The sequence below is a fragment of the Neoarius graeffei genome, chromosome 15 (genome assembly GCF_027579695.1).
Source record: "Neoarius graeffei isolate fNeoGra1 chromosome 15, fNeoGra1.pri, whole genome shotgun sequence".
In the NCBI taxonomy this organism is placed as follows: domain Eukaryota; kingdom Metazoa; phylum Chordata; class Actinopteri; order Siluriformes; family Ariidae; genus Neoarius; species Neoarius graeffei.
Window position 1 is genome coordinate 58041960 of NC_083583.1, and position 144179 is coordinate 58186138.

Consider the following 144179-nt stretch of genomic DNA (forward strand, 5'->3'; position numbering starts at 1 on the left):
TTACTTGTGCCCAGTCACGCCTCTGGAAAAAATTTCAGAGCAATCCGTTAATAACTTTTTCCATAATGTTGCTAACAGACAAACCAACAAACAAACAAGCAAACAAACAAACAAACCAACGCTACCGAAAACATAACCTCCTTGGCGGAGGTAATTACATGGGAAACAAAAAAGTGTTAATAAAACAAACAAAATATTTTTCATATTTTAGATTCTTCAAAGTAGCCAGTGATGACGCTTTACACATTATTGGCATTATCTTAACCAGCTTCATGAGGTAGTTATCTGGAGTGCATTCAATTAACAGGTGTGTCTCATCAAAAGTTCATTAGCGGACTAGTTTTGTGCCTTCTTAATGTGTTTGAGATCAAATAGTAAATAGTAAATAATAAAAGTACAGTAAATAGCCCTATTCCACAACTAGTAATCCATATTGTGTTAAGAACCGAACAACTAAGTAAAGAGAAACGACATCCATCATTACTTTAAGACATGAAGTGACTTTTAATTAATTAATGTCTTTTAATTAAATTAGAAGGTGTGTCCAAACTCGTGATTGATATTGTATGTGTGAAGTGTCTAAAAGAAACAACATTTACTAACCCCATTTCCAGAAAAGTTGGGATATTTTCCAAAATGCAATAAAAACAAAAATCTGTGAGTTGTTAATTTGTGTGAACCTTTATTTAACTGACAACAGTACAAAGAAAAAATTGTCAATAGTTTTACTGAGCAACTTCATTGTATTTCGTAAATATAAACAAAGTTAGAATCTGATGCCGGGCGGCACGGTGGTGTAGTGGTTAGCGCTGTCGCCTCACAGCAAGAAGGTCCGGGTTCGAGCCCCGTGGCCGGCGAGGGCCTTTCTGTGCGGAGTTTGCATGTTCTCCCCGTGTCCGCGTGGGTTTCCTCCGGGTGCTCCGGTTTCCCCCACAGTCCAAAGACATGCAGGTTAGGTTAACTGGTGACTCTAAATTGACCGTAGGTGTGAATGTGAGTGTGAATGGTTGCCTGTGTCTATGTGTCAGCCCTGTGATGATCTGGCGACTTGTCCAGGGTGTACCCCGCCTTTCACCCGTAGTCAGCTGGGATAGGCTCCAGCTTGCCTGCGACCCTGTAGAACAGGATAAAGCGGCTACAGATAATGAGATGAGATGAGAATCTGATGCCTGCAACCAGGGCTTTTAGCCCTCATTTTAGAAGTGAGGGGGACAAATTGTTCAGAGGTCTATTGAGTGATTTATCATCCTCTCGCATTCAATTGCACCTCTCCTTAGCAGCTAAAGAACCACATAACCACAAACAGCACAGCACCAGGGAACCGACTTTAGTTCTTTAAAATGATATACTAGCAAAATCTAAAGTCAAAAACTCTAAATTTATAAAGTAAAATTTATAAATAGAATTAAGAATAATAGTAGTGACGTAGCTAGTTATATTCTCTTCTCACCTGTGACCCTGCATAATCATCCCTGTTGGTCTCTGGTCCACTGTCTCCTCTCTCACCCTGCTTAAAAAGATTAAAAACTATGTGGAAAGCAACATTTTGAAATAGAATTAGGAATACAGTAATAATAATCAGCAAATTCATGTACTTTAAACTTTAACTACCACAAAAATAAATTACATCTTTACAAAAATAACAGTCAAAGGAACACAAATACATTTATATTTTTATTTTCTACCCAGAAGTGAGTAATCTTAGAGTAGCCAAAATAGTAGTGTTAAAGTAAGAGTATTGCTACTTTAGAATAATATTACTCAAGTAAAAGTAAAACGTATTTTGCAACAAAACAACTCTTAAGAGTACAATTTATCCAAAAAGTTACTCAAGTAAATGTAACGGAGTAAACGTAACTAGTTACTACCGCCTCTACATAAGTTAGCTAGCTAGCTTAACTAACTAAATTGACATCTATTTGTCATCTTTTAGCTAAACATTATCTACATTCAACAGCATTACTCAACTTACACGGTTTGTTTGGAAAAAAACTGTCTAAAGTCTTTAGCCTCTTGGCTGGTTTGCTGAACATACAGAAGCACTGCCCAGATCTGAATCACACCAAAGATACTCATACAATATTTTCTAAAGCGTCTCTGATCACACACGACAGCGGTGTTTGTTTGCCGCCTTAGCTCTGCCTGCTCATGATGCATTTAGAGGCGGCTCGGAAAAACACGTTTCCACATGTTAAAAATGAATTGAGTGGTTGTAATGGCTGTAAAAAGTGCGGGGGACAGAGGGCACAAATACGGGAAGTGCGGGGGACATGTCCCCCGCGTCCGCTACGCCCATGCCTGCAACACACTCAAAAAAGTTGGGACAGAGGCAAAATAAGGCTGAAAAGTTTATCGTATATTCAAGTAATGCCATTTTGGAAGATTCCATAATAAACAGGTTAACTGGCATCATGATTGGGTATAAAAGGAGCAGCACCAAAGGTTCAGTCTGTGCAAGTGAGGATGGGGCATGACTCCCTCCGTTGTGCCAAAATTCGTGAGAGAATTGTTCGTCAATTCAAAAATAACATTTCTCAATGCAAGATTTTAGGTCTTTGAAAATCTACAGTACATAATATTGTGAAAAGATTCAGGGAATTCAGAGACATCTCAGTGCATAAAGGGCGAAGTCGGAAACCACTGTTGAATGTGTGTGACCTTCGAGCCCTCAGGTGGCACTGCCTGAGAAACCATCATGCTAATGTGACAAATATAGCCATATGGGCTCAGGAGTACTTCAGAAAACCATTGTCACATAACAGAGTCTGCCGCTGCATCCAGAAATGCAACCTGAAACTGTATTACGCCAAGAGGAAGCCATTCATCAATTCTCTGCAGAAAAGCTGCTCATTTCTCTGGGCCTGAACTCATCTCAGATGGACCGAAAGACAGTGGAAACATGTGCTGTGGTCAGATGAGTCACATTTCAGCTAATTTTCAGGAAAACCAGACATCGAGTTCTCAGTGCCAAAGGTGAACACGACCATCCAGTTTGTGATCAGAGAAAGGTGCAAAAGCCAGCATCTGTGATGGTATAGGGGGCATCAGTGCCCATGGCATGGGTGAGTTTCAGTGATATATTGGGACATATATTGGGATTTTAGAGAGATATAGTCATCAAGGCAATGTCTTTTCCTGGGAAATCCATGCTTATTTGAGCAGGACAATGCCAGGCCTCATTCTGCATGTGCTACAACAGCGTGGGTTCATAGACATAGAGTGCATGTGCTTGGCTGGCCTGCTGCCAGTCCAGATCTGTCTCCTATTGAGAATGTATGGCGCACCATGGAGAGGAGAATCTGACAGCAGCGACCACAGACTGTTGAACAGCTGAAGTCTTGTATCAAGCAAGAATGGACAAAAATTCCAATTGCAAAAACTGCAACAATTAGTATCCTCAGTTCCCATATGATTAAAAAGTGTTATTAAAAGGAAAAGTGATGTAACACAATGGTAATAATACCTCTGTCCCAACTTTTTTGAGTGTGTTGCAGGCATGAAATTCTAAATTTGTTTATATTTCTCTTTTTCTCCCCTCCCCCCACTCTGTCTGTCCCTCTGAGTTTTTTTGTTTGCTTGTTTTGTTTTTATAATAAATGTCAAATAAAACAGTGCTGTTGCTATGACTAAAGAGGTATCATATTCAGTTCCACGAAAAAAGGCAGGTCTAAAGTTGTCATGCATTGAGTGGAATTTTTGCAATAATGTAGAAACATTTTCATGTGTGGTACAAATTATTTTCCTGGCTTCAGATGAAATGTTTGTTGTTTTTTTAAAGGTGCATGTGTGCACATGTCTTTTTGGACTATTTACTGCACAGTGTCTTATTTTCACTTTCGTACATCCTTGTTCTCTGTGAGAAGCATTAATTTTAATTTTAAAATTATGATAAAATTATGGGGTGGCACGGTGGTGTAGTGGTTAGGGCTGTCGCCTCACAGCAAGAAGGTCCTGGGTTCGAGCCCTGGGGCCGGCGAGGGCCTTTCTGTGTGGAGTTTGCATGTTCTCCCCGTGTCCGCGTGGGTTTCCTCCGGGTGCTCCGGTTTCCCCCACAGTCCAAAGACATGCAGGTTAGGTTAACTGGTGACTCTAAATTGACTGTAGGTGTGAATGTGAGTGTGAATGGTTGTCTGTGTCTATGTGTCAGCCCTGTGATGACCTGGCGACTTGTCCAGGGTGTACCCCGCCTTTCGCCCGTAGTCAGCTGGGATAGGCTCCAGCTTGCCTGCGACCCTGTAGAAGGATAAAGCGGCTACAGATAATGAGATGAGATGAGATAAAATTATGTAGATACAGATGGACACATGCACATTGCAGTTCATAGTATTATACTGACATGTTTTTTAACAAATGTGGGGTTTTTTTCAGTTTTATGTTTGAACAAACCATGAAAAGAATGAAAATTCAATAACCATGTTTTGTTAGTATTTCACTTAATACTTAGTGCCACCATTTAAATGTATGTTTCCTAATGTATTCTGTATTTGTTTCATGTACACGTGTTACAACTTTCAGCTTTCCAATCGTCGTTGGCGGGGGCTGTCCATCGCTAGCGATGATGACTGCTTCATTACGTAGGATGTGCAGAAATGGAGATGGTCCACGAGGCCTGCACTAGAGCTCCTCTCCTAATGAAGTGCCTTGCACAGTAATGTAAGACAAATGATGTCGTGCCCCCATCATGTTGTCTCTCTGGACCTCCAGACCTGATGCCAAGTGGTGCACAAGAGTGCCACAGACCTAAGTGGTATGGAAGTTGCCCCACAGTGACAACTGACTTGTTGAGTGATGCCAACCTTTGGCCATTTGAGTGGCTCTTCTGCATGCCATCAGGTGGTGCGCCATTGACCCTACTGGGTTCACTGGTTACATTGCACCGAAAAGTGCCCTGCTGCCAATACCTTATTGGTGATGCACTATTTAACCCATAGTTGGAACCCAGGCAGGTACTACCACTCCGGGTCAGAGCAGACCTGGGAGCGATGGTGATTAAGAGGTGACTCCACTTTCTCCAATACTCAAGTCCTCCTGGACCTGAGACTCACCACCGGTTGCAGTTTAAAGTCATACACAGGACTAGGAATGACAGTATAATGCATTATGGATAGAAATGGAGAATAAAATAAGATAGGAGAGAATAGAACAGAATATGACAAATTAGTATATATTAAGATAGAACATAGAGAATAGAGTGTATGCTCACAGAACAGAAGACAACATGACAAAAAAAAGAATAGGATAGACATTAAGACAATATAATAGAGTATATTATGAGAGAACAGAAGGGAATATGATCGAATAGAAAGCATTTTGAAGACATAGAAAAGAGTGTGACAAAATGCTACACGTATTCTTTTTAGTTTGTAGAAAAGAATAGACAGCCATGACAGTACAACAGCTGCGATGACCTGGCGACTTGTCCAGGGTGTACCCCGCCTCTCGCCTGTAGTCAGCTGGGATAGGCTCCAGTTTACCTGCAACCCTGCACAGGATAAGTGGCTATGGATAATGGATGGATGGATGGACAGTACAACAGAATAGATTAAAAGAAAGAAGCAGGGAATATGCCAGAATAGAAAGCATTATGAAGATACATGACAAAACACTACACATATTATCCACAGCTTTCCAATGCAACAGTACTGAATTACCTTCGCATATTAAATTGACTTAGGCTGCTGCAGTTGTTTTCAGTGGAAACTGTGCAGATGTATTGAGCTGTTTACTCTGAGTACACAGTGAGGCCTACAGTATTGCAGCGATTGACAACTACAGCTTTCTAAAATCTTTAGGTACATAAACCATGCTCTATCTCTAGGACAGGACACGTAGTCAATTTTTGTCTTAAACAGGAGTCTTTGCGTCAGTGAAACCACTTAAACCTTATTTCACCTTAAGTTAATCAATGTTCTTATCAAACCTGATAACGCATGATAGGATCCTGTCTGTGATCACTGATATATAACTGAAATACTGACATGAATAAGAAATAGGATCTAGTGCAGGTGTTTTTTCTCCTTGGCCAATACCTAGGAAGTGTGAGACGTTGGTGTAATGTTAGATATAGCTTTATATCAGAAAGCATAGATAAAACTTTTTATCAAACAAGAGTGCTCTGAGAGCACAATATCCCCTGCTGGCAACTAGATCTGTGCTACATACACCCTCATGAAATTGTCAAAGTACAAGTTTGGTAATCAAGGCCCATAACTCTGGTAAAATGTGACTGAATTGAACAAAATTTTAATATGCATATTACCGACATATAACAAAGAATCCTGTCAAGTTTTGTGAAATTCCTCCAAAAATTGTAAGAGGAGTTGATTTCAGAAGGTGAGCACCCTTTCCTGGGATGGATGGACGGACAGACATCGCCACAACATAATCCCCCTTTGGGCCTTTTGGCCAGTGGTGGATAAAAATGGTATGAACATGTACCTTTCCTTGTTGTTGAAGTGGTACCCAGAAGTATGGGGACAATATGTGGACACCTGACCATCACAGCCATGTGTGTTAAACATCCCTTTCCAAAATTATAGATCTCATCTCATCTCATTATCTCTAGCTGCTTTATCCTGTTCTACAGGGTCGCAGGCAAGCTGGAGCCTATCCCAGCTGACTACGGGTGAAAGGCGGGGGACACCCTGGACAAGTCACCAGGTCATCACAGGGCCGACACATAGACACAGACAACCATTCACATTCACATTCACACCTACGGTCAATTTAGAGTCACCAGTTAACCTAACCTGCATGTTTTTGGACTGTGGGGGAAACCGGAGCACCCGGAGGAAACCCATGCGGACACGGGGAGAACATCCAAACTCCGCACAGAAAGGCCCTCATCGGCCACGGGGCTCGAACCCGGACCTTCTTGCTGTGAGGCGACAGTGCTAACCACTACACCACCGTGCCGCCAAAATTATAGATATTAATGGAAATTAATATGAATTTGGTCCCCTCCCCCTTTGCTACTATAATATGTATTTAACCCAACCCCACCCCAGCCCCTTCTTTTGCTGCTATAACACTCTCCATTTTTCTGGGAAGGCTTTCAATTAGATTTTGAAATGCGGCTTTGGGGATTTCTGCTGATTCAGTGTTCCTGATATTGGTTGAGAAGGTCTGGTATGTAGTCTGAGTTCCAGTTCATCTCAAAAGTGTTCAGTCAGGGCTCTATACAGGACAATTGAGTTTCACACCAACCTTGACAAACCATGTCGTTATAGAGCTCGTTTTGTGCACAGGAATATTGTAATGATGGAACAGGTTTGAGCCTCTTGAGCAAAGGGAAATTTTAATGCTACAGTGCATTTAATGCATCCATATTTGTGCCAACAGTTTGGGGAAGGCTGACATTTGGATATAATGGTCCAGTGTCGATGTACTTTTGGCCATACAGTGTACATCTTTACCGTGGAAATTTAAATATAGTGCACGTTTTAAAAAATATAAATGTATCATTGAACTGCAAATTACCTTTTACAGTAAAGTGTAGGATAAGCAGCTACAGATAATGGATGGATGGATGGATGGATGGATGGATGGATGGATGGATGGAGTAAAGTGTCATTAGAGTCTACATTATATCCTACAGTATGTGCACCTGTCTATGTAAAAGATACAGTACAAAATAAACTGTAGGGGTACCATTTCACTATACCATTATGATGATGATGGCAATAAATAAAAATAAATGAATAACCGTAACAAAAATAGAAAAGTTATCTAAAAACAGGAAATGTTGTATATGAAAAATAAAAATCAGTGGATGCTGGAGGTGACCAAGAGTCATGTGATCAATTTACAGTAAGCATTTACAGGCGGTTTATTGCTTCCTTATTGCTTATGATGGTTTATTGATTGCTGCAGTCCTGATTGCCGATGATGAGTTGCCTATATATAAACGAGATGTTAAACAGATCCATGACATTAAAACTTTGGAACATTCAGCTAAACATCTTTGCGCTATTCAGGTAAATCATCCTACATTAAAGCCTAGAGATAAACTGTAGTGTTATTGTTTTAGGTGGTACTTGATACTGTTGTTAAACCTGAGTTATGCTGTTGAGTATCATTCTACACACATGCATAATCTGTCTGTAAATAATGTTTGATGTTTCTTTTATTCCCTCTTACTAAAGAGTCGTGTTTCACCCCAGGCATGACTGCGACATTTACAGTGCTCAGTGTTATAATGATTGTGGCAATGGTGTACACGTGCACGGGTTTGCCGATGTTACCAGTGGCACATGAGGCACAGGAAGCCTCAGAATCTCACGAGATCAGGGGGCTGCAGCTGCAGCGAGGTGCTCAGAGTCACGGCGTGAGAACAGAGCGTTTTGCACCTATACCAGAGGACCAGGGCCGGTTTACCTCCAAACAGATACTGCAAGCCCTCTCAGGTCAGTGCCCTTGAATGGAGATTATCTTTAGGCTTGTTTCGTTCCTCATTCATGTCTCATCTTGTCCTTTTTAATGTTTTGACAGAAATTATCCAGCGGGACGACTGCATTTCAGACTATCAGGGCTGGGTGGACTTCGGGCGTCGCAGTACGGACTGAAGTTAATAATAAATGTAACATTGTGAGGACCAGCACCTTTCTGCAGTTCATTAAATGTATGATATTTAATGCAAACTCAAACTTGTATTTCTCTTTTTGCATTTTATATAAAATTATATATTAGGAACAACACACATGAGAGACTGTGCAGTTGTAGAAAAATAGGCCTAATCAACACTGGGTTGGTGTGATATGCCCCCACTTTCTGTATTACATCACCCTGGAGTGGATTATTTGCATAAAAAACACAGCGCAGCTGAATGCTCGAATCTGATTGGTCAGAAGGTGTGCATTATTTTTGTATAACAGCACGACTCAGGAAGTAGTTCCGACTGTAACATGAACGATAGATTAACATTAAAGCACTCATTTTAGGACACATCATGGACTAAAAGATGGACAATACAACATCTCTAAAACATGAAGCTACCACAGGTCTAGTACAATTTTTAGCCCCGCCCATCCCCATGAATTTCAATGACAAAACAGCTTATTTTCTATGTCACTTTTCTCATCTAAACTGCCTTTTTATCAACAGAGTCTAAATCAAACAGTTAGTTTTCCCTATGCTGATATATGCACATTCCCCCAGAGATTAGTTTTTAAAACATTATTCTACCGGAAATTAAGAAGACATGGATAGACTTGGGAATGAAGTGATTGATTCCTGGAAGAGACCAGCTGTAGCCAGCCAGCTAACTTCACCACAGAACTTACCATCATATACCTACTTATTTGATATTTTCTGGACACATGCACTAATAAACTGTTTCTACTTAATTTCTATTAAAATCGTTTGAAACATTGAGAGGTGTAATGGGAAATAGGCTAGTTTAATTGCATTAGTTTAATCATGTTAGTGCATGTAGCCACCATGATGGCTATATTATTTCAGTATTAACGAAACCCAGCGAGCCAGCTGTCGAAACTGGGCAAAAGTCATTTGTTTATCAGTGAACGCATACACTACCAATAATATTAGAATGGATTTTATAAGTAGGTGTCCCATTTAATATGTTTTTAACTTACTCTGTACTGTCGACTGCGGTCTAAACCTGCTGCTCTTCCTGAAACCATGGTTAACCTGTCGGTGAATGTCCAGTTCATGTCCAAGCAACAAATGTCCTTATTTGATGTATCTGTTTCAATGAAATATCTCCAGATGAAACAATTTAAGCTCTCTGGATAGATATAAGGTTGATTACTACCATGAACACATTCTGCAACGGGAATGTGAAAGGTGCAGGTCTACCAAAGGACTGGGGTGTACTTCACTTTCTTCTCGTCTCTACCATGCAAATGCAAGAAGGAGAAAGTCTCTACTGTGCAGATGATGGTTGTAAATTTGACAACACTGAGGAGGTATTTTGGCTTTATTTCTGTAGAATGGGAGTGATGGACTCATGCTGTCCATGTTTTCTACAGTCAATGGGACACATTTATGTAACATTTAAGGACTTTGTTAATGGTAGACAACAGCAATAACAGACCAGTGTTCATACAAAAAAAAGAAACAAAACTGTGCAGCTCTTACATGCACTGCACTACACATCTTATACGAGAACCACATGCAGCTAGAAGTAAGATCTGTTTCGACCTCGCTCTGACTGTCACTATGGTCTAAAAAAGGAATGATCACCTTCGTTCTGCCTATCACCAAGACCATATGTCAACAAAGTCATGTCCATGACCTCCGGAAGCAGAACGACTCACTTTATAAATAGCAGAGATTGCTCCCGGTTCAGTCTCTCACCTTGATCGCCTCGTACGAGACCGTAAGTAAAAGACCCGTAAGGTAAGAAATCCTGATTTCTTTGCTTCACATTCCACTAATTCGTTACCTGCGTGGTACGGGTGCCTTTTCTCCCCGAAGATTGTTGTGGTTTGTGTATTTCTGACCTGCATGCTTAGCTTAATTTGCCGGTAGGCTGTAAGCTTGTTTTTTCAGGTATCCTTTTTGTTTGACGTTATATGCGCTAGATTTCCAGGTAATCTGAGTTTGTTACCACTGTGTGCCTATACCGTTGTTCGCAGCCGTGGGCTTAGTGCAAGTCCACTAAGTGCAGTCGTGCGCTGGTGTGGGCCACTGTAATACCCATGTTCTGTGTTTTTTACTGCTGTTGTCGCAGCCGGAAATTGTGTGAGCCTGTCAGACTGCTGTTACAGGCCACCTAGCGCTATACTTGTTTGAATTGTTATCATAATGCATTGAATTGTTTGGATTTGTAATATACTCTTGCTATTGTGTTGTTGTTCACTGGTGTGGCCTGCTAGGTGCGTTTGCATGCTGTGCAGGCCTCGGCAGTGTTCCCGTGCCACACCCTATACCCCTGTCTGCAGCTGGTGGGGCTAGTGTGTGCCCGCTAAGTGCATTCATGTGCTGGTGCGGGCCATCATAATACTGTGTGCTGTGCTTTTCCTATTTCCATCAGGTGCAGACTGCGACAGTGCTCTTCTGCAACGCCCTCCTCTGCCACGCCCTATACTAGGGTGACCAGACGTCCTGATTTGGGGTTGTGTGTCCCGAGTCCCGACAAAAGTCTGTCGGGACACGGATATGTCCCGGTTTTCACCACTCGCGACGTTTGCGACTGAGCAGCATGGGAATCATTAGCGGAGAAATGTCTGCATTTACTATTTTGATGAATTGACAGGAATCGCAAACTTTCCTGGTTACTGCCCCCTGGCCCTGTGGCATGGGTGTTTATTTAGCCACAGTATTCCAGACAACAGAACGTGTTGCCATGCAACAATAAAATAAACATTAACTGGCGCGAATGTCCTTTGTCTAGCAGCTAGCAGCAGTAATGCCGCAGCAATTATGCCAAAAAGAAAATGTACCTTTTCCAAAGATTTACAGGGCACCTACCCCTTCCTCCGAGAGGTGCAGAACAATGCGCACGAAGCCTACTGCACACACTAAGTGTTCCTTCTCCGTAGCCCACGACTCTCGGCCAATAAAACCCTACTGGAAAAGATTCACTCTTCTTGTAAATATACGTAGGCTAATGCATTTTGTTTAGGGTGGGTGGATTGACAGTCACCTTAGCTTTGTTCCTGTGCTTTGTTCTTGTACTGAGTTGGGTAGCCTATGTTGCAAATGATGTGCGCTCCTGTGGGGGCTTTCCTCGGGCTGTCGCCCCTCTCCTCCTTTATTGCTGTTTTGTTTGAATGCATATTCTCAAATCACTTGTCTCTTTTTTGTTTCTGTTTAACATACCATTCTGACAGTTTGGCCATATTGCTGTGTTGAACAGCTTGTTGCACCTTCCATTAAAGTGTTCACTTTTGTACACATCTTGCTTTATTCATTCAGTTATGGGGAGTGGTTAGTAAGGTTGATTCTGACCTAGGCTATGCTGAGGTCACATATCTACTTTTTAAGTTCATGTTATAGTGCATACAATTTTAGAGATATAGCCTACATGTGCATATGCATTCTTCTTGGTGTTCTCACAAACAGGTGAAATAAATCAGTTTAAATTTGGCCTATGGACATAGCCTGGCCTATTCTCAGCCATTACAAAATCTGTTGTCTGACCATAATTTAACTGATCTGTATACCACTATGCTACTAGATAACAAAATGCCTGTTTGTTTTATTTCATGTGAGATGTTGATAAATGTGAGCTTCAACAAAATGATAAGAGCACCTCTCTGAGTGTCACGTTTACGTAAAAAAAAAGGTATGCGTGCACGAGCATGGTCGCGCACAAAAGTGTCCCAGTTTCAGACTAGGGAAATCTGGTCACCCTACCCTATACCCCTGTTCGCAGCTGGTGGGGCTAGTGTGTGCCCACCAAGTGCATTCGTGCGCTGGTGCAGGCCACCATCGTGATCCTGTGGCATACCCTATACTGCTGTTCGCAGCCAGTGGGGTTAGTGTGCACCCGCTAAGCACGTTCACGCGCTGGTGCAGGCCATCATAATACTGTGTGCTGTGCTTTTCCTATTTCCATCAGGTGCATTCAGGTGCAGACTGCGACAGTGCTCCTCTGCGATGCCCTCCTCTGCCACACCCTATACCCCTGTTCGCAACCGGTGGGGCTAGTTTGCGCCCACTAAGTGCATTCGTGCGCTGGTGCGGGCCAGCATCATGATCCTGTGCCATACCCTATACTGCTGTTCGCAGCCAGTGGGGCTAGTGTGCGCCCGCTAAGCGCGTTTGCGCGCTGGTGCAGGCCGCCATAATATCTTGGTGGACTACTCGAGGAGGACTCCAGACTTCAGACCACCTAGGCCTCTGTGTGGCTATGATGGCTTCCCACTACTGCAGGATTTGCAGGGCCTCAATGAGTTCCAGAGATGGGCACAGGGAGTGTCCAATGTGCCTTGGAGCTGCCCACGTGCTGGAGGATGTGGACAACCCCTGCAGTGCAGCCTGCGACCTCTCCAGGGGGGAAAGACAGCGCCGGGCCAGCCAGGTGGGTGGCCATGTGCACGAGAGCCGGAGAGAGAGGCGACGCTCCCCCGGCCAGCCATCCCTCTCCAGTAAGCATGGGCACAAGCACAAACGCAAGCATTCACGTGACTGGCAGCAGGAGTTCCCCCACAGGCCTGCCCAAAGAGAGGCGCCCAGACCTGCTAAGCGCCCTGCCTCAGCTATGGTGATGGAGAGTGGTAACGTGGAGTCACTCCAGATCCTCTCGGTTCTCCAGGCTCTGTCACAGAGGATGGACAGGCTGGAAGGTCACCAAGGCTCATCATCTACTTCCCTGCCCCCAGGCCAGGGGGGTACCCTCTCATCCAGGCCTGAGAGCTATGGTGAGGAGGATGGGTGGGGCGATGTGGATGTGCTATCCCTCTACGCTCCCCACACAGCGACGGACAACACAACAGGTAGGGACAGCCTCGGGGGAGACGTGCATTCTGGCTCTGCAGAGCCGGCTGACGGCTCCACGGGGACGGAAGAGGCCCCTGTCAGTTCCCTGGTGTCACGGGTGCTGAATGCTGCCAAGGTCCTGGGCTTTCAGGCGCCTGCACCTGCCCCGGCTCCTTTGGGAGGAGTTTGGGAGGGCGTCTCTCGCGCTACCCCGCCACCTCCTATACCTGTGGCAGATGATTATGCAGCAATGCTCAAGTCAACATGGGGTAAGTCATCGCAATGCCCCCAGTTTCATGCAGGCTGCTGCCAGCTGGCAACAGCTGGTTACCCGGTCGAGATTGGACTGGGGGACACGCCACCAGTTGAGCCATCAATGGCCACATTGACGTCCCTGGGCCTTGCCCGTGTATCCCCCAATCCACGTTGCCCTCGTAAGGAGTGTGCCAAGATGGACCACCTGGCCACTCACTCTTTTAATGCATCGGCACGAGCGGCCCGAATGGGTAACGCTCTAGCCATCACCCTGGCAGCTCTATGGAAGACACTGAGCCCAGACGATCAGGACACCAGGGCCCTGGTGGACGCAGCTCTTTCTTCCCACTCCCAGCTGACACAAGACATGGGGGACACTTTGGCCTCTGTGGTGCTGTGCTGCAGACAGGTTTGGCTGGCACAAACCTCCCTGCCGGAAGCCATCAAGCAGGAGCTGCTGAGCCTCCCTGTGGCACCTGGGCGCATCTTTCACCCAGGATCCCAGGAGGTGCTTGATAGCGCTGAGTGCACTGCAGCATCTAGGGAAGCTGTCCAGCGTGTGTGCCGTAAGTCGGCTTCAGCTGCCAGCTGAGCGCCTATGGGTAGGTATAGGCTGCGGCAGCCCACCCAGCCTCCACCGGCGGGCAACGACCCGGTGGCCCCACGGGACTGGCGATTTTATGCACTCGACCGAAGTACGGCCCCAAATCCCTGACCCAGGGGAAGAAGAGGACTGCAGCAGGGCACAGGCAGGGGTGCAGGCTGCGGCGGCGGTCCTACATAGGAGTCTTGGGTCGCCCGTCGATTGTCCTTCCCAGCTGTCACAGACCTCCTGGGAGGGGAGTGCGCCAGATCCTTGGGTCGTGGCTATGGTGGCTCGTTGCTACCGATTGCAATTTCAACGGTGACCACCTACGTTTTCAGGGGTCAAGGTAACATCCATAAAAGACCCGGCTTTGATGTCCGTACTCATCAAGGAGGTTCAAGAGTTACTTCTAAAAGGGGCCATCTCAGAAGTACCGCCCAGTGCACAGCTCACTGGGTTCTACTCAAAGTATTTTATTGTTCCCAAAAATGATGGCGGTCATCGGCCTGTTCTCGACCTCAGGCCCTTGAACCGATATCTCAAGGTGCTGCCTTTCAAGATGGTCCACACAAGAGTGGTGATGCAGTCCATCCAGCAGGGGGAGTGGTTCACATCTCTGGACCTAAAGGACGCATATTTCCACATCCCAATCTGCCCAGAACACAGGCCCTTCTTGCGCTTTACCTTCTAGGGCAGGGTGTTCCAGTTCCAGGTCCTTCCTTTTGGCCTTTCCCTGGCCCCAAGGGTTTTTACTCGCGTGGTGTCAGCCGCACTGTCCCCCCTCCAGGCTCGAGGTCTGAAAATCCTATCCTACCTGGCTGATTGGCTCATCTGCACCCCCTCCCGAGAGCAGGTAGTGTGCGACACAGACACAGTTCTGGCCCACATCCAATCCTTGGGCTTCACTGTCAACCACAAGAAGAGCAACCTGCAACCCCGCCAACAGGTGGAATTCCTTGGCATCTTCCTCGACTCAGTCGGTATGACGGCGTCTCTCACTCCACAGAGAGTGGACAGCTTGATCGAAATGCTTAAGTATTTCCGCTTGGGCAGTCTTGTTACGGCTCACAGAGTCCAGAAGCTGCTGGGTTTGATGGCCACGGCAGTAGCAGTAATTCCTCTTGGCCTGCTGAGGGCACGCCCCCTGCAGTGCTGGTTCAATGCTTTCCATCTCTATCCAAAAGATGACAGGCAGGTGAGGCTGTGTGTGTCTCAGGCTTGCATCCAAGCTCTACGTCCTTGGAGGGACCGTGAGTTCCTGCTCTGAGGTGTCCCACTGGGGTTCCTTCCCCACAGGAGACAGGTCATCTCGATGGACGCATCCCTGACAGGCAGGGGAGCTGTCTGGGAAGGACGGTTGGTGAGGGGCATGTGGCAACCCCTGTGGATGTTGGAGCACATAAACGTCCTCGAACTGAAGGCCATCCATCTCGCTTTTCGAAGATTCCTGCCGGTGTTGCAATACCAACATGTTCTTGTGAGAACAGACAGCACCTCAGCGGTGTATCATGTGAATCACCAAGGGGGCATGAGGTCCCAGCGGTGCCTCCAGGTGGCGGAGGAGTTGCTGACATGGGCATGGCCACGATTCTCTTCACTGAGGGCAGTGCACATCCTGAGTGTGGAGAACAGAGCAGCCGACATTCTCTCCAGGACGGGGCCACTCCTGGGAGAAGGGAGACTGAACACGGATGTCATCAGCCAGATCTGGATGTGGTACGGTGTTGCACAAGTGGATCTCTTTGTGTCAGCAGAGACAACACACTGCCCGGAATGGTACTCCCTCACGGGGCAGGGGGGCAGTCTGGGCCTGGATGCTCTGTCACAAGAATGGCCAACAAGCTTTGTTGTATGCTTTTCCTCCCCTCCCTCTCATAGTTCAGGTCCTCCAGTGGATCGGAGAGGGCCAACACTCAGTCCTGCTGGTTGCTCCATGGTGGCCGTCGAGGCCTTGGTTCCCAGACCTGCTCTGGCTGCTGCAGGGTCAGCCATGGCAGTTACCATGCAGAGCAGATCTTCTGTCACAGACGGACGGGCAGATCTGGTATCCGAACCCAGGTGCCCTATGTCTATGGATTTGGCCCCTGCAGAGTCCATCACTGAGCGGCTAGACGAGTCTGTTCAAGAGACACTCGATAACGCCAGGGCTCCATCTACTAGAGCTTGCTATGCATTCAGATGGAGGATCTTTTCAGATTGGTGTGCCGGCATGGGTCTTGATCCAGCAGTTTGCCCTGTGCCACATGTTTTACGCTTCTTGCAGTCCCATTTGGATCAAGACAAGGCAGTCAGTACAATAAAGGTCTATGCTTCGGCCATTTCAGCCTTTCACCAGGGTGCAGACAACAGACCCCTGGGTAGGCATCCTTTGATTGGCCAGTTCTTAAAGGGAGCCTGCCGGTTGCGTCTAGGTCACACCTTGCGGGCGCCGAGCTGGGATCTGCCCACAGTCTTAACATCGCTCACTGAAGGTCCGTATGAGCCTATTTCAGATGCAGATTTGCGATCTTTGTCCCTTAAGACTGCTTTTCTCTTGGCACCCTGTTCAGCAAAGCAGGTCGGAGAGCTGTGTGCTCTCTCCATTAGCGACAACTGTCTAAGGTGGCAGGCAGGAGGCACTGGCATGTTGCTTTGGCAAAATCCAGCTTTTCTGCCAAAGGTTCTTAATCAGCAGTCCATCAACCAGGTTCTGGAGGTGTCCCAATTCCAGCCTTCCTCTGCCTCACAGGCAGAGCAAAACAAGTTGCTCACTTTGTGCCCAGTCAGGGCCTTGAGGGCTTATCTGGCCCGTACACAGTCCTTGAGGAGAACGCACTATCAACTTTTTGTCTGTTATGGGACGGCGAAGGGTGGGCTGCCGCTTTCCAAACAGAGGCTGTCTCATTGGCTGGTGGAGGTTATTTCCCATGTTTACAGGGCTCAGGGGATACTGGTCCTTTCTGGTACGAGGGCTCACTCTACCAGAAGTGTAGCTACATCTTGGGCTGCCTTTAAAAGTGTGGCAGCAGGCAATATCTGTGCAGTGGCTTCATGGGCTACGCCATGCACTTTTACCAGATTTTACAGGGTGGACGTAACTCGCCCAGCTCCGGTCGGCAACAATGCCCTCATGTCCATGATCGAGCGAGGTTCTAATGATTAATTCTGGGTTCCTCGCGACTCTTTTGGTATGTGTCATCCCTTTTTTAGACCGTAGTGATGGTCAGAGTGAGGTTGAAACAGATCGTAACTTATGAAGGTAACTATGGATCTGTGAGACTGAGGGATGACCGTCACTATCCTTGTCGCTCGGACCATCCTGAGGCGCTCAAGGTAGGAGACTGAACCAGGAGCAATCTCTGCTATTTACAACGCGAGTCATTCTGCTTCCAGCGGTCATGGACATGACTTTGTTGACATGTGGTCTTGGTGATAGGCAGAACGAAGGTGATCATTCCTTTTTTAGACCGTAGTGACGGTCATCCCTCGGTCTCACAGATCCATAGTTACCTTCGTAACTTATGTTTTCTGATTACAGAGTAACTCTAGATGGCCTTTCTGTTTCTTCATGTGCACCAGTAAAAGACCTCAGGGTAATTGTTGACCCCAGTCTTTCATTTGAAACTCACATTGATAACATTACCCAGATAGCTTTCTTTCATCTCAGAACTATTGCCAAGACAAGAAAGTTAGTGTCATTACACAACGCAGAAAAACTAGTTCATGCTTTTGTTACCTCCAGGTTGGATTATTGTAATGCCTTACTGTCTGGATGTTCCAATAAGTGCATAAACAAGCCCCAGTTAGTTAAAAATGCAGCAGCAAGAGTCCTTACTAGAACTAGAAGATATGACCACATCACCTCCGTCATATCCACACTGCATTGGCTCCCAATCAAATTTCATATTGTTTATAAAATACTACTATTGACCTTTAAAGCACTGAATGGTCTCGCGCCACAGTACCTAAATGAACTTCTGGTCCTTTATGACCCGCCACATCTACTTAGATCAAAAGGTGCAGGCTATCTGCTGGTACCTTGTATAGTGAAGGCGACATCAGGGGGCAGAGCCTTTTCTTACAAAGCCCCACAGTTATGGAACAGCCTTCCAAGTAATGTTCAGGAATCAGACACAGTCCCAGCATTTAAGTCTAGTCTGAAAACATATCTGTTTAGTCAAGCCTTTTGTTAATTTTATTAGGTAAAGGAGTAGATCTGGAGGGTCCTCAGGCATAGCGTTTTGGTAAACTGGGATGTATGGATGCTGTCAGCCCACAATCGCTTGCTCACTCAAGTTTGTTGACAGTGTAGTGGCTGCTACTTTATGTCCTGGGACGCCCTCATGCCTGTGTTACCTTCTGGTTCTCCCCTTTTAGTTATGCTGTCATAGTTAGTTTTGTCAGAGTCCCTGCTTGCACTCAGCACAAAATGCATACTGTTCTTACTCATCAGGTGACACTGGGCATACTCAACAACCTGTGTTCTCCCCCCCCAACTCTGTCTGTCCCTCTGAGTTGCATGTCAATCCTGAGATCGAGATGCTGACCTCTTCTGCTTCTTGGACCTGCCTGATCCATCCTGATGCCCTATGTCTGGCTGGACTCTCATCACATTGCTCCTGTGGAGGACGGCCCCATATGGACAGTCGAAAGTCACACTTGGAAGACGCTCTGGACACGTACAGTAATGCTTTTATGGCTGAGGACTACAGTTGACTTGCTAACTTTAGGACTGCAGTTGTCATGAACAGTTTTGCACTTATGTTTCCATCAATGACCAGTTTATAATTTAAACAAAACAGACTTCATGTTAAAACTGTTAAAATCACGTTGTCTGTTATCACCCAAATGAGGATGGGATCCCTTTTGAGTCTGGTTCCTCTCAAGGTTTCTTTCTCATGTCGTCTGAGGGAGTTTTTCCTTGCCACTGTCACCACAGGCTTGCTCATTGGGAAGAGACTGGGGATAAAATTAGCTCATGTTTAAAGTCATTAAAATTCTGTAAAGCTGCTTTGCAACAGTGTATGTTGTTAAAAGTGCTATAAAAAACTAGACTGCATTTCCACAGAGAAAATGCAAAGTGTGTTTGCTGAGCTGTAGCAGAACAGCTATCATGCTAGCATGCTAAAAGCTAGCATGCCAATATGCTAATGCCAACATGCTAATAACTCGGATGCTAACAGCATACTAACAGCATACTAACATGCTAAAAGCTAACATGTTAACATGTTAATGCTAACATGCTAATAGATAACATGCTAACAGCTAGCATTCTAACATGCTAATGATTAAGATGCTATTTGTTAAAATTCTAACACTTTAAGGCTAATATGCTGACAGCTATCATGCTAACAGCTAACAGGCTAACATGCTAATGGCTAGTATATTAACTTTTAGCATGCTAACATGCTGAGGGTGACATGCTAACAGCTAACATGCTAACAGTTAGCATGCTACATGCTCAGGCGAACTCGCTAACAGCAAACATGTGAACTCTGCATGCTACCATGCTAATCCTAACATGTTAACAGCTCTCATGATAACATGCTAATGGTGAACATGCTAACAACTCGCGAGCTAACAGCAGGCATGATATCGTAATGGGTAACATGCTAACAGCTAGCATGGTAGCACATGAATGCTTATATGCTAATTGCTATCGTGTGTGCGTGTAAGTATTCCTAATAAAGTGGCCATTGAGTTGAAGTTGATTTGCTGTCAAAGTCTCAAATGAGCAGATCCTTGCCAAATGCATCACCACCTATGGGGGAAGGGAGGAATGACTCAGTCAAGCTTCCATTGATTAGCAGCCAAATGGAGAAAAAATGGACGGATGAAAGGCAAGACAAAGACGAGTGCGGGTCAGAACCAATATCATGTGTGTGATGGTGATTTGGCCTGAGGTGCCGTATGAAGTTTGGTGGATGTGTGGTGAAGTGTTACTGAGCAAAACTCCATTCATTTGAATGGGGCCAAAAATCAATGGAAGCCTATGGAGGTAAAAAGAGATGCGTGAAAACCAAGGAAAAGACGAGTGCAGGTCTCGGATGAGGGGATGGATCTGTGCGGGGACTTGGCCTGAGGCATCAAGTGAAGTTTCTTGAAGTTTGGTCACTTGGTTAAAAAAAATTGATGGAGAGTGAAAGTTTTTCTCCTGAAACACCATTCATTTTCAATGGGGCCAAAAATCAATGCAAGCCTATGGAGGAAAAAGGGATGAGCAAAAAGAAAGGAAAAATATGAGTGCGGGTCAGAACCGATTGCATGTATGTGTCAGGGGAGTTGGCCTGAAGTATCACATGAGGTTTGGTGCATCTGCGATGGAGCGTGTCCGAGTAGGACAATTTGATTCATGAGCCCTATTCATTCTCTATGGGAAAAAACCAAAAGAAAAATGACAAGAACAAGAGAACGGGCACATTGATCCAAAAGCTGTATACAAGCACACTACACCACTTCGGGCCAGATGTCTCAGAGTTGGAATCGTGTCTCTATCTCGAATGCCCTAGGAGGAGTAGTGGATCCAAAAAAACATGTCGGAATAAGGCAGAATAAGTAAACTTAAGAACAATAATAGTGCGCTTGCCTTTGGCAAGCACACTAATAAACTTGACTTGACTTCTTGTCATACCTGTCCACATTTTTAAGACAGCTTAAGGAGACGGTTGTTGTGCTGTGCAGAAAAACATTTCATAAACATATCCAAATCAAGTGTTAGTTCCTCACCACTAGTTCCTAAGCTAGATTCCTCAGACAGCCATCTGCCATGGTTGTAAGCAGGTCATTTTGTACAAGCTTCAACACTGAAAATCTTCACTCACACCCTGCAGTACTCACTGACAAAAAAAAAAGAGCAATCTTACACAGATTATAAAGTTCAAAGAAACTCTCCTTAAAAGGAACCAGGAACTTCACAACTCAGCCAGACTGGGTGTGTTTACTGTCCTCTTTTCTTTTCTTTCAAGAAGTCTTTTTGTCTGGTGTATCTCACTTTTCAAGTCTTGCCAATCACAGCCATATGCCTCAAGTGCTAACAAAACCAAATGCTCCTTTAAAAAGTGATTTTTTTGATGGGTCTAGAGCTTGTAAGCCCCTTGTTCTGTTGCAGTGTTTGAAAAGCACCTGTCCATCTCACTGATCGTTGCGTCCATGATAGGAATGAATATTCCTTTTCTGAAGGCATCTTTACCATGAGCTGGCCTAGTGGTTAGCATGCCTGTCTCTTGATCAGGAGATTGAGAGTTCTATTTGTGGTCGGGTCACACCAAAGACCATCCTAAAAATGGTACTTTCTGGCAAGGCATGCTACAATACAGATGCAAGTAGGGAGTGTGGTTACCAGAAGGCTAGTCCCTCACTGTAACCCTAGCGGGGTGTGAGGTTGAGGGTTATAGAAGTGGAGATTGGTGCTGCCCAATGCGCCTTAAGGGCTTGGTTAGTACTGGAATGGGAGATTGCCTGGGAAGACCAGGTCCTGGCATGGAAAAGACTTTGACTTTTTTTTTGAAGGCATCATGTGTGTGCTGTCCAAGTGTAGATGTGACAATAAATGTTAATCATTGTGTGTTTCAATCACTGTACTCCACAGCTCATGAAAGGTGTCCTCTTTGTGATATTCTTCAAAGGTCTGTCTGAAGGTTTCAGGAAGGTCAACCTTAGGTGATTGGAGAATGTCAGATAAAAACTTTGTTTCACTGAGCGCCTTTCTGAACACTACAGTAAGACCTATGAAACAAATCAATTTGAGAGCGTAGTCCCCTTGCTTCTACAGCTGTCTGTAGATTGGCCTCATCTGAAATTTCATCTCGTACTCTTATTCCAGCAGTCAGCCTAACCATAAGGTTTCTACATGCAGCATAGCAAGTCCATCAAGTCTCACTAAGTTTTTGTACTTTCCCACTTCCTGTACAAGCCACTTTTGTGAACATATGAGCCTCATGTGAACACATACAGTCTTTCCAGCAAAAAGAAAAAGCATGCAGCTACAAGAACATCTTTCACACAGTTAACAATGACTAGGCTTGGCCCACAGGATTCTCTCTGTATTCCAGCCCAAACTTCTCCAGACATGAAATGTTCTTGTACTCAAGGAAGCACTCCTGAACCACACCATCATAATAATACCTTACGCACAGGGACAGTTGCTTTTTCTTCTTCTTTCCTTTTTTTTATATGTCTTTACACACTTTCAGTAATTTCTTTTATGATTTCCTCTCTCAACATTCCTGGGAAATAAGAGTTCATTTTGAGTATTTTTGCTAGTGTATTTTGTATTTCTGGGCCTCCATGACTGTGGTCTTTTCACTGAGGCATCATGTTTACTCACAAGATCTAAAATTTCAAGGAAAATTCCCTTTTTTTTTTAAGGTTTCCGATTCATCATGTCCACACTGTGTAATATTTTGAGCAGCTGTCACTAAAGCAAAATTCCACCCAAGGTTTTAATCTACTTTAACGTGATTACTTGTTTTTTATTTTTATCTCCCATCATTCCCAGGCCAGATGTACTGTATTTTTCTGGGCCATTCTTTTGTACTCATGCCATGCAATTATGGCATTCATGTGTATCTGATTTGGCGTAAACACTGAACCCACTGTCTTTGGACAGTGGCCTTCTTCCAGTTAGAATGGCCATTCTCTATTGTGAACACACTGGTGCTGAACATTGCAAAATGTCCGCACGCAAAGCTGCATCCTTAGACTGGGAATATTCAGGCTGTAGCTAAGAATTGTACCATTCACTGTGGAAGCTTCTTTTTGCTGCTCCATGTAATGTACAGGAAATGTTTTTAATGGGGGCTGCATTGCTGTACCACCTTTGAATTTTGATACATCTGAGAAAGAGAAAGAGAGAAGAAGAAAGTGGCAAAGAGAATTATCTAATATACTGTAGTTTTTTCCCCAATTGTATCATTCATGCGTTCATTTTACCTTTAGTTTGATCACAATTACTGATCAAACAGAGCATATTTGTACATATATAATTTAAATTTATCTCTCCTGCCTACTGTCTTCTCCTTTTCCATTTCTCTCCATATTTCCTTCAGCATTTTCGTGCTGAAAAATCTGGAAATATCATTACATTTAAAATTCCTTTTCATCTTTGGTTTGCACTACAGGCCAGTCCAACTACTCTGACCTATAGTAGTCAAGATGTGAAAGGATTTGGTTGAAATCCTTGTATTACATTACAGTTTGGCTAATAAATACAGTAAAAATAAGATCAACAAAGATTTAACATAGAGACTGCTTAATCCCATTGTGGTTGATATGTTCCCTGTTGACAGTCAAGGACACAGCCTGCCATTGTGCAGACTCAGGGTCGTACTGTTAGAGTAAGTACATTTTTAAAATATATTGATTTGCTAATCAAACAAAAAATAAATCAGTCAGTCTCCTAGCACTATCTTCACCATCAGTTATAAGGACCCCATCCCCACGAAGGCAACGCAGTGCTTAAAAGTTATGGATTTAAACATACCAATTTTTCATACTGGAATGGGAGTGGCAGCATCCAAGAATCCCAGTTTATCAAAACACTATGCCCGAGAACCCTCCAGATCTGTTCTTTTGCCTAATAAAAAGCTACTAACAAAATGCATGACTAAACAAATGCGTTTTCAACACTGAGACTAAGGCCATGTACACACGTAGCCGGGTATTTTTAAAACCGAACATCCCCCCCCGTTTATAAAAATGTTTTATCCACACCACCTCGTCTTCGAAAAAAATCCCTTCCACACATAACCAAACATCTGCGTTTTCAATCACATTCATAAGCATTCCAAACCTGTAGATGGCATTATTTCCCCAAATCCTACCCCCTAATCACATCAGCAGTAGTTGGGCTTCTAAAATTAAACATGTAAATAGCACCTGCACAATAATTAACGCTTTCAAGGCACTACTCCGATCCATTACTCTTTGTCCATGCTTAATCTGGCTTCTGCAGTAAACAAAGGTCACACGTTTGACGTCAGGGCAGATTTGTTGTCATTTTTTTGGCGCAGATTGTGACGTTCTAAAACGCAAAACTCCGGTTATCTCTGTCTACACGAAAAGGCATACACGGAGTTTTCAAAAATCTTCACTTTGCCCGGAGTTTTTTTAAATATTCGTTTTTGATGTGTTTTCATGTGGATGACAGGCCAAAACGTAGAAAAATATCTTCGATTTAGCAGATACCCGGCTACGTGTGGACGGGGTCTTAGGCTGTATCATAACTGCAAGAGAAGACTCTGCCCCCTGCTGTAGCTGTCACTATTTGAGGTACCAACACATAGCCTGCACCTTTTGATCCAAGTAGGCGTGGCAGGTCATAAAAGACCACAAGTTTGCCGAGGTACTATGGTGCGAGACCATTCAGTGCTTTATAAAATATTACTATTGACCCATAATCAAGGCAAAGTTTGATTGAGAGCCAATGCAGTTTGGATAAGAGAGGGGTGATGTGGTCATACCTTCTGGTTCTAGTGAGGACTCTTTCTGCTGCATTCTGGACTAACTAGAGCGTGTTTATGGAATTACTGGAACATCCAGACAGCAAGACATCATAATAGCAACAACAGCACTTTCCCCTCCCTCTACATCCACGGCTGAAGTGCCCTTGAGCAAGGTACTGTGTAAATGTAATGTAAATGTGATGAATAAAGGCTTAAAATTCCAAATAATCCAAACTTAAGGTAACAAAGGCACAAACTAGGGTTTTTTGTTGTTGTTGTTTTGTTTTTCCCCAGCATGTAATGACATTATATTTCTCGTCTTAGCAGTATTTCTGAGATGAAGGAAGGCTATCCTAGTAATATCTACCTGAGCTTCAAATTAAAGACTGGAGTCAATAATCACACCAAGGTCTTTTTCTGCTGCATATGATGAAACAGAAAGGCCATCCAGAGTTACTGTGTCATCAGAAAGCTTACTTCTAGCTGCATGTGGTCCTAATACACGTACTGTACTTCTGTCTGGTTATAAATAAGCAGAAGAACGTTAATAAGCATTGGGTGTCTAATGTCCTTTACACATTCCTCAATTTTATTAAGCTGGTGTCTCATCCGGGGCGGCACGGTGGTGTAGTGGTTAGTGCTGTCGCCTCACAGCAAGAAGGTCCGGGTTCGAGCCCCGTGGCGGGCGAGGGCCTTTCTGTTCAGAGTTTGCATGTTGTCCGCGTGGGTTTCCTCCAGGTGCTCCGGTTTCCCCCACAGTCCAAAGACATGCAGGTTAGGTTAACTGGTGACTCTAAATTGACCGTAGGTGTGAATGTGAATGGTTGTCTGTGTCTATGTGTCAGCCCTGTGATGACCTGGCGACTTGTCCAGGGTGTACCCCGCCTTTCGCCCGTAGTCAGCTGGGATAGGCTCCAGCTTGCCTGCAACCCTGTAGAACAGGATAAAGTGGCTAGAGATAATGAGATGAGATGGTGTCTCATCTGGCTTTACAGAAACATGTAACTGTGTGTCATCAGCATAATAGTGGACGCTAATACCTTACTTATGAAGAATATTACCCAGAGGTAACATAAATAAAGAAGAAGAAAAAAAAGCAGTGGGCCTAAAACAGAACCTTGTGGAACTTCAAACTTTAATATGCATAGAGAAGTCACCATTTACATCTACAAACTGACAATGATCAGATAAATAAGACCCGAGCCTGGAAAGGGCCGTTCCTTTAACTTCAGTGATGTGTTCTAGTCCAGCAAGGAGAATAATATAATCAATGGTGTCAAAAGCTGCACTAAGGTCAAGCAACACAAACTGTGTTCACATTACAGGGTTATGTTTAAAAATTATTTAAGGCATGTAATTTGACTTTAAGAACCACTCTTGTACCTTTTAAAGTAATACGTTAACGGTCCTCTACATACAGTACACCTTTCCAGGAAAAATATACACACTAAAAGTACAAAAAGATACCCAAGTACCCTAGAGGTTACCACCCCATTGACAAGAAAAAATGTTTGAGATGTACAACAAAGGAGTTGTAATGGGAATGAAACTTGTATTATTTAAAATGTTCTGAAATCCAAATACACACAGATCTACTCATTAATGTGTCAAATTCTTGTATTTATTCAAGCACTGTGACGATTATTCACACATGCTGCAACTGTACACAGCTCTTATTCAAATTACATTTTAGAATTACAGTGAGAGGAGGTGCAAACTAATGGCAATCATATTTACAGACTAAATAACAGAAAAAATACAATCATTAGGTGCAACATATTTGTGATCAATAAGTCTACAGTACACGCAGTGATTGTGTTGATTTGTGTGATTCATTTCTCACATTTTTCATACTACAAGTGCAAACTGTCTTTCTACCACTTCTTACAGTATTTGGATGATTGTAATGATGTGTGTAATATAACTATGTATATATATATCAATCACATATTGCCAAAGGATGAAACAGTGCGATTCGTCAAATATGTAGCTGCGTGATAGCTTAATGGCCTTCAGGTTTAGAACTACATGCAATAAAGCTGTACCGGTGCTTAGCTTCATTAACCACAGCTACTTGTACAGAAACCTGCGTTAAAATCAGAATTTACAGTTTGTATCTCGATATCTTACCTCAACCATGGAAAACGCATGCTAATGCAAAGTGTAGGGCACAGAGACCATAACACAATGGTGATGTGATTGGTAATCAGTCAAATCATCTCATGATGGAGCCTGGCTGACACTGTAATCATATTTCAGGCAAGTGCTGACACAGCAATATTGTTAGATTATTCCAAAGAAGCCTTAAAAAAAAAAAAAAAACCTCAATCCCAACAGGGCTTGGCTCACTATTCGTAACATGTTTGCTGTTTCATGAGAAATTTCCGACAGGACAAAAGTACCGGTAAAAAGGAGGTTGCACAACAAACTCTGTGGGTTAACTGACATCTGCATGTGACAACAAGTCATCTGGACAAACATTATAAACATACGAGTCCTTCCAGACATTGATATGCTGTACATATACAGATTGCATGCTAAGGTGTAAATGGTCTTCTCATGCTGATTCTCCACTGGCCTGCTTTAGCTGAGCACTACTTATTAAAAAAAAAAAATGCACCAAGACGTATCAATTATGGGGCACATAGTATATAAGGTGCAATTTTAAAAGACCTGCTGTAATCAGCTTTGTGCTCACAGGAAATAATATTAAAATTAGAAGAGCAGGAAATACAAATCTACATCTGGAAATCTACATCTGTTTAGCCCGTGCTATATAGTGATGTGAGAAACTGCGCAGAATGACATGTTTCTTTCAGCCTTTCAGGAGAAATCTTTCAGTATAAATAAAAACATATGAAGGTGAATTTGTTTCTGTCCAATTGTCGCAAATTATCTGCATGTGCAAATATTTGGATATGCTAAACAGCCAGTGTTCACCTAGTATGGCGGGGACCCACGACACAACACAATTACAAGTTTCTGAAAAATTCTATATAAACAACTTTAACTGGAGACCCGTGACTATTAAGTGCCTGTATGTATGTATGTATGTATTATATAGGACACTTCCAACTAAGGGCCCCAGTGCATTTTGGGACATTTAAATAGGTTCTAAAACAACTAATCATAGACTATAATGTACAACTAGACATCCTGAACAATATGCTCAGGTCATCCAGTATTTCTAATAGTAGAAATGTGCACATTGTCATAAAAACAACTAATGGGTAACCCATGAACAGTCACAATTCATCCAGTACACAGACAAATCAGAGGTCACCGGACTGTAAAGATATAAATAAGATATAGTGCTCATGTATAGTACCAGTCAAAAAAGTTTGGACACACCTTCTAATTAAAAGACACTTCGTGTCTTAATGATGGATGTCGCTTCTCTTTACTTAGTTGAGTGGTTCTTGACATAATATGGGTTACTACAGTTGTGGTGTTGAATAGGGCTATACTATCTAATCTTAAACACATTAATAAAGGTGAGAAACTCGTCCACTGATTAACTTCTGACGAGACACACCTCTTAATTGAAAAGCATTCCAGGTGACTACCTCACGAAGCTGGTTAAGATAATGCCAATAGTGTGTAAAGCGTCATCAAGGTAAACACTGGCTACTCTGACGAATCTGAAATATTTAACACTTTTTTTGTTTACCACATAATTCCATATATGTTCCAGAGGTTATTTCATAGTTTTGATGTCTTCAGTATTGTCCTAAAATGGAGAAAATAGTCAAAATACAGAAAAACGTACTGTATGAATGAGTAGGGGTGTCCAAACCTTCGACTGGTACTTTATGTTAAGATAAATGGTGAAGCAGGATGATGGTGACTGCCATATAAATTTAAAAAGAAAAAGAAAAACAGGACTAGTTCTTAAATCATAATGAAAGCTGAGTTCTTCCCTTTTGGTAAGTGTTCAGAGCAATATAAATACTTATCATACATTATGTACCTCAGACTGTTAAAATGTCCTGCATTTCCAAACCTAAACTAGTCTACCATATTGTAAGCAGGACGTCCCATTCATAACCATCTCACGACTACAAGGACCACTCTAAATGTATATGGCTTTCAAATGTTCAAGGATAAATACAACACTTGATAAGGTTGGATCTGCTGCATACAAAATGGAAGACAGTACATAAAACAGCAGCTCTGCTGAAAGCCAGTGTTTAGTGTTCTTTTGGAGGAGGACTGTGTGGCTCTCCTTCCTTCTTCCCTGAGTCTATGAATCCTCTGGCTATCACTTTATAAAGACCAAGACTCTGAAGCTTGTCAACCAGGTTGAAGCTAAAAATGTTCTTCCTCTGCTGTTTCGCTCCTCTATGTCCTCCATCAGTTTCTTTATGGTTTAAAGCTGCTAAAGTGCTGCTAGAAGGTTTGAGGTTGGGAGGTAAGCTGGGCTGAGTTGAAGCAGAGATACCTCGCTCTTGAAGCAGCTGAATAAGACCTAAGGTGGGTGTCGCGTTCATGGCAGGTCCATGGAAGAAACCATGCTGGTGATCTGGTAAGGTCTTTACATGCTCACTGCTCCCAGAGGTGGGCAGGTTATGAGGCTGAAAGCTTTAAAAAAAAGATCACACGGCACATTTAAATGACGTCAAAATACGACTGCAAAAATTTCAGCGAAAATAAGCAATGGCAGTGGCGTGCACAGATAGACACGAGGTGGTGCTCAAGCACCTGCCCCTCTGCCCTCTGTCCAAAAAAGTGCCCTTTTGAATTTTTTTTTTTTTTTTTACAGTTTACTGAGGCCAATGTCGACATGATCTTTTAGAAAAGCCGCGGCATTAAAAGCGTGTGTGAAAATAATGTCCCGATGTGTGCCCCCTCCGCACACACACCGGACCTCTGTCTCTCTTGCTCGGTCACGTGAACAAGCGTGCAGTGCATTCAATGTGAGGTTGCAGCAGCATAGCATCCTGGAAGCCACGGCCTTGTCGTAGCGCAGACAACACATCGGGCAGTCAGTCAGCTCTTCCCCTGCCCCACCAGCCAGGTAACACATGAATCGAGTGAAAATGTATTGTTTGCCCTCTAAGCCCAAGCTGTAATTATTTTGTCGTGAAGTAGCCCGTCGCATACAGAAACAACTGCACATAAGTATTATATTTTTTGCTAGACCATTTTCAGATTTAGGAAAACAAAAATTTCTCTTTCTATTTTGTTCAACTAGAGATTCCTGGCAAAGTCAAAAAGCCTTGATGTAATAAATTAACATTAAGTGGTTGTTTTACACCTTTAAAAACTAAAACGGGTCAGTGGCGACCCGAACACAAGAGGAGGCTTAAATCTCAGACTTTTATAATACGGTGTTCCACATGCGCAAAAAAGTGCCCTTTTTTCCCCCCAGAGCACTTGCCCCCCAAAATGTCTGTGCACGCCACTGAGCAATGGGTTAGTATTTCACCAGGGCAAATGCTGCAAACAGAAAAGCTGGTTATCACAAACACTAATGAAACATTTTAGTTCAGCAAAAGTCCATTCAGAAGATTTCAACAATGTGCAAAAATCAGCATTAAATAAATGCCTTTTATAAAGCCATGCAAAAAACAAAAAAAAAAACATTATTACTCCATGACGCTTGCATTTTCCAAAAACTTTCATGCCAATTAGTTTAGCTTGTTAAAAGCAGAGAAAATCCTGACATGAGTGCAGTATTAAATTTGGGAATTAGTGCATTAGGGAGCGTTTGTTTATTCAGTCGTGACTTTTGGGTCTCACTTTATGGGAGTAGGAGACATTACAGCTGGAGGAAGAGCCTTGACCAACATTTCCTGTGGTTGGAAGAGAAGAATGAAAATCTGACATGTTTTCTAATCTGTTTTATCCCTGCAATGTACCAGGTACCGTCAACTGTGTAGAAATTCGGTTTAAATACCGCATTCGCTTATGTAAATTACATTTCTCTTAAATACCTTACCATTTCTAGAAATGGTGTCTTGAGAGAATCACAATTTTAACATCAACTGAAACATAACATTAAGGTAAACTAGACATGGGAATGATGTTGAAACAACGGACCAGCTGGATTTCAGTGATGTATGACAGCTTGTTATCTGAAATATAGAGTAACAAAGCAGTGGGATAAAATGGTGGCTTACCTAGTGGATAAGGAGGACAGCAGGACAGAGGGATGGAGGATCTGAGAGTTGGTGATGGTGTGGGTGGGGCAGGTGTGGGGGAAGTTGGATCCAGATGAAGTGACTGAGATAGACAAACATGCGCACTTACTAAAACGCACTACTCATTACTGGTATGAACTTCACAGCAACACAACATGGAAGTCAAAGCAGATGATAAGATGCAAGCAAAAAAAAAAAAAAATAATAATGCTCATCTAGGCTGATTTATATTCCATAATTATGTGCATGTGGCAGCGGGGGCGTGGTCAAGCGGCGGTCTGTGACCGGAGGGCGGAGTCAGGGAAGGTAAGTGGCAGAATCACTGCACCTGATGTCAGTTAACGTGTGTTTGTGTGTCTTCCCCAGTGACCACGCCCTATATAAGGAGAGAGAGAGCAGAGAAAGAGAGCTCTCTCCCCAATCAGACAACCTGTGTGTGTGTGTGTGTGTGGCTGGGAGAATAGCGTCACTGTAAAGTGTCCAAATAAAGAGATTTTGTTAAACTCAGTTCTGGCCTGCCGTCCTTCTGTGCTCCACCCACCCGTCTGAATTGCAACAGTGCAATAGATATTTTTCTTCATAATAGCTGACAGTTGTATGGTCTCAATCAATCAGTGTTTAAATTATGAGCTTCACTAGACAGTCTGGTACATTTCATTAATAAATGCAGTCAAGAACCCCTAATTTCACAAAGGTGGCAATTTGACCGATATAGCAGACAAACCTCAGATGTTTTCCCATTTTTTCATTTACACATTGCTGACTGATTTAAACAAAACTCTTTAATCACTTTTAGCATTAAAGGAACAGTCCACCGTACATCCATAATGAAATATGTTCTTCTCTGAATTGAGACGAGCTGATCTGTACCTCTCCGAGCTTTGTGCGACCTCCCAGTCAGTCAGACGCGCTGTCACTCATGTTAGCAATGTAGCTAGGCTCAGCATGGCCAATGGTATTTTTTGGGGCTGTAGTTAGATGCGACCAAACTCTTCCGCGTTTTTCCTGTTTGCATAGGTTTATATGACCAGTGATATGAAACAAAGTTCAGTTACACAAATTGAAACGTAGCGATTTTCTATGCTATGGAAAGTCTGCACTATAATGACAGGCGTACTAACACCTTCTGCGCGCTTCGGCAGCGCATTGATACCTTCACTCCTGTTTTTTTTTCTCTCCCCCGCCCCCCCAACTTCCGTCAATACAACCAACGTGACCACCAAGACAAGTAGGAGAGGGGGGAGAGGGGGAAAACAGGAGTGAAGGTATCAATGCGCTGTCGAAGCGCACAGAAGGTGTTAGTACGCCTGTCATTATAGTGCGGACTTTCCATAGTATAGAAAATCGCCACGTTTCAATTTGTGTAACTGAACTTTGTTTCATGTCACTGGTCATATAAACCTATGTAAACAGGAAAAACGTGGAAGAGTTTGGTCGCATCTAACTACAGCCCCAAAAAATACCATTGGCCATGCTGAGCCTAGCTACATTGCTAACAGGAGTAACAGCGTGTCTGACTGACTGGGAGGTCGCGCAAAGCTCGGAGAGGTACGGAGCAGCTCGTCTCAATTCAGAGAAGAACATATTTCATTATGGAAGTACGGTGGACTGTTCCTTTAACCATTACCATGACACCATGAACTTTTGTCCATCCAGTGCTCTTATCTTGCTCTGTGAAGCTCATTGTGTCAGTGTTCAAAAGTTTGTTTTCCCATTTCCCACACTCAACATTGTGGCCAGAAAAATAAAAATTAAAATGTGTGAAAAGAATATTAGACGCACCACATCCCGTGAGTGAAGTGTCGGAGTTGAAACCATTAGCTCACAGTAAATATGTAAACACGTAAGGCTGCAAAACACTTCCTGAAATCATTTCCACAGCAAGTTATTATAATTATTACTATTAAATATGTGAATTACTACAACCTTATAACCTTCATCCTAAGAAGTCCAACGATGCCCCCTGGTGGAATTAACTACGGTTTTACTCTTAACTGCTCCCACCAAACTCTAAACTGTGAGAATAATAAATCCTTACCAATAGGGATGTGAACGGGGTTAGGGAGTTTGGACCAGTTCGGCTCGTCCTCCTCAAGGTCATTGAGGCTATAAACTTGCTGAATGTCCACATCTAGTTCCCTGAAGTCTTTGGTGAGGATGCCTGGCCGTGGATGAAGGATGCCCCCAAGGTTGGGTGTAGCCAGTTGTTGCCAGTGGTGCAGGGTGACTGAACCTACATATATGTAGTTGAGATAGAAATCCCAAGATATATTGTTCCATTCAATCAAATGACATGAAGTCACAATCTTTCAAAAGTGTGTGTATATACGAGTATTGGCACAAAATATGGAAACACCTACCAAAATGGCAAAACAACACAAAATTTGACCTTTTGTTCTCAAGTTCTCTTAACAAAGTAAACATTTTCATAATAACAAGCAAAATATTATCGATATTTGGTATGGAGGGCGGCACGGTGGTGTACTGGTTAGCGCTGTCGCCTCACAGCAAGAAGGTCTGGGTTCGAGCCCCGTGGCCGGCGAGGGCCTTTCTGTGCAGAGTTTGCATGTTGTCCGCGTGGGTTTCCTCCGGGTGCTCCGGTTTCCCCCACAGTCCAAAGACATGCAGGTTAGGTTAACTGGTGACTCTAAATTGACCGTAGGTGTGAATGTGAGTGTGAATGGCTGTCTGTGTCTATTGACGCTTTTAAATACCAACGCGGCTGAGTCGGGCTGAGCCGTGCCGTGCTGAGTTGGGCTGAGTCGAGCTGAGCGGGGCTGTTGGAGTTGCATTTCGACTACAACCGCGCTGAACCGTGCTGGCTGGAAGTGGGTGGACACATTGGGTGGAGTTAGCGAAAGTGGGTGGACGTCACGTGATGTCATTAAGCAGCGCAAACAGTGACATCAGTGAGCTTTTAAGCGGTAGTCTCACGACCCGAATAGTAAACAATAAACATGGAGGACATGGAGTCGTTAGTGTTGCTGGTCTTGGTTCTGTGGCTTGTTGTCACCGACAACGCCAACAGATACTGGCAAGAGCGTATAGATGAGGCGAGGCGCATAAGGCTTCAGAAATTCTCGTAATTCGTAATTATTCTTCTTCCGGGTTTGCGGTGTTTACAGATCCCAGCGTGCTCGCGGGGCGTGTGTGGGCATGTGAGGACACTCCTCCTCACCAATCAGTGCACAGGGGAGTGTCTGCTCACGCCCCCAGCCTCACTCGGCTCGCTTTGGCTCGCTTCAGCCCCACTCCAAAACCGTGCGAGTTTTAGGGGTTAAGCAGGGCTGAAGCGAGCAGAGTCGTGCTGTTCTTTGGTAGTCGAAACGCGAGCCGTGTCGGGCTGAAGTGAGCTGAAGCGAGCTGAAAAAGGGTAGTGGAAAAGGGCCATATGTGTCAGCCCTGTGATGACCTGGCGACTTGTCCAGGGTGTACCCCGCCTTTCGCCCGTAGTCAGCTGGGATAGGCTCCAGCTTGCCTGCGACCCTGTAGGACAGGATAAAGCGGCTAGAGATAATAAGATGAGAGGAGATGAGATTTGGTATGGAACCTCTTGACTCTGTGAAGTGCACGGACACGATCAGGCATGCTATCAAAGTTCATGAATAAAATCAAGTGGAATTGATCTCCATATATCTTGCAACACTTCCCAGAGCTGTGGCAGGTTTGAAGGAGCCCTTTTCACCTTCTCTGGCTCCATGTAGGTCCAGACTTGCTCAATTATATTCATGTCATGATTTTGGGCTGGCCAATCAAGAATTGTCAAGCTGCCATCTTGTTCTTTGTTTTGTAAATACTGTTTAACCACCCTGGCTGTGTGTTTTGGGTCATTATCTTGCCGGAAGATAAAGTTGTTGCCAATGAGAGCTCTTCCAGAAAGCACAGCATGATGGATAAGGATTTGCCTCTACTTGTCATCTATTTTGTAGAGATGACCAACTCCATTGTAGGTGACGGCTCCCCGTACTTGCAGGGCCCCTCCGCCATGTTTTACTGTGGGAGAAATGCAGTTTGCCTTGTATCTTTCTCCCTTTCTGCGCCTGACATACTGTCGCATAGTGTTGCCAAACAATTCAAATTTCTTCTCGTCTGAGAGCATGACCCTTTTCCACTACTCAAACTCCTGTGAATTTTTGCCCAGTTAAGTCTCTTCTGCTTATTTCCACTTCTCAACAAAGGTTTCTGCACTGACACATGACCTTTGAGGCCTTCTGCTGAGAGCGTCTTCCTAACCAGTCGTGGGGAGACATCCTTGCTTGTAGCATCTTGGAGGTCCTGTGCCAGTTCCTTACTGGATTTCTTCCTCTCTCGTAGGGATGTAGTCTTGAGGTACTGGACATCAGCTTTAGTCAACTTTTTTTTCTTTTCCTCTGCCTGAAATGTTCTTGAAGTTCCCAGTCTTCTGGTGACGCTGGAGGCATTTCCAGACAGCACTGTGGGTCACATGCAGTTTCTTTGCTATGGCTCGGTATGAATGGCCCTCCTCCCTCAAAAGCTTCATCCTAATACGCTGCTCTTCTGTAGCTTCTCTCTGTGGTGCCATTTCTGCCTGTTGCCTGGCTGTGGTCAGAGGATAAATACTTTTTTCTAATGAATTATTTGTAGAGACCACATGATTTAGTTAATGGTTTTCACCTGTGGAATAATTAGCATATCATGGTAGGATTGCCCAACAAAGAGTGATTAAGAAGGTTTTTGGGGCTAAACTAGACAAAAAGAGATCTCATCTCATCTCATTATCTCTAGCCGCTTTATCCTTCTACAGGGTCGCAGGCAAGCTGCAGCCTATCCCAGCTGACTACGGGCGAGAGGCGGGGTACACCCTGGACAAGTCGCCAGGTCATCACAGCGCTGACACATAGACACAGACAACCATTCACACTCACATTCACACCTACGGTCAATTTAGAGTCACCAGTTAACCTAACCTGCATGTCTTTGGACTGTGGGGGAAACCGGAGCACCCGGAAGAAACCCACGCAGACACGGGGAGAACATGCAAACTCCGCACAGAAAGGCCCTCGCCGGCCACGGGGCTCGAACCCAGACCTTCTTGCTGTGAGGCGACAGCGCTAACCACTACACCACCGTGCTGCCACAAAAAGAGATACTATTTCCAATATTTTTATGATGCTTATCACACAACGATGGTCAAAATAGCTACAGTTGTGTTCAAAATTATTCAACCCCCAATGCTGTAAAGGGTTTTAGGGAATTCAGTGTACATTTGTAATTGTGTTCATAATGACATCTTACAAGGACTTGTTAAAGAACCAAATGCAACTAAAATGACATCAATTACTTTTGTAATAAAGTATTAAATGGCCTTTTTGTGATTTCTTCATTGACACAATTATTCAACCCCTTTAAGGCTGGGCAGACACTGTGCGATTTTTTCAATCGCGGTATTTAGCTGCTGCTCACACTGTACGAGTGAATCGCAGGGGTAAACAGCACGCAGCTTACGATTCCTGTTCTCACACTATACGATCCGATGCTCGGATGCGATCTGACTGCTCACACTGTACTTCCATACGTCCAGATTCTTGTATCCGGAACTGCAACGTGATATAGTGTTGTGACGTTCGCGAACGAACCGATTCTTTTGAACGGCTCCTAGGCATGAACAATGAGAACCGAGTCTCGAGCTGGGGGAGCCGTTCTTTCTGTCGTTCTTTTTCTGTACTGTGTTTCAGATAGTTTATAATGTTGTGTGATATTAATGATAATATTGTGGGAAAACTACTTTGCACGGACGTTCATTTAATTTATTCTATCGTCATTTTGTTTGTTCCATTTTTGTGTATTTTATTTATTTATCTGTTTTGTATCTCAGACTTAAATATTTCTGTAAAACAAGTGTTTTTCTATAAAATATTCTTGCGTTCTTGATAACTATGTTCTTGAGTGGGTTCTTTTTTTTTTTTTTACAGAAAAGCCGTTCTGCATGGACATTCATTGAAGCCCTCATTGTTTTTTAATGGTTATTTATGAGCGTTTAGGGGTTACAATAATGTAAGTCTAGGTTGCTTTATATAAAAGGTATGTCCAGAAATATTGATGTCACTGTCTAAGCAGAGGGATCTGGCTTCTTTAGACGCTGTCTTCTTAAAACTGAATAAATATTTTAAAAAAGACCCAAATGAGCCAGTCTTTTGAACGGCTCTTTTCAAAGAACGGATCACAAAGATGCGGATCCCATCAAAGAGCCATAAATCCCATCTACGTGAAGAAGAAGAGGAGACCGGAAGTGCTGCTCAGTGTTTGTTTTCTCTTCCGTATCTGTGTTCGCGCATGTGTAGTGTGACAGGTTGAGGTAAATCGGCTCGTGACACTGCTTCAACAGTGCGATAGCCTCACGAGGGGCGACCAGGATTTCAAACATGTTTGATTTTCATCCGATCGATCGGGAGGAGGTCGTGAGGTGTTAATCGCTTGTCGTTACCCCATGTATACTACACGATCCGAGACGCACGATTGAGCCAAAAATCGGCCCGATCTCCAAAATAGTCGCACGAGTGAAAATCGTGTCAAAATCGGGCCAAAAATCGCACAGTGTATGCCCAGCCTAAGACTACCACTCTTAAGAACAGAGGTTCATTAAAGTGTTTTCAATCAGGTATTGAAAACACCTGTGGATGTCAACGAGCATCAATCAAGCATAATAAGCACCAATTAGGCAGATTTAAAAGGACTGTGATACTCAGCTCCTTCTAGACATTTACTGGTGTGTTGACAAACATGGTGAAGGCAAGAGAATGGTCCCAGAAGACAAGAGAAGAGGTTATTTCTCTTCACAAAAATGGCAATGGATATAAGAAGATTTCCAAAATGTTAAACATTCCAAGAGATACTATCGGAAGCATCATCTGTAAATTCAAGGCAAAGGGCACAGTGGAAACGCTACCTGGTCGTGGCAGAAAGAAGATCCTGACGGCGACTGCTGTGCGCTACCTGAAGCGCCAGGTGGATAAAAATCCCCGTGTGACTGGTGAGGAACTGAAAAAAGATCTGTCAGATGTGGGCATTGAGGTTTCAGCACAGACAATAAGGCGCACACTGCGTAATGACGGCCTCTATGCCAGAACTCCCAGGCGCACCCCCTTGCTGACTCCAAAGAATAAGAAAAGTCGACTGCAGTATGCCAGAAGTCATGTGGACAAGCCACAAAAGTTTTGGGAAAGTGTTCTGTGGACTGATGAAACTAAATTAGAACTGTTTGGGCCCATGGACCAGAGCTATGTTTGGAGGAGGAAGAACCAGGCCTATGAAGAAAAGAACACCTTGCCTACTGTGAAGCATGGCAGGGGGTCAATTATGCTTTGGGGCTGTTTTGCTTCTAATGGTACAGGGAAGCTTCATCGTGTGCAGGGTACCATGAATTCTCTTCAGTACCAGGAAATCTTGGAAGAAAATGTGATGGAGTCTGTCACAACTTGGGAGACGTTGGACCTTTCGACAGGACAATGATCCTAAGCACACATCCAAGTCCACTAGAGCATGGTTGAAGATGAAGGGCTGGAATATTCTGGAGTGGCCATCGCAGTCACCAGACTTAAATCCGATTGAGAACCTCTGGTGGGACCTAAAGAAGGCAGTTGCAGCGCGCAAGCCTAAGAATGTGACTGAACTGGAGGCTTTTGCCCATGAAGAATGGGCTAAGATACCCGTTGGTCGCTGCAAGACACTTGTGTCAAGCTATGCTTCACGCTTGAAAGATGTTATAACTGGAAAAGGATGTTGTACTAAGTACTAAGAATGAATGTCACTTGGGGGATGAATAAAACTGATAATGATGTGAGCACAGAAAAGACATTTGTGGTCATTTTATTATAAATGTTATGTTATATTTGTCTAATTTACAAGTGCCTCTTTGATTTAATTGTAAATAAGATGACTGAAATGATCAAAATCAATGTCAAACTGGCCAAAACACTTAATTTCAGTGGGGGTTGAATAATTGTAAACACAACTGTAAATATAGTGTTTTCATGGTTAAAGTATAAAATTGTGGTTAAAAGGTTTCTATGTATGTTCATAATGTATTTCTGTTGCCTTCAGTGCAGATTCTGATGCTATTTGCACTGATTAAGTAAGCAAAATCAATCTTTTCTTAGGCGTTTCCATATTTTGTGCCAGTACTCCAGTACCACTGGAGGGTACACAAACTCACCCTCCAGTGGTTTGACTATTTGCAGGCGTTCAGGCAGGTAGGAGCAAGAGCTGGATGAAGCAGATGAATGCTGGGAGCTGCCTGAATAGTTGGTTCCTGTGGATACCAAGCTGTCATTGGGTGTAAGGAAACCACTAGAGCCTTCTGCGCTACTGCCACCCAGTGCCCTGAGCTTCCTCTCACGTTCTACGTCAAAGAACGGCCGATCAGATGAATGGCTCTCCTGGCGTGCAGAGAGGGAACGCAGTGCTTCCTCCAGATCTTGACCTCCTGGCAAGCCCGGCTGACCCAGACGCTTTGATTCTACAAGACTGCGGAGACACCAAGAAATGAAACCTGGTCCGTAACCTTTATAACCAGGTATTCACATTGTATATGACGCACAGATGATTAAAATATGTTGTCAAAGCCAGAAATACAACTAGGAACATCCTCGATAGCTAATGTTAATTAGTAAATCACACATTTTATTACATAATATTTTGGTCAATGGAAATGAAGATCAGAAAAGTGTTCATTGGTTCAGTGAATCCACTTCACCTCCATCTAAAGCACTGACACCTTTAAAAGGGTAACAGTCTCCTTTTCAAACTCACCTCTGCTCCTGTAACGATGTTACGGAATGGCGTTTGTCCTCAAGGTTGAAGCTGACAGAGTCAGAGCCGTAGTAGCTAGTGCGTGGTGTGCTGTTTCTACTGGACTGGGAAGAGGCGGGGCTAGAGCTGGGGACCTGTGGGGACTGGCACCGAGAGCGCAGTCGTGCAGCTTGATTGGCCACTTTCACCGTTTCAAACACACGCCATGGATGGGTCCTGTTACAAAATCAGATTAAAACTGAACGCTACAGACAAGATGTTTGCCAAGTTTGCTGTTATGAAGTATAAAGGTTACTATTTTTCTGCGCACTTGTATTCTGAGGGAGCGGGACTGTCCAGGCCTTTACGGAAGGTTCCTTCAATCTCAGCAGCGAGTGAGCCCATGGGGAACACAGCAGCCAGCGAACTGTAGCGCTGCACTGTGCTGTTGGGCAAGCTCTTATTGCGCAGGTTCTTGATGTCCTCTCTGGCTTCCTGTAGCATGTCTTGACACTCTGAGTATCTCTCTTGCAGATCCTTCAGCTACAGACAGAAAGAACAGAGTCAAGCATAATCACGAGTCATGCACTAGCTTTGGTTGACAGGTTTTGTTTTGGGTTTTGTTTTTTACAGAATTGTCATGGCTGTATGAAATTCTCCTGATTCAAAAAAATGGCAATGAACGGAGTTAGAGCAGTGAGAGGTGAGCAGGGCCTACCTCTGCTCTGAGCTGGGACTGGCTTTCCCGTGAAGTGTTGAGGTGCTGAGTGAGTTCCTCATTCTCTCTGATGAGCTGCAGCATATTGTACAGCAGACAAGATGTTTTATGATAAATTATCAGCAACATGATATTTAGTTCTGCTCAAGATTGCCTATAAGTTCCTAATGTTTTCTTTAAGATAAAAATATTACACCAACAACTGGAAGAAAATTTGCTCAAAAGAAAATCTAATTGAATGCATACAGTATAAAATTTACTGCACTGAACAACCACAAAGTTGGTCAATGTGATAGAAACAAGAATGATACCAGTGACAAAATTACTGCAGTATCAACATCATCTAATCCAGTACATTATACGGACATGAGTGTTTTACTGGGAAATACACCACTCGTATTCTTCATACGAACTCCATCCAGGACATGGAGACCCGAAACCGTGACATAAATCTCTATATGTCACTCGTGAGGAAATCGATGAATTGTTTTGATAAATTTGGGGACTTTTTGTTTGTGAATCTGTCGATATAATAAAAAGAAAAATCGCACGTTGGCTTGAAGATATGAAGTTTATCTTCTCGTGTTGAAAAACTCGCATTTTTCATGCAAAATATATTGTGGATCTGAGTGACATATTTAAATAATATTGGCTGGCGTTGAGTGGTATATCAGATATATTCCACTCAGATAGCACGATACTGAATGAGTCGAAAATGAGTAGCTGAATGGAATATACAGTGGGGCAAAAAAGGATTTAGTCAGTCACCAATTGTGCAAGTTCTCCCACTTAAAAAGATGAGAGAGGCCTGTGATTTTCATCATAGGTACACTTCAACTATGAGAGACAGAATGAGAAGAAAAAAAATCCAGAAAATCGCATTGTCTGATTTTTAAAGAATTTATTTGCAAATTATGGTGGAAAATAAGTATTTGGTCAATAACAAAAGTTCATCTCAATACTTTGTTATATACCCTTTGTTGGCAATGACAGAGGTCAAACGTTTTCTGTAAGTCTTCACAAGGTTTTCACACACTGTTGCTGGTATTTTGTCCCATTCCTCCATGCAGATCTCCTCTAGAGCAGTGATGTTTTGGGGCTGTTGCTGGGCAACACGGACTTTCAACTCCCTCCAAAGATTTTCTATGGGGTTGAGATCTGGAGACTGGCTAGGCCACTCCAGGACCTTGAAATGCTTCTTACGAAGCCACTCCTTCGTTGCCCGGGCGGTGTGTTTGGGATCATTGTCATGCTGAAAGACCCAGCCACGTTCCATCTTCAATGCCCTTGCTGATGGAAGGAGGTTTTCACTCAAAATCTCACGATACATGGCCCCATTCATTCTTTCCTTTACACGGATCAGTCGTCCTGGTCCCTTTGCAGAAAAACAGCCCCAAAGCATGATGTTTCCACCCCCATGCTTCACAGTAGGTATGGTGTTCGTTGGATGCAACTCAGCATTCTTTCTCCTCCAAACATGACAAGTTGAGTTTTTACCAAAAAGTTCTATTTTGGTTTCATCTGACCATATGACATTCTCCCAGTCCTCTTGTGGATCATCCAAATGCTCTCTAGCAAACTTCAGACGGGCCTGGACATGTACTGGCTTAAGCAGGGGGACACGTCTGGCACTGCAGGATTTGAGTCCCTGGCGGCGTAGTGTGTTACTGATGGTAGCCTTTGTTACTTTGGTCCCAGCTCTCTGCAGGTCATTCACTAGGTCCCCCCGTGTGGTTCTGGGATTTTTGCTCACCGTTCTTGTGATCATTTTGACCCCACAGGGTGAGATCTTGCATGGAGCCCCAGATCGAGGGAGATTATCAGTGGTCTTGTATGTCTTCCATTTTCTAATAATTGCTCCCTCAGTTGATTTCTTCACACCAAGCTGCTTACCTATTGCAGATTCAGTCTTCCCAGCCTGGTGCAGGTCTACAATTTTGTTTCTGGTGTCCTTTGACAGCTCTTTGGTCTTGGCCATAGTGGAGTTTGGAGTGTGACTGTTTGAGGTTGTGGACAGGTGTCTTTTATACTGATAACGAGTTCAAACAGGTGCCATTAATACAGGTAACGAGTGGAGGACAGAGGAGCCTCTTAAAGAAGAAGTTACAGGTCTGTGAGAGCCAGAAATCTTGCTTGTTTGTAGGTGACCAAATACTTATTTTACCGAGGAATTTACCAATTAATTCATTAAAAATCCTACAATGTGATTTCCTGGATTCTTTCCCCCCATTCTGTCTCTCATAGTTGAAGTGTACCTATGATGAAAATTACAGGCCTCTCTCATCTTTTTAAGTGGGAGAACTTGCACAATTGGTGGCTGACTAAATACTTTTTTGCCCCACTGTATCTGATATACCACAAAAAAAGCCAATCAATATTATTATTATTATTATTATTATTATTATTATTATACATTCCTTTTGGATGTTCAACGCATCTTTCTCTTACAAAATTCTCTCAAAACCTTCCGTATTTAACGAAGCAAACTTGGCAGCAGTGCTGTAGTTGAGTCACTAAACCTCGAGTCCAAGTCCAGGCTCAAGTCCGCAGTGTTCAAGTCAAGTCATTAAAAAAAAATTCAAATCGAGTCTGAGTCGAGTCCACTATTGATCTGAGTCGAGTCCGAGAACAAGACTCCAACCACACCATTTGACGGTGGCTGTTTTAGCGCCATTAACATTAGTTTGTTCCTGAACATGACGTATGACCAGGTGAATGTGCTTCTCTTTATCAGGGAGTGTGAAGTATTCTGTCAGAGATGCTTGGGAGACGGACGTAAGTGCAGAAAGTGTGTTTATTAATACAAGTGAAGACATAAACAATCCAGAACGGCAGGCAAAATTGTAAAACAGTGAAACGGGCAACGGGTCAAGCGAGGCACAAACAGGCTATCGTAGACTCGGCAGAACCAAAGACGAGAAACAGGAAATCAGGGATTAGGAAACCAAACAAGGAAATAAGGCTCAGTAACGTGTCAGCAATGCAACTCAATACTTCGCAAAGTAAGTGCTTTTTCACAGTTTTTATATCGGCGCGCTGATTGTGCCTTAATCCTGTGCAGATGCGAGTCGTTTACGGCGCGTGCGAGAGTTCGCTTGGTTTGCGTGCTGTCCGGAGTGCACCCGAGAGTCTATCTGATGCACACACCAAGGTGCACAGGTGTGACACTCTTGTACGAAATTAGTGCAAAATTAATGCAGATATAAATATCTTATGACAAATTATTATGGCATGTAACAAAAAATAAAGAAAAAAATCCGACTCCTCATCTCCAATTTACGAGTCCGAATGCAGTTAATGCACGAGTCCGAGTCCAATTCGAGTCACAAGTCCTTAAAATTAGGGCACGAGTCAGATTTGAGTCCAAGTCCTGGACTTGAGTACTACAAGCCTGCCTGGTGGCCAAGTTTGTTTACAAATTGCCACAGTCGCTCACTAGCACGCAAGTTTTACAGCTTCGATGTGTAACGTCAAGACAACATGACAACAATGCAAGTTCGTAAACCATATTCAACACTCATTCTCCATTGGGTAGAGCGATGTAATACACGTAGGATAAGCGATATGCTAACAATACTGTATGCTATCAAACCAAATGAATGAAAGCCGCTAGAAGGGAATAGAACACGTTTTTATTCCATGGAAAAAGTGTCCTGTATGTAGAATAATTCCCGAGATTTCACTCTGATGACGTCACTCCCAGTGTTTTGCTGCTGACTTGACGTGCGTTGTCAAAATGGCAAACTGGTTCAAACTTAAAATTCTTTTGATTAACTTGCATATTTTTTGTGGATGTGTCCATATAATATAAAGAACATCACATGGTGGTACGAAGATATGAAGTTTATCTTCTCGTGTTGGAAAATATATCACTCGTTCGCTTCACTCACTTGTGATATATACATTCACCGCTCGAAGATAAACTTCATATCTTCAGACCGGCGTGTCATATCCTCTATATACACACAATAAGCTAGGAATGTTTAGCAGATATACAGCATTGCCCGGCTCACCACTTTACCACGCTGCTGCAGGTCGACCACCTGACTCAGCAAAGAGCTAATCTCCTCCTGCTGCCGGAGAGAGTCCTCTACTTTCCGAGCCAGCTCCTCTGACAAATCCACCACCTGCTTATTTGCTGATGCTGCACACATAGGAGAAAGTAAGGTGAAAGAGAACAAACAAGTGTGTTAAAATTGTCCAAGGACACATTCATTCTGCTTACTGCTGGAACATTATACAGCATGCAGGATCATTTTGAGGAAAATCAGGTTTACTTACAGAGTTCTTGAACACACACCATCATCAGCTGCTGCTCCTGCTCTTCATAGCTGCTGGTCTCGGACGTCAAATCGTTGGCCTGCGTGTAGAAAACAATAAGTGTTTGCACTGCCATCATGTTGTAATTATATCCAGCCAGGGGTGTAAATAAAGGACGGTGGGCGTCACCTTTGTTAAATGAAATCCAGATAACTGGATGCTAATTTTAGTAGAGCTCCTCACATGCAAAGCAGAGCTCCATAAGAGAATATGGTAATGCATCAACATGATTTTTAATGGCCTTCGCGACCGTACAAAGTTTGGATGAACAGCATACGACGAACGTGTACCACCACAGGGAACCCGATCGTAAGTGCAAGGTAACTCAAACACTCGACCGCCGGACAATGAAATTTGTATCTTTGCTTACACAAGACAGATGGGTTTTTATTTTGGAAACCATCATGAATAGTTTCATTTAAAATCAGTTTTATTAGTCCACTAGTTTGTTGGACAGTTGTCAGATTCTGTAAGGGCGTTAAATGGATGTCAGTGCAGGAAGAGTTTTATTGAAAACAGGCTAGCAAACAGATCCAAAACGTAGACGAAGGCAGAGTTGAAAAACAGGCCGTGAGGCACAGACAAGATATGAGAGGTAATGTACGGTAAAACTCACAGTCCAAAAACACAAACAGGGTCAAAACCAGAAAGCAATACAAAATATAAGGCTTGGTAATGTTAGACGCAGGGTACAGAGTGAATACTTCGCAAAGTCTCCATGTCAGTGAGAGTCCTTATATGTATGCGCTGTGATTGTACTCTAATCAGGAACAGGTGCATGGCAATTAGTCTTAATGGCCAACACACGTGGATGTGAAAGATGTAACCAGACAATTGTTTGACATGTCAAGTTTGATATTGGATGGTAACTATCAGTGTTTTCCCCAGAAATAAATTAAAGCCCTAAATTCTGGCATGATAATACACAGACAATTGAGCGCCAACAGCGCAAAGCGAAACTAGGGGGGTCCGGGGGCATGCCCCCCCTGTAAAATTTTTTGAAAACAGATGCTCTCAGGTGCCTTTTCAGGGTCTCTGAGGGGTTTTAGATCCATGATTATAGGGTAGATTTTACCAGTGTTTCAATGATTTCTGACCTAAATAGTATTAATGTATACACATTTGAAATTTCACTTTAAAGTTCAACATGCAAGTTAAACTGTTTTGTTACAGATTACTGAGGTATATGATAGATTGAAAATCTACAGGGATCCCTTAATTATCTATGATCAAGTCGTGTTGTAACAAAAATGTGCATGAAAATATGAAGTGTTTTGCTCCATCTTATGCAATTCAATGAAGGGAATCGATCATCATGACCTCCTGTTGATCACAAAGGGATCTGAACCTCAGAACTGCCATCTTAAAATAAAGTTGCTGTATTACTATAACTGTAATGATTTAGAATGTTTCAGATGCAATTACCATAATGTATGTAAAACTAAGATACACTGAAAAGAAAAGTAAGGCAACTGCATATTATAAAGTTTAAATTTTGGCACTTTATTAAATGGCCTAGATTAAAATTAAAACATATTTAAAGGGAAAGAAAACTTAATTCATACATTTAAGTTTGCAGAAAGATTATATACTTAATAAATTCTCTTCATGAATGTGTTAAGTGTCAAATGTAGCATAATTTCGAATAATAATGATAAGCGTATTTGGCAGTGTGATGTCACTGTGAGCCTTTAAAAAAAAGCATAATCCGGAGCCGCCTTTTGTTAAATGGATCCCAGTGACATCACACTGCCAAAACTGCTTATGATGATTATCTGAAATTATGCTATATTTGACACATTTGGACACCTTCACTTTGTGACGGTGTTTATAAGTACATAATCTTTCTGCAAACCCAAACTAATGAATTAAGTTTTCTACTCCTTTAAAGCAGATTAATTCTCCTTGGCTTTTGCTTGGCCCAATGTTGGCCAACCCTCTCATAGTCCATCTCGCTGTCATCCATGCTGATGTGGATCAAATCGTCCAGCGAGTCTTCTCCTAGCTTATTAAAATCAGTCGGCTTTGTCCGTCTGGTCGGGGACGACATCGGCAGCCAGTGAGATCGCTTATAATGAATCGGAAAATTCCAGGACATCTGACGTTTTCTTTCGATATTTTTATTGGATGGTTTGAACACGTGATCTTGACACAGCCAATAGATTAGTTTGTTTACATCACACCACGCGGACATATTACTTTGACAGAATCAACACAAACATTAGAAAAAAAGACCACTTGTTTAACACACACATCAATCAGTATGTAAATGGATCTGTTATTTGCTCTCCTATGTATCTAGTTACTTGTGGATAGGAAATTTAACGTATCGGTATAAATCTAAGCATATCAGATTTTAACTAAAGCGACTAAGCGTATCGGCAGGCAGAGCAAGCGTATCGGGCCCGATACGCTAAAACGCTTTGGGGAAAACCATGAACTATAGAGTAAAGTGAAAGCGCTGATTCACTGCTGTCCACCAGGCACCCAGCAGAGTCACACCATAATAATGTTGTGGTCTTGTTTCTGGCGTATGGCATGTGGTGTCAAAGAAAGGAATAAATATGTATCGTAACTGCGATGCGTATCTCATTATTGGTCTCGCTGTCACAAGACAATGTAGCCATTTATTGACGTGAAATACACGACACGACACAATTCGATGGTTCATATGCTATAATATTATGATTCTGTTCAAGTTGATTTTGTGCCCTGACAAATACTAGTGCATCTCAAAAAATTAGAATACCATGAAAAAGTTCCTTTTTTTTTCATAATTTAATTCAAAAAGGTAAACTTTCATATATTCTCTATTCATTACATGTAAAGTGAAATATTTAAAGCCTTTTTTGTTTTAATTTTGATGATTATGGCTTATAGCTCATGAAAATCAGAAATCCAGTATCTCAAATTATTAGAATATTCCCTAAGATCAATCAAAAAAAGGATTTACAATACAGAAATGTCCAACTTCTGAAAAGTATATTCATTTATGGGGGGCGTCATGGCTCAGGTGGTTAAGGCGCCATACCATGAATGCGGGCGACCCGGGTTCGATTCCGGCCCGAGGTCATTTCCCGATCCCTTCCCGTCTCTCTCTCTCCCGCTCATTTCCTGTCTCTACACTGTCCTATCCAATAAAGGTGCAAAAAGCCCAAAAAAATATCTTTAAAAAAAAAAGTATATTAATTTATACACTCAATACTTGGTTGGGGCTCCTTTACCATGAATTACTGTATCAATGCGGTGTGGCATGGAGGTGATCAGTCTGTGGCACTGCTGAGGTGTTATTGAAGCCCAGGTTGCTTTGATAGTGGCCTTCAGCATATCTGTATTTTTGGGTCGGGTCTTTCTCATCTTCCTCTTGACAATACCCCGTAGATTCTCTATGGGGTTCAGGTCAGGCAAGTTGGCTGGCCAATCAAACACAGTAATATCATGGTCAGCAAACCATTTGGTAGTAGTTTTGGCACTGTGGGTAGGTGCTGAGTCCTGCTGGAAAAGGAAATCAGCATCTCCAAAAAGCTCATCAGCAGATGGAAGCATGAAGTGCTCTAAAATCTCCTGGTAGATGGCTGTGTTGACTTTGGACTTGATAAAATACAGTGGACCAACACCAGCAGATGACATGGCACCCCAAATCATCACAGACTGTGGAAATTTCACACTGGGCTTCAAACGTCTTGGATTCTGTGCCTCTCCACTCTTCCTCCAGACTCTAGAACCGTGATTTCCAAATTAAATGCAAAATGTACTTTCATCTGAAAAGAGGACTTTGGACCACTGAGCAACAGTCCATTTCTTTCTCTCCTTAGCCCAGATAAGACACTTCTGACATTGCCTCTGGCTCAGGAGTAGCTTGATATTAGGAATGCGAAAGTTGTATCCCCTTTCTTGAAGATGTCTGTTCGTGATGGGTCTTGATATACTGACACCAGCCTCAGTCCACTCCTTGTGAAGCTCTCCCAAGTTCTTGAATCAACTTTTCTTGACAATCCTCTCAAGACTGCGGCCATCCCTGTTGCTTGTGCACCTTTTCCAGCCACCCTTTTCAGCAATGACCTTTTGTGGCTTACCCTCCTTGTGGAGGGCATCAGTGATCATCTTCTGGACAATAGTCAAGTCAGCAGTCTTCCCCATGATTGTGGTTGTGTGTACTGAACTAGACCGAGAGATACACTGTGTTCATACTGTTTTACTCAAACTCGAAATGAAATATTCTAATATTTTGAGATGGGTTTTTTTTTTTAATGTTTTTGTACTGTATGCCCTACTGATTAAAATTAAAATAGAAAAATGCTTGAAACATTTTAGTTTATGTGTAATGAGTCTATAATATATAACATTTTCACTTTCTTAAATAACTGATGGAAAATATTGAACTTTTTCACAATATTCTAATTTTTTGAGATGCACTAGTATTTTGCTCATACACTCATCAGGAGCTGTGCTTTTAGGCACTGTGTAAATATCTATATTACTCCTAGGTCAAGTTAAATTGGTTCAGTTTGTAAACCATTCAAAAATACATATATTTTTAATTACAGTCTTCTTTAAAACCAGCACTAGTTTTGCTCATGCATCTAAAACCTGAATTTTATGACACTTACTAGATATTGCAAAATGTGCTGAAATACTATCTTGCTGTTAGATTTTTGCCATATTGCCCATAGCTACCTTAGGACTACGGGTTATAAACTCCTGCATGAACGATGTGAAAATTATGCCACAGATACCTATTTTAAGAACACTAATAGTTGTACCTCATTTCATTGCGGACCACCAGGGGCAGTTTCCTCATGCAGGAAACTAGTGGAATATTCCTTATGACCAACCCCACATGTATAACCTATAAAAGTTCCCCCCTACATCATGTTTGTCTTCTTTCCCTTTCTGGTTGAGTAGCTATGGAAGTGGATTCAACCGTCCAAGCACAGCACTCTATCCACTTCTTGCTTTGCTGTTGTTAAAGGTAGACTGCCTTTCAGATTTTTCATACTATTTAGTTTTGTATTGATCTTGTGCAATGCAGAAATGTTACTGGATACCTTGAATTCCCCTCTGGGATTAATAAAGTATCTATCTAATCTAATCTAAAAATAATTTTCCCGACACCCAATTATTTTTGTTTAGTGGACCAAAAGCTACTGAATTCAAATCAGAGACTTCCAGTTTTATTAGTTTTTTAAAAATAGAACAATTAATTAATTGAGGGCCATGTGGCCATAAATTCTCCGCTATTTTTTCCTGCTTCACCATGACGCAATACAAGATACTACATCAGGCATCACGTGGTGGGTTTTCCCTGTTCACACAAGGCATCGTGGGATACAAATTTGAAACAGGAGAGAAAAATGGAGGACATGAGTGTGCGAATGAAACGTGAAAGACCGACTACAGTAACAGAAAGCGAAAAGAAAAGACGTTATGTTGTGAAGGAAAGGAAACACAGGACCAAACTAATAAATATCGGCGGTCAGCGAGCACCTCGGTGTGATCAGCTGTTCGTTTAGCGACAGAATGATGGAACTGTCAGTGCACGGTCAAAGGTAAACCTGCGCACGCGCGCACACACAGACTTCCTCTGTCTGCTTGACTGCGCGAAGTGAGCGATTTCATGCACACTATTTGCTCGGAAATCCCCTCAAATTAAATAACTTCCCAGCCACAGAATGACCTGATATTTTGTGAGATATTACAGAAATAAACATATATCACAATGACCAAATTTCAGAAGGAACTAAATTTCACCGATTTTATGAAATCGAAAGGCCATCTAGCTTTAAATTTGCACCATCAAAGAAATCAGGGTCATTCTGGTGTTTGCCTTATTATTAAAATCACCACAGGTGATTGCTTTGTTAGAACAGACACATTGTCTTTTGTTTGTGTCAGGGCGTGAATAAATATGTGTTATTTACCAGCTGGGAGGGCCGTATGGTGAAATACCGTGACCGAGGTCTTGAAAGTACTGAGCGAGGCCCTCTGGGCCGAGGTCACGGTATTTCACCATACAGACCGACCTTAAACTGGTAAATAATACATTTATTTTTTTCTTTACCAAATTCTAACAGAAAATGAGCGCGCCCGAAAGGGAAAACCGAGCCGAGCCGCCATTTTGAATCCTCATTCACGGCTGTAATGCAAATTGCTTCCTCCTCAGTATACAAGTGCACTTCCATGGCAGGAAAAAACTACATTTTGTTGCCTATGTAGTCCCCTATTTATACAAAATTGAGTCATTCAGGATTCAGCCACGTTTTTGCTCGGCGTTAGCAACAGTTACAGGTTTTCAGCTTTCTCCTGAAATGTTTTCCTTTATTTCTTCTTCCTCAGGGTAGTAAAACTCGCTTTCGCTGTGAAGACTGTCGTTATCACTATCCATGATGTAAAATTAATGCTATTCTCCTGAGAAATGCAAAAATAAATGTTGATACAAATTGCTACTATGTTTGTTGTTGTGAACGAACGAGTCGCCAGAGGTCCATAACCTGGGTCCGTACCGTAGGATATGGACCCGCTCGCCAACCAATCAGAGCACGGGATTTGATGGAAACCGGACCGCGAAAAAAATAAAAGGTTTTATTCTATCCACAGTCACTGGATATGAGCAATCGCACGCTCTGATAGCCTAGTAGTAGAGTAGCCAATCAGCTCATATACTGTGATCAGAGAAAAACAAAATGGCGGAGCGTGTTGCTGAACCAACCGAGGATGAAATAAAAACTCTACTCAAAAACAAAACCCCAAAAAATGTTCAAGTATTTAAAAGAAACATAAATAGTTAAAAGAATATAGGTTTTTTCCCCCAATATCTCCTGTTCCACACTCCAGCCCAGTCAGTGGCTGTAACGCAACTTTAAGTTAGTTTGCCAACCGCCAGAAGAAAGGAGAAGAAAACCCCAAAAATACAAAAAAAAAAGCAACAAAATATGGAATAAAAATATTGGATGGTAAGAATGTCTTTTTTTATTTTTCAAGAATGATCATTATCGCATTTTTCACAATTTGCTCCTGTCATTTCGCCAGTTTGTTTACATTCCTAGCAGAAATTATTTTGTCTGACATTTTGTATAAAGTTTTTATTTATCAAATTTGCAAAAAATAAAAATGCTCCATTTCTTAAAACCCAGTGAATGTGGATAGAATAAAACAGTTATTCCACTCAGTCTCATCGTACGTGGCTTATAGCCGACTCGGTGCTACCGTACGCACCTCATCAGCTATCAGCTCATGTACGACTCGATTTCGTGGAATAACCGTTAAATATGTGTAAACATGGTTATGCCATTGAGTTGATCATTCGTAGAATGAAGGATTATTCAAAATATATTACAAATATGAGTATGTATAACCAAACGTGATCTCTCTCAGCTCTTAAAAGGGTTATGTTTACGGATTAAAAATATCTTTGCACTCGGGGGCGTCATGGCTCAGGTGGATGGGGCGCCGTGCCGTGGGTCCGGGGACGGTTCCGGCCCGAGGTCATTTCCCGATCCCTCCCCGTCTCTCTCTCCCGCTCGTTTCCTGTTTCTGCACTGTCCTATCCAATGAAGGTGCAAAAAGCCCAAAAAAAATCTTTAAAAATATATATATATATATATATATATATATATATATATATATATATATATATATATATATATATAAATCTTTGCATTCTACACTGTATTTGGTTTAGTTGTTGTTCAGAATTGCATCAGATTCATAGATATGTGATTTTCATGGACAACATTACTGATGTGATTTCTTAATAGTTAATCTCGGAATCAAAATTTATTTATACCATGTATTGTTTTTCTTAAAACAAGTAGGTTTTATTTAAAATACTTCAAATGTTCCTCTTATTTACAAACTTTTACAGAATAGCCTCCTGGGTGAAGCTCCCTCACAAAGCTGGTTGAGAAAATTCTAGAAGTGTACAAAGCTTTATTAGATATGCTGTTAAGGATAGAACACAAAATAGTTTGGAATTGTTGAACATTTTTATGCCTCCGCCACCGTAAGGTGCAGGAGGCATTATGTTTTCGGGTTGACCGTCTGTCCGTGCGTCCATCCGTCCGTCCGTCTGTCCGTCCATCCCACAACCTTGTGAACGTGATATCTCAAAGGCTAATGAAAGGAATTTCACCAAACTTTCACCATTTGTGCATTTGGGGACAAAGATTAAACTGATTAGATTTTGAGATCAAAAGGTCTAAGGTTAAGGTCACTGTGAGGTCAAATGTCTGTCCGAAAACCTTGTGAACACAATATCTCCAAGACTGATACAAGTAATTTCACCAGGTCAAGATTACTGTGAGGTAAAATTTCTATCCCCAAATCACAACTTAACAAGGCGTGTAGTCTACCGGGCGGAGGCATCGCCATCAACACCGTTGGTGTCGAGTTCTATCTAGTTCTTGGTCACTGTATAAATCCCATGTGTGTTATTCCCTAGTGTTAATGACATCATTTTTATTCTACAATAATAAAAAAGAGCAAATATGACCAAAAAAGGTGGCACGGTGGTGTAGTGGTTAGCTCTGTCGCCTCACAGCAAGAAGGTCCGGGTTCGAGCCCCGTGGCCGGCGAGGGCCTTTCTGTGCGGGGTTTGCATGTTCTCCCCGTGTCCGCGTGGGTTTCCTCCTGGTGCTCCGGTTTCCCCCACAGTCCAAAGACATGCAGGTTAGGTTAACTGGTGACTCTAAATTGACCGTAGGTGTGAATGTGAGTGTGAATGGTTGTCTGTGTCTATGTGTCAGTCCTGTGATGACCTGGCGACTTGTCCAGGGTGTACCCCGCCTTTCGCCCGTAGTCAGCTGGGATAGGCTCCAGCTTGCCTGCGACCCTGTAGAACAGGATAAAGCGGCTAGAGATAATGAGATGAGATGACCAAAAAAAAAAAAAATTTGACGTGTGTCCAAATTTTTGGCCCACAGTGTAAAATTCAAGCTAATAATCTAGACTAACTGTGAGAAAGTACAAACTGAGCTGTACGTGATGCATAAACTCACCACAGTACGCAGTTTGAGGTTCTCTTCCTCCAGACTCTTGAGCTTCTTTTGCAGGAAATCATAATGGCCGTAGTTACTGAGAGAAGAGTTTGACTCGTTTCGCCTCATCCTAACAATGACAAAAACCACAAGAATGATAAATCACCAAAATTTGTGAACATTTCAAAGAGGCATATCATCTCTTCTAAGAATCGTGTGTGTGTGTGTGTGTTGTACATACGGTGCACGTGATTCCGTAGCAGCTTCTATCTCCTCAGTGCTGGCATACAGCTGCAGCAGATCATCTCGCATAGAGAGGTCATGACGCAGCTGAGCAATCTACAGTGTTACACACCGTCATTACATACCACTCAGTGTGCTTCAGTATCATTTAATTTTTCCTGAATTGAAGTATTCAGAATATCAGATTGTTTTACACTAATCATAATAATAATTCATATCACAGTGTACTCAACTGAATAAATTAAACACATATAAACCGCGGGTTTTTCATAGATCCTGTACATCTTGTACGTTTGCTTTTTGACTGAACCATCTGAGGTCAGACGAAAAGCATGCATGTCTCCACAAGGACTTCACAAGCTCCACAGTGCATACTGACCTCCTCTTTTGCGACCTCCAGCTGTTCGTCCAGCAGCTCATTACGTTCTGTTAAGGCCTTGTTCTTTTTCAGAAGTGACTGGCCAATTTGAGCTGCTAGCTCGAGATCACGTTCTTTCTGTGGGTTGGGAAAAAGGGCATTTGGGCTGTTAGTGCGAAATTTAAAAAAAAAAAAAAGTGCACATCGTTAACATGCTGTTCTTTTCTTACCCGTCATTATATAATTTCCAAAATCTTTTGTAATGTTTAAAAAGGCTCCTAGACCTGTAGCAATCAACAAATGTTAAATAAAACTGTTTTGCGATACTGAAGTGCAAGGGATGTGGGGTAGGTTTCCTGATAACAATGCACTTTAGTGCTAAAGAGTGAGTTTAAAGACGGTCTTAAGCATCACTGTCTCTGTACATGGTTTTCCTGAACTCACTCATAAGAAGGTCTCTGAAGAACAACTTCACTAAAAGCATCTTTGCAATGTGCATCCTTGACATAGTGTCTTGCAAAAGTATTCATCCCCCTTGGTGTTTATCCTGTTTTGTCACATTACAAGACGGAATTAAAATGGATTTGGGGGGGGGGGGGTGAGCACCATTTGATTTACACAACATGCCTACCACTTTAAAAGTGAAAATTGTTGTTTTATTGTGGGGAAGCCATGGCCTAATGGTTAGAGAAGCAACTTTGGAACCAAAAGGTCACTGGTTCAATTCCCTGGACCAGCAGGACTAGCTGAAGTGCCCTTGAGTAAGGCACCTAACCCCCAACTGCTCTGGCAAGAGTGGTGGTGTACCTTGTGTCTGACTAACCAAAGAAAAGCTGATGATGTGATCATCAGTTTGGGTGGTGCCCGACTGAAAGAAAGATTGTGACACAAACAATAATTAAGATGAAAAAACAGAAATCTGGAGTGTGCATAGGTATTCACCCCCCCCCCCCCCAAAGTCAATACTTTGTAGAGCCACCTTTTGCTGCAATTCCAGCTGCAAGTCTCTTGGGGTATGTCTCTATTAGCTTAGCACATCTAGCCACTGGGATTTTTGCCCATTCCTCAAGGCAAAACTGCTCCAACTCCTTCAAGTTAGATGGGTTGCGTTGGTGTACAGCAATCTTCAAGTTATGCCACAGATTCTCAATTGGATTGAGGTCTGGGCTTTGACTAGGCCATTCCAAGACATGTTTCCCTTTAAACCACTCCAGTGTAGCTTTAGCAGTATGTTTAGGGTCATTGTCCTGCTAGATCATGAACCTTCGTCCCAGTCTCAAACCTCTGGCCGACTCAAACAGGTTTTCCTCCAGAATTGCCCTGTATTTAGTGCCAGCAATCTTTTCTTCAGTTCTGACCAGCTTTCCTGTCCCTGCAGACAAAAAACATCCCCACAGCATGATGCTGCCACCACCATGCTTCACTGTAGGAATGGTGTTCTCAGGGTGTTGGGTTTGTGCCTCACATGGCATTTCCCATGATGGCCAAAAAGTTCATTATTAGTCTCAGCTGATCAGAGAATCTTCTTCCATGTGTTTGGGGAGTCTGCCACATGCTGTTGGGCAAACTCCAAATGTCTTTTCTTAAGCAATGGCTTTTTTCTGGCCACTCTTCCACAAAGCCCCACTCTCTGGAGTGTACGGCTTAAAGTGGTCCTATGGACAGATACTCCAATCTCCACTGTGTATCTTTGCAGCTCCTGCAGTGTTATCTTTGGTGTCTTTGTGGCATCTCTGATTAACGCCCTCCTTGCTCGGTCTGTGAGTTTTTGTGGACGGCCTTCTCTTGTCAGGTTTGTAGTGGTGCCATATTCTTTCCATTTTGCTATAATGGATTTAATGGTGCTCCCTGGGATATTCAAAGTTTGGGATATTTTTTATAACCCAACCCTGATCTATACTTCTCCATAGCTTTGCCTCTGACATGTTTGGAGGCTTCTTGGTTTTCATGTTGCTTGTTTAGTAGTGTTGCAGAGTCAAGGTCCTTCCAGAACAGGTTGATTTATACAGACATCATGTGACAGATCATGTGACACTTTGATTGCACACAGGTGGAGCTTAATCATCTAATTATGTGACTTACGAAGTGAATTGGTCAGACCAGCTCTTATTTAGGGGTTTCATACGAAAGGGGGTGAATACTTATGCACACTCCAGATTTCTGTTTTTTCATCTTAATTATTGTTTGTGTCACAATAAAACAATTTTCACCTTTAAAGTGGTAGGCATGTTGTGTAAATCAAATGGCGCTAACCCTCCCAAAAATCCATTTTAATTCCAGCTTGTAATGCGACAAAACAGGACAAACACAAAGGGGGATGAATACTTTTGCAAGACACTGTAGGCATTAGTAGTTGCTAAATCCTGTCGATGAGGTTACATGGCATTCATTTTTAACCAAAAAACAATGAAATATAGTGTTTAAAATATGTTAAGAAATTGTATCATCATTAAGCATGACATATATAATATGCAAATTAATAATGAAACTATTTTATATTTTGGGACAATAAAATTTTTTTATTCCAAGCATGCATTTTTTAATTAAATGAACAAATGTTCACATGAAAGAATGAGCAAATATAAACTAAATAATGAAGTAAATGTTTTCTCTGTGCCCGCTCTTACCCAAACACGCAGTCAGGATTATTTCAACTGTTATCCACAATGCCAAGTTGGCAATGTTCTCCCTTATATATATATATATATATATATATATATATATATATATATATATATACACACACACACACACACAGTGTAAGAGGTGTAGAAATGTGTCTTATTTATGACACTAAATTAGATAAAATCACTCACCTAATGGAGTTCAATTTGATTAAACGTGGTGATATCAACATACGTAATTCCATAACATACTGCAATATATTCATAATGTTTTTTGTATATTTATTTAATAATTGACTCGATGTACTTGCAATGTACGAGAAAAATAATTGAATCCCGGCAGCAGATTCAACACCAGTTTCCACATATTGACTGTTCAAGTCCCACGGAGACGCAGCTCATTCTGTGTATTTGGCTGTGAGGAGACACTCTTTGCTGTGAAAGCGTGATCCAGGTCCATCGTAAGTTAAGAGCAAACTAAAGGGCTACTTTGGCTATGACTTTGTTCGGGAAATCCACGTTACCTTAACAATGCTTAATAAGAGGCAGTTCAAGATGCTCTTAGCCTTAAAGTGCATATTCTGGACCAATTTCGGTTTGTTTGTTTTTTTATATGAAAGTATGTCCCTTTACACACTCATCCAGAAGGGTAATTTTGCACAAGGCCATCTGTCTACAGCAGAAAAAAATAAAATAACAAAACGCGTCTGAAAAAATCCCAAGGGAGTCTGGAGCCAGATTCGTGACGTTACCTGCGGAAGCGCCAGCAGGCTGCACGAGCTTGCACAGTTTCAGTGCACAGCCTGTGTAGACCAAGTTTAGCAGCTAGCGATTTTGCATTGAAATATGGAATTGTCACCTGAGCGGGATGTTACTTCACCTTTGGATGAAGAACATAATGAGATGTCAGAACTGGGGCTTCATCTGTTTGGATTCGATGATGATTCAAGTAGTGAAGATGACTGAGACAACACCAGGGATGTAAATAATACGGTCGTTTTCTCATAAACAAACCAGCGCTGACGTAGGATTCAGAAGGAGGCGTCCCGCACGCAACATCACGAAAATCAGTGTTTGCCGGGAAATCCAAATGGCAAGTTTTTTCAGGAGGCGGACCAATTCAACTCAAATGCCTTGATTTCAACTGAATTTTTCTGGTATTGCGCAAGCTAAAAAAATTGCACAAAATGCAAAATGTGACAGATATTTGACCAAAGTTTAATATAAAATAGGAGAATTACATTGATCTTGCTCCTGAATTTACCCGTGATATGCACTTTAAGAGGCTTGCAGGAAACCCATTCCAGGCTAGTTTGGTCATTTTAGGCTTCTGTTGGCATGAACTTAGTTCCTCCCCTTTAACAGAGAGTGTAGTTTCAGGGAAGCCATAGTGTAATGGTTAGAGAAACAGCTTTGGGACCAAAAGGTTGCTGGTTCGATTCCCTGGACCAGCAGGACTGGCTTAAGTGCCCTTGAGCAAGGCACCTAACCCCCAACCGCTCCGGCAAGAGTGGTGGCGTACCTTGTGTCTGATTAGCCAAAGAAAAACTGATGATGCAGATTATCAGTTCGGGCATTGAACCCGACTGACTGACCGACCGTAGTTTCAGTAGGAGGAGTGGGATCAGGTGGAGAGAGGACAAAGATGTTCGTGTTTTCACTGCAGTTGTCTTTCTCCTTGGATGCAGCAGAAACTTCTAAAAATGACAAACTGTTCCTTGAATGAGTTTTATATTATAAAGCAGTCAGTTATGGGTTCTCACCTCCTCCAGAAGATGTGTGACAGCCTCAATGTCATGGTATGTCTTTGTAACCTGACCAACCCTCTCTGAGCACAGAACTGTAGAGGCAGGCAGAGTGACAAAGAGAGATCAAATGTTACGCATGGCCTACTTTCTCCAACAGGGTGAGGCATTCTTTGTTGAAATGCACAACCACACACTTTCTAGTGCAGTTTACGTTGAATATGATTGACATGCTGCACTGTAATGAGTCATCATTGTGTAATTTTATATATGCACATTATACCTAGAGCAGGAGTGGCACAGGCAAGCTTTACCCACTCTCAGCACTGAGCTTCTTAGCCTGATCCTCTTAAGTTACCAATTATGTGTCTGTGTGATAAATATACAGTCCTGTGTAAAAGTCTTGGGCACATGGAAAGAAATGCTGTCGGCCAAAAATGGCTTAAAAATAATGAAATGAAATGGTTCAATGTTAAAAAAAAATACTGTAATCAGGAAGCCATAATAAATGAAACAAAGTCAGTATTTGGAGTGAGACGACCCTTTGCTTTAGTCTCAGGTCCGATGAGTGCAGTTTTATAAAGAAATGAGCTGGAGGTTTTACTGAGCGTCTTCCAGAACCAGCCACGGTTCTTCTGGACACTTTGACTGTCACACTCGCGTCTTCATTTTGCACCAAAACTCAGTCGCCTTCATTATGTTTTCTTTTTTAATCTGAAAAGTCGTCTCTTATGACGACTCTTAGATGCTTTCACTTGATTAATATTTACCTAAGTAATTAATTTCCTTTAACATAATTTCTTTTAATTTTGATTTTACTTTATTTTAATTTCTTTTTAATCTTGGATTTTAATGATTTTACTTTAATTCTTTGTTACTGTGATCCTCGTAGATTTTGTCTGTGGGACGATTTTTGGTGATCCTCGTAGATTTTGTCTGCGGGACGATTTTATTTGGTGATCCTCGTAGATTGTGTCTGCGGGACGATTATTTGGTGATCCTCATAGATTGTGTCTGCGGGACGATTTTTGGTGATCCTCGTGGAAGAGCCACGGGAAGAGCGCGCTTTATGTGATCCTCGTAGATTTTGTCTGCGGGACGATTTTTGGTGATCCTCGTAGATTTTGTCTGCGGGACGATTTTATTTGGTGATCCGCGTAGATTTTGTCTGCGGGACGATTTTATTTGGTGATCCTCGTAGATTGTGTCTGCGGGACGATTTTTGGTGATCCTCGTGGAAGAGCCACGGGAAGAGCGCGCTTTATGAGTTAAACCCATAATAATTAATCTCGAGGCTGATTCCTTTTTTGAACTTTTATTTCATTTTATTATTTTATTTCTACTATTGTTTAATTCTTATTTTTCTTCCCCAATTATTTTATGTAATTTTATTTTCTATTGTTTACTGTTCTGCTTTTACTTCTGTAAAGCACATTGAACTGCCACTGTGTATGAAATGTGCTCTATAAATAAACTTGCCTTGCCTTATGTAATATGCTGCTCAGATACAAAGATTTTTTTCTGTAACATTTAATTTTGTGGCTGGAAAACAAACATTTGGACTCTAAAATGTTTCCATACTGACTCGATAATGTAGAAGTCATAAAACAGAAATCTGTAACAAAGCTTGTATGAAAAGAAAAAAAAATAGGGTGCCTAAGACCTTCACACAGTACTGTATGCGTGTGTTGTAAGTTAACCAGAAGTCAATAAAAAGACCATGAATGAAGAAGCAGGGTATGATTTATACGGTGGGTTTGCTATTATATTACACCAGGTTGTGGTATTTCATTGTTTTTGTGTGTAGATCTGTTTGTGTACATGCTACATACATCTCCAAACTCAATAGGACAACAGATGAGAACAATCATTGGTAAGAAAAACAACAACAATATACAATAGCAGCAGATAACTGACCATATTCACACGCTGGCCCTATTGCTGGGCAGGAAGATGACAAGCAGATATTCAACCGATACGGAAACAGTGGCTGTGCTCCAAAAACCTAATTTCTCTTTTAAACATACAGTAGCTATTGAAAACGCGCAAAACACACAACAGCGAAACCTAACTGGAGATTGAAGGGTGGTTGCACTTAAAAGATGGTAGTTGGCTTGATGTCTTCCATTTCTCATGAAGGAAAAAAAAAAAAAATCCACAACCAAATCTACACGAACAGTTTGTGCGAAATGTAATGTTTGAAAAATGGGGCGCGTCACCACAAAATGAGTCCAGATGGCTAAAAAAAGAAAAGCGGTTTTATTGGAAACTTGGTGCAACCAATCCAGAGAAATTAGCGAAAATGTTTAAGGTCCCATCACCTTCGTCATTATCACAGAAAATCAAGTTTGAAGAAAATCAGCTGCAAACTTTGGGATGTGTAAACTGAAATTAAAGCATAGCATACATTTATTTGGCTTACAAAATCATATTTATAGGCGGGCTTACTTCAGAATTATTCACTGAAGGTGAAGGAAACGTCGGTGAATAATAACAGATGAAGTCGAGGTTATTATTCACCGATATTTCACTGAGCCTGAGGTGGAGAATTGTTTTAGTATAAATACACAGGTGATTCATTTTTTTTTTTAAATCATTCAAAAATATGTTTTTCCAAATTCCTCAGGGATGAGAATGGGACATTTAAAAAAAACTCTGAAATGTCTGCCAAGGGCAGACATAATACACGCAAAGCGTGCATGGGGGGGGGGGGGGGGGGGTTTCAAAGGGGGGTGCACCTTTTTATATATATATATATATATATATATATATATATATATATATATATATATGAATGTTTTCAAATTCAATGATGGTTTAAAACATTTATAAACTTTAAGATAACAAATTCCTATATATCGTAAGCAATAATGGAGGCAACCGTAACAATATATTAGATTCCTCCTGACTCCATCTTTGACAATTTAAGTAAAACGTACCTTTGTGCTTTTTTGTTTTGATGTGCTCCTGGATGTTTCTAGCTCCTCTGTTTCCATAATTGATCATATCTGAGCACAGAATACACAGAACCTTTCCCGGCACGTCCACTTTTCGGATACGTTCCGTCAGGCACGTCGTCACAGTTTGTGTCCCTATCTGCACAGTAACGCTACTATCGAGCCATGCCCATTGGAAACAGTTCTTTATCCCGTTCGATTTATCGATTTCCCTGGCATGATCTTCATTTTTGCGGTCCAAAACTTTCGCCATATTGGCGAAGTAACTTTGAAAACTAACCAAAATAACCAGAACTTAAGAAGTGATCAAAATCATGTACGTATAGCTTGTTTCTCCGTGAATTGTAGAAGCGAGATAAAACTAGCGCCAAAACGTTGCCGGAAATCGTCGCGAGTTGTCGTTAGCATAAATATTGAAGAAAGCAATGACAATTTCCATTATCACAGCTGCAACTAATTTTGCGATGAGTGTTGCCGAAAGATGCTGGCGGGCGGTCAGGCGGTCCTGCCTGCTTGTGCCACCACAAGCCTCGCCTCGCGCCGACCCCCCCGAAATTTTCTCAACGGATTTACACGTTTCACAAAAATGACATTTTCAGCGGGAAAAACTCGGAATTCCGCAGATCCGCGGAAAATTCTCATCTCTGATTCCTAAAGCAGCATGCAAATGTAATGCACGCAGACTTGTCGACTTTTATACGACTCACATAAAACTTTGTTCTGAAATAAATAAACCACAATTCCACCTTACCTTCGAATAGTTTTAGACCAAACTTTGTAGCGTCTTTAGTGCTTTTAGGAACAGCATTTTCTTTCATAATTTGTAATTCTTCCTCACTTACGGTGACGAAGCGATTGGATGCCATTTTGCCAAGTCGCTCGAGGTGAATTGTGATTTATTTTATCCCTTTCAAAACAAAGTATTTTATGCGAGTCGTCGTAGACAAGTGACAAGTCTGCACGCGCCTTTATTACATTTGCTTTCAAAGTTTGAAATAAATGATCATAAATAAATAAATAACCTATGTATTTATACTAAAACAATTATCCACCTCAGACTCGGTGAATATCAGTGAATAATAACCTCAACTTCGTCTCAGTTATTATTCACCGATATTCACCGAGCCTGAGGCAGATCATTCTTAAATAACAGACTGTTATGGAAAATGTCATTACCCGAATCAATAAAATTATTTTGCAGTTAATATTTTGTGTCAAATTATTGATTTCTTTAGTAAGTAGCTGTGTAATAAGCGGGATAATGTACAGCAAGCTGGTTAATACTGCGAAATAAACCCCTTCAGGATGATTCGAGACCCCTCCACTTCACACCAGGGTCCTGCTTCACCCGGTCAGGGTTTATTTTGCGATAATAACCAGCTCGCTGTACATTATGCCTTACTTATAGCTGACAAAGTAACCTGAATTACTGTGTGGTAGCAGCATGATATAGTATGTCCTCCACTAACCCGTTAGATTAACATCGTGCATTAGCACTAGGCCATCCTTTAAAAAAATCCGTTTCCTGTCCACCGGGTGAGCAAAAAAAATTTTCAGTCGGGAGGGAGGGATTTTTTATATTATATATATATGGATGGATAAGAAATCGCTATGCTGTGTTTGCTTTTTCTTTCAGTACTTTTTTATTACAAAAGCAGACTCATTTAATAAAATATGACAGTTTAATCAACTGAAACTTGTACAAAAACTTTAAGTTAGCATTTTAAATGCTGACTGCAGCATTTGCAAAACTTTTACAAAAGGTACTTAAAATGTCCGACACACGGACTTTTTGTAGTTCTAAATCGAGCGTTAGGCCGAGTTCGGATGAAATTACACTATTAAAATGATCACTGAATGATTTGTTTTTCTGAGTCTTTACTATTTTGTTGTTCGCTAGAATACCATTTTGCGATTTCACACTTAAGCAAATGTTTGAAAACTCCGGATCTCCTTCCTTCATGGTGGCTGCCATTTTTTTGTGCCGCACGGCGCATGCGCAGAGCTGATTCAGTTCTATAATCTGCGCGGAATACAGGGCTTTCCACAAGCGCCGGCTGCCGGCCATACAGCCGACTACACAATTAAGTCCAGCCGGCTACTTTAATGACTATTATTTTTGTAGCCCACAGGCTCTAAATATTAATTTTCGATTTTAATAAATTAAATGTTTATCTAACGGACTGACAATAATGTCAAACTGAACTGCACTCATTTAAGTTGTGATTCGCGCTGTTTGTACCGATAATAACCACAAATTCCCCGCAGACTTCGTTGATCAAGGGAGAGTAACCCATCCGCGGCCCCGACATGCGGTGTGCGCGCGCGCACTCGGCAGAGGCAGTAGTGTGTCGGGGCTGTCGGAGGGAACAGAAGCAGAGATAACGCTTATTTTGTCTCCGGTAAACCAGTCTTCTCTCATTCAATTACGTGCTGGCATCAAAAGACACCGTTGGTTGTAAATGAGCCCAAACTGAGTGGTTGGAGTGTATTTTCATACACAAATGGAGAAATGTTCGCTGAGTGTGTAATTGTGTAGCCCCACTGCAGACCGTTGTCGTTGTTAATTCATAGCATGCTCAGCTGCGTGAATGTGTCATGCACCAAAAATAAGAGATTTACAAGCCAGGAACGCCTCATGATGCAATACGCAAGAAAAGAAAGAAGACTTACTGCCATTTTACTTTGCATTTGAGTAAAGTGAATAAATAAATGGTCTGTGGAAAATAAATTTAATCCTGGGAACTGCGTGCACAGGAGTTTATTTTGTGTTTACTCCCCCCCGGCTGGCTACTTATTTGTCATGGTTGGCTAGTATGAGCCTTAGTGGAAAGCCCTGGGAATGCGGAAATGTCAAGTTCGATTTTAGATTTACGACCCCGAAAAAAATGTCGAAAAACCGACGTTAAAAAAAAAATTCAACCGCACAAACGGCACTCACCCGGCCGGTGGACCGGAAACAGGACATTTTTTAATAATGGCCCTACCACACTGTATGCATTCTCGTTCATCATTTTCCACGACTCTTTAAGGTCATAATAACATCAGTGCAACAAATTTTCCATGCTCACATTATGCATATCCCTGGACAATATCGCTAATGGAAATGGCACCGATTATTTTTTTTTTTGTCCAAGTTTTGCTGCATCACTGAGTATCTCAAACAACAGTAAAGTCAAATGACTTCCCCATGTGACTTCCATGACTGAGCAAAATTGTTCAAACAACGTTTACAGCAGGCTGCACTGATTAAGGTGAATGATTAACGTACACAAAGGTGATAAAAACAGGCTTATAGTCAACACTGGCAGGATAGTTTCCATTCTTTCATGGACTAAGTGAGATGCTGAATAAAACGTCCTCGAAATTATTACTTGCCAATAAAAGATGATGAAACACTCGGCTATCTTTGGTCTGTTATAGCTAGTTAAGGTACTAACTAGGAGTACTGTAAAACACTGAACAGGATCTGTAGGGTGTAGCTTGGATTCTAACTACAGGGTCACAGGGGACATTTGTGCTGTGCTGTAGAGCTGCGTGCGCCAAGAAGCGTCCTTGACCTTGTGTAACCTTCTACACGTTAAATGTGCACGTTTAAATAGTAAACTCATCTCGCTGCTCTGAGGGTAAGATCTGATCATTCGGATCATCCAAAGGTTTTAAAAAAAACAAATGTACTGTATGAGTAGCACGCTGTGTGAGCACAATCGCTATCAGGCGCGTTAAAATGTAAATAAGTTTTCTAGAATTTCACCAAAACTCATTGAATTTTCAGCATTGTAAGAGAACTCCCTAAAGTATTATTCAGCAAAACCCCAGAATGATAGCACAAATCTAGAATTTTTAACAGAATTTTAGTTCTTAAAATTTAACGTAATTATGGACGTCACACCCGTGAAAAATCACTTTGAATGCTGTTTTGAAAGTTTTGATCAAATATTCTCTATAATTAAAAAAAAAAAAAAAAAAAAAAAAAAAAAAAAAAATCGCTTAAATATTATAAACAGTCTTTTAATATATCAAAAAATAATTTTGATAAAGCAAGGAAATTCGGAAGAAAATTTGTTTTTTCTTTTGCTTGTTGTGCGCGTCACGCTACCAAAATCTAACTAACCCCTTCATGAACAATTCCAACTTTCATGGACTTGTAGCGCGAATAAACCTTTCAAAAAATATATATAATACTTCTCACCCAGTAAATTAGAATCCTGGTGATTTATATCCTCGTAGCTTCAATAGATCTAGAGATTTAGTCGATTTAGTAATTCCCAAACTCTGTGAAACACGCCAGCCATCTATGGTGAGAAGTGCTGCTGTAGTTGAGAAACTCTCATTTCTCCCGCTTCCAACTAACTCTGTGACCCAGACCAAAATAACAATGTCATGCTCATCACTTAAGGATGATTTATGCCAAGTTTCACGGAAAAATACAGCGAAATAAACTTGCTAGAAGCATTTTTAAAAATCCCAAACATTATGAAACATTTCTTGTAGGGTTTCAGGTTACAAATTTCGAGAATAGAGAAATTGCGGCACGGTGGTGTAGTGGTTAGCACTGTCACCTCACAGCAAGAAGGTCCGGGTTCGAGCCCCGTGGCCGGCGAGGGCCTTTCTGTGTGGAGTTTGCATGTTCTCCCCGTGTCCGCGTGGGTTTCCTCCGGGTGCTCCGGTTTCCCCCACAGTCCAAAGACATGCAGGTTAGGTTAACTGGTGACTCTAAATTGACCGTAGGTGTGAATGTGAGTATGAATGGTTGTCAGTGTCTATGTGCAGCCCTGTGATGACCTGGCGACTTGTCCAGGCTGTACCCCGCCTTTCGCCCGTAGTCAGCTGGGATAGGCTCCAGCTTGCCTGCGACCCTGTAGAACAGGATAAAGCGGCTAGAGATAATGAGATGAGAAGTTTGCCACTAAACTCGCGAAAATACTCCATCCTAGCGAGTTTCACAACCGAACTAGGCTACGTGACAGTCCGTGATCACCCAGGAATGTTCTGGAAGGTACGCTTCTAGGCACGTGCGATCGAGAAAGACGCCATGTGAAGGTAGTAAAGGTAGTATTTCCACTGTCTTATGACGTTTTTGCTTGTTTTAGCGCGATAAACAATGCATTATGGGTAATCATTAAAATGCTGATTTCAAGGTTAAAATGGGTAAAAACAACTAATTTATATAGATATTGTAAAAATTGTGCCTAATAGTTATTTCAGTACATAAAATCAGAACCTGAATTTTTTTTTTTCCCTATGTTATACCATTGTGCATCTATAGCATGCTACTCATCACTGATGAAAAGGAGTGCTGGATGGGTGGACGGACTTTTTGGACAACGGTGTGACTGTAGTCCAGCCTGTGTCCTTGCTTGTAAATCGAGCCACAAGTCTAGCTCCTAATCTAAATTCAGAAACCCACACTTACATGCTGACGTGTTTCCTTAAGGTTAAACAAACTATATTTGTTCAGAGAGAAAACAATCCCACCCTGATTTGATTTGACGCTGACCGCGTACGTGTGAGGACAACGTGATTAGTGATCATAAAAGCCTGATATACAGGAGTGGTCTCTTATGCGGTACTTTAAACAGTTCATGAAAGGGTTTCGTAGGGTACGCAGACAGACAGACATTCTCTCATGTCAGGTATTACCTACAGCACCTCACAGGAAGTCAAATTACACACCAATACTAGCCATTCAGACTCCTCAAGACAAACACACTGAACGTCACTTCTTTTCCATGAGAATTTAGAGACACAAATGGATTCCGTGCATTCTGATTGGGTTGATTTTGTTCCAGAAACAGCACTAATACAACACACTTCAAGGGCATCCAGGGTTCCTGCTGCTAGCGTTCAGTCTCCCTTCGCCGATTACATTCTCGTCCATGCAACGTCTTTTGCGTTTATTAAATCAACACCAGCATTCCACAACCCTCTTCATTTCTCCTCTCTTAATTCTGCCCTTTTCTCAGTCCAGGTCGTCATCATTACCTTTCACCAGCTCTCTGCACAGACCGTTGGTGCTCTCCTCCTGTTCCTCGTCATCTTCCTCATCCTGACTGATGCTGCTCTCTCTCTCGCTCTCCTCCGTTCCTGAGCTGCTCCAAACCTCCATGTTTACCTCGTCAGTCGCTGCTCCTCTACTGCAAGCCGTGCCTTTTTCTTCTTCTTCTTCTCCCTATTCCTTACAATCTGCCTGGACTTCTGTGCTGTCTGTCTGTATTAAGTGATAATCTGGTTGAATACCTCCAGCCTCTTGTACTAGACTTGCGCACTGACTCACACACCTGCGAGCTGTCAGGCTGCGTATATAATGACGTTCACGATAAATCCTCTCAGTGCTTCGGCTGCAGTGCGTTTACTGACGCTTACCTGGCTGCTCTAAGCCATGGGTCGAGATAAGACGAGAAGTGGGGAGGTGACGGAAAAGTTAAAACGAGTATGACTATCAAAATACTGGGGAACTATACATTCGGCCACTGATTTAATAATTGTTTAGGACAGAAATAACGATTGAAGGGAGCTGATTTGGTGGAATCTCGTTTTTAAAAAGGTTTAAAGAGACTTCAGAGAGTCAACACCCCCATACTAATGGTATGCTCCATTCTGGCACGTTTATTATCCATCTGGAGACACAATGCTATCGCAGAAGACCAGACTCTGTGTGTGTGTGTGTGTGTGTGTGTGTGTGTGTGTGTGTGTGTGTGTGTGTGTGTGTGTGTGGGAGGGAGAGATATTATTTCAGTATGATATTAGGTTTCATGGGTCAGTCCTCTAGCAAAATTAAAACAAATTCCTAAAGTGCATTTTTGTTTGAAGAGCTTAAATGTGATTTGGACCACAAAACAACCTGACAGTAGTTTTCATTTTAATCATCACTTGGTGATTAATGAAGTTCACTAGCAATATACCGTGTTGTCCTGAAGACTTTTGAGTGTAATATGAATCGGAGAATGAAAATCCTTATTATTTGGGTCGTTTCCCACTTCCCTGAAAGCACTCACCTTTTCCCTGCAGTCGCACTAAAGCTCTGGGTCATAGCCTAAAAATGCTACCTGACATCAAATATTTACCTCGAGCCACATCAATTTTTCAGCTCCAGACAGGTCAGGTTTAACACTGCAAGCAATGATCAGAGCTACAGACACCCCACAGAGCCCTAAAAATCTGACTACGGAGAGAGAAAACATGTCATAGTACCACGGTACTCTATAGCACTCAAGAATGCAGTTCAAAATTAGATATGGCAAGGAAAGTCAAAGCAGCAGGTCCGAGAATCTGAGGACTGAAAAGTCACCTTATCAATAGGCATATAACAATGCATCATGCAACAATAAATTGTGATACAAATTTATGGCAATTCGAATCAATGAAATAAAAAAATGAGTCATGATTATCATGCTACAAAATGTCTCAGCTTTTACTAGCTGTAATTGTGTTGCAATAACACACAATAGCGGGAATGTGTGACTTCAACCTATGCAGAAGTAACACAGCTCTAATGCCATGAGAAAAAAGGAACACACAAAAAGACAGATATAAACTGGGAAAGAGCTGCTGTGCGATTGATTGTCCAAATAGATTTAGCAAGAAATCAGAGCGCTCTTTTTACAGACTGCTGAAGAGAAGAGAAGCAAATGGAGGTAGAAAAGGCTTATTTGTTATTAAAGGTCCCATGGCATGGTGGTTTGTTGATGCTTTAAACGGGCTTGTGGAGGCTTCTGGATGTTATATCCGCAGCCTTTCTCGAAATGAACCCTCGGCACGTAAATATAGCCTCCTGGGAGAAAGCCCCATTTCAGCGCTTTTCCCGGTGCGTCGTTTTGCTAATGAGAAGCAGGAGGCAGGGAAGGGTAGAGGGTGGGGGAGGGGCTTGACCAAACTGCGCACACACATACTCGCTGCTATCAGCGCCTGTAACCACGCTGCTAAGACAAAACCCCGTTCTCCCTCGGACTCCTTTCGTAAACTCAACGTGACACAGAGAACAGAGAGTGAGAGTGTTCGGAGTGGTAGTTTACGAACGTATAATACCCTAGGCTTGAACACGCACTCCATAACCAAAGAGGATAGAAGCAGCAACTACAGCAACATAGCGCTTATCCAACAGAAGACGTGCATTGCGGAGCAATAGTCAAACATAAGCTCATAAGTTACAGTCAATTTCCAGACTAAACTCAGTTTAACAGAGCATGCTGCATGCTCTTTAGTTTTGTAGCGCAGATTACCTGGCTAACTGCAGGAAGCGGTTAGCTGCACAGCTAATGTAGCCATTGCTAGGCTAATGCACCGATTTTAAAACACGGCAAAACGACCAGTTATACACTTACTTGTTCGGTGTTTGTGGCTGATGCGGCAGGGATGCTTGGTACGGACCCAGGCTTCAGTGACAGTTGATGTGCAAACCCTGCCCTGTACTGTCCCAAGTTGTGGAAACATTCCTCAGGAAAATGCTTCCGACAAACATACACCGTCTTAGGTAGACTCGACGGCGTATTATTGAAGTAAATAAAATTAAGCCACTGCGTCTTCAGGGGCTCTCCCGTCGGCAGTAAAAACAGACTCTTTTCTGTGTTGTCACATCCATGTACAGCACAATTTCCATGTTTCGCTCGCTTAGGTGATGCCATGTTGTTGTGTCCTCTATGGTCTCCTCACTACAACTGGGCGGGGCAATCCATACAGTGGGTGGGAATCCAGAGGGGGGGCGTGGGGATCATCTCCCTTGCTGACGTAGTAAAGGGAAGAGCTTATCAATGCGCCGTTTTGACGCGCCATTCTCAAATGTTGGGCATAGTTTGGTTTAAACATTATGAAATTTCTAGCCACTGGGGTGACTTAAGAAGGTCAGAGGAACTCATTTTAACGTCAAAAAACCTCAGAAAGTGAAAATTTCATGCCATGGGACCTTTAACATTAATGTAAAACAACACTTTGTTATTAACACATACCCATACGTTATTGCACATTTAAGGTTTAATATTTAATGCAAAAGACACTATTAGAGCATTGGCCAATCACTTTATGATAAAATTTCCTGTCAACTATAAAAGTTACAAACCATCATCAAACTTGACCAACTGTATACAGTGTCTTGCAAAAGTATTCATACCCCATTGGTGTTTGTCCTGTTTTGTCGCATTACAAGCTAGAACTAAAATGGATTTTTGGAGGGTTAGCACCATTTAATTTATTAATTTATTACGCACAGCAAATAATAAATTTATTATTTATTAATTTAAATGCCTACCGCTTTAAAGGTGAAAATTGTTTTATTGTGACACAAGCAATAATTAAGATGAAAAAACAGAAATCTGGAGTGTGCATAGGTATTCACCCCCCAAAGTCAATACTTTGTAGAGCCACCTTTTGCTGCAATTCCAGCTGCAGGTCTCTTGGGGTATGCCTCAAGCTTAGCACATCTAGCCACTGGGATTTTTGCCCATTCCTCAAGGCAAAACTGCTCCAACTCCTTCAAGTTAGATGGGTTGTGTTGGTGTACAGCAATCTTCGAGGTATGCCACAGATTCTCAATTGGATTGAGGTCTGGGCTTTGACCAGGGCATTCCAAGACATTTAAATGCTTCCCTTTAAACCACTCCAGTGTAGCTTTAGCAGTATGTTTAGGGTCATTGTCCTGCTGGAACGTGAACCTTCATCCCAGTCTCAAACCTCTGGCTGACTCAAACAGGTTTTCCTCCAAAATTGCCCCGTCTTTAGTGCCATCCATCTTTCCTTCAGTCCTGACCAGCTTTCCTGTCCCTGCAGATGAAAAATATACCCACAGCATGATGCTGCCACCACCATGCTTCACTATAGGAATGGTGTTCTCAGGGTGTTGGGTTTGCGCCACACATGGCATTTCCCATGATGGCCAAAATGTTCAATTTTAGTCTCATTTGACCAGAGAATCTTCTTCCATGTGTTTGGGGAATCTGCCACATGCTGTTGGGCAAACTCCAAACGTGTTTTCTTAAGCAATGGCTTGTTTCTGGCCACTCGTCCATAAAGCCCCGCTCTGTGGAGTGTACGACTTTAAGAGGACCTATGGACAGATACTCCAATCTCCGCTGTGGATCTTTGCAGCTCCTTTACTGTTATCCTTGGTGTCTTTGTTGCATCTCTGATTAATGCCCTCCTTGCTCAGTCTGTGAGTTTTGGTGGGCGGGGCCTTCTCTTGTCAGGTTTGTAGTGGTGCCATATTCTTTCCATTTTGCTATAATGGATTTAATGGTGCTCCCTGGGATATTTTTTATAACTCAACCCTGATCTATACTTCTCCATAGCTTTGTCTCTGACCTGTTTGGAGGTTCCTTGGTTTTCATGTTGCTTGCTTAGTAGTGTTGCAGAGTCAAGGTCCTTCCAGAACAGGTTGATTTATACAGACATCATGTGACAGATCATGTGACGCTTTGATTGCACACAGGTGGAGCTTAATCAACTAATTATGTGACTTATGAACTGAATTGGTTGGACCAGCTCTTATTTAGAGGTTTCATACGAGAGGGGGTGAATACTTATGCACAGTTCAGATTTCTGTTTTTTCATCTTAATTATTGTTTGTATCAAAATAAAACAATTTTCAACTTTAAAACGGTAGACATGTTGTGTAAATCAAATGGTGCTAACCCCCCAAAAATCCATTTTAATTCCAGCTTGCAATGCGACAAAACAGGACAAACACCAAGGGGGATGAATACTTTTGCAAGACACTGTATATTGTAGGTCAAATGTATTTTATTGACAGTCCAAATGAAAAGGACACAGAACCTCCCTTTAAGCATTTTTTCCCAATACGCTTTGTGCATTTAAGGGAATATTTGAGTAACATGATAAACAGGACCCTGAAGTATGACGTCTACTTTTCAGAACCAGTAAGATATCTAGGGGTGTTCACACGGCAACTTTTACTCCGGTGTAGCACCGGGGCTGCCCCGGTAGAGCGTTCACACGGTACAAAGTTATAGCGGTGTAGCCCCTGAAAGCTGCTTAAACCGGTGCAAATCTAAAGGGGTGTTCACACGGCAACTTTTACTCCGGTGTAGCACCGGGGCTGCCCCGGTAGAGCGTTCACACGGTACAAAGTTATAGCGGTGTAGCCCCTGAAAGCTGCTTAAACCGGTGCAAATCTAACCCTGCTCGGGAGGTGGTTTAAGAAATTTACTCCGGAGTAAATGCTAGTTTGCGGGGCAGCACCGATATAAAATGGGACGTCTGAACGCTACAGGGGTAGACTCGCTACGCGTGAGGAGAGTTGATTACATACGGGCATTGCATAACTTGCATCCTGGTATTTTGCGCTTCCAAAATGGCGAATATCAACAACAACAGAACTGCGTGTCTTCCAGTGTTGCCAGATTTGGCAGTTTTAAGTGCATTTTGACGGATTTGAACATATTTTGGGATGGAAAACGTCAGCAATATCTGGCAACACTGGTGTCTTCATCCACGTTGTTTTCCCGGCGCTTGGTGATGCCATGACAACCGGGAAAAAGAAGTACAGTTTCACGCATGCGCATATTTCATTTCCGCATTATTACTATCGGAAATGATAGTAATAATGATAGGAAATGATAGTAATAAAAGGAAATGATATCAAAACTTTATTACTATCAAAGGAAATGATAGTAATAGTTTTTGCTACTATACGGTCGCAGAAACTGCCGTGTGACCGCAAGTGGGGCTGCACCGGTGCTAACACGCTTCTCTCTAGTAAGCAGGGTTGTGACGTGTGAACGCTGCGCAAAATTTACACCGGTGTAAGATATATCGCAACAAAATACATCGGTGCAGCATCGATGCAAATATGTGCCGTGTGAACACCCTATATGATGCTAGTTTCAATCGACAGTGTGCTATCAAAAATAAAAAATATATATATAAAAAAAAAAAAAGATTACATCGGATCAGGAGATAGATGGCAACAAACCATACACAAAATGTAGTAAATAAAACAAGCATTTTTTGTGTTTCATTACATCAACTTATCAGTGTATTTCAGAAAATGAACAAAAATTGTAATTTGCAGCATTTATTAACAGTTTTTAAAAGCTAAAAACACTTGTCCGTTTTACAAGACCGCTAGCAGAAGAGTGGATATACCGTATAGTCTGGGTGCGATTTGCTGGGGGGGATGGTGGGGATCATCCCCCCCTCTGGTTTTTATCTCTGCTGGAAAAAAAATCCTCGGGGACAACCCAGTCAATAAAACAAACAAACCAAAAAAAAAAAGTTGACATGACAGGCATGTTGTGACACAGTTTTCTATGGTCTACATTGCACTCACTTTCAAAATGACCCCAAGAGGCAGCTTTGATGTTCACGAACGTCCCCAGCAAATAGATACATTGTAGATAATAATATCTTTGCGTTCTATGCAGGGATGCAAACAGCGCGCCTTTTGGCGGATGCCGCCTTTTTCACGGCCGATTTTTTTTTGGGGGGGGGGGGCGTTGGAGTGTCTGATTATAATTTCAAAGTAAATTCTGTAATAAAATTACTAAATAAGCAAATCCGTTACAGTCCATGAAACAGGAAGTATAAGGATGAGAAAAAAAACAGTTTAAATCGGAAAGCTGCGCACAATGTGAACTGCGCCATCAGAGCAAACTGTTCATTTAGTATTCATGTATTTTAGTGATTTTCGAGTCACTGTCCATTTAATCCGGAGGGAGAGAAACATCACAGCAACGCGACAAGCAATGCGAACTTTGTTGTGTTAGTGTTCGTGTATTTAGTCAGAGAGATAGGAAGATGAATTTACTATCTCTGGTTTAGTGTTCGTTTTCATTTAGTGTTATTCATTTGATATCATCAGATGTTATTGAGCTGTTAGCCTATTGTTACCTTAATTTTGTGACGTTTCATGATTTAAAAAAAAAAAAAACATCCCCCCCTTCTGGTTTTTTGACAAATCGCACCCTGCGTATAGTTACAACCCAAAATCAGAAAAGGTCGGGACAGTTTGTTGAAATTAAAACTGAAAACAATTATTTGTAAATAATCTGACCTGTATTACACTCATAACAATACAACAGCACATTATTACAGGTTTCACCTCATGAATTGTATTGATTTTTTTTATAAACACATTTCAATTTTATTTCGATTACGTTCATTATGTCTTATATTAAATATAGTTAGTTGTTTTTTTTTTTCTTTTTTATCAGACATCTAGTTTTTGGGTTTGTTTACCTGACATGTTTCGACGTACGACTGTCGTCTTCCTCAGAGTGTCACCGGATGTTATTGGTGACGCATCTTTTATCAGCTGATGTTTCCGAAGGCGTAGCCTTCCTGTCTGGTTTGACAGGTCGGTCACGCCTTCTACTGTCAGTTCGTCCCCTGCAAGATGGCACTCCAGGTGTGGGAGAGCATGTATGCTCCCTCATCCCGGTTGATGGTCCTCGGGCTTCGCTTACGGATCTCCATGGCCTCCCTGATCCAGCGCTGATGTTTGTTACCTTCTGTGCGGATGACTCTGGCATTCCCCCAGTCCATAATATGATTTTCCCTTTTGCAATGATCTGTTATGGCTGACTTATAATTTTCCTGTTGTGCCTTTTCTTTTATTGTTCGGGTTTGTCTTGTAGCTGTCTCCTTTTCACACTCTTTCTTATGTTCATTTTTTCTTGTGTTGAAACTCCTTCCTGTCTCCCCGATGTAAGTTTTATTGCATAATTGGCATGGAATCTCATATATGGTGTTGCATCTGTTGTCCGGATGTATTCTGTCTTTGGGATGCACCAGGATCTGACGGAGTGTTGTGTGTGGTTTGACAGGTGTGTTAATGTTGTATTTCCTCATTGCTCTTTGAATGCGTTCAGTTATTCCCCTAATGTATGGTAATGTCACTACTCCCGTGTTCTTGTTTGTTGGTTTGTTTTTTCTCTTTCTTCTGTGTTTTGTTGTTCTTAACCTGTTCCACCCCTTTGGATATTGCCCATTGTGGATATTGACATGCCTTCAGTGCGTGTTGTATATGTTGTTCCTCCTGTTCTTTGTCCTGTGGATCTGTAATTATTGCTGTGCGTAGAGTCATCCGCACAGAAGATAACAAACATCAGCGCTGGATCAGGGAGATCCGTAAGCGAAGCCCGAGGACCATCAACCGGGATGAGGGAGCATACATGCTCTCCCACACCTGGAGTGCCATCTTGCAGGGGACGAACAGACAGTAGAAGGCGTGACCGACCTGTCAAACCAGACAGGAAGGCCACGCCTTCAGAAACATCAGCTGATAAAAGAGGCGTCACCAATAACATCCGGTGACACTCTGAGGAAGACGACAGTCGTACGTCGAAACATGTCAGGTAAACAAACCCAAAAACCAGATGTCTGATAAAAAAGAAAAAAAAAAAAACAACTAACATTTCAATTTTGATTCTTGCAACACATTTCAAAAGATTGGGACGGTGAAGCATTTTTCACTTTATAATGTTGCCATTCCTTCTCACAACACTTAAAAGATGTTTATGGACTGAAGACACCAAGTGATGAAGTGTTTCCGGTGTTATTTTGTTCCGTTCTTCCTGCAAACAGGTCTGAAGGTGTGGAACAGTACGGAGTCGTTGTTGTCATTTCAAAATTCTCCACACGTCCTCTGTTGGGGACAGAGGGGACACGCCCTCTTCTTCCACAACCATGCCTTTGTAATGTGTGCAGAATGTGGTTTTGCAGCGTCTTGCTGAAATCTCCCGTCGTCTTGAAGGCAGCATGTGTTCATACATGTCAACCTATACGGAATGTCCGTATTTTATACGGATTTGATTCAATAAACGTAGTATACGGGCGTATAAATAAAGTTATATGGATTCTTTAAAAAAAACCTCAATATTTATTTAGAGCTATAATCAATTCCCACGATGATAAAAAGAGCGCATAACATTTACAAACGTACTGTACACCACAGACAGCCAGTAAAGAGTCTTATGAAATCGCGCGTTATCTTGTGGTAGCGAGACTTCGTTCCACTTTTGATCATGCGCACACTGCATTGCGAGAATCCCGCCAACCGTGGAGTCATAGACATATAAACATAGACGCCGCCTTCTGCGTAGAATCATACGTCATCCTCACCGCCATATTGGACGTGGCAAAGTGGAGTAGCCGAGAATAAAGATGCCTCATTCATGTGCTGCGTTTAACTGTACCAACAGGTTTACCGTCCAAACGAGATCACATGGGATTACCTTTCACAGGTGAGACTGGAAAAATACTTTTCATTGTATTTGGTCATTATAACGTAATTTTACGAACAGATTTTTCTGACTTTGTGGCTAATATGAAGTCTCGCGCATAATAGCCGCTCGGTGAAACCTGTCTCCAAACAACGAAGTATTTCCTTCGTAACTACGCTGATAACACTTTGTGTTTTTGTCAAACATTGGGGCTTTGTATTCATTCTGAAGGTTTATTGTTACAACCCCGATTCCAAAAAAGTTGGGACAAAGTACAAATTGTAAATAAAAACGGAATGCAATGATGTGGAAGTTTCAAAATTCCATATTTTATTCACAATAGAACATAGATGACATATCAAATGTTTAAACTGAGAAAATGTATCATTTAAAGAGAAAAATTAGGTGATTTTTAAATTTCATGACAACAACACATCTCAAAAAAGTTGGGACAAGGCCATGTTTACCACTGTGAGACATCCCCTTTTCTCTTTACAGCAGTCTGTAAACGTCTGGGGACTGAGGAGACAAGTTGCTCAAGTTTAGGGATAGGAATGTTAACCCATTCTTGTCTAATGTAGGATTCTAGTTGCTCAACTGTCTTAGGTCTTTTTTGTCGTATCTTCCGTTTTATGATGCGCCAAATGTTTTCTATGGGTGAAAGATCTGGACTGCAGGCTGGCCAGTTCAGTACCCGGACCCTTCTTCTACGCAGCCATGATGCTGTAATTGATGCAGTATGTGGTTTGGCATTGTCATGTTGGAAAATGCAAGGTCTTCCCTGAAAGAGACGTCGCCTGGATGGGAGCATATGTTGCTCTAGAACCTGGATATACCTTTCAGCATTGATGGTGTCTTTCCAGATGTGTAAGCTGCCCATGCCACACGCACTAATGCAACCCCATACCATCAGAGATGCAGGCTTCTGAACTGAGCGCTGATAACAACTTGGGTCATCCTTCTCCTCTTTAGTCCGAATGACACTGTGTCCCTGATTTCCATAAAGAACTTCAAATTTTGATTCGTCTGACCACAGAACAGTTTTCCACTTTGCCACAGTCCATTTTTAAATGAGTCTTGGCCCAGAGAAGACGTCTGCGCTTCTGGATCATGTTTAGATACGGCTTCTTCTTTGAACTATAGAGTTTTAGCTGGCAACGGCGGATGGCACGGTGAATTGTGTTCACAGATAATGTTCTCTGGAAATATTCCTGAGCCCATTTTGTGATTTCCAATACAGAAGCATGCCTGTATGTGATGCAGTGCCGTCGAAGGGTCCGAAGATCACGGGCACCCAGTATGGTTTTCCGGCCTTGACCCTTACGCACAGAGATTCTTCCAGATTCTCTGAATCTTTTGATGATATTATGCACTGTAGATGATGATATGTTCAAACTCTTTGCAATTTTACACTGTCGAACTCCTTTCTGATATTGCTCCACTATTTGTCGGTGCAGAATTAGGGGGATTGGTGATCCTCTTCCCATCTTTACTTCCGAGAGCCGCTGCCACTCCAAGATTCTCTTTTTATACCCAGTCATGTTAATGACCTATTGCCAGTTGACCTAATGAGTTGCAATTTGGTCCTCCAGCTGTTCCTTTTTTGTACCTTTAACTTTTCCAGCCTCTTATTGCCCCTGTCCCAACTTTTTTGAAATGTGTTGCTGTCATGAAATTTCAAATGAGCCAATATTTGGCATGAAATTTAAAAATATGTCTCACTTTCGACATTTGATATGTTGTCTATGTTCTATTGTGAATACAATATCAGTTTTTGAGATTTGTAAATTATTGCATTCCGTTTTTATTTACAATTTGTACTTTGTCCCAACTTTTTTGGAATCAGGGTTGTATTAATATTGAATAAAAAGTAACTGGGATATATCATTGTTAATTATCATTCAAATTTTAGGTAAATTATTTTAATTTGCATCTTGTACGGATTTTATAAGGGAAATACGGATTTTGGAGGTTGGTTATACAGGTTTGATTGACCAAAGGTTGACATGCATGTGTGTTGTTCCTAAATCCCTACGTTTCTGCATTAATGCTCCATCACAGAAGTGTAAGTTACCTTTGCCAAAGGCACGGACACAACCCCATACCATGACACACCCTGGCTTTTGGACTTGTTCCTGGTAACAGTCTCGATGGTCCTTTATGTGTTTGGTCCAGAGCACACGATGTCCATTTCTTCAAAAAAAAAAAAAAGGACCTGGAATACTGATTCGTCTGACGGCAATACACATTTCCACTGTGTGATGGTCTATCCCAGATGCCTCCGAGCCCAGAGGAGTCAACGGCACTTCTGGACACAGTTAACATAAGACTTCCTTTTTGCACAGTAAAGTTTTACCTGGCATTTGTGGATGTAACTTTGTATTATAGCTTGACAAAGGTTTCCCAAAGTAATCCCAAGCCCATATGGTTATCTCAGCTGTAGATGAATGACAGTTCTTGATGCAGCGCTGTCTGAGGCATCAGAGATCACAGGTGTTCAGCTTAGGCTTGAGCCCTTGCCCTTTACGCACCAGAATTCCTCCAGATTCCTTGAATAGTTTAATGATATTATGCGCCGTAGAGGGTGAAATATCCAAATCACTTTCTAGCTTTCTTTGAGGAACATTGTTTTTAAAACATTTCAATAATTTTCCTCACACATTTGTTGACAAATTGGAGATCCTCAGTCCATCTTTGCTCATCAGAGACAAGGAATTTCCTGGATACTGATTTTGTACCAAATCATGATTTACTGTATAATCACCCGTTTCAAATCACATCATTATTTAAATTGTTCAACCTCATTACTAGCCCTAAATCGCCCCATCCCAACTTTTTTTGGAATGTGTTGCAGGCCTGAAATGCAGGAATAGATGTATATTAGCAAATGAAATGAAGTCGTTGAGTTCGTACTGTCTTCAGTGAAATACAAGTCAAAGTAAATTTACAAATTACTGCTCTTTTTTTTCCCAATTTGCTTTTTTCCCCCCAACTTGCGTCCCAACTTTTTCTGATTTGGCATTGTAGGTAAACATGCTTTCTTGGTATTAATTTCTTAAAATTTATGAAATCTTTCCAATAAAAAAAATGAAAAAAAATCTTAAAATGATCACAAATCTCAAATATAACCTGAAACGTCAAACCCAGTCCAAAAAGACACCAAGTTCCTCTCACATCCTGCACCATCATAACAGACCAAACACTTCTGCATCCTCTATGTTTAAGCAACCTAAACAGCTACGACAGCAGCAAGATGATGTGCTGACCTGACAGTAAAACGAGGTCTGGGCAGGATGCAAAGTGCCTAAGCTACAGGGAGAGGCTGCTGGGAGCCAAAGAGCTTAACTATACTGGCAAAGCAGGTCTGCTAATCAGCTCGATGGTATTTGGCAGCTGTGGCCCATGCAGAGGGAATGTGTTTAAGATTATAAGGAGGATCAGGTGCAGACCTAGTACTGAACAGGAGGCAAGTGTCCAGCATGGTTTAAGGGTCAATAGACATTATTTCTGCATTAGAGGGTCAGAGAGAGAGATACAGAAGCTGAGATATAGAGATGTGAAGACGTTTTTATACGCTGTATATAACAATCATATAAACATACTTTCAACTTGGCTACAGCAGTAAAAACTAAAACAGCCCAGTTAAATGTTATTTCACCAACCTAAATTATTTTCTCCCTTAAGAAAACTGTAGGTGGCACGGTGGTGTAGTGGTTAGCGCTGTCGCCTCACAGCAAGAAGGTCCGGGTTCGAGCCCCGTGGCCGGCGAGGGCCTTTCTGTGCGGAGTTTGCATGTTCTCCCCGTGTCCGCGTGGGTTTCCTCCGGGTGCTCCGGTTTCCCCCACAGTCCAAAGACATGCAGGTTAGGTTAACTGGTGACTCTAAATTGACCGTAGGTGTGAATGTGAGTGTGAATGGTTGTCTGTGTCTATGACCCCGTCCACACGTAGCCGGGTATCTGCTAAATCGAAGATATTTTTCTACGTTTTGGCCTGTCATCCACATGAAAACACATCAAAAACAAATATTTAAAAAAACTCCGGGCAAAGTGAAGATTTTTGAAAACTCCGTGTATGCCTTTTCGTGTAGACAGAGATAACCGGAGTTTTGCGTTTTAGAACGTCACAATCTGCGCCAAAAAAACGACAACAAATCTGCCCTGACGTCAAACGTGCGACCTTTGTTTACTGCAGAAGCCAGATTAAGCATGGACAAAGAGTAATGGATCGGAGTAGTGCCTTGAAAGCGTTAATTATTGTGCAGGTGCTATTCTGATGTGATTAGGGGGTAGGATTTGGGGAAATAATGCCATCTAAAGGTTTGGAATGCTTATGAATGTGATTGAAAACGCAGATGTTCGGTTATGTGTGGAAGGGATTTTTTTCGAAGATGAGGTGGTGTGGATAAAACATTTTTATAAACAGAGGGGGGGGGAAATGTTCGGTTTTAAAAATACCCGGCTACGTGTGTACATGGCCTATGTGTCAGCCCTGTGATGACCTGGCGACTTGTCCAGGGTGTACCCCGCCTTTCGCCCGTAGTCAGCTGGGATAGGCTCCAGCTTGCCTGCGACCCTGTAGAACAGGATAAAGCGGCTACAGATAATGAGGTGAGATGAGAAAACTGTATATAAAATATACATGCAATTATATATACTACCATTCAAAAGTTTGGGGTCACTTTGAAATGTCCTTATTTTTGAAAGAAAAGCACTGTTCTTTTCAATGAAGATCACTTTAAACTAATCAGAAATCCACGCTATACATTGCTAATGTGGTAAATGACTATTCTAGCTGCAAATGTCTGGTTTTTGGTGCAATATCTCCATAGGTGTATAGAGGCCCATTTCCAGCAACTCTCACTCCAGTGTTCTAATGGTACAATGTGTTTGCTCATTGCCTCAGAAGGCTAATGGATGATTAGAAAACCCTTGTACAATCATGTTAGCACAGCTGAAAACAGTTGAGCTCTTTAGAGAAGCTATAAAACTGACCTTCCTTTGAGCAGATTGAGTTTCTGGAGCATCACATTTGTGGGGTCGATTAAATGCTCAAAATGGCCAGAAAAATGTCTTGACTATATTTTCTATTCATTTTACAACTTATGGTGGGAAATAAAAGTGTGACTTTTCATGGAAAACACAAAATTGTCTGGGTGACCCCAAACTTTTGAACGGTAGTGTATTAAAAAAAAAAAAAAAGTATATGCGCCTTTGGACATCTATAGTTCCTTCCACAATTATTGCCACCCCTTGTAAAGATCAATAAAAAGGGTTCGGAAAAAAAACACCTTTTGGTGAAGTCGCTTCATCTCACGCTGAAAAAAAAAAAATTAGAAAAATCCAACCTTTAACTGAAATAAATTTATTCAGAGGAAAACAAATCCCTCATCAAGAACTAATTATTTTCAACAAAAACACGGTGTGCCACTATTACTGGCATCCCTGGAAATGATCGTGAACACAAATGTTACTGAAGCATGATTCCTGTTTAATTGAACATCTGTAGTTGATTGGAGTGTGTAGGAACTTTCAAGCTGAGGAGGACAGTAAAATCCCCAAGGATCACTGTTGGTGAATCACAAGAAAAAGTCAAATCTTGGGGTTTCCAAGTCTCCAAAACCACCATCAGACACCACCTCCATGCCAACACATTATTTGCAAGAAATAAAACAAAAAACTGTCAGTTAACCACAAATAAGTTCCTGAAGTTTGTGAAATGCTACTACAGCTTTGACTGGAACCGTGTTCTCTGGTCTGATGGAACAAAAACAGAGCTTTTTGGCAATAAACACTTGCAGTGGGTTTGGTGTAAAAAGAAGGATGGCTATAATGAAAAGAACCCGATCCCAGCTGTAAAATATGGTGAAGTTCTGTGAGGTTTGGGGGCTGTTTTTCCTCCAAAGACCCTGGAAATCTTGTTAGGGTCCATGGCATCATGGACTCCATGAAATCCCAGGACATTTTAAATCACAATCTGGCTGCTTCTGCCAGGAAACTAAAACTGGGTCGTCATTGGATCTTCCAGCAGGACAATGATCTGATGTCCAAATCAACACCAAAATGGTTCACTGAGAACAGAATGAAGCTTGTCATGAACATCTCCATCCCCTGAGCTGAACCCCAGTCAAAACCTGTGGGCTGAGCTGAAGAGGAGCGAGCACAAGAGAGGGCCGAGGACCCTGGATGATGTGGAAAGATTGCGTAAAGAGGAATGGGCTGTGATGCCCTGCTCTGTATCTTCAACCTTATAAAATGTTATACAAGAGACTCCGTGCTGATTTACTGGCAAAGGGAGGCTGTACAAAGTATTAAATGCACGGGTGACAATAATAGTGGCATGTGTTTTTGTTGAAAATAATTATTTCTTGATGAGGGATTTATTTTTCTCTGAATAAAATTATTTCAATTAAAGGTTGGATTTTTCACCAAAAGGTGGATTTTGTTCCAACCCTTTTTACTAATCTTCGTGGAGGGAACTGTATATACACTGTATATCAAAATCAAAGTCCTTCCCACGCCTATTACATAGCTAGGGTTGCAGTCGGGGACTGGTCCTCTGGTAACCGCAAAAGTTTGACTCCCCACTCGCATCTGTATTGCAGCGTGCCTTGCCAGACGGCAGTAGGTACCATTTTTATGATGGTCTTTGGTATGACCCGACCGTGAGTAGAACTCGCGATCTCCCAATCGAGAGGCGGACACGCTAACCACTAGGCCAACTCACGGTATACACTGTATATAATTTAACATAAAAGAAAAACATTTTTTTAAAAAGATTAAATAAAAGACATAAAAATATAAAATGAAGGGCCAAACATCAAGGAAATGTCATGAAAGTGTTTCAGCAGCTTCTAGCCATCTATACACAACTTTCATGTTTCACCTGATGATAATTTAATGCGATTAAATTAAAAAGTACCGGGGGGGGGGGGGGGGGGGGGGGACTTACTAATGGGCCTTTTCCACTACCCTTTTTCAGCTCACTTCAGCCCAACACGGCTCGCGTTTCGACTACCTCAGAGCAGCACGACTCAGCTCGCTTCAGCCTTAATCAGCACCCAAAACTCGCACGGTTTTGGAGTGGGGTTGAAGCGAGCCAAACCGAGCCGAGTGGGGCTGGGGGCGTGAGGAGACACTCCCCTGTGCACTGATTGGTGAGGAGGAGTGTCCTCATATGCCCACACACGCCCCGCGAGCACGCTGGGATCTGTAAACACCGTAAACCCGGAAGAAGAAGAATTACGACAAATTATGCGCCTCGCCTCATCTATACGCTCTTGCCAGTATCTGTTGGCGTTGTCGGTGACAACAAGCCACAGCACCAAGACCAGCAACACTAACGACTCCATGTCCTCCATGTTTATTGTTTACTCTCCAGGTCGTGAGACTACCGCTTAAAAGGTCACTGATGTCACTGTTTGCGCCGCCTAACGACATCACGTGACGTCCACCTACTTTCGCTAACTCCACCCAATGTGTCCACCCACTTCCAGCCAGCACGGTTCAGCGCGGTTGTAGTCGAAATGCAACTCCAACAGCCCCACTCAGCTCGACTCAGCCCGACTCAGCACCGCACGGCTCAGCCCGACTCAGCCGCGTTGGTAGTGGAAAAGCCCCATAAATGGACCTAAATGCTGGCAGTTTAAAAGACAGATGATTATCACACAGATGGTGTCAGAGTTTGCGAGTGTACACTTCTATTTCAGTAGAACTGCTGATTCAAGTTCTTTACTCAAGTGTGAAAGTAAAAAGGAGCCCTTTGAAGGACATTTCAACTGACTGTTTCTGTGCAAAACTAAAGCCTAGGTCACAACCGGACGTACGATTTTTTGGCCGTGCGATTTTTGGCGTTTCCCAAATCGCTGCTTTTTTTTGTTCATGGAGAAAGACGCGCGTTGGCCATAAGTTTGTCTTGCAACCTGAAAAAAACATAAGTGCCCGTAGAGTTTGTTTGACATGACAAAGAACCTCTGCGGCCGGTCTACGGCTCGAAAATCACCACGTCACACGCGCGCCCTCCGTGCGTTTCACGTGCGCCCTCCGTGCGTTTCTTGCATTTTTTCCACGTAGACCGGCCGTAGGAGCACGTACGGCCGGTTGTGACCGAGGCATAACTGAACCTCACATAATATAAAAATATAATATTTAACAATTGTTCCCTGAAGGCAAAGTGAATATCGGTGAATAATAAGCAAGATGAAGTCAAGGTTATTAGATAGTTGGTTTAGTATAAACGCACAGGTGATTATTTCACCAAAATTGTATTTAAAAATTATATTTATTTCAAACTTCAAAAGAAGCATGCTGATCTTTTATCAGTCTGTTGTGGCCAGTGTGCTTTTCTTTGCGGTGGTTTGTTGGAGGAGCAGCACTGGAGCCAGTGATACCAACAGACTCAATAAAATTGATAAAGGCTGCTGGCTCCATGACTGGCTGCAAACGGGACACTTTTGAGGCTGTGGTGGAGAAGAGGACTCTGAACAAACTGTTATCCATCATGGATAATCCTGACCACCCTCTCCATCACACACTGGACGGACAGCGGAGTACCTTCTCCAACACACCGTTACAGCTTCGCTGTTGTAGGGACCGATACAGGAAATCTTTCCTGCCCCAAGCAAACATACTGTACAATAACACCTCTGTGTGACAGAGATCTCTGACGTCTCTGCTCTATAGTCCTGTTTATATCGCTGCTCCTCTGTAACTTTACACTATCAGAGCTTATTTGTTTACTGCCAGTCACTTTGCGCTTTAGAGTTTATTTGTTGTTAATTTATTTATCTATCTTCTGTTCAATACTGCCACTTTTGCACAGTTTTTATTTTCATTCATCACAATTCTTGTTTTTAGCATTATTAATGCACATTCACCTGTACAAAGCACACACACAGTGGTGCTTGAAAGTTTATGAACCCTTTAGAATTTTCTATATTTCTGCATAAATATGACTGAAAACATCATCACATTTTCACACAAGTCCTAAAAGTAGATAAAGAGAACCCAGTTAAACAAATGAGACAAAAATATTATACTCGGTCATTTATTTATTGAGGAAAATGATCCGATGTTACACATCTGTGAGTGGCAAAAGTATGTGAACCTCTAGGATTAGCAGTTAATTTGAAGGTAAATTAGAGTCAGGTGTTTTCAAATCAATGGGACGACAATCAGGTGTGAGTGGGCACCCTGTTTTATTTAAAGAACAGGGATCTATCAAAGTCTGATCTTCACAACACATGTTTGTGGAAGTGTATCATGGCACGAACAAAGGAGATTTCTGAGGACCTCAGAAAAAGTGTTGTTGATGCTCATCAGGCTGGAAAAGGTTACAAAACCATCTCTAAAGAGTTTGGACTCCACCAATCCACAGGCAGACAGATTGTGTACAAACGGAGGAAATTCAAGACCATTGTTACCCTCTCCAGGAGTGGCCGACCAACAAAGATCACTCCAAGAGCAAGGCGTGTAATAGTTGGCGAGGTCACAAAGGACCCCAGGGTAACTTCTAAGCAACTGAAGGCCTCTCTCACATTGGCTAATGTTAATGTTCATGAGTCCACCATCAGGAGAACACTGAACAACAATGGTGTGCATGGCAGGGTTGCAAGGAGAAAGCCACTGCTCTCCAAAAAGAACATTGCTTCTCATCTGCAGTTCGCTAAAGATCACATGGACAAGCCAGAAGGCTATTAGAAAAATGTTTTGTGGATGGATGACACCAAAATAGAACTTTTTGGTTTAAATGAGAAGCGTTATGTTTGGAGAAAGGAAAACACTGCATTCCAGCATAAGAACCTTATCCCATCTGTGAAACATGGTGGTGGTAGTATCATGGTTTGGGCCCGTTTTGCTGCATCTGGGCCAGGACGGCTTGCCATCATTGATGGAACAATGAATTCTGAATTATACCAGCGAATTCTAAAGGAAAATGTCAGGACATCTGTCCATGAACTGAATCTCAAGAGAAGGTGGGCCATGCAGCAAGACAACGACCCTAAGCACACAAGTCGTTCTACCAAAGAATGGTTAAAGAAGAATAAAGTTAATGTTTTGGAATGGCCAAGTCAAAGTCCTGACCTTAATCCAATGGAAATGTTGTGGAAGGACCTGAAGCGAGCAGTTCATGTGAGGAAACCCACCAACATCCCAGAGTTGAAGCTGTTCTGTACGGAGGAATGGGCTAAAATTCCTCCAAGCCGGTGTGCAGGACTGATCAACAGTTACCGCAAACGTTTAGTTGCAGTTATTGCTGCACAAGGGGGTCACACCAGATACTGAAACCAAAGGCTCACATACTTTTGCCACTCACAGATATGTAATATTGGATCATTTCTCTCAATAAATAAATGACCAAGTATAATATTTTTGTCTCATTTGTTTAACTGGATTCTCTTTAGGGTAATTCTGCCCCAAATCATCAGATTTAGTAAAATGTTCGCCACTGACCATCTCAGATTTGCTTCATACTTTCTGGAAATATAGTCAGTGTGCCCAATAAATAGTGTACAAAATTTTAGGCTTGTACCTTCATTAGTTTCTGAGATATAGAGGCTTTTAAAAAGGGGTGTGGCCCCAATTTCACTGTTGAAACGCATGCTACAGAAAACGGACCTAACTTCCATAAGTCATTACTTTTAAAACTATTCATGCAAGATACATGAAATTTTCAAGGATTGTTCTTCAATGCCAGATGCCTTTAAATACTAAAAGAGAAAGTTCATATTTCAATATTTGCCAAGTTATGGCTTGCTGAAAATCATAAAATTTCTTCTGTCGTGCTTTGAAGCAACTTTGACGCCCCATATCTCCACATTAAAGCACACCTGATCTTTCAAATTTTCTTATTTATTATTCATGTTATAGTACTCTTTAGGCAACTAGGTATGTGTTCAAAAGAAATCAAAAACTTTGATTTATTAGGCTTTAAAAAAATTAAAAAAAAATTTTTTTTGCACCTATAATTCAAATGCATATTGCAAATGTATGACAAGGTCTACCATAAAAACAATTATACCACTGGAAAGAGCTTGTTTTGATTAGCAAATGCACAAAATATGAAGTTGGTAACCTAAACCAAACTATAAATTTTAAGGTATCAAGTACGGCATGTTTTACGATAGACGGAAATGCTGTTTTAAGGCATATAATCTACTTGGATGCATCCAGAGATGCATAAAAACTGAAAAACCACAAAATTCATGAGGATTATCATCACTATCCCTTCGAAGCACATATTTCAGCTTCCGTTTGCCAGCCAGATACATCCCCAGCTGAAAAAGGTCATTTACTTCAGTGACGGATCAGCAGCCCAATACAAAAACTATAAAAATTTCACAAATCTAATAAAGCATGCAGACAATTTTGGACTTTTGGTAGAATGGCATTTCTTTGCCACTTCTCATGGTAAATCACCCTGTGATGGTATTGGAGGCACTGTAAAGCGGTCAGCAGCTCGAGCTAGCTTACAGGCAGTCACGAGTGATCACGTACTAACCCCATCTGATCTGTTTTTGTGGGCAGAAAAACATCAAGAACATCCATTTCATCTGGGTTGGTACAGGGGAAGTTATGGAGAATGGAAAAGCATTGGAGACAAGATTTTCAAGGTCAGCGACTATTCCTGGAACAAGAGACAACCACTCATTCGTTCCAATCATGTCCAACCAGCTGCAGGTCAGCAGGGTGTCAGGTGGTCCTAGCTTCATTGTAGATATGAGTGGGAATCGGCCACAAGTAATGCATAAAACCCCTGTTAAATCAGCAGTCTCTCTGGCAGATACAATTCCTGGTAAATATGTTGTGTTTGTATAACAGACAGTGGTGGATAGGCAACATTCGTGCATTATCAGAGGAGGAATAAGATGTACAAGTAACATTTATGCATCCTCATGGTCCCTCTCAGACTTACAGCTGGCCCAGGAGAGAAGATAACTGTCGGGTCCCTCTGGTGCATGTCATGAAAATCATTGATGCCCCACTTACATCAACTGGCAGGCAGTATAAACTTCCATCTGATGTGGAAAAGCAAATCAATATACTGTTTAAGCTCTTCAAATAAAGTATTTTTAAGGTTATTTTTCCTACACTGTAGGTTTGTAATTGTATTGTAATATGCCTTAAAACAGCATTTCCGTCTATCATAAAACATGCCGTACTTGATACCTTAATATTTATAGTTTGGTTTAGGGTGCCAACTTCATATTTTGTGCATTTGCTAAACAAAACAAGCTCTTTGCGGTGGTATAATTGTTTTTATGGTAGACCTTGTCATTCATTTGCAATATGCATTGGAATTATAGGTGCAAAATGTTTTTTTGTTTTTTTTAAATCCTAATAAATCAGAAAGTTTGATTTCTTTTGAACACATACCTAGTTGCCTAAAGAGTACTAACATGAGTAATAAATAAGAAAATTTGAAAGATCTGGTGTGCTTTAATGTGGAGATATGGGGCATCAAAGTTGCTCCAAAGCACGATAGAAGACATTTATGATTTTCAGCAAGCCATAACTTGGCAAATATTGAACTGTGAACTTTCTATTATTAGTATTTGAAGGCGCCTGGCATTGAAGAACAATCTTTGAAAATTTCATGTATCTTGCATGAATAGTTTTAAAAGTAATGACTTATGGAAGTTAGGTCCGTTTTCTGTAGCACGCATTTCAACGGTGAAATTGGGGCCACGCCCCTTTTTTAAAGCCCCTGTATCTCATGCCTCTTTTCCACCAAATCAGTTCCAGGGCTGGTTCGGGGCCAGTGCTGGTGCTGGTTCACAACTGGTTCAACTTGCGAGCCAGCTGAGAACCAGTTTGCTTTTCCATAGCTCGCGGTGCTAAGTGAAGACACGTCATTATGTCGCTGTATACGTCAGTTACGTCATTGTGTCACTGTATACGTCAGTTGCGTCGCTACGTTTGCATAAACCTTGGCGCGAATATCGAAGCAAAAACAACACGGAAGAAGCAGCAGAAGCAGCAACAACAACAATAATAATAATGGATGACTTCGCGTTTGTACAGCTGCTGCTTCTCGTCGCTTAAAAATGGCGATCTTTCGTGGTCTTGTTATTGCTGTTGGTCTTAACAACTCCGCCCCCCCGCTGACGTAAGCGGTTCTTTCCTCTGGCCCAGCAGAGAGTTGGTGCTAGCCTGGAACCGGTTTTTCTGGCCCCAGAGCCAGTTCTTTGTCAGTGGAAACAGAAAACCCGGTTCCAAACTAAGCACTGGCCCCGAACCAGCCCTGGAACTGCTTTGGTGGAAAAGGGGCATCAGAAACTAATGAAGGTACAAGCCTAAAATTTTATACACTATTTATTGGGCACACTGACAATATTTCCAGAAAGTATGAAGCAACTCTGAGATGGTCAGTGGCAAGGCCTCTGGTGATTTCACATGGATTGACCCTTTAATCTACTTTTAGGACTTGTGTGAAAATCTGATTATGTTTTAGGTCATATTTATGCAGAAATATAGAAAATTCTAAAGGGTTCACAAACTTTCAAGCACCACTGTGTGTGTGTGTGTGTGTGTGTGTGTGTATTTGTATTTATTTTTTTATTTTGTTTTTAATAATTACTTTTTTTCCCTTATATTGTGTAGTCGGCTTGTTCTTGAGATTTTTTTTAATTCATGTCTGATAACCTGCTGCTGTAACAATTTCCCAGCTTGGGATTAATAAAGTAAATCTACCCATCTATCTATGTAATAACGGCGCGGCGCAGACTCGCGTCACTTATCTATGCCGAGTCACATAAAATACTTTGCTTTGAAATCGATAAAATAAATCACAATTCCACCTTACATTTGAATAGCTTTAGACCAAACTTCATAGCATCTTTAATGCTTTTAGGAACAGCATTTTCTTTCATCATTTGTAACTCTTCCTCAATTACGGTGACGGAGCAATTGGCCGCAATTTTGCCAAGTCGCTCGAGGCGATTATCGAGAAATAGTCTGAATCACTCGACCAATCAGCGCACATGATTTTCTATAAAATCACCTGCATATTTATACTAAAATATAATATATATTATAACATTCAGGGGCTCAGCATGTGCGTGCAGAAGGAGGCAAACCCACACTTTCTTAAATTAATTATTAAATAATATCACAGAAGGTGCGCCACTGCAAATATTTTAATTGCCAAGAAGTACTTTGCGACAAGTAAATAATACACTTGCGCATGCAGTCCGTATTGATTAGCTATGTACAGCGTGCCAACCTCGACAACCCAGCTGTATATAACTAATGCCGCTTTTCCACTACAAACGCGGCTGAGTCGTGCCGTGCCGAGTCGAGCTGAGTCGAGCTGAGCGGGGCTATTGAAGTTGCATTTCGACTACAACCGCGCTGAACCGTGCTGGCTGGAAGTGGGTGGACACATTGGGTGGAGTTAGCGAAAGTGGGTGGACGTCATGTGATGTCGTTAAGCAGCGCAAACAGTGACATCAGTGACAGTGGCGGAACAAGTCAGAGCCGGGCCGGGGGCGGGGCAAATGACCGGGCCCTTTATTAAAGCTTATCATAACATCATTTTAGGCTACAAAATGTCCGCAACTGCGGTGTTTACCAATTTCAACACTACCGGTGCAACTATGTTATTTAGTACATCAAGTCCTTCAAACGAACATGTAACTCAGAAACAAAAAACATTAGGATACTGTACATGGCTCATAATAAAACATCAATAGCCTATACTGCGCACATTATTTGAAGGGCATACGAATGAGCGCTTTCCGATTATGTATATAATACGATTATCGCTATCCTTACCTTACTAGTCTCTTTACATGCTTGCTAATAACAAATTTGAAGAGCAGACAATCACATACAGCTGAAGCGTTAGACATTTAACTCGAACAATTTGGTTTGTTTACACAAAGACCTTCAAATTTAAAAAAAAAAAAAGTTTGCGTCTGTTTGGTAAATTTTTGGATTTGAAATCATGTTTGGATTCAGAGTCAGCCTTGCCACATTGGGTTGGTTTAATCAGAGTCATCTTATTCTTGGGTGTTATTGTCCCATCCATTTCGGTTGTAATCAGTCTTGATGTTGGGAAGGCACACACACGCGCACACAGATAATTCCCCTCAAATGCATTAAAACTAAAGTAACGAGTCTGATATTTGTGTTAAAATGTAGTGGGTAAAAGTAAACACTCAAGTAAAGTACAGAAACCTGAAAACTCTACTTAAGTACAGTAATGAAGTACTTGTACTTCGCTCCTTCCCACCTCGGTCTATACATAGCTTTCACTGAAGTCACGGCATTCCGGGGAACGCCCTCCAGCCGCCATCTTGTGGGGCAAACAAAACGGACCATCGCCATTACCGGCTACGTTATCTCGGACGAATTTATGAAGTTATATAGTCAGTTTTCTAAAATAAAGATCAATGTTGGCAAAATCAAGCAAACAGAAGTATATAGATACATTAGACGACATCTCACGACAACGGTATGCAGCCAAACTGGCCTTGATTGGGGGAAGTGACCCCTACGAAGTGGACAAAGATGCATTTTCAAGTGACTATGCAGAGCTGCCAAAGCCTGAAACTGCCAAAGCCTGCTCCAAAGCCTGAAACTGACTTCATCAAACTTTAAAGGCTGTCTGATATATACAACTTTATATATTCTAGCATTAAATAGACTGTTGAATGTTATGCAAACAGCGCGCCTTTTGGCGGATGCCGCCTTTTTCACGGCTGAATCGCACATATCCGATTTTTTTTTTAGGGGGGGCGTTGGAGTGTCTGATTATAATTTCAAAGTAAATTCTGTATTAAAATTACTAAATAAGCAAATCCGTCACAGTCCATGAAACAGGAAGTATAAGGATGAGAAAAAAACAGTTTAAATCGGAAAGCTGCGCAGCTTTCCGATTTAAAGATTTGGGGGGGGGGCTTTTTGCACCTTTATTGGATAGGACAGTGTAGAGACAGGAAATGAGCGGGAGAGAGAGACGGGGAGGGATCGGGAAATGACCTCGGGCCGGAATCTAACCCGGGTCCCCGGATTTATGGTATGGCGCCTTATCCACCTGAGCCACGACGCCCCCAGCTTTCCGATTTAAACTGTTTTTTTTCTCATCCTTATACTTCCTATGTTTCATGGACTGTAACGGATTTGATTTGCTTATTTAGTAATTTTAATACAGAATTTACTTTGAAATTATAATCAGACACTCCAACGCCCCCCCTAAAAAAAAAAAAAATCGGATCTGCGCGATTCAGGCGGCATCCGCCAAAAGGTGCGCTGTTTGCATCCCAAACACAAATCAAATCATACAGAATAGACCTAAAATGTTTTTCAAAAATGACCCTTGCGTGAGTGAAGTGACAAGTGTCAAATAGAAACGTGACAAACGAGCGATATTAAGTGTACATTACAATGTAAACGTACACTCAGCGGTTCCAGTTAGGCATTCTCCAGAGATTGTTCACATGATGTTTTGGTTTCCAAAAACAAACTTGAACACAATTGATTGTTTATTTAAACAACTTACCACTTATAAAATGATCGGAGCAGACTTTGCTGTGTTTGGAAGGCTGATAATCCTTGTGGTTGATTTCTCGCAAGCCATAGATTTCTCCTTTGTATGCTGAGTTTCTTTGTTTGCTCGCCTTCGTGCTCCCGTACAGTGGGAATTCCATAAAAGCTCCGCTTGACGTCATCATCTGACCTATTACGACAGCCATGAATACAACAGGTGTGCACCATTGCTAGCTTTAAATAGCCTGCTTGGGTTCTTTTGAAGACTTTGTACTCGCGCGTTACAATGTGTGCTCAGTGACCCGTACGGTAAGCTTGACCCACAAGATGGCCGCCACTAGGGAATCCCCGACTCTGTGACATCATGTGCAAACTATCTATACTAAAGAAACGAAGCCCGCAAACAGGAGTTTGAAGGTGAAATGTCCGCAGCAGGCTCTGGACTGTACAGTAAAACTGAAAGGCCTCACTTTATTGTGATTAACAAATGATCATTTCCTAAACCTGGAGTAGTTTGGTCATGCATACAGCCACATACACACTACACCACATTAAGTTACCAGCCATCCCTCACTGTGTGGATCACACGCTGAGGAGCTGACCAGCAGTAAGAAGAATGCATTCTGCAGAAAACCTAACCAGCTCACACACACCCTGAAAACCTGTACACTGAAGAAAGTAGGAAGGTGCAGACTTACAAAAGTATTTGAGGGTTTCATCGATCTGCTCATAGGTAAGTCCCAGAGCGGCCTCAGGTGGCAGGAGTGGAGTGTGCAGCCAGTCGTCATGCTCATACCCAAACACATAGTCTGCCCGCAGAGTGTATCTGGGTAACTCCTCTGCCAGTAAACTCACTATCTCCACCTCAGGCAAATCCACACCTGAACACACATCTGTGTGCGACACCGACAAAAAGAATTAAAAAGGAATTGTATGTATATAGACCAAATATCCCCTTAATATTTTGGACCTCAGGTTTCACTTCACACTGCATTTAGAGTCATCGTTTTCATTAGTAAGGTAAGGTATTTCTCATAGTGCAATAATTGTTATAAAATTATCTGTTTATATATCATCATTCCATCATGCAACCAAGCTTTGGTATGGAAGCAATTTTGTGCCAAAAATGTTCATACAATACTTTTGAAATATCAAACGAAAACGACAAATCAAAATACAAAAAAAAAAGTCAATTTTTTTAGACTGGCAAACAAATTATTCATGTAATCGTGCAAAATATCAGTCTATTACTCTTCACAAACCTTTCATTTTTGTTCCGCGTCTTTCTCAGTTTTGTTTGACGTAATTTATTTTGGTTGCGATTTCAGCTTTCTCGTTTGCGCTCCCTGACTTTTTGCTTGCAGTTTTGGCACAAACTTGACGTGTGGGCGGGCTGTCCAGGAATGCATTCCCATTGGCTAACTTGTGTTTGACTGACAGCCACGCTCAGCCATTCCCTACTCGGATTCTGGCGGACTGTTTGACGAGTGACCGATCCATTGACGGTAAACAAAGATCGAGTGGACTTCAGTGGCGACGATGATATTGAATTAATTCAACAAAGTGTAAATTCAGTATCATAGTCGCCACTGAAGTCCACTCGATCCTTGTTTACCGTCAATGGATCGGTCACTCGTCAAACAGTCCGCCAGAATCCGAGTAGGGAATGGCTGAGCGGAGCTGTCAGTCAAACACAAGTTAGCCAATGGGAATGCATTCCTGGACAGCCCGCCCACACGTCAAGTTTGTGCCAAAACTGCAAGCAAAAAGTCAGGGAGTGCAAACGAGAAAGCTGGAATCGCAGCCAAAATAAATTACGTCAAGCAAAACTGAGAAAGACGCGGAACAAAAATAAAAGGTTTGTGAAGAGTAACAGACTGATATTTTGCACGATTACATGAATAATTTGTTTGCCAGTCTAAAAAAATTGACTTTTTGTTCTTTTTTTGTATTTTGATTTGTCGTTTTTGTTTGATATTTCAAAAGTATTGTATGAACATTTTGGCACAAAATTGATTCCATACTTTGGAAATATCTGAAAACAATTTTAGTGCAAATTGCTTAAATGGTGTCCTGCAAATTGCTTATTGGTGTTTGTCCTGTTTTGTCGCATTACAAGCTGGAATTAAAATGGATTTTTGGAGGATTAGTGCCATTTGATTTACACAACATGCCTACCGCTTTAAAGGTGCAAGTTGTTTTATTTTGACACAAACAATAATTAAGGTGAAAAAAAAATAGAAATCTGGAGTGTGCATAGGTATTCACCCCCCCCAAAAAAAGTCAATACTTTGTAGAGCCACCTTTTGCTGCAATGACAGCTGCAAGTCTCTTAGGGTATGTCTCTATTAGCTTAGCACATCTAGCCACTGGCAGCACGGTGGTGTAGTGGTTAGCGCTGTCGCCTCACAGCAAGAAGGTCCGGGTTCGAGCCCCGTGGCCGGCGAGGGCCTTTCTGTGTGGAGTTTGCATGTTCTCCCCGTGTCCGCGTGGGTTTCCTCCGGGCGCTCCGGTTTCCCCCACAGTCCAAAGACATGCAGGTTAGGTTAACTGGTGACTCTAAATTGACCGTAGGTGTGAATGTGAGTCTGAATGGTTAATTATCTCCATGTATCAGCCCTGTTATGATCTGGCGACTTGTCCAGGGTGTACCCGGCCTCCAGCTTGCCCATGACCCTGCACAGGATAAGTGGCTACAGATAATGGATGGATGGATTTTTGCCCATTCCTCAAGGCAAAACTGCTCCAACTCCTTCAAGTTAGATGCAAGAGACTTGCAGCTGTAATTGCAGCAAAAGGTGGCTCTACAAAGTATTGACGGGGGGTTCAGGCACGTGCGCACACAGGGCTTTAGGGGTGCTTGAGCCCCTGCCCTTTTTGCCTCGAATTAAATGTTGCCCTTTTAAAATAATAATAATAATCTCATCTCATTATCTCTAGCCGCTTTATCCTTCTACAGGGTCGCAGGCAAGCTGGAGCCTATCCCAGCTGACTACGGGCGAAAGGCAGGGTACACCCTGGACAAGTCGCCAGGTCATCACAGGGCTGACACATAGACACAGACAACCATTCACACTCACATTCACACCTACGGTCAATTTAGAGTCACCAGTTAACCTAACCTGCATGTCTTTGGACTGTGGGGGAAACCGGAGCACCCGGAGGAAACCCACGCGGACACGGGGAGAACATGCAAACTCCACACAGAAAGGCCCTCGCCGGCCCCGGGGCTCGAACCCAGGACCTTCTTGCTGTGAGGCGACAGCGCTAACCACTACACCACCGTGCCGCCTAATAATAATAATAATCCTAATAATAAATAATACAGTCCTGTTAGAAGTTTAAAACAACGGCAGTACAAAAACTCCACAGCAATCTACCAATTTTCTTGTAATACGGGGTCGTTGTGTGCGTTGAGCTGCCGCTTCTCTGTCCATTGCTGCTCCGCTCGAGTGCGGCCAGAGAGAGGGGGCACGCGGACGTGAGTGAGAGGGAAGAAGCCGCTGCGCGCGCTGCCACAATGAGAACAGAGGAGACGGACAGTGAGGCAGCTTGAACATGTGAGTTATGGTCTAACAGTTAGCCCTTTCAAACTGTATGGACATGACATTTGGGCGTTTGTAGGGCTACTGACATTTGTGCGAGTAATTCAAGTCTCTGTAGTTTAATAATCTGCTTGTTAACTGACGTGACCTGACCTGTTACTGTTCACAATCGATTGCCTCGGCCGCGCTTCGGTCTACATGCAAGTATCATATATCGCCGGGAAGCTTACATTCTCCTCTTGTATATATAACTAGTCGTCGACCTCTTCCACAACGTGCTCAAATCAAATGTGGGTTATGTTTCAGAAAAAAAACAAATGTTATGTGTCAGTTTCTATTTTTGCTGGACGTCGGAGTACAGCGCATCGAGCAGCACAGAGACGTTTGCATGGTACAGGAAATCAAAGTGCTTCCCTTCTAAGTACTTACCTTCCTATTAGTACGTTAATTTTAATTCTACATTCCCATATTTTGGAAAGGACCGGGGAAAAAAAAAAAAAAAATCATGCACTTGCTGCCCTTTTTCTGACTTTGAGCCCCTGCCCCTCTATAATCCTGTGCACGTCCCTGGGGGTGTTTGAATACCTGTGCACACTCCAGATTGTTTTTTTTTTCATCTTAATTATTGTTTGTGTCAAAATAAAACAACAATGTGCATCTTTAAAGTGGTAGGCATGTTGTGTAAATCAAATGGCACTGACCCTCCAAAAATCCATTTTAATTCCAGCTTGTAACGCGACAAAACAGGACAAACACCAAGGGGATGAATACTTTTGCACGACACTATATTATTTAACATGTAAATGTTCCGTAAAGATAATCTGATGTGACCAATGCAGTCATTCCTACATCAATAGCTGTACAAGACTCCTACCTGTCAGAGTGGACACGTCTCTGTGTGCTTTAGCCTGGAGAGGGCCATGCCTCAGGTTCCCAGGAGAGAGGTGGAGGTCCTGGGTGAGGGGGCCACATCCCTCCTCCTGCTCCCCGTTCAGGGTGAAGGATGCCCGCGGCTCCAGCAGGGCCTGAAGGAGACCGGACAGAGGAGAGGGGACACAGGCTGGAGAGGGAGGAAGTCTGCACAGGCCACCAAAGTTCAGTGTGCCGAATGGCTGCTAAATCGCTTTAAAAGCAGTGCTGCACCCTAGTGGACCAAAGGCCTCAAAGACTGAGAAGGGGGAATCTGGGGACACAGGTCCGCATCTGTCCTTAAAAAAAAAAAAAAGATTTAGAAAAAAAGACACAAAACATTAAATGCTCACTCAATGACTGTTGTATCAGATGACTATATCAGTCATTTTACAGGTTAATATGGTTTAATAAACTCATTGTGAGACAATCAAGATTAGTAAGTGTTAACAATGGAAAGAAAATTGTCAAAGTGTGTATATACACAACAGTAGTGCTTTTGTATAACCCCAGATCACGTTCCCTAAAAGCAGGCCAGCCTTCCCCATGGCACTGATGTGTAATAGGATAGGCCTCACGTAGCTGCAGTAGAGAACAGGCCCTGGCAGTACAGCATTCATCTCTGTATGTGCATGAATTATGAAGGATTTCAGATCATATGTCAAACCAGCAGGATGTTAATAATTCATGTCATGCCACGTGATATTAATGTTGCTCAAAACAGCACGTTCTTCCAAACAAAAACAACCAAGTTTTAGCTTATCACGTCTAATATTTTAACCAGTAACTCAAGGTCATGTTCACCGCATTTGCCAGAAAGAAAAAAAGAAAAGGCGAAGACCAGGTTTTAATTCATGTTAAAAACAGTACATTATGCTAAAAATTACTATTATTATTATTTCAAACTGTACATAGTGCGTGAGTGACAAATATTTCCTTATGAATAGCAGAATCTCCTGAATAGCATCCACACACAATGCTTCCTGAAAAAAAAAAAGGCTACAAAAATAGAACATTTGTGAAATATTGTAAAGCAAAACATAAGAAATAATCATGTTAAAGCCATAAACTAGTGAAGCTGAAATTTTTGGCTGGAAGATATTTAAGGAGAGGCAGCTGGTTGTAAGCAATTACGGTATGAGGTCGTATTTTTGGTAATCCATGAACTCCATCGAACTAACTGTGGTCACATGAGGAGCAAAGTTGAAGAATAGGATATCTCAAGGCCAATCGGCACCGACACAGCCGTGCTCGGTGCCAATCGTACTGGAGCAAGAGGCTGCGTACGTGTGTGGTGTCACATAATCTATAGCTGAAAAGCGAGGGGGTGGGTAACCAGAGAGAAAGGGAGAGAGAGATTACAAAAAGAAGAAAGAACCAAAACAAAGACATACTTGAGATTATATACAACTGCCTGTCCAAATCAAACCAAACCATTCTGAATAAAGTACTTGCATTCGAGAGTGAGGGGAAGGGGCTACCTCAACGTTAAAAACAAATATATCTTGTCTTTTATTGGATGGAAGGCAAGTGCACTCTGAATTGTAACCTAGGAGACCAGAGGACTCTGAACTGGCTTTATGGTCACGGAAGCGGACGCTAATCTGACCAAGAGCATTAAAAAAAAAACCCGACAGGAAAAAATATCCATGAAATGTTTTTTACTAGGAAGCTTGCACGCTCGTCCCACCACGTTAAGTCATCTTTATTGTCCTCCTTCTGAGCAGATATATGTAATGGACAGAACAAAACAAGGTTTTAGTTCCTCATGAGTTCAGCCTAGAAAAGGCCCCAGTGATGTCTCACACACACACATCCTCAATTCCATTCTCATTGTGTTGAGGAAGTGCATCAAAGACCCTTTTATTTTTGTTAGTATTTCATATGTTTCCTCTTATTGTCCAGAAACATGCAGGTAGGTGGATTATCTACTCTAAACTGCCCACAGGTGTGAAGCAGTGTGTGTGTGTGTGTGTGTGTGTGTGTGTGTGTGTGTGTGTGTGTGTGTTGGTGCCCTGCAATAGACTGGCACCTGCCTGGAGTGAATTCTCCCACCTTGCACCCAGTGTTCCTGGGATTATCTCAGAATCTACCACAACCCTGATCGTGTGATACGCGAGAAATGAATTAAAGGACCCATGGCATGGTGGTTTGTTGATGCTTTAAACGGGCTCGTGGAGGTTTCCGGATGTTATATTCGCAGCCTTTCTCGAAATGAACCCTCGGCACGTAAATATAGCCTCCTGGGAGAAAGCCCCATTTCAGCGCTTTTCCCAGTGCGTCGTTTTGCTAATGAGAAGCAGGAGGCGGGGAAGGGTAGAGGGTGGGGGCGGGCCATGGGGGAAGGGGGAGGGGCTTGACCAAGCTGCGCGCACACATACTCGCTGCTATCAGCGCCTGTAGCCACGCTGCTAAGACAAAACCTCGTTCTCCCTCGGACTCCTTTCGTAAACTCAACGTGACACAGAGAACAGAGAGTGAGAGTGTTCGGAGTGGTAGTTTACGAACGTATAATACCCTAGGCTTGAACACGCACTCCATAACCAAAGCGGATAGAAGCAGCAACTACAGCAACATAGCGCTTATCCAACAGAAGACATGCATTGCGGAGCAATAGTCAAACATAAGCTCATAAGTTACAGTCAATTTCCAGACTAAACTCAGTTTAACAGAGCATGCTGCATGCTCTTTAGTTTTGTAGCGCAGATTACCTGGTTAACTGCAGGAAGCGGTTAGCCGCACAGCTAATGTAGCCATTGCTAGGCTAACGCACCGATTTTAAAACACGGCAAAACGACCAGTTATACACTTACTTGTTCGGTGTTTGCGGCTGATGCGGCAGGGATGCTTGGTACGGACCCAGGCTTCAGTGACAGTTGATGTGCAAAACCTGCCCTGTACTGTCCCAAGTTGTGGAAACATTCATCAGGAAAATGCTTCCGACAAACATACACCATCTTAGGTAGACTCGACGGCGTATTATTGAAGTAAATAAAATTAAGCCACTGCGTCTTCAGGGGCTCTCCCATCGGCAGTAAAAACAGACTCTTTTCTGTGTTGTCACATCCATGTACAGCGCAACTTCCATGTTTCGCTCGCTTAGGTGGTGCCATGTTGTTGTGTCCTCTATGGTCTCCTCACTACAACTGGGCGGGGCAATCCATACAGTGGGTGGGAATCCAGAGGGGGGGCGTGGGGATCATCTCCCTTGCTGACGTAGTAAAGGGAAGAGCTTATCAACGCGCCGTTTTGACGCGCCATTCTCAAATGTTGGGCATAGTTTGGTTTACACATTATGAAATTTCTAGCCACTGGGGTGACTTAAGAAGGTCAGAGGAACTCGTTTTAACGTTAAAAAACCTCAGAAAGTGAAAATTTCATGCCATGGGACCTTTAACACAGAGGGCTTCTTCTCGTTCGCTGACGCTGTGTGTGGAGTAAAGTGCACTTGGTCTGAAGACTGAAAAATGATTAGAATCTAAACAAAGCCAAACGGTTAAGTTGCTACAGAACCATATTTGCTCATTTTAATACACAGAGACCCTTCAATTATTTCAACAATGATTACATTGTACTTAGTGTGGCCTTAATTATAGGATAAATCATAACGAAAGAGGATTTGCAATGCTAATACTATAAATAATCCACTTGCTTCATGAAAGGGACTGTAGAAATGAAAGGACAGACCAGTTCTTAATACCAGAAAGTCTCCAGCCTCGTGGTCTCTGTTACACACAACTGCAAAAGAAACAATCAACTGTAGGTCTTAGTTCTACAGATTGAGGGCACTTGCTCTCCTTTTTGCTCCCTCTCTCTCTCTCTCTGCTGCCATAATTCCACAGCTTTTGTTTCAGTATCTAGGTCTGCTTTCATCATTGGCGTAATTGACCTCGAGCGCATTCACGGATGATCAATATGCACGCGATTAGCAACAATAAAGAGCCTCATTTGTTCCAGGTGTTTAAATAATGATCACATGAAAGGTGCCAATAATGGTCTCCGTCTTTTAGATCAGCACGTCAATAGATAAAGAATTTTAATGGAGCCAAGTTCCATTTAAAAAAAAAAGAAGAAGAAGAGCTCAACAGCCCGTCACAGCCTCCACTCAGTAGAATAATGCTATAATAAGGAAGGCCAAAGGTAAATGTTATGTTTTCCAGCTAGGAAGCGGCTCTTCCTATTTTCTGAAAGCCCTGAACAGTTTACACAACACTGTAAGCGCTGTTTTACAACCTTTACCAAATTAGTTTTGCTCAATCGTATTGAGTTGACTCTAACTACAGTATATTGACACGCAAGGACAACTTTTTAATTCAACTTTTATGTTGAAATTCTACATATCAAACTTCGGTCCATCTTTGTTAGATCCTCATTCTGTGTATTACGTGGAGGTTTATCGCTAAACTCCATCACTTATCATGGATCACTTCAGTCGTGTTGTAATAAATATTGCCTACGTACATGCACTCTGGCATACTTTCGCTCTGGCCATGGATGGCAAAGCCTTACAAGGAAAAGTAACTGAACAAAGAGCCTAAACTCGCGCACAAAAGGGATATAACTGATCCGATTTGGATCGAATAGGCTTATTCTTCCAAACTGTGTTTTACTAAATCATTGGAATTGGTTGTGATCTCATTAAGGGCTCAGAAGAAGGGCTTCCTTCCAGATTGTTTCCCACAAAGACACTCAGACGTAACCTTCACTTTCAAGATGTCTCATGATCATAACCTCTCACTCAAGGCCTCACATGTAAAGATAAGTGAAGAGTAGTGGTGGGAAGACTTAATTCAATTATGCATATATATGGTCAGATCAATCCGACATCCAAATTAGATCTTAAATTAACTCATAGCTTTGTTTGCATTTTTCACAGTGGATTTTAAATCCTTGTGTACACCAAGTGAGCTTGGACTGAAGTTAAAATGACAAACATGAGGCAGCAGTGGGGCGGCACGGTGGTGTAGTGGTTAGCTCTGTCGCCTCACAGCAAGAAGGTCCGGGTTCGAGCCCCGTGGCCGGCGAGGGCCTTTCTGTGCGGGGTTTGCATGTTCTCCCCGTGTCCGCGTGGGTTTCCTCCTGGTGCTCCGGTTTCCCCCACAGTCCAAAGACATGCAGGTTAGGTTAACTGGTGACTCTAAATTGACCGTAGGTGTGAATGTGAGTGTGAATGGTTGTCTGTGTCTATGTGTCAGCCCTGTGATGACCTGGCGACTTGTCCAGGGTGTACCCCGCCTTTCGCCCGTAGTCAGCTGGGATAGGCTCCAGCTTGCCTGCGACCCTGTAGAACAGGATAAAGCGGCTACAGACGATGAAATGAGATGAGGCAGCAGTGCACAATGGGCAGCTTGTATTTCTTACCATGTCCAGGCATTTGTGGCTTTGAATGCAATTAAGCTTGGCCACGGTCAATTTAATTTCTAGAAAAACACTGCACAACTGCGTTATCCTGTTTGCACGAAAGGAAAACAAATAACCTCCGAGTACTGTGAAAGGATCTTACATCCAGTGATTTCTGTGCACTTTTTATTATCTCATTCTCATTATCTGTAGCCGCTTTATCCTTCTACAGGGTCGCAGGCAAGCTGCAGCCTATCCCAGCTGACTACGGGCGAAAGGCGGGGTACACCCTGGACAAGTCGCCAGGTCATCACAGGGCTGACACATAGACACAGACAACCATTCACACTCACATTCACACCTACGGTCAATTTAGAGTCACCAGTTAACCTAACCTGCATGTCTTTGGACTGTGGGGGAAACCAGAGCACCTGGAGGAAACCCACATGGACACGGGGAGAACATGCAAACTCCGCACAGAAAGGCCCTCGCCGGCCACGGGGCTCGAACCCGGACCTTCTTGCTGTGAGGCGACAGCGCTAACCACTACACCACCGTGCCGCCCCACTTTTTATTATAATGCAAGATAACACTTCGAGCATTGAAATCTTCCTCTTGCGGAGCTTGGGTTACTGTAGCTGCCCAACAAGGCTAATCAAGAATGAAAAACTGTCTGGAGATCCTCATGGAGTCAAAGAGAAAAGGTGTACAGGACACCAAGAAGACAGAGTCTTCTATATCCCCCGCCCTATGTACCAAGTTTCAAGATACTAGTCATCACATTTTTCAAGTTCTGCTGCAGGAAACCAACCCTCCCTCTTTACACTGACCTCAGCAGCCCATGGCATAAACCCACTGGACCTTTGTTCCAGGTGAGCTAAAAATTAAAATTTCTCACATTTCTTAGTATCAAAAGGCACATATAGATTACTTAATCAACACGTATACCAACTTTCAAGACCGTACCACTCATAGTTTTCAAGTTCTGCTCCAGAAACAAAACCTACCCCTAAGACTAACCTGAGAGACCAAGTCTGAAATGGTTTCCATAGAAACATGAAAAATTTAAATTTCTCAGTATGAAAAGGCACATCTACATCACCTTGTTAACATGTATACCAAGTTTCAAATCCGTATCATGAATAGTTTTGGATAGATGCGCTCCGGAAACAAACATTGCTCTTAGAAACGAAGTCAAAATCTATTTATATAAAAATTTGAAAAACACGTTTTTTTTCAAAAACCCAAAATAGCAAAAGGCACCAGTTCATATGCTGCTTGATATGTATACAAAGTTTCATGAAGAGATCTGCCCTGCGATGACCTGGCGACTTGTCCAGGGTGTACCCCGCCTTTCGCCCGTAGTCAGTTGGGATAGGCTCCAGCTTGCCTGCGACCCTGTAGAACAGGATAAAGCGGCTACAGATAATGAGATGAGATGAAGAGATCTTCAGTAGTTTTAAAGATATGGCTTGGAAACGAAAACGTGACCGGACGGATGGAACCAGTTTCTATATCCCTTGCCAAACGTCATTTGTGTGGGGGATAATAACAGAAAAGAAGTAACTTTATATGGGCGCTAGTTTGTGCACTTGCATAACCAGCATACTGCTGACTTTTAAGCAAACATCCAGGTGCCTGACAATCCCAAAATATGACCTCACCGCCATCTCCAAATCAAACATACACTCGATCCAACTAACACTCTGGGTTTGTTACACATTAACCCACAGTGCCTGTCCTATACACCGGCCCAGTGTTCCATTCCCCTGCCACTGCAGCACAACTCCACAGAGTGACAAGTGACTGAGAAAGACGAACAAGTTGTATCCAAGTCAAGAGAAAACCTCGGAGAAGAAATAAATCTAACTCTTCTCACGTTGAAAATTTTCAGATCTGTATGCTGTTTTTGTTTGACGGAGGTCCTGAACTTAGTGAAAATGTGAATTTGCCGTAATTTCAGTTAATTTAAACGGGTTCGAGCCCCGTGGCCGGCGAGGGCCTTTCTGTGCGGAGTTTGCATGTTCTCCCCGTGTCCGCGTGGGTTTCCTCCGGGTGCTCCGGTTTCCCCCACAGTCCAAAGACATGCAGGTTAGGTTAACTGGTGACTCTAAATTGACCGTAGGTGTGAATGTGAGTGTGAATGGTTGTCTGTGTCTATGTGTCAGCCCTGTGATGACCTGGCGACTTGTCCAGGATGTACCCCGCCTTTCACCCGTCGTCAGCTAGAGATAATGAGACGAGGAAGCTGAAATTTAGGAGGAGTGTATTTAAGTTACCTTTAAAGGAACAGTCCAACCTACTTCCATAATGAAATATGCCCTTATCTGAATTGAGACGAGCTGCTCCGTACCTCTCCGAGCTTTGCGCGACCTCCCAGTCAGTCAGACGCACTGTCACTCCTGTTAGCAATGTAGCTAGGCTCAGCATGGCCAATGGTATTTTTTGGGGCTGTAGTTAGATGCGACCAAACTCTTCCGCGTTTTTCCTGTTTACATAGGTTTATATGACCAGTGACATGAAACAAGTTCAGTTACACAAATTGAAACGTGGCGATTTTCTATGCTATGGAAAGTCCGCACTATAATGACAGGCGTACTAACACCTTCTGCACGCTTCGGCAGCGCATTGATATCTGAGCTCCGTATCAATGCGCTGTCGAAGCGCGCAGAAGGTGTTAGTACGCCTGTCATTATAGTGCGGACTTTCCACAGCATAGAAAATCGCTACGTTTCAATTTGTGTAACTGAACTTGTTTCATATCACTGGTCATATAAACCTATGTAAACAGGAAAAACGTGGAAGAGTTTGGTCGCATCTAACTACAGCCCCAAAAAATACCATTGGCCATGCTGAGCCTAGCTACATTGCTAACAGGAGTGACAGCGCGTCTGACTGACTGGGAGGTCGCGCAAAGCTCGGAGAGGTACGGAGCAGCTCGTCTCAATTCAGATAAGAGCATATTTCATTATGGAAGTACGGTGGACTGTTCCTTTAAGACCAGCCCTTATATTCAGTAGTAAATTTAAGTACCTTTACTGAACTTATGAAATTCATTAAATATACGAGTAAGACACTTTACTGGTATTCTTAAAAGTAGTAGTGATTTTAAATATAGTAAGTCACATCTTAAACGTTCTGTTTCATTATCTTTAAGTAATCATGGAAAGTCACTAAAAGTTATACTATAACAATCCTTAGAGTTATAAGTAAATACACTGAAATTTAGCATTTTGTAAACTTTTATCTTAAAGCTGATACTTTGCCTAGAGATAAGGACACATTGATAATATTGATTTACATATCATAGCTCTCCAGGACAAAAAGAGACAGTGATAAGATGGTCTGAAGCAAACCAGTGAAGCTGAACTGGGTCAGTGAGTGTGTGTGGAATACGTCTGATGTGTCGAGAGAAGTAGATGAGAGAAACAAATCTGTGATTTAACCCCCCCACCCCACCCCACCCCACCCACACAGCGATAATAGTATTGTACTGTTTTGGACAAGACGCTTTTTATCATGGACTCTTTTAACCAGTGCCATGAAACAAACACCTCACCTAATTCACTCATATGCATTACTCTAAAAGTATACTGAAATATCAAAACATCAACTTCTTCAGTCTTCAAATCCTGTTAGCGGTTTATCTTCAGATAATAATAATAATAATAATTTAAATTACGCTCATTTCTCACAGGATGGATATATTGACAAAGAGAAAACGATCAACACAGAAGACTTTACATCTCCATTCAGTCGTGACTGTATGATGACCTTGATGCCCTTCAAACAAATCTTCAAATTACAGAACGCTTATGTGACACAAGTCATTTATATTTATACATCTAAATACCCAGGAGGCGAATGTTCTATAAAATGCTATAAAATGAAAAATTGACATTAATACCGCTGATATTCAAAGGTGGCATTCGCTCAGAAGGTATTTTAAGATGAGATAAGATAAAATAAGAAGACCTTTATTATCCCACAATGGGGAAATTTCCTGTTTGCAGCAGCACAGTGGATAGCAGCAGAAGAGGACATATCAAGCCACACAAGTAAAGACACACACACACACACATAATATATATATATATATATATATATATATATATACATACACACATATATACACATATATATATACACACATATATACACATTATATATATATATATATATATATATATATATATATATATATATATATATATACACACACACACACACACACACATATATATATATATTTTTTTTTTTTTAATAAATATATCACACGCATATATTAAAACGAAAAAAAAAAAAAAACATGTACACCCAAGATAAATACTAAATTCAAGGAATTATGAAGTAGATGAAACACACTTATTGCCCATATCAGGTGGTCGTAATTGCAAAAGATTGAAACTAAATAAATCGAACGAGCTGCCGTTTCTCTTTCACTACAGGATCTGCTACGGCCAGACTGTATGAATGCTGATTTAAACTTTTTTTTTTTCCCTCCCCTGACATTTACTCCTACCTGAGCCTGGATCCCATTATATATACACACAGAGGAACTTCATAACCAGAGCAGTGCGAGACGTGCGGACAGGTAACATTCATAGTTCTGTAATATTCACAGAACAAAGTGATTAGATGCGCATCATGATGTCTGCCTTTATTATTCATCACTTCAACTCAATGATTTTGTGTCAGGTGTTTTTAAAGTTTATTTTGTGCCTTTGCCAACTTGGAAGCTGATGAACACACCACCTGTGTCCCGAGCAGCAGATAACACTTAGCATAAAGCTAATTCAAGCACCATTTACATATCGCGATGAAATGACACAGGACGAAAAATTGGATTGGATGTAGATACAGAAAGTCAAGTCCAGATCACCTGAAAGAAGGAATTATTCAGTAAAGAAGCCTATGCATCATCGCTCTATCAGTCAACAATTAACTAATGAACAAACTGCAGCAGGAGTGCCTCACACACACACACACACACACATCCTGTTGGTGTGTTAGACTCCAGTGAAAGTGTGAATGTGTTTACTTACTGAACTTGCTGAGTGATCTCTGCACTGGCTAAAGGACAGCCTGGAAGTCACGTTCAGGAGCGTCTCTGGGTCTGGTGTCCTTGGTACTTTCACTGTGCTACATTCTGTTTCTCATGTCCCGTTCAGTGAAAGCACCTCCTGTTTAGTGAAAGAGAGTGGAGGAGGAGGAGGAGGAGGAATGGACAAAGATAACAGCAACTGAGGGAAATGGGCGGAGCATCCAATGTGGGGGAGGGAACGGGATGTATAAAAAGCGGCGAGAGAGACTGACTACAAGAGCGAAGCAGAGAGAGGGCGAGGCAGATGGATATGAATAAACCAAAGGGAGTGTGATATCAATGAGGGACGGGAGTGTGAGTCAGCACCGGGTCGCTTCTATGCAAGTGCAGCTGCTGCCTCGGATTTCCTCCACTACGAAATCAATCACGCGCTTTATTCAGTCAGCCTTCATTCAGCTCCACTTCTATAATCCCACATAATCAGAAATACTGTACATCTTTAAACATATCAGATCACTGACTATCATTCAGTCAGGAAAGTGTGTTTTAGTTTCCTGAGGTGCTCTGGGATCATCTTAACTAATCAACCAAGATCCACGTCAACTCAGAGTCAGCCAGTTTCCGAAAGAAACCTCAGCAAACAACAAAGAGACTTGTGTAAAACACAGGGCACTGCACTTTGCATAATTTACATGTGCAAAGACAAACCACTGAGCAAATCCAAAAAAAAAAAAAAAAACACTCCCTCATTAAAGGAAGCACAATCATTTTTTGGTTTTAAAATGAGCCTCTCTCATCCATCCACTTTTATTCTCTCCACATTCACTGGATATGAGCAATCATACGCTCTGATTGGCTACTCTACTGTTAGGATATCAGCTCATATACTGTGAGGAGGAAAAAATCAAAATGGTGGAGCGTGTTGCTGAACCAACCGAGGATGAAATAAAAAACTCGACTCGAAAACAAAAGCAACAAAATGTGGAATGAAAGTATTTGATGGTAAGAACGTATCTTTGTTTATTTTGTAAGAATTATTATTATTATTATTATTATTATTATTATTGCATTTTCACAAATTGCTACTGTCATTTCACGGGTTTATTTACATTCTTCATCTTTCAGCATTAAAATTTGTTGAATTTTTTTTTAGACTGGTTCAAAAGTTCAAAGAAGTTTGAAAATTACAGAATTGAAATGTCCAAGGAAGAATTAAATAAATGTCTAAAGCTATTCTATACCTCAGAACGACAGCACAACGGCACTTTCTAGCCCCCCCCCCAAAAAAAAAAACCACTAAAGTCAATTCGTGCAGCCATTGATAGATTTTTAAGAAGTCCGCCTAAGTGGAAATGATTTTGTTGGATGTTTTGTATAAAAGTTTTTATTTATCGAATTTGCAAAAAAATAAAAATGCTACATTTCTCAAAATCCAGTGAATGTGGATAGAAAAAAACAGTTCATCTCATTATCTGTAGCCGCTTTATCCTGTTCTACAGGGTCGCGGGCAAGCTGGAGCCTATCCCAGCTGACTACGGGCGAAAGGCGGGGTACACCCTGGACAAGTCACCAGGTCATCACAGGGCTGACACATAGACACAGACAACCATTCACACTCACATTCACACCTACGGTCAATTTAGAGTCACCAGTTAACCTAACCTGCATGCAATGCTTAATTTGTGAAGCGGGAGGTCCCGGAACGTAGGAGGTGGGTGGGTCTGGTGACTCAAAAAAAAAAAGTCAGGGGGTGGGTTACTATAACTTTATGCACACACGCCTATTGTGTGTGTAAAAATAATAATAATAATAATAATAATAATAATAATAATAATAATATCAGACATTATGATCTTAGAAAACGCTTTAGTGACGAACAGTTACAGACAGTAATATGTCGTGATATGTTATAAAATATTTTTTATTAGGCTATATATTAAATTATATATTAAATTTATCTTCTAAAATAACAGACTGTACTCATATCACAACCGGTTTATTTCACCATTGGAGATCAGATCAGATCAGATCTTGCCTGCGACCCTGTAGAACAGGATAAAGCGGCTAGAGATAATGGATGGATGTTTTGGAAAGTGAAAATCGGACGGGCATACAAATATGCTTACTTAGAATATTAATTTACACTTATCATTAACAGCAATATTTGATCCTTTTATGCAATTCACTCACAGGTCACTTTGAAATAGTTTAAATTTTTGCCATGGCACGGTCTATTGGTAAAATCGGGTAAATTAATAACTAATTCGTCAGTCTGAATGCACCAACTTTCTCAGAAGTAAAGAAAGCCTACTAAACTAGGCCCATCCTTGTGTGTAGGATAAAACTATAAATGCAGTGGAAATAGATCACCTTTTTAATTCCAGTGTTCTTTCTAAATTACTTTACAGTTTACTGGTGATTGCTGCTAGTCAGTCTGGTCTTACGATTATACAACAATTTTTAACTAGATGTTTTAAACGACATTATACTTCAACATTTTTAGTCTTCTTAAAAAACGTGACCACCGACAGTTTAATAAGTTTAATGTCACAGATCATCCACTCTTCAGCTTGTTTCCTAAGGTAAAGGAATCTTCTGTGCACCTAAAGAAAAGATCCAGTGTTATGCCTAGAATAAGTGCGGAGCGTTTTAGGAATAGTTTTTTTAATATATTAATTTTTAAGGATAAGTTGATGTAGGTTTTACATTTATGCATTTCTGTCATTTATATTGTTACACTATTTAATTTATTCACTATTTTTTATCTAGTCAATAAAGACACATTACATTATATATTACATTACCTTCGGATTAAAAGGTCCAGAACTGGACCCTTCAGACCACTCTTACAACTTTTAATACAGTAGCTACAGTGTTGCTTGAAAGTTTGTGAACCCTTTAGAATTTTCTATATTTCTGCATAAATATGACCTAAAACATCATCAGATTTTCACACAAGTCCTAAAAGTAGACAAAGAGAACCCAGTTAAACAAATGAGACAAAAATATTATACTTGGTCATTTATTTATTGAGGAAAATGATCCAATATTACATATCTGTGAGGGGCAAAAGTATGTGAACCTCTAGGATTAGCAGTTAATTTGAAGGTGAAATTAGAGTCAGGTGTTTTCAATCAATGGGACGACAATCAGGTGTGAGTGGGCACCCTGTTTTATTTAAAGAACAGGGATCTATCAAAGTCTGATCTTCACAACACGTTTGTGGAAGTGTATCATGGGACGAACAAAGGAGATTTCTGAGGAGCTCAGAAAAAGCGTTGTTGATGCTCATCAGGCTGGAAAAGGTTACAAAACCATCTCTAAAGAGTTTGGACTCCACCAATCCACAGTCAGACAGATTGTGTACAAACGGAGGAAATTCAAGACCATTGTTACCCTCCCCAGGAGTGGTCGACCAACAAAGATCACTCCAAGAGCAAGGCGTGTAATAGTAGGCGAGGTCACAAAGGACCCCAGGGTAACTTCTAAGCAACTGAAGGCCTCTCTCACATTGGCTAATGTTAATGTTCATGAGTCCACCATCAGGAGAACACTGAACAACAATGGTGTGCATGGCAGGGTTGCAAGGAGAAAGCCACTGCTCTCCAAAAAGAACATTGCTGCTCGTCTGCAGTTTGCTAAAGATCATGTGGACAAGCCAGAAGGCTATTGGAAAAATGTTTTGTGGACGGATGAGACCAAAATAGAACTTTTTGGTTTCAATGAGAAGCGTTATGTTTGGAGAAAGGAAAACACTGCATTCCAGCATAAGAACCTTATCCCATCTGTGAAACATGGTGGTGGTAGTATCATGGTTTGGGCCTGTTTTGCTGCATCTGGGCCAGGACGGCTTGCCATCATTGATGGAACAATGAATTCTGAATTATACCAGCGAATTCTAAAGGAAAATGTCAGGACATCTGTCCATGAACTGAATCTCAAGAGAAGGTGGGTCATGCAGCAAGACAACGACCCTAAGCACACAAGTCGTTCTACCAAAGAATGGTTAAAGAAGAATAAAGTTAATGTTTTGGAATGGCCAAGTCAAAGTCCTGACCTTAATCCAATGGAAATGTTGTGGAAGGACCTGAAGCGAGCAGTTCATGTGAGGAAACCCACCAACATCCCAGAGTTGAAGCTGTTCTGTACGGAGGAATGGGCTAAAATTCCTCCAAGCCGGTGTGCAGGACTGATCAACAGTTACCGGAAACGTTTAGTTGCAGTTATTGCTGCACAAGGGGGTCACACCAGATACTGAAAGCAAAGGTTCACATACTTTTGCCACTCACAGATATGTAATATTGGGTCATTTTCCTCAATAAATAAATGACCAAGTATAATAATATGTTTGTCTCATTTGTTTAACTGGGTTCTCTTTATCTACTTTTAGGACTTGTGTGAAAATCTGATGATGTTTTAGGTCATATTTATGCAGAAATGTAGAAAATTTTAAAGGGTTCACAAACTTTCAAGCACCACTGTATGAGGTAAATCTGTTAAGTTACACTACCTACCCTGTCCCAGGTATAAAAAAAAAAAAGCTCCTGTACATACCGGTACCTAATGTCTAAAACATGCCCTTGAGGTCCCACACCAACCACAAGAAAAAAGCTACAGTTTACTAATTTTGTCTGAAGACAGTAACTGTAGCTTGAGCCTGTCCTCTCGATACTTTTAACTTCAGCTACTGATACAACGACTGAAATGTGACAGAGACACAGAACATAAATAAAACTTTTTATAAAAACAAAAAGCCAGTGACTCAAACTGACCTTTAAATAAGGAAAGAGGTAATGGAGCCGATAAGGAAACTAGAATAAACTGTTTGGTTTTTTTTGGTTTTTAAACTGTCCTGAACACATGATGATGTTAGTTTTGCTCACTGGGTTGTGATCATTTGAAGAAAAGCTAGCCAAACGATAACCGTCCCACCCTCCCAAGCTAAAGAAGGAGCTCGGCACATGTAAACAGATAATAAACCACGTCATTTCGTTAAAAATATGGTTTTAAAACAGTGGAAACCTACTTTAAACCCTGATATGTTGAGTCACACGACGCTTCCTCTTCTGTCTGACAGGTTTCGTTTCCTGAGGGAAGTTTTTCCACAGCGCCTGAGGCTGTCAAAACTTCAGCTTCGCCCTCGGATACTCACATACTTCTCTACTAAATAGTGCGTTTGTCCACTTGCACATGGTGCACTGTTCAGATATACTGTTTAGTACGGTAGTGTGCAGGATTGAGAACTATGGGCCATGTGATCCGACAGAGGGCGCACTCTCACTGATATGATACACTTCCTGATTTGGAGTTGACTGGATGTCTGTGTTTTTTCATTTCTGCCCAAGTCTCCTTCTCATCTCATCTCATTATCTGTAGCTGCTTTATCCTGTTCTACAGGGTCGCAGGCAAGCTGGAGCCTATCCCAGCTGACTACAGGCGAAAGGTGGGGTACACCCTGGATAAGTCACCAAGTCATCACAGGGCTGACACATAGACACAGACAACCATTCACACTCACATTCACACCTACGCTCAATTTAGAGTCACCAGTTAACCTAACCTGCATGTCTTTGGACTGTGGGGGAAACCGGAGCACCCGGAGGAAACCCACGCGGACACGGGGAGAACATGCAAACTCCGCACAGAAAGGCCCTCGCCGGCCACGGGGCTCGAACCCGGACCTTCTTGCTGTGAGGCGACAGCGCTAACCACTACACCACCGTGCCGCCCCAATTCTCCTTCTCTTTTTCATCTCATCTCATCTCATCATCTCTAGCCGCTGTATCCTGTTCTACAGGGTCACAGGCGAGCTGGAGCCTATCCCAGCTGACTACGGGCAAAAGGCGGGGTACACCCTGGACAAGTCGCCAGGTCATCACAGGGCTGGCACATAGACACAGACAACCATTCACACTCACATTCACACCTACGGTCAATTTAGAGTCACCAGTTAACCTAACCTGCATGTCTTTGGACTGTGGGGGAAACTGGAGCACCCAGAGGAAACCCACGCGGACACGGGGAGAACATGCAAACTCCGCACAGAAAGGCCCTCGCCGGCCACGGGGCTCAAACCCGGACCTTCATGCTGTGCTGTGAGGCAACAGCGCTAACCACTACACCACCGTGCCGCCCCTTCTCTTTTTATTTATTTTTAATAATTTTTTTCATATAATTTGCACCATTTCCATACTCATCAAACCATCCAGTGAGTGGCACGGTGGTTAGCACGGTCGCGTCACACCAAGAAGGTTCTGGGTTCGAGCCCAGCGGCCGGTGGGGGCCTTTCTGTGCGGAGTTTCCATGTCTGCATGGGTTTCCTCCGGGTGCTCCAGTTTCCCCCACAGTTCAAAGACATGCGGTTAGGTTAATATGGGACGGCCTTGGGCTGAGGTGCCCTTGAGCGAGGCACCAAACTCCCAACTGGTCCCCGGGCGCTGTTAGCATGGCTGCCCACTGCTCTGGGTATGTGTGTGCGCTCACTGCTTCAGATGGGTTCAATGCAGAGAGGAAATTTCACAAGTGTGTGATGAATAAAGTTGTGCTTTCTTTGTGCCTTGTGGATGGGTTGACTTTCTGAAAGAGAGCAGTCCTAGCCATCAGTCTGGAAATCTTTCATTCTAGAATAAAGGTGATCTGACAGAATAACCTGGTGTTAGATACAGTTGTGGTCAGAAGTTTACATACAGTGATATGAATGTCATGGCAATATTTGGGCTTTCTTTGAACTGTTCTTTTCCTGTGGCAGAATGATTACATGCAAACTCCACACAGAAAGGTCCTCGTCGGCCGCTGGGCTCGAACCCAGGGCCTTCTTGCTGTGAGGTGACAGTGCTGACCACTACACCACCATGCCACCTACAGCATACATCTTTAATTTAAAAAAATAAAAATAAAAAACACTAGAATTTGGTGCACAAGTTTTAATTTTCTTTGGGTTTTCTGAAATCAACACAGGGTTAAAATTATACATACGTACAGCACACCTAATATTTGGGTAAAATGTCTCTTCAGAAGATTCACCTTGACCAAACATTTTTGTTTACCATGAACAAGCTTCTGGCAGAATTCTGGTTGGATATTTCACGACTCTTCGTGGTAGAATTGGTAGAGTTCAATTAACTTTGGGTTTTTTTGTTTGTTTTTACTTGGCATGGACTCGACTTATAAGCACGGTCCATATATTTTCAATAGGGTTGAAATCAGGACTTATTTTAAGCTTAATGTTAGCCTGCTTTATCCTCCACAACCAGCTCTGATGCATGTTTGGGTTCATTGTCCTGTTGTAACTCCCAAGTCCAAAGTCATGTTTAAGTTTCTGATGGTGTATGCTGAAGAATTCTGAGGTAGTCCACCTTCTTCATTATTCCATCCACTTTGTGCAATGAACCAGTTCCACTGGCAGCAAAACAGCCCCAGAGCATGATGATCCTACCACCACCCAACTTCATTACTTAAGTCAAAGTACAGATCCCACTGGTCAAATGTTACTCCGATACAAGTGAAAGTTGTCCAGTCAAATTTTTACTTAAGTTAAAGTACTGAAGTACTTGCTTTTAAAAAATACTTAAGTATTAAAAGTACATTTTCTGTCAACGCATCGTTGTATTATTGCCACAACGCTTACAAAACCTAACGCCGTTACCAAAGACAGAAATGTGAATTCACAAAATGAACACATGCTGTGCCATCATGGTGGTTTAACGTTAAGCTAGCTAGTCAGTGAAACTCCACCTGACATGCTAGCAAACTCTTTTCAAACTCCAAATCATATTGGGTAGCTAACATTACTAGAAAAGAAAGATTTCTACATTGTTTATTTGGCAATATTATGCTAAAACATATTTCTGAAAGGATAAGTTAACGCTATTCATGTTAGCATAACTCCGTTTTTACATGCTAACTAACAGTGTCCAAGTTAACTAGCTATGTGTAGACATTAACTGTGGACAAGGCTACGGCAACTTGGTGGGAAAATCCATAGAAAGTCATTTGACTAACCAAACTGCATAGCTATTGCAATGTTATCGCTAGTTCTAAAAGCACAGACAACTACATTACAAGCTTTCTCTTGGAATAAAACGTTTACATACCTCAATATGCTTTCACAGGTTGGACGGCGAGTTTTTGTAGGCCGTAATGTGGTTCATTTTCGGCATACAAAGCAAACATTTAAAATGAAACGAATCTTTAATCCTTTCAGAAAACTGAAATATGGGTTCTAGGTAAAGCCATGGGTGCATACATTCCCCAGAAGAACCACCTCCTTCCATTCTGCCATCAACTGATTGTGTTCAAATAATGCTGCTGAGAAATCATTGAACTTGACTTTATACAGTCTATGGACATGACATGACCCTAGTGATTACTGATCGGCTCTCAGTGTCACCTGCGAAAAAAACAATCACGTTTTAGAAAAAAAAAGAAAAAACATCCACTTTCAAAGCTGCTTCATAGTAACGAGTAAGAAGGACCTTGACAGAAATGTACTGGAGTGAAAAGTACAGTATTTGCCTTTCAAATGTAGTGAAGTTTAAGTCATAAGTTTCCAAAAAAAAACCTCAAGTAAAGTACAGATACTCAAAAAGTGTACTTAAGTACAGTACTCAAGTAAATGTACTTCGTTACTGTCCACCTCTGCCACCATCACCAGCTGGTACAGTGTCCCTCTGTACATGGTGGTCATTGTGGCCAAACAACTCAATCTTTGTCTCATCTGGCCATACAGCTTTCTTCCAGAAGCCTTTTTCTTTGTTCATGTGGTCAGCTTCAAACTTTAGTTAAGCTTGAAGGTGTCAATTTTGAAGCAGGGGGTTATTTCTTGGATAGCAGCCTCTTAGTCCATGGTGATCTGAACTGTAGACAGTGATCCATCAGCTTCCAGTTCATGGCAGAGCTGTGCCATGGTGGTTCCCAGGTTGTTCCTGACCATCCAAACCAATTTCCTTTCAGCTGAGGATGACAGTTTGGGTTTTCTTGAAGGAAAGTGGCTTGCCAAAGTGACTACACCTCACAATAACTTGGAGACAATTGTTTGAACTGATCTTGGAATTTGCAGTTGTTTAGAAATGGCTCCAAGAGACATTCCGGAGTTGTGTTCATCTGCAATCCTCTTTCTCAGGTCTGCACTGAGCTCCTTGGACTTTCCCATTTTACTGTGTGTTGGTCAATCCAATGAGTGCTGTAAACAAACCCTTTTTATGAAGGCACAGAGAAGCTACCAGCTCAATCATGATCACTAACAGGAAGTTAAAAGACCTCAGCCTTGAAGATAAGAGACATTTTGGAAGTTTCAGCACCTCTGAATTAATAATCTAAGTGAGCATATGTACATTTTTTGACCCTGTATGTATAATTTTGACCCTGTGTTGATTTCAGAAAACCCAAAGAAAATTAAAACTTGTTCACCAAATTCTAGTGTTTTTTTTTTATTAAAGCTGTATGCTGTACAATCATTCTGCCACAGAAAAAGAACAGTTCAGAGAAACTACTGAAAGCCCAAATACTGCCATGACATTCATATCCAAGATGACATTCATGTCACTGTATGCAAACTTCTGACCACAATTGGAGGTTAGTATCGATTTGCAGTAACTTCCCCAAGGGGACAAATTAACCCAACCCTTATCAAAAAGAAGTATACTTCAAGTTAATTTTATTAAGTATACTTAAGTAAAGTTAAAGTATATTTCCTTAAGTATACTTTTGTGTACCAAGCATACTGACATTAATGTACTTACAGTATACTTGTAAGTAAACTAATCTAATACATCTAATATATCATAAAGAAGCCAATATGTGTGAAAAAGAAGTATGTTATAGGCTACTATCAAAAGGTTAAGCACAACTACAGGGCAAGTACACTTAAACATCTCATCTCATTATCTCTAGCCGCTTTATCCTGTTCTACAGGGTCGCAGGCAAGCTGGAGCCTATCCCAGCTGACTACGGGCGAAAGGCGGGGTACACCCTGGACAAGTCGCCAGGTCATCACAGGGCTGACACATAGACACAGACAACCATTCACACTCACACCTACGGTCAATTTAGAGTCACCAGTTAACCTAACCTGCATGTCTTTGGACTGTGGGGGAAACCGGAGCACCCGGAGGAAACCCACGCGGACATGGGGAGAACATGCAAACTCCACACAGAAAGGCCCTCACCGGCCCCGGGGCTCGAACCTGGACCTTCTTGCTGTGAAGCGACAGTGCTAACCACTACACCACCGTGCCGCCACACTTAAACATAAGGCACAAATATTTAAATATTTTATTACACTTTTGTTAAGTATATCTTGATCAAAAGTTTAGGTATAAGCTTAATATACTTAGACTTTTCTATATACTTTTCAGTATAAGCCAAGTATACTTACAGTGGTGCTTGAAAGTTTGTGAACCCTTTAGAATTTTCTATATTTCTGCATAAATATGACCTAAAAAATCATCGGATTTTCACACAAGTCCTAAAGGTAGATAAAGAGAAACCAGTTAAACAAATGATACAAAAATATTATACTTGGTCATCTATTTATTGAGGAAAATGATCCAATATTACATATCTGTGAGTGGCAAAAGTATGTGAACCTCTAGGATGAGCAGTTAATTTGAAGGTGAAATTAGAGGCAGGTGTTTTCAATCAATGGGATGACAATCAGGTGTGAGTGGGCACCCTGTTTTATTTAAAGGACAGGGATCTATCAAAGTCTGATCTTCACAACACATGTTTGTGGAAGTGTATCATGGCACGAACAAAGGAGATTTCTGAGGCCCTCAGAAAAAGTGTTACTGATGCTCATCAGGCTGGAAAACGTTACAAAACCATCTCTAAAGAGCTTGGACTCCACCAATCCACAGACAGACAGACTGTGTACAAATGGAGGAAACTCAAGACCATTGTTACCCTCCCCAGGAGTGGTCGACCAACAAAGATCACTCCAAGAGCAAGGCGTGTAATAGTCGGCGAGGTCACAAAGGACCCCAGGGTAACTTCTAAGCAACTGAAGGCATCTCTCACATTGGCTAATGTTAATGTTCATGAGTCCACCATCAGGAAAACACTGAACAACAATGGTGTGCATGGCAGGGCTGCAAGGAGAAAGCCACTGCTCTCCAAAAAGAATATTGCTGCTTGTCTACAGTCTGCTAAAGATCATGTGGACAAGCCAGAAGGCTATTGGACAAATGTTTTGTGGACAGATGAGACCAAAATCAAACTTTTTGCTTTAAATGAGAAGCGTTATGTTTGGAGGAAGGAAAACACTGCATTCCAGCATAAGAACCTTATCCCATCTGTGAAACATGGTGGTGGTAGTATCATGGTTTGGGCCTGTTTTGCTGCATCTGGGCCAGGACGGCTTGCCATCATTGATGGAACAATGAATTCTGAATTATACCAGCGAATTCTAAAGGAAAATGTCAGGACATCTGTCCATGAACTGAATCTCAAGAGAAGGCGGGTCATGCAGCAAGACAACGACCCTAAGCACACAAGTCGTTCTACCAAAGAATGGTTAAAGAAGAATAAAGTTAATGTTTTGGAATGGCCAAGTCAAAGTCCTGACCTTAATCCAATCGAAATTTTGTGGAAGGACCTGAAGTGAGTAGTTCATGTGAGGAAACCCACCAACATCCCAGAGTTGAAGCTGTTCTGTATGGAGGAATGGGCTAAAATTCCTCCAAGCCGGTGTACAGGACTGATCAACAGTTACCGGAAATGTTTAGTTGCAGTTATCGCTGCACAAGGGGGTCACACCAGATACTGAAAGCAAAGGTTCACATACTTTTGCCACTCACAGATATGTAATATTGGATCATTTTCTTCAATAAATAAATGACCAAGTATAATATTTTTGTTTCATTTGTTTAACTGGGTTCTCTTTCTCTACTTTTAGGACTTGTGTGAAAATCCGATGATGTTTTAGGTCATATTTATGCAGAAATATAGAAAATTCTAAAGGGTTCACAAACTTTCAAGCACCACTGTATGTATAACTTTATTAAGTATATCTCTGATAAGTAAATAAAAAGTAAACTGAAAGCATACTCTCTTATTTTTTAGTTTAAAAGAAGTATACTAGAAGCACACTTCTTTTTTGTAAGGGAAACCATGCCAGCAAAATTCCCCCAGAGAGTAGCCACCAGTTTGTTTGTTTGTTTGTTTGTTTTGTAGTAAATTGGGGGCCAGGGGTGCCATGGGGGGGGGGGGGGGGTGTTTAGGATGATTCTAAGGGCCCAGCATTGACAGAGGGCCCTCAGAGGACAATATTAATAATTTTGTCTCTTAAACAAATACAACAATCTTCACATCATTAGATCTTCACAATCAATAGATCTTCACATCATTACGAAATAAAGTCCTAAGGATGACCCGTAAAACAAAAGCAGAATTTTACACTGAGACAATTAAAGAGGCAAATGGTAATGGAAAGCTAATATGGAACAATCTAAATAAGCTATTGGGAAGGGACAACTCTAATTATCTTAGTGATTTACAACTCCAAGTACATGGTAAGCTAACCGACAACCTAGACATCATTGTGAATGACCTTAACAGATTTTTTATTGCGTCAGTACAGGAACTCACAAAACACTTAAAATGCTCACACATTCCTCATAATCCTGTCGATGCAAGTAAACCAGTATTTATCATAGAAGAAGTAACTGTCCCAGAGGTAATAAAAATAATATCATCTTTTAAAAGTTCAAAGGCCAAAGACACATTTGGTCTTACTAGTGATTTTTTAAAGACCCACAAGGAGGTGCTTGCTGACCCAATTGCACATCTTGTAAATCTATCCATAAAGCATGGTATAGTACCATCAACGTGGAAGATTGCTAGGGTCACCCCAGTCTTTAAGTCGGAGGACAAGACTAAATCTGAGAACTACCGACCAATAAGTATTTTACCCATCATTTCCAAAGTAGCGGAGAGATGGGTTACTACAAAACTGACAGAACATTTAAATAAAGGTTATGCCACTCTCCATCCAATGCAATTTGGGTTTAGGAAATTCCATTCCACAGAGACAGCTACCTGCTATTTCCTAGAAGACTTAAAGAGCATGTTGGATCAGGGTGGCTATGTTGCCAGCGTATTTCTTGATTTAAAATGTGCTTTTGACACAATTAATCATGATTTGCTTATTGCAAAATTAATACATTTCAATTTCTCAAATAGCGCCCTCTGTTGGATGAAGTCATACTTGTCAGACAGAAAACAGGCAGTTCAAATTGGTGACTCATTGTTTTCATACCTCACTTGTTCTGCTGGAGTTCCGCAGGGCTCAATACTGGGTCCTGTTTTATATGTCAATGATCTACCTGATGTCTGTAGAAACATAAAAATACAACTATATGCTGATGACACTGTACTATACTGTCATGCAAACTCTATGCAAGAAGCTGCTACAAGACTCTCAGGAGCCATGGTGCCGGTGTCCCATTGGCTCCAAAACTGTTGCCTACATCTGAATACAAAAAAAAACTGTATGTATGTTTTTTTCACGACAACCAACAATGGGGCAGCAACCATCAGTTATGGTAGATGGAGAGAGACTTGATGTGGTTGATCATTTTAAATATCTTGGGGTAACCTTTGACTCTTCTCTTAATTTTAAGCAACATGTTAAAAAAGTAACACATAAAGTTAAAGCTAGTTTATCTAATTTTAAACACATAAGACCTTTCCTACCCATGGAGGCTGCAAAGACCTATATGCATGCAATGATATTTACTCACATTTCCTACTGTTACACTACATGGTCACACACATCAGATAACATTTTAAAACCAATTAAGTTTCTCTTCAAGAGAACACTTAAAGTTCTTGATAAAAAGCCCATATATCACCACTATTGTAACATTGTTAAGAAATACCAAATATTGGACTTTGATAGTTACCAGTTGTTTTTAGATGTCTGTCTCATTTTTAAGGTTTTGAATGGACTAGCCCCTCCACCATTACAGGATTTCATAAAGAAAAAATCTTCACGAGTAAACACAAGAGCACTGACAAAAGGGGACTGTGAAGTGAAATGGCGTAGAACTAAATTCAGCCAAATGGTGGTGTCCATTAGAGGAACGCAGTCCTGGAATACACTGCCAGCTCATATCAGACTGTGTGACAACATCAACACCTTCAAAATGACCCTTAAACAGTGGCTGAAGATAAGTTAGACCTGCTCCCATTAATGATCTTAATTTCCAGGGGTATATTGTGAACTTGGTTTTACTTTTTGTACTTTTATATGTATTTTGTGTTTGTGATGTATGAGTATAATGTCTGCATGTTCTGTGATGTTGTATTGTTTGTTTTATTGTTGTTTGGTTTATGATACCTGCCTTAGGACAACGGATGAAATTTAGCAATTATGCTAACTCCGGCATATTTATATTGATGTTTTTTACTGATGTATTGATTAATGTGCAATGTCCTAATCAAATAAATGAAATGAAATGAAATGAAACAACCTTCTGGTTTGGTTTTCCATTTTTCGCAAAATTATTAGAATAGATAGTCTTTATATTTCACTCCTCTCCCGATTCATTACATGGCACAGTCTTGTGCAGGCGGAGAGAGCATGACAACAAGTTAGGTTTGTTGCTTTCCAATCCAGCACTTATGTTAGCTGCACACGGTAGAAGCAGAATTGATGGTGAACTATCAGTAGATTGACACCATCATGAAGAAGTCGGGTTACCAGAAATGTAAAGGAGGGAGGGAGGGGCAATATTATATTCTTTCATAGGGCCCAAAATTTCTAGCAGCACCCCTGTTGGGGGCAGCCATGGCCTGAAGGTGAGAGAAGCAGCCTTGGGCCCAAAGGGTTGCTGGTTTGATTCCTGGGACTGGCAGGTAAAATGTGAGGGGAGTTGAGCGAATGAACAGCACTTTACCCTCCCTCTGTATCAAGGCTGAAGTGCCCTTGAGCAAGGCAGCTAACCCCTGGGTGCTGTAGCATAGCTGTCCACTGCCCACTCTGTGTGGGTGTGCGCGCACATGTGCACTCATTGCTCACTTGTGTGTGCATGCGTGTGTTCATTGCTTCAGATGGTTTCAATGCAGAGGAATTTCACTGTGTTTGAGTGTTCATGTTATAAATAAAGGCTTCTTCTTTCCAATAGGATAGCCATCTCATCTCATTATCTCTAGCCGCTTTATCCTGTTCTACAGGGTCGCAGGCAAGCTGGAGCCTATCCCAGCTGACTACGGGCGAAAGGTGGGGTACACCCTGGACAAGTCGCCAGGTCATCACAGGGCTGACATATAGACACAGACAACCATTCACACTCACATTCACACCTACGGTCAATTTAGAGTCACCAGTTAACCTAACCTGCATGTCTTTGGACTGTGGGGGAAACCAGAGCACCCGGAGGAAACCCATGTGGACACAGGGAGAACATGCAAACCCCGCACAGAAAGGCCCTCGCCGGCCACGGGGCTTGAACCCGGACCTTCTTGCTGTGAGGCGACAGCGCTAACCACTACACCACCGTGCCGCCCAGGATAGCCATTAAAGTATTTATTTATTTTTGTTAAACAGCACATGAGCTAGTTTTTTTTTGTATGTTTGCGCTTTATTTTTTTTTTGCATAGTTGGGTTACTAGTTAGGGAATTCCTAATCCAGTATTTAGTATTTAATATCCTTGCATTTGAGATGGTCTTTTTTTTCTCAACATTTTCCAACTGAAATGTTGAACATTAAAATAGCGTACAAATCTTCTTCTTCTTCTGGTTGCTCCCATATTAGGGGTACAAATGATGTTTAATTTAGTAATATCAGTGACATGAATATGTGAGCAGATTCCTCACTCGATGTCACTAAGCAGAATGAACACAGTCCACTTTGGAGAACAATTGGGGTTCTGTGTACTGTTTCCTGTTTTGTAGGATGTCAGGCTGTTAAGTGTCAGTGCAGCTAAATGTAGCCTCACAGATGCTGAAAGAGGCCCAGCTGCAGCACATGGTGTGCTATTTTGGCTCCTTTCGACAACCCGGGAAGCCCAACAGTGACCCTCATAATGTTTAACTCAACATAGTTCAAGTATGTTGAACTATAAATTTTGCTTATTTACTGGTCAGGTATCTCACAGGATGTCAGTTTTTATATGTTTAAACATACACTGAATACTAACAAACATCTGTGCAGATCTTGAGGTCTCTGGCTCACACTGTGAAACACTGCAAACATCTCAGCCAGGGCACTGGTTACAACTGCTTCATTCTGCAGATACATTAACACAAACCTGTCCACCCCAATACTAATATGTTTTCAAGGTTTTTGACCACCTGGTGGCAAATTTCTACTAAACTACCATTTATTATCACACACTCTTTATGATGATGTACAGTGGTGCTTGAAAGTTTGTGAACCCTTTAAAATTTTCTGTATTTCTGCATAAATATGGCCTAAAACATCATCAGATTTTCACACAAGTCCTAAAAGTAGATCAAGGGAGGCCAGTTAAACAAATGAGACAAAAATATGATACTTGATCATTTATTTATTGAGGAAAATGATCCAATATTACATATCTGTGAGTGGTAAAAGTATGTGAACCTTTGCTTTCAGTATCTGGTGTGACCCCCTTGTGCAGCAATAACTGCAACTAAACGTTTGCGGTAACTGTTGATCAGTCCTGCACACCGGCTTGGAGGAATTTTAGCCCATTCCTCCATACAGAACAGCTTCAACTCTGGGATGTTGGTGGGTTTCCTCACATGAACTACTCGCTTCAGGTCCTTCCACAACATTTCGATTGAATTAAGGTCAGGACTTTGACTTGGCCATTCCAAAACATTAACTTTATTCTTCTTTAACCATTCTTTGGAAGAACAACTTGTGTGCTTAGGGTCGCTGTCTGCATGGCCCACCTTCTCTTGAGATTCAGTTCATGGACAGATGTCCTGACATTTTCCTTCAGAATTCGCCGGTATAATTCAAAATTCATTGTTCCATCAATGATGGCAAGCCATCCTGGCCCACATGCAGCAAAACAGGCCCAAACCATGATACTACCACCACCATGTTTCACAGATGGGATAAGGTTCTTATGCTGGAATGCAGTATTTTTCCTTTCTCCAAACATAACGCTTCTCATTTAAACCAAAAAAATTCTATTTTGGTCTCATCCGTCCACAAAAATTTTCCAATAGCCTTCTGGCTTGTCCACGTGATCTTGAGCAAACTGCAGACGAGCAGCAATGTTCTTTTTGGAGAGCAGTGGCTTTCTCCTTGCAACCCTGCCATGCACACCATTGTTGTTCAGTGTTCTCCTGATGGTGGACTTATGAACATTAACATTAGTCAATGTGAGAGAGGCCTCAGTTGCTTAGAAGTTACCCTGGGGTCCTTTGTGACCTCGCCAACTATTACACGCCTTGCTCTTGGAGTGATCTTTGTTGGTCGACCACTCCTGGGGAGGGTAACAATGGTCTTGAATTTCCTCCATTTGTACACAATCTGTCTGACTGTGGATTGGTGGAGTCCAAACTCTTTAGAGATGGTTTTGTAACCTTTTCCAGCCTGATGAGCATCAACAACGCTTTTTCTGAGGTCCTCAGAAATCTCCTTTGTTTGTGCCATGATACACTTCCACAAACGTGTTGTGAAGATCAGACTTTGATAGATCCCTGTTCTTTAAATAAAACAGGGTGCCCACTCACAACTGATTGTCATCCCACTGATTGAAAACACCTGACTCTAATTTCACCTCCAAATTAACTACTAACCCTAGAGGTTCACATACTTTTGCCACTCACCAATATGTAATATTGGATCATTTTCCTCAATAAATAAATGATCAAGTATAATATTTTTGTCTCATTTGTTTAACTGGGTTCTCTTTATCTACTTTTAGGACTTGTGTGAAAATCTGATGATGCTTTAGGTCATATTTATGCAGAAATATCGAAAATTCTAAAGGGTTCACAAACTTTCAAGCATCACTGTAAGTACACACACACACACACACAGAGAACTGTATTTTACTGTTCTGTTTATGTACTATACAGTATAGTATACTTTACTCCAAATCTTAATTACCGTATGAAAATTAAACAGCAACTTTTTTCAGTCTAATAGTTGGCTGACAATGATTACTTACACGACTCAACAAAACTCAGTAGCTTGCCAAGAATTATAGTATGTGAAGAAATAAAGTTATGACTGTATTGTGTGATATGACCTTCCCAGGACTTGATGAAAGAGATGAAAGGAAGTCATTACTCTCTTTATATTTCAACATGTACTTGAACTTACATTATACTCTTTAAGGAGTTGATTTGTAGATTTCCCCAAGGTACACCATCAAACACTGAATGACGACATCTCTGCTCATGCTGATGCTAGGATTGCTTGGTGCCTGAAATGACAAAAATTATTCAAGTTCATTATGTAAAAATCATCCACTGACCGAAAACTTGTAAAAGCTGCCATGTTTAACACTAGGTGGCTTACATTACTGTTCAACAAACCCCCATCAAGGATCCTTGGGTCCTGGTCTTATCTCTGGGACCAGTGTAATGAAAGACTTTGTTATGAATGAGGTTTCCAGAGAACCAGCTGTAACACCAGGAAGTCACTGGTCCCAGAAAAGAAGTAGCACATAAACCCACATAAAATTACAACATGTTAGACCTTGCTTTTTATCAAATAAGACATCTCATCTCATTTCATCTCATTATCTCTAGCCGCTTTATCCTGTTCTACAGGGTTGCAGGCAAGCTGGAGCCTATCCCAGCTGACTACGGGCGAAAGGTGGGGTACACCCTGGACAAGTCGCCAGGTCATCACAGGGCTGACACATAGACACAGACAACCATTCACACTCACATTCACACCTACGGTCAATTTAGAGTCACCAGTTAACCTAACCTGCATGTCTTTGGACTGTGGGGGAAACCGGAGCACCCAGAGGAAACCCACACGGACATGGGGAGAACATGCAAACTCCACACAGAAAGGCCCTCGCCGGCCACGGGGCTCGAACCCGGACCTTCTTGCTGTGAGGCGACAGTGCTAACCACTACACCACCGTGCCGCCCCCAAATAAGACATAACATGACAAATCCGTAAGCACTAGATGTGATGGTATCAGCAAATTTTGTTACCTTTGGACAGAGCCAGACTGGCCGTTTCCCTCAAATACGTTCCAGTTTCATGATCGTCTATACTGCTGGTTATAGCTTCAAATTTATAGTACAGGCGCAGGAATAGTATCAGTCTGAAAGTATAACTCCCAGAGAGAATACAAATAGAAAGAAAGCACAACTTTATTTATCACACACTTGTGAAATTTCCTCTCTGCATTTAACCCATCTGAAGCAGTGAACACACACATGAGCAATGAGCACACACACGTACCCAGAGCAGTGGGCAGCCATGCTAACAGCGCCCAGGGAGCAGTTGGGAGTTAGGCGCCTCGCTCAAGGGCACCTCAGCCCAAGGCCGTCCCATATTAACCTAACCACATGTCTTTAGACTGTGGGGGAAACCGGAGCACTCGGAGGAAACCCACGCAGACATGGGGAGAACATGCAAACCCCAGACAGAAAGGCCCTCGCTGGCAGCTGGGTTCAAACCCAGAACCTTCTTGCTGTGAGGCGACTGTGCTAACCACTACACCACCATGCCACCCAATAAGTGTATTTCCCAAAATGTGGACCTATCGCCAGGGCCGTAACCAGGATTTTTCAAATACCGAGGTCAAGCATGGCTGACAGCACCCCCCGGCACAACTTAAATAAATAAATAACAAACCAAGGATAGATTTGGTGGTGGACACATTTATTTTAACAATTCTACAACTGTGGCACCATAACTGTGGTGTTTTATCTGACATAAAAGTAGAAAGGTAGTGAACTCTTGAACTGAGTATACATACCTAAAGTACCAGTTACCTAAAGTATTGGCATTATTTACATTGCAGCATACACATGACAGAAAGGGTGTGAACTGCTGAATTGTAAGCTTTTGTATTACACCTTATAATAATAGTGTGTGTGTGTGTGTGTGTGTGTGTGTGTGTGTGTGTGTGTGTGTGAGAGAGAGAGAGAGAGAGAGAGAGAGAGAGAGTGAGAGAGAGAGTTTGTGTGTTGTTTGTGGGTGTCTGTATGTGTAGAGACATTCTGAGCAGTAATGTAAAGGCATCAGTCTATCTGGCTGTCTTGAATTGAGATCCATTTGCATGCATTCTCTGAAACAGAGTGTTCTCACCATTGCCTGTAATGTAAGTTTGGCTCATAACACATTTACTTCAACAATTCTAAAACTGTGCCATCATAACTGTGGAGTTTTGTCTGATATAAAAGTCAAAACTGAACTGAACTGAACTGAGTGTATTGCTCAGCTACCTGAAGTATTGGCATTATTTACATTTCATTATCTTAAATTACATTAGAATGTAGGGCTATTAGTTCTGTGTGAAGACTATGTATTAGAGAGAGTGTGTGAGAGTGTATTATTTGTGTGTGTGTGTCTGTGTGTGTGAGTGAGAGAGAAAGAGAGAGTTATGAGAGAAAGAGAGAGAGTTACTCAAACAAGCCCGTTTACTCAGCCCTGCACAGGGCTGCCTGTGACAACGTAGTTTTGAATGTTTCTCGAAATGCTAACTAAAATGTAATAGGCAATGACAATGAAACGTTTCCCCTTGGAAAGTTGGCATGACACCGCTGAACGGTCTGCCACTGCACTGACAGTATTTTCTCACCTTCCCTCCTTCTCTTTCCCTGCTCTTCTGTTGGCTGTCCAAACCTTAATTTAGTTTGTTGCAACGTTTTCATTTTGCACTCGGGTAAAGCTCTATAATGTGATGTGACTATTAGCCTACGTTAGGTTAGGTAGGCATATGTGATAGAGCGTAGACTACACCCTGCCTGTTTTATCCAAAACCCAACTTCCCCGGCCGACACTAGTATAGGCTACGTCGCGTGACGCTGCGTTAGACACGGCAACGATAGAGACAGAGGCTGAGAGATTTCAGATGACATTAGACAAATGTGAATTTTATTGGGGGGAAATACAGATGACATGTGGATGTGGACACTGCGTTTTACATTGATCACTGCTCGAATTCAGCGTAGACCAATTTTAAATTTCTGAAAAAAATACCGAGGACATGACCTCAGTGTCCTCAATGGTAGTTACGGCCATGCCTATCGCTTAAAGTAACAAAAACACAGAGCTGAACACACACATGTAGGACATCATTTGTGGATGACCTGTTTAATAATCATTCAGTATTTATTTTTAAAAAAAAAAAACTTAGACATAGGTGCTGAAAAAGGGCTCTCAATCACATATCCATTGCAGGTTGAAGGTTTTGGTGTCCGATCAACAACGTGAATAATCAGTGGTGTTAATAAAGCATTGGAGCCATTGAAGTCATAACGCTTGGAGATATTGTACTGGACTACCCTATATTTGGAGGTGTTTCTAATATACTGACCCCCACATGTATGTAAATATGAAGTACAAAGAATTAGAAAAACCCTTCAGTACAATGCAGTTCAGTACAACACCAGATTTAACTATGATCACAGTAATAAACATATCATGGAATGTACACATTTATGACAATGTTAAAAAAAACTGAACATAACCTTAAACAATTAAAGCTAGACGGCCTTTCGATTTCATAAAATCAGTGAAATTTAGTTCCCTCTGAAATCTGGTCACTGTGATATATGTTTATTTCTGTAATATCTCACAAAATATCAGGCCATTCTGTGGCTTGGAAGTTTTTTAATTTGAGGGGATTCCTGAGCAAATAATGTGCGTGAAATCGCTTGCTTTGTGCAGTCAGGCAGACAGAAGAAGTCCATGTGTGAGCGCCAGGGCTTTACATTCGCACCCGCCCACCCACCATCTCATCTCATCTCATTATCTCTAGCCGCTTTATCCTTCTACAGGGTCGCAGGCAAGCTGGAGCCTATCCCAGCTGACTACGGGCGAAAGGCGGGGTACACCCTGGACAAGTCGCCAGGTCATCACAGGGCTGACACATAGACACAGACAACCATTCACACTCACATTCACACCTACGGTCAATTTAGAGTCACCAGTTAACCTAACCTGCATGTCTTTGGACTGTGGGGGAAACCGGAGCACCCGGAGGAAACCCACGCGGACACAGGGAGAACATGCAAACTCCACACAGAAAGGCCCTCGCCGGCCCCGGGGCTCGAACCCAGGACCTTCTTGCTGTGAGGCGACAGCGCTAACCACTACACCACCGTGCCGCCCGGCGCCCACCCACCAAATGCGGGTAAAATTCGGCTTTGGCGGGTAATGACTTTAGTCCCACTAGCCACTTTGGTGGGTGGTTTGTTCTGTGGTATGACAATATATTTTAATTGTAGTTTTCTCTGAAAGCATTTGATATAATAAATGCATTGCAGTGTAATATTATGCGCCTACAACTCCCATAAGCACCTGCATAAACATTCTGACATGTTAGAATTGTTTAGAACAGGGCTTTTCAAAGTGTGGGGCGCGCCCCCCCTGGGGGGCGCCAGAGTTCTTCAGGGAGGGCGCAACGTGAGAGACAAAATGGATCGATTTTTAGTACCCAAAGCTACAGGGAGTGAGGAAACGGCCAAGCAAAAAAAACAGAGCCTCCAGGATGTTGCGATTTGCAACTTCAGCGCAAATTCAACCAATCCCCGCGAATTCAGGGCGGTGTTGCAATTATATCCAATCACCGCAACTTTCCCGCAAATTTGACCAATCGTTGGCGTCGTCTTGAGGTGACGTCGACAAACTATCTTCCGCCTTACTTCCGGATGTCTATGTTCAAAAGAAGCAGCATGCGCGCAGTGTTGCCAGATTGGCGGTTCAAGTGCATTTTGGCGGGTTTAGAATATTTTGGACTGGAAAACGTCAGCAGTATCTGGCAACATTGCATGATGTGCGAGTCAGTGTTTATGTAGGCTTAAATTCTGTTACTGAAAGTGTATGTTTACAGTGAAGGACTGTGTGCACTTTATTTTTTTACTTAATACAAGAAATTAATGGATACCAACATTTTTGCCAAAATGGTATTTTATTTTCCATTGTTTAGGCAGCTTCAGCATCATACTGTGAGATTCTGTTCAAATTGTTTTTTTTTCTTCTATGAAGCCTGAGCCATTTATTTTATTAGTTTATAATTATTGTTTAATTTAGTCTTCAGGAGAGACTGCCTGCACACGGTACTAGTATTAATAGTTTTTTTTTTTTCTTACATGAAAGCTGAGGCATTTATATTATATTTGAAGGTAACTTCATGTTGTGCTGTGAGGTTCTCTGCACTTTAACTTTTGAACCAACAGGTGCATTTGGATAAGTAAAGCCTATTTTTCTGCATTTTTGTAGTCCTGCTAATCTTTTATATTGGTAAAGTTGTTTATAGGACCATTTCTCAGTGTCTTTGTTTTTTTAATCAATAGTTTTTCAGTAATAACTTAATATTTAACATATCACTCAATTTTAATCACAAAAAGAGAAAATCGCAACAATTTCTCGCAACTTTCACTTCCTCCCGCAATGTAATCGCAACAAAAACCTAAAAAACACCGCAACTTTCATCGCAATTTTTTTGGAAACACCCCCCCACCCACCCACCCCCCCGCAACATCAGACATTTTAGCCCGCAACAATCACAAAAAAAGGCCCGCGGAATCCTGGGGGACTGGAAAAAGAAGGAAGTCTGACCACGATTATTTAAAGTTTGGATTTTCATGGAGGGGCGGCACGGTGGTGTAGTGGTTAGCACTGTCGCCTCACAGCAAGAAGGTCCTGGGTTCGAGCCCCGTGGCCGGCGAGGGCCTTTCTGTGTGGAGTTTGCATGTTCTCCCCGTGTCCGTGTGGGTTTCCTCCGGGTGCTCCGGTTTCCTCCACAGTCCAAAGACATGCAGGTTAGGTTAACTGGTGACTCTAAATTGACCGTAGGTGTGAATGTGAGTGTGAATGGTTGTCTGTGTCTATGTGTCAGCCCTGTGATGATCTGGCGACTTGTCCAGGGTGTACCCCGCCTTTCGCCCGTAGTCAGCTGGGATAGGCTCCAGCTTGCCTGCGACCCTGTAGAAGGATAAAGCGGCTAGAGATAATGAGAGATGAGATTTTCATGGACTGGATCTGAAGATGCTCCACCGCCACAGTGTGTTGTCTGCCAAGAGATGCTAGCTAACGATGCTATGAGATGTTTAAAATGTGTAAAACAAGATGTTTTAAAAAGCACAGATGTTTAAAATGTGAAAAAGAAAAAAATAATGTGTACAACAACCTTTTTTTTTTTTTTTAAATACGAATGGAACATTAAGTATAGCAACAACAAAAATTGTAAGGGGGGCGCTGTTGTTTATTTGCTCTCCGGGGGGGGGCTGACTCTCCCACACTTTGAAAACCCCTGGTTTAGAACGTTCGTTAACATCTCAGATAAAATCAGTGATACGGTAACCTGCGGTTAATGAACGAAGCAACAAAGTTGCTGACGACTGACAAGCGGCGGCATATAGCTGGAGTTTCAAACCCTGCTGCTCAGGGGAAAAGGGGCAGAGATGCGCAGGGCCGCAGCAGCATTTTAAAATCCCCGAGGTCCGTGATGCGCAAAGCGCGCACCGAAAAATGTTCGACATATTTAAATGAGGGGGTGAATTACACGTCACATAAGAGATCTCATCTCATCTCATTATCTCTAGCCGCTTTATCCTTCTACAGGGTCGCAGGCAAGCTGGAGCCTATCCCAGCTGACTACTATGGGGTACACCCTGGACAAGTCGCCAGGTCATCACAGGGCTGACACATAGACACAGACAACCATTCGCACTCACATTCACACCTACGGTCAATTTAGAGTCACCAGTTAACCTAACCTGCATGTCTTTGGACTGTGGGGGAAACTGGAGCACCCGGAGGAAACCCACGCGGACACGGGGAGAACATGCAAACTCCACACAGAAAGGCCCTCGCCAGCCCCGGGGCTCGAACCCAGGACCTTCTTGCTGTGAGGCGACAGCGCTAACCACTACACCATCGTGCCGCCCACACACCACCATGTTTTAGGCAAAGTTATCCAAGGCAAACATAAGTTGAAACTTTCCACTCTATTGCTTTGGCTTATCGAATGATTTATTTTTAAAATCACAAACAAGGCAGGCTACAACTGCACTGCTGCACATGTAGTACGGAGTAAACCTGAAAAGTAAACCCGATCTGCTCAGAGAGTCATTTGAGCTCCTCTTTAGCCTCTTTCAAAATATTGAACATGGCCACGTTCATATTACACCACAGGTTCCTAAATGTGGTCCTGGAATGCACCATTTTCCCCTGGTTCAGCTATAATCAGCTAATTAACTAATTATACAATAGTTCAGTAATATACAGACTCACTAATTTGATTGGCTGAGCAGCGTTCCATTAGTGCCTATGTTTAGTATAACCGAACTGGGACGTTACCCCTTTTCGACCCACAGAGAACGGATTCTGTTCTTGTTCAAAGAATCCTGAATGGAATTGGTTCAAGAAAAACCCTGTTGGTCGAAAAGGCGTACCTACTCATTCATAAGGGGTTTTTTTTTGTTTGTAGGCTGTAGCCACGATGTCATCATGTTGTCAGAATCAGTGTAACACATCTCTCATAACCCGGGACGGAACAGTACCGTCATGTGTGTGTGTATTATTTACCAGCTGGGGGGGTCCGTATCGTGAAATACCGTGACCAAGGTCTTGAAAATACTGACTGAGGCTTCTGGGCCGAGGTCACGGTATTTCACGATACAGACCGACCTTAAGCTGGGAAATAATATATTTATTTTTCATCTCATCTCATTATCTCTAGCCGCTTTATCCTGTTCTACAGGGTCGCAGGCAAGCTGGAGCCTATCCCAGCTAACTACGAAGTTCGAAAATGTAAATTTAACAGCTTCATGAAAGTGCTCTGATGGTTACCATGGAAACCCCGTGTCGCCTGCACTGCGTTCCTCCCCTGAGTCGCGCGTGCGCTCATTCGCTTTTGTGTTCTTGGTCTCAGAGCCACGCGCACCAAACAGAGACAGAATCAACATTTAACAAAATTAACAATGCACTTTTTACAGAGACGTTTTAATGTTATTCTTTATTTTTTATCCAATTGAATATTTAGCGTACAAATGTATTTTCAGCTCTTAAAAATGACTGAGGTCCGGACCGCGGGGGCCTCAGAGCTGGCTGCGGCCATGGAGATGAACAAGACACTAATAGGAAGATAACACAGTTCAATGGCAAATGGAAGTTCGGGTGAGATTGGCTAGTTCAGTGGTTCTCAACCGGGGGGGCGCGCCCCCCTGGTGGGGTGCGGAGGTACTCCAGGGGGGTCGCGAGTAGGCTTCATGTATGGAGGAAAAAAAAAATCTGGGGCTAACAGGCTATAGTAGCTAAGCAGATGCAACACATTTACCCATGTCAAAATGCAGGACATTGGACTATTACATACAAATCAATACTATTATAAAATCTATCATCAATCTATCATAAAATCTTGTGTGTGTGGCCGCATCAGTCGGGGGAACTGTGATATGTTCCCAAGCCTTGCAGACTTTATCAGTAATGCAGGCACTTCCCACAATTTCTCATCTGTCTTTCAAGCAGCGTCAGAGCACCTGTCGGTAATGAGAAAACAGTTTGCGGCATACTTCACAGAGGATTATCGCTCTTTTGCGTGGGTTCGAGATCCATTTGTGTGTACTGCTGACGGACTTCCAGTTGACATGCAGGAACAGCTTATTGAGCTGAAGAGTGACAGTAGACTTAAGGCAGTCTTCACCTCATGCCCTCTTTCGACATTCTGGGCAGCATTGATGCAGGAGTACCCGCAACTGTGTGACGTAGCCTTGAAACTGCTCATCCCATTCGCATCGACCTACTTGTGTGAGGCAGGATTTTCAAAAATGACTGCGCTCAAAACGAAATATCGCAATCGTGCGCAAATTGAGGATGACTTGAGACTGTGCTTGTCAAACATTTCGCCAAGAATCGAGGATCTTTGTAAGGCAAAGCAGGCTCAGGTCTCGCATTAACGCAAATGCAGATCACAAAGGCACAGTAAAAAGTAAAACCTAAATTCACGCCTGGTCCCAATTCCCAATGATATCAATAGCCAGCTAATGATAAGCCTAATAAAATACCTAATAAAAACACTAATAATAATAATAATAATAATAATAATAATAATGCCTATTAATAATAATAGCATAATAATAATATCAACAACCAACAACAGCAATAATAATAATAATAATAATAGGCCTAATAATAATAATAATGCCTGAAAGAACATAAGTCTTGTACTACTGCCAACAGCTTAGTAATGATAATAGGCCATAATAATAATAATAATTATAATAATTATAATTATAATAATGCCCGAAAGCAGATTAGAAATGTGGTGCTACTGCCAATTATAACAATAGCCTAATAATGATAATAGGCCTATGTATTTCTATGGAATGGATAATGCTACTACTGCTGCTACTGCTACTACTACTACTACTACTAATAATAATAATAATAATAACAATCTAGCCCAGGGCTATCTATCTATCTATCTATCTATCTATCTATCTATCTATCTATCTATCTATCTATCTATCTATCTATCGGTCGATATAAGGTGCTGTAGGTTGGGTGGCGTCACTGCGGGTGAGTGTGTTTGGGGGGGGATGGGGGCGGGGCGAGAAGAGGGGCCCCCAACTGCAATGAACCAGCTTTGGTGGGGCCCAGGTTGCAAAAGGTTGAGAACCCCTGGGCTAGTTCATAGCAAAACCGAAAATACCATGTACTGCGAAGACTGTAGAAAGTCTGGCAAAGACAGGCACCAGCAATTTTAAACTCGAAACTATAAAGGACCACGAAAAGTCAAATGCACACACCGGTACTATAACATCAAAGCAGGCGAAGACGGCTGGTCACTCCAGGACAGCATTGCTTTCAGTCCCTGGCTGTCATGAAGTCAGCTGAGCTGGAGAGAATGGAGCTGCTGTTTAGAAACGTTCACGCGATTGGAAAGAAGTTGATCCGCCCCAGCTATCAACTTATGGCCTGCTGGAAGCCTCAGGTCACGAAGACCATTTTTCATGGACCATTCAGACTCATCTGATGATAAATGTAATGAGGACATTTAATGTCTCTCTCTACACATGTTCACACACACACACACACACACACACACATAACATAACATAACATAACACACAGATAATACATAATATACATAATAATACTTGATAAGGGCGGCACGGTGGTGTAGTGGTTAGCGCTGTCGCCTCACAGCAAGAAGGTCCTGGGTTCGAGCCCCAGGGCCGGCGAGGGCCTTTCTGTGCGGAGTTTGCATGTTCTCCCCGTGTCCGACGTGGGTTTCCTCCGGGTTCTCCGGTTTCCCCCACAGTCCAAAGACATGCAGGTTAGGTTAACTGGTGACTCTAAATTGACTGTAGGTGTGAATGTGAGTGTTATCTCTAGCCGCTTTATCCTTCTACAGGGTCGCAGGCAAGCTGGAGCCTATCCCAGCTGACTACGGGCGAAAGGCGGGGTACACCCTGGACAAGTCGCCAGGTCATCACAGGGCTGACACATAGACACAGACAACCATTCACACTCACATTCACACCTACGGTCAATTTAGAGTCACCAGTTAACCTAACCTGCATGTCTTTGGACTGTGGGGGAAACCGGAGCACCCGGAAGAAACCCACGCGGACACGGGGAGAACATGCAAACTCCGCACAGAAAGGCCCTCGCCGGCCCCGGGGCTCGAACCCAGGACCTTCTTGCTGTGAGGCGACAGCGCTAACCACTACACCACCGTGCCACCCAGAATACTTGATAATACACATAATACTTGCATATCAAAACATCAAATGTTTTTCAATGATAAATGTTTTGAATTGGACTTTTAATATTAGAATCAGTTCAGTTGTACTGAATGTTATTTTTCATATTATACGATATTTCATATTGTAAGGGGCTTGAATTTGAGTTCAATAAACAGAATACTCTGTTTATATTTTTGTCTGAATTGGTTGCATGTTTTCATATAGGGAGCGACCTTAACAGCACTGAATACTTGAGTGCTACTGTAGAGATACATTATACGCTGCCATTCATAATTAAATCTAGATCTTCCGAACTTTAACGTATCATGGTGAATAAAAAACTTCGATTTCCTGGCAACAAAATTGTGGCTAGTGAAAAGCCTGAATGGCTAGTGACTCGGGAAAACCACTAGCCACAGTGGCCGGTGAGCAAAAAAATTAATGTAAAGCCCTGTTGAGCGCATGTGCATGTGCAGGTTTACGTTCTTCTTCTTCTTCTTCTTTTGGGTTTTACGGCAGCTGGCATCTACAGTATTGCATTACTGCCATCTACAGGTTTACTTTTGACCGTGCGCTGACAGTTACATCATTCTGTTGCTAAACAAACAGCTGATCACACCGAGGTGCTCACTGACCGCCGATATTTATTAGTTTGGTCCTTTCCTTCGTATATAACATAACGTTTTCTTCTCGCTTTCCATTACTGTAGCCGGTCTTTCACATTTCATTCGCATCCTCCATTTTTCTCTCCTGTTTCAAATTTGTATCCCACAATGCCTTGTGTGAACGGGGAAAGCCCATCACGTGATGCATGATGTGGTATCTTGAATTGGGTCATGGTGAAGCAGGAAAAAAATAGCTGAGAATTTAGGGCCACGTGGCTCTAAACTCATTAATTGTTCTATTTTTAAAAATTAATAAAATTAGAAGTCTGTGATTCAAATTCAGTAGCTTTTGGTCCACTAAACAAAAATAATTGGGTGTCGGGAAAATTCTTTTTATCACCTACACTTGAAAAATCTGAAAGGCAGTCTACCTTTAAGAAGCCATTGAGGAGATATAAATTATTTAAAACAGTATATAATTATGTAGTGGTTAGCACTGTCACCTCACAGCAAGAAGGTCCAGGTTTGAGCCCCGTGGCCAGCGAGGGCCTTTCTGTGTAGAGTTTGCATGTTCTCCCCATGTCCGCGTGGGTTTCCTCTGAGTGCTCCGGTTTCCCCCACAGTCCAAAGACATGCAGGTTAGGATAATTGGTGACTCTAAAATTGACCGTAGGTGTGAATGTGAGTGTGAATGGTTGTTTGTCTCTGTGTCAGCCCTCCAATAACCTGGCGACTTGTCAAAGGTGTACCCCGCCTCTCGCCCATAGTCAACTGAGATAGGTTCCAGCTTGCCCGCGACCCTGTAGAACAAGATAAGCGGCTACAGGTAATAGATGGATGGAGAATGATATAACAACAGTTTGATCAAAAAATCCCTAAAATAAAATAAGAGCAAACATTATACTCATTGAAGGATACCTTGAGTAGGATGGCCTGCAATTTCAACCCCATGGTTCCTCCCTTGGACTGGAAGAGGTTCAGAAGCCTGGGAGTGTATTCATCCAGTTTGGACATGAACTTTGATTCCAGGAGCACCATTGTGATTCTATGAAACTCATCCTGGATCTGCATTAAAATAACCCAGTAGCCTCTGAGAGAAGAGTCAAACTTGTCAGGCACCATTACAGTAGATTTGTTCACATAAAATATGGCAAATTACACATTTAACATGAATCTATGTAGATCCTTTACTTTATTACCTCACCTGTGACGAAGTAATTAGTGCGGTTTGTTTGTCTGTTTGTTTGTGTGTCTGTCTGTTAACAATCTAGCATCTAGACGGTTGCACCAATTGGCTTCAAATTTTCAAGGTAGGTGGGCAATGGTCCATAGATTACCTGATTAAATTTGGGGGTAATCGGGTCAAGGCCACCGGAAAGGTCAAAATCTTTTTTTTTTGCACTAACTTTCTTCATCATTTTGACTTCAAACCAAAATGTGCATCTTTCAGTTCTGTTTCCAACCATATGCTGCATGATGGGATAGCTTGGACAGTCTCTGTAGTGGTTGAGGGTTAAAAGTCAGGGGGGTCAAGGTCATCGGTCAAAATAACATTTTCCTTTTTAACTCAAAAACAGTTGCTGATAGACAGATGTTTATGAATGATGAGCATATAGGAACTCCCATATGGCCTTTCATTTGGCACCACGATCTTTGACCTTGAAAGGTCAAACTCAAGGTCACGGATTTTCAGAGGGCTGTAACTTGAAAACGATTGATGGTAGGCAGATATTTACCATTATCAACTTATAGGAACTCCCATATGGGCTTTCACTTGGCACTTTGACCTTGAGTGACCTTGCAAGGTCAAACTCAAGACCACTGGTTTTCAAAGGCTATAACTTTAAAATGGTTAATGTTCATCAGATGATAACCTGACAGCTGATGATTGAGAAATATTACCGTTATCAACATATAGGTATAAAATAAGTGCTGCCAGGCGAGGTTTGTTTGGCCTGGCAACACTTGTTAATTGCATTCTCCTTTTCATTTACACTTGAGGAAGGCTCTCAGTAGTTGAAATATTATCAGGCAAATTAATTAGAAAGGATAAATATTGGTCATACAGATATACAGTGTAGGGGTGGCACGGTGGTGTAGTGGTTAGCACTGTCGCCTCACAGAAAGAAGGTCCAGGTTCGAGCCCAGCGGCCAGCGAGGGAGGTCTTTCTGTGCGGAGTTTGCATGCTCTCCCCGTGTCTGCGTGGGTTTCCTCCGGGTGCTCCGGTTTCCCCCACAGTCCAAAGACATGCAGGTTAGGATAACTGGTGGCTCGAAATTGACCGTAGGTGTGAATGTGAGTGTGAATGGTTGTTTGTGTCTATGTATCAGCCCTGCAAAGACCTGGTGACTTGTCCAGGGTGTACCCCGCCTCTCGCGTCAGCTGGGATAGGCTCCAGCTTGCCTGCGACCCTGTAGAACAGGATAAAGCGGCTAGAGATAATGGATGGATGGATGGATGGATGGATGGATGGATATACAGTGTGACATGCTAACATAACCTGTACAGTGTTAGATGGGTCATCACAAAAAGATAGATTAATGAAATCTCTGGCAGTTCACAGTCTGCACCATGCACTAATTTACTGACCTCAACCCAGCAGTCACAAACACAGTGAGATGTGATCTGACAGCGGGAGCTACAGCCACTGTTTCACAGCTTACTCCGACAGAGAAACAGTGAAAAAGGCTGGTTATAGCATCTGAATCTCCTGTTGTGGCCTCAGTGTCACGTGAACAGAGACATGAAACTGCATCGCGTTGAAAGAACTTGGGTTAAACCCAACAACCTGCAGCTTCTTCAGAGAAACACAGAGCGGGCACAAACCACACTAACAGAGTATTGATGAAAATAACGACAAATTTAAAAGAAAGAGAGAGTTTTTAAGTGTAACGAGACAAATCCAACTGCCCCCCCATATGTATAAAAGCTAAAAACGTATACTGCTTTTAACGTCATGTTACTTGAGTAATAAAATATTACTTGAGTACAGTTTACTTGAGAACACGATGTGCTGTATCTGTATCTCATAATTATCTCACCTCGCTCTGTGGTCGCGACTCATTATCTAGCTCGTTAGAGGGGAGGAGGGGAGGGGGTTCAGGAAAGCTGGTAAAAGTAGATTAGATGGTATGATAAAAGATCATTAGATACAGTATACAGCGTTATACTTCAGAAAGTCACATGAAACTGTGACACCGAGCCGACCACCTCTTCAGTCTTTCTCATGCTTGCAGCTGAATAAAAAAAGACAACACAGGCTGGGTTCGAATCACCACAAAGCTTAATTTTGATGTACAGTGCAGTAAAGTTCGCACATTAAATTAACAGCAACACAAAACAATGTTCAGCTACACAACTTGGTTACAAATTGTTCGTCAGCGAACAATAATTAAGCAGAAAATGGCAGTCCGTGAAATGAAGCTGAAGGGTGTGGCACAAATTGCCTTAACCGGAAGTGTAAGGTGATTAACAGTAAATACCTCTCAATGAATAAAATTCATCAATTTCCTGCATCTTTGACTTTCACACTAAAATGCAATTAAATTCTACTCATTTCTTCACAGCTGATTTTATTCAAACAAAAAAAACTGAATAAAATGCAATTATTAAATCATTCAAGTTGGTTGAATTCAGATCAATGTGATTCCAAACTGCATAGATTCTTTTTTATGATTTACAGGTTGCTATTATTTAATTACAGTGGTGCTTGAAAGTTTATGAACCCTTTCAAATTTTCTATATTTCTGCATAAACATGACCTAAAACATCATCAGATTTTTACACAAGTCCTAAAAGTAGATAAAGAGAATGCAGTTAAACAAATGAGACAAAAATATTATACTTGGTCATTTGTTTATTGAGGAAAATGAACCAATATTACATATCTGTGAGTGGCAAAAGTATGTGAACTTCTAGGATTAGCAATTAAAATTTCTCAGAAAAAATCTTGTTGATGCTCATCAGGCTGGAAAAGGTTACAAAACCATCTCTAAAGAGTTTGGACTCCACCAATCCACAGTCAGACAGATTGTGTACAAATGGAGGAAATTCAAGACCATTGTTACCCTCCCCAGGAGTGGTCGACCAACAAAGATCACTCCAAGAGCAAGGCGTATAATAGTCGGCGAGGTCACAAAGGACCCCAGAGTAACTTCTAAGCAACTGAGGCCTCTCTCACATTGGCTAATGTTAATGTTCATGAGTCCACCGTCAGGAGAACACTGAACAACAATGGTGTGCATGGCAGAGATGCAAGGAGAAAAACACTGCTCTCCAAAAAGAACATTGCTGCTCATCTGCAGTTTGCTAAAGATCATGTGGACAAGCCGGAAGGCTATTGGAAAAATGTTTTTTGGACGGATGAGACCAAAATAGAACTTTTTGGTTTAAATGAGAAGGCTTATGTTTGGAGAAAGTAAACCACTGCATTCCAGCATAAGAACCTTATCCCATCTGTGAAACATGGTGGTGGTAGTATCATGGTTTGGGCCTGTTTTGCTGCATCTGGGCCAGGATGGCTTGCCATCATTGATGGAACAATGAATTCTGAATTATACCAGCGAATTCTAAAGGAAAATGTTAGGACATCTGTCCATGAACTGAATCTCAAGAGAAGGTGGGTCATGCAGCAAGACAATGACCCTAAGCACACAAGTCGTTCTATCAAAGAATGGTTAAAGAAGAATAAAGTTAATGTTTTGGAATGGCCAAGTCAAAGTCCTGACCTTAATCCAATGGAAATATTGTGGAAGGACCTGAAGCGAGCAGTTCATGTGAGGAAACCCACCAACATCCCAGAGTTGAAGCTGTTCTGTACGGAGGAATGGGCTAAAATTCCTCCAAGCCGGTGTGCAGGACTGATCAACAGTTACCGGAAACGTTTAGTTGCAGTTATTGCTGCACCAGATACTGAAAGCAAAGTTTCACATACTTTTGTCACTCTCAGATATGTAATAGTGGCTTATTTTCCTCAATAAATAAATTACCGAGTATAATATTTTTGTCTCATTTGTTTAACTGGGTTCTATCTACTTTTAGGACTTGTGTGAAAATCTGGTGATGTTTTAGGTCATATTTATGCAGGAATATAGAAAATTCTAAAGGGTTCACAAACTTTCAAGCACCACTGTACTAAATATTAATTAACCCGAATCCCAGTTTTTACAGTGTAGTTTATGTGCCCCTGTTAAAATTGCAGTTTTTGTGATATAAAAAAAAAAAAACGAAACCAAGATACATCATAAGGAAATCATGCCCTTTCAGCCTTTAAAGTGATATAGCAACCAGCAAAATTCAAGAGAAAAACGAATAGATTTTCTTTTGGGGGGGGGGGGGGGGGCTTACAATAGCCTGGTTGCATAAGAGCAGAGGTGGACAAAGTATCCGACTTCATTACTTAAGTCAGAGTACAGATCCCACTGGTCAAATGTTACTCTGATACAAGTGAAAGTTGTACAGTCAAATTTTTACTTAAATTAAAGATTAAAGTACTGAAGTGGGGCGGCACAGTGGTGTAGTGGTTAGCACTGTCACCTCACAGCAAGAAGGTCCGGGTTCGAGCCCAGCGGCCAGCGAGGGCCTTTCTGTGTGGAGTTTGCATGTTCTCCCGGTGTCCACGTGGGTTTCCTCCGGGTGCTCCGGTTTCCCCCACAGTCCAAAGACATGCAGGTTAGGCTAATTGGTGGCTCTAAATTGACCGTAGGTGTGAATGGTTGTTTGTCTCTATGTATCAGCCCTGCGATGACCTGGTGACTTGTCCAGGGTGTACCCCGCCTCTCGCCCATAGTCAGCTGGGATAGGCTCCAGCTTGCCCACAACCCTGTAGAACAGGATAAGCAGCTACAGATAATGGATGGAAGTACTGAAGTACTTGCTTTTAAAAATACTTAAGGATTAAAATTACATTTTCTGTCAACACATTGTTGTATTATTGCCACAACACTTACAAAACCTAATACCATTACCAAAGACAGAAATGTGAATTCACAAAATGAACGCATGCTGTGCCATCATGGTGGTTTAACGTTAAGCTAGCTAGTCAGTGAAACTGCACCTGACATGCTAGCAAACTCTTTTCAAACTCGAAATCATATTGGGTAGCTAACGCTACTAGAATAGAAAGATTTTTACATTGTTTACTTGGCAAGACTATGTTAGAACATACACTATATTGCCAAAAGTATTTGCTCACCCATCCAAATTATCGGAATCAGGTGTTCCAATCACTTCCATGGCCACAGGTGTATAAAATCAAGCACCTAGGCATGCAGACTGTTTTTACAGTTTGGAGCTGGCCCCTTCCTCTTCCAACATGACTGTGCACCAGTGCACAAAGCAAGGTCCATAAAGACATGGATGACAGAGTCTGGTGTGGATGAACTTGACTGGCCTGCACAGAGTCCTGACCTCAACCCGATAGAACACCTTTGGGATGAATTAGAGTGGAGACTGAGAGCCAGGCCTTCTCGTCCAACATTAGTGTGTGACCTCACAAATGCGCTTCTGGAAGAATGGTCAAAAATTCCCATAAACACACTCCTAAACCTTGTGGACAGCCTTCCCAGAAGAGTTGAAGCTGTTCTAGCTGCAAAGGGTGGACCGACGTCATATTGAACCCTATGGATTAGAAATGGGATGTCACTTAAGTTCATATGTGAGTCGAGGCAGGTGAGCAAATACTTTTGGCAATATAGTGTATTTCTGAAAGGACTTCAGATAAGTTAACGCTATTCATGTTAGCGTAACTCCGTTTTAACAT

General features: G+C 42.0%; 1 protein-coding gene across 1 annotated transcript; it reads right to left on the bottom strand.

Moving 5' to 3' along the window:
* Window positions 1-25805: 25805 nt before the first annotated feature.
* Window positions 25806-98215, bottom strand: hap1 (huntingtin associated protein 1). Its single transcript, XM_060940683.1, has 16 exons — window positions 98174-98215; window positions 97561-97798; window positions 93840-94034; window positions 58541-58617; window positions 54175-54291; window positions 53794-53891; window positions 53574-53682; window positions 44539-44617; window positions 44271-44401; window positions 40258-40332; window positions 39871-40082; window positions 39561-39776; window positions 38965-39275; window positions 32830-33024; window positions 30771-30873; window positions 25806-29229 (listed from the first exon to the last, which is right to left on the bottom strand). Exons 1-16 carry the CDS (start codon window positions 98213-98215, stop codon window positions 28839-28841), a joined length of 2589 nt encoding a protein of 862 aa, XP_060796666.1. The 3' UTR covers window positions 25806-28838.
* Window positions 98216-144179: the final 45964 nt, after the last annotated feature.

Coding starts and splice junctions, on each gene's coding strand:
- hap1 (XM_060940683.1), bottom strand. CDS start 98,215: ATGAATGCTGTACTGCCAGGGCCTGTTCTCTACTGCAGCTAC. Junction 94,035..97,560: donor AGACGTGTCCACTCTGACAG/GTAGGAGTCTTG, acceptor TGTCGCACACAG/ATGTGTGTTCAGGTGTGGAT. Junction 40,333..44,270: donor TGCAGCAGCGTGGTAAAGTG/GTGAGCCGGGCA, acceptor AATATGCTGCAG/CTCATCAGAGAGAATGAGGA.